At 49.0% G+C, this 144,179-nt stretch overlaps 1 protein-coding gene across 5 annotated transcripts; it reads right to left on the bottom strand.

Moving 5' to 3' along the window:
* Window positions 1-24,505: 24,505 nt before the first annotated feature.
* Window positions 24,506-93,116, bottom strand: LOC119973192 (aminoacylase-1-like). Of its 5 annotated transcripts, none has more exons than XM_038810845.1 (15): window positions 92,837-93,116; window positions 89,541-89,658; window positions 73,590-73,654; window positions 72,018-72,122; window positions 71,839-71,933; window positions 62,863-62,939; window positions 57,467-57,556; window positions 56,865-56,921; window positions 55,818-55,891; window positions 51,933-51,982; window positions 39,970-40,114; window positions 37,328-37,396; window positions 30,338-30,417; window positions 25,432-25,492; window positions 24,506-25,125 (listed from the first exon to the last, which is right to left on the bottom strand). In XM_038810845.1, exons 2-15 carry the CDS (start codon window positions 89,626-89,628, stop codon window positions 24,961-24,963), a joined length of 1,221 nt encoding a protein of 406 aa, XP_038666773.1. In that variant the 5' UTR covers window positions 89,629-89,658; window positions 92,837-93,116; the 3' UTR covers window positions 24,506-24,960. The 5 variants fall into 5 exon arrangements, with proteins under 5 accessions (XP_038666773.1, XP_038666775.1, XP_038666772.1 ...); XM_038810847.1 differs by having other exon boundaries at window positions 92,939-93,116; XM_038810844.1 differs by having other exon boundaries at window positions 92,518-92,916.
* Window positions 93,117-144,179: the final 51,063 nt, after the last annotated feature.

The raw sequence follows: 144,179 nt of genomic DNA, 5'->3' as shown, positions 1-144,179 counted from the left end.
GTTGTGCCCAACACTCAGTGGTTCTCCTGTGTATGTCAGTTTTGCCGAGGTCCTGGTTAGGAATAAGGGTTGAAGTCCAGTGTGAATTTTATTGAATACTGTTTCCCCTATCACTGATACAGCTGCTCCAGTGTCGACTTCCATCAGTGTGGGACATCCTTTCAACCTTATGGATAATTTAATGGGTTTTGATTTCATCACCATTACACAATTTAGTTGTTCCTCGTCGGAGGTAGGTGGGGCTTCTGGGGAATGCATTCTCCTGTACCCCGGCCTATGTGACCTTCTCCAAGATGATGGTTTTGGGCTTCTATTTCTCCTTTCTGGCTCCGATCTCTGGCAACAACTACAATATTTTGCCGGGCAAAAGGCTGTAGGGGCTGCCGTCTGTCTGGACCTAATTTTCCCTTGCTTGGGAGGGCTTCTGCGAGTGGGCCTGGTTAACTTAGTATCCAAGTCGTTCCTGAGGATGGCTATGCAGTTGCTTACCCCCCAGTGATAGTCCCTTAACTCAGTTTCACTGGTGTGGGCGTCTACCTCCATCGGAGTACCCTGTAACCCATGCGCTCTGCTTGCCGATTTTTCTAAGAATAAAGCCAGCTGCAATGCTTATTTGCAATCCAGCTCGACCTTTGCTTTTTTTTTAAATTTAGATTACCCAATTATTTTTTCCAATTAAGGGGCAATTTAGCGTGGCCAATCCACCTACTCTGCACATTTTTGGGTTGTGGGGGCGAAACCCACGCAGACACGGGGAGAATGTGCAAACTCCACACAGACAGTGACCCAGAGCCGGGATCGAACCTGGGACCTCAGCGCCGTGAGGCGGTTGTGCTAACCACTAGGCCACCGTGCTGCCCTTGCTCGACCTTTGCTAACAGACATTTCCGTATTGCTAAATTGTTTATTCCGCATACCAAACAGTCTTGGAGCATCTCATTTAGCGTCAGGCCAAATTCGCAAGCCTCTGCTAATCGCCTTAATCTTGTTAAAAAGTTTGTAACTGACTCCCCAGTTCTCGGAATGCTGAGTCAAACCAGTACCTTCACAGGATCAGAGGTGGCTTAGGGTCATAGTACTCTTTTACCAAGTCCGTCAATTCCTGGAAAGTTTTCGTGTCCGGTGCCGCTGGAAAAGTGAGACTGCGCATAATGGCAAAGGCTGCACGCGGTCAGCAGAATGACCTGTTGCTTTTCATCCAGAATTATATTGTTTGCTCTAAAGAAGTGCTTCATCTGCTCTACATATTGGGCCCAGTCTTCCACTGCAGAGTCAAAAGAGTCCAACTTTCCAGCATTTTCTGTTTTTATTTCAGTTTTCCAGAATCCCCAGTGTTTCAAGTTTAATCAGACAACAAAGATTGGTAAATCAATAATGTGAGTTGTTTATTTGAGCTCCACGACTGCTGCCTGCTAGCCCCCTGCAAGACAGTGAATCTGTGGCCTTTTGACGCCAGTTTTCCTGGTGGAAGAGACCACAGTTTTCACAATGGCATGGGGGCGTAGTCCTGAAAACGGAGAATCCAGCCCATGACCTATAGGACTGCTGCTCCGTTCTGTCTTCAGAGTACATGGGATTATACCTCACATGCCGACTCATGGCGGATAGTGGTGGACAGCAGTTTAAGATATGCTCCCTTAGGCACACATCACAACAATCTCCCCTTTTTCTAAATTGAAGTTTTATTCTTAAAGAATCAAAAACTATTTATGTTGCAGCAAAGCAAAAGTGTTTGAATACATAATTACACAATTTAAGGTAAAAGAAGCAAATTGCAAAGGAGATGAAATAATTGTTGATCAATTCCTTTTGAAAATGAGGAGGAAGGTGGATGAAGAACCAAATAGTGATTCTGCAACCACGTCTGTTCAAATAAAACAGAAAGTTCATGGAGCCAATAACATGCCATCCTGTGTCTGAAAGTAAATAAGTATAGTTGAAATCTGGAAAGCAAAAATTGTTTCAGTCTGTAATATTAAATGTGGCTGTGGCTCCGAAGACTCTAATGAGGAGGTAAAAGCTGTAACAAGAATGGTGCATATACAGCCAATCAAATCTGAGGATTGAACTCTCAGCTGCTCTTGTTGCTGAAGGTAACCATGTGAAGGAAAAGAGATAATGTAAAGCTGAATGGTTGCAGAGTATTTATTGACTAAAAACAAACCAAATATTTTCCTTAGCATTGACAAGTAGTTTGGCTGTAGAAGATTCTCGAAATTTGGACAAACATTCGTTGGAGAACTGGAAGAGACTGGCCGCATTGCACTAGAGACAGAAAGAGACAGAAATGCTGAAGAAACTCATTCCAGGGGTATCCTCTCTGATTTGGACAGTCAAAAACCTGACAAAAGGATGTTGTATTTGATTTTGGTAAAGAGTGAAAACAAGGCACGTTTGAAGATATCAGAGGGAGTTCCAAAACCAAAGGTGCAAACCTATCATCAGAAGAACAGAGAGAAGAAATAATAAAGATAATGAAAGAGTATAGACAGAGTTGTATGGAAACACCAGGGCATACTCCATTAACTAGTCATACTGTGGACATAAGAAACTCTGACAAATAAAGCCACATCTGTCTCATCCAAAACCATGGAAACTGGCTCAGTTACAGACTGAAATACAGTGCATGTTGGATATGTTGGGGAAACGAGCGAAAAAGCTGTGGTCCACTGAACACTAAGTAGAGCTTGAGAGACTGAAGGCTATGTTAGTTGCCAAACTGGTTGCCCTGGACTTTTCCAGGCCATTTAAAGTGGCCACAGATGCCTGGGGAAGGAGCAGTGCTCCGAAAGCTAGTGTTTGAAACAAGCATGTTGGACTTTAACCTGGTGTTGTAAGACTTCTTACTGTGCTCACCCCACTCCAACGCCGGCATCTCCCCATCATCTCTCCAGAAAGGCTGTGAATGCTGTATTTCTGAAAATACAGAGACCTGAATGAATCTACAGTAAAACCTTGAACTAAGATTACAACACGACATTGACAGGACGCAGAACTGGGCTGAGAAGTGTCAGATGGAGTTCAACTTGGATAAATGTGAAGTGATTCATTTTGGAAGGTCGAATTTGAATGCTGAATACAGGGTTAAAAGCAGGATTCTTGGAAGTGTGGAGGAACAGAGGGATCTTGGAGACCACGTACATAGATCCCTCAAAGTTGCCACCCAGGTTGATAGGGTTGTTAAGAAGTTGTATGGTGTGTTGGCTTTCATTAACAGGGGGATTGAGTTTAAGAGCCACGAGGGTTTGCTGAAACTTTATAAAATCCCGGTTAGACACACTTGGAATATTGTGTCCAGTTCTGGTCACCTCATTATAGGAAGGATGTGGATGCTTTGGAGAGGGTGCAGAGGAGATTTACTAGGATGCTGCCTGGCCTTATGAGGAAAGGTTGAGGGAGCTAGGACTTTTCTCACTGGAGCGAAGAAGGAAGAGAGGTGACGATAGAGGTGTACAAGGTGATGAGAGGCATAGGTAGAGTGGATAGACAGAGACTTTTCCCCAGGGCGGAAATGGCTGTCACGAGGGGACATAATTTTAGAGGTAGGTTCTTTACACAGAGAGTGGTGGGTGCGTGGAATGCACTGTCAGCAGAGGTGGTAGAGACAGAGTCATTAGGGACATTTAAGCGACTCTTGGGCAGGCACATGGACAGCAGTAAATTGAAGGGGTGTAGGTTAGATTGATCTTAGATAATGATAAATGGGCGGCACAAGATTGTGGGCCAAAGGGTCTGTACTGTGCTGTATTGTTCTATGTTCTACATTCTAAAAGTAAAGTTTGGAGAGGAGTAAAGTGCGAAAAACCACCACTTGAAACAAAGATTCTTTTTTTCCCTTTCATTTACATTTTTTTTTAAATTTACAAACCTGGGGCGAAATTCTCCGACCCCCGGCCTGGGGCCGCCTAAAATCCCGCCCCCGACGTGGCAGAGCTTCTCCGCCACCCGGGAAGTGGCGGCGGCGGAATCTTGCCACTCCGATCGGAGAGGCCCCTGCGGTGATTCTCCGGCCCGGATGGGCCGAAGTCCCGCCACTGGGAGGCCTCTCCCGCCGCCGAGGTTTAAACCACCTCTGGAACGGCGGGTTCAGTGGCGCGAGCGGGCCCCCGGGGTCCGGGGGGGGGCGGGGGCAATCGAACCCCGGGGGGGTGCCCCAACGGTGGCCTGGCACGCGATCGGGGCCCCCTGCTCAGACTCCGGGCCAGTGCCCTGGCGGCACTCTTTCTCCTTCCGCGTCCGCCATGGCGGAAGCGGAAGAGAACCCCACATCGCGCATGCGCCGGCAGTGACATCAGCGGCCAGCCTTTCGGCCAGCCCCGCTGCCTGGGGTGCCGGTTTTTTGCGCCAGTCTTCTGGTGCCAACCGCTCCGGCGCAGGGCTGGGCCCCAAAGGGGGGGAGAATTCCCCACCTTTGGGGAGGCCCGACCCCTGAGTGGTTGGCGCTACTCCCCTACGCCGGCACCCTCCGTTATGCCGGGTAGGGGAGAATGCCGCCCCTGGTGATTGTAATTATTGGGTAGCCAAGGGCCAAAGTCTTTGGGTATTTTTCTAAGGACTATTGGTTAATTCAATTGTGTTGTAACTCCAGGTCAAGGGAGGCTGGAATTGACCCAACACTAGCCCAGGGTGTGGTAACATAATTAGGGGCTTGGGTCAGGGATCTTTGGAACAGTAGACGCAAAGTTTGGGTCACAGTATAAATTAAATCAAAACAGAAACACCAGAGGCGCGATTCTCCGCCCTCCACGCTGGGTGGGAGAATAGTGGGAGGGCCTCCCGACATTTTTCACGGCCTCCCGCTATTCTCTCCCCGCCCCCCCCCCCCCCCCCACGCCCGACACACGCCACGAATCGCCGCTCGCCGTTTTTTACGGCGAGCGACGATTCTCCGGGGCCGAGCGGCCGGGCCTTCACGCCTGTTTCAACACGGCAGCAAACGCACCTGCTTGCTGCCGTCGTGAAACGGGCGGCAGATGCCCGTTTGGGGCATCTGGGGGCCCGATTGGCACGGTAGTACCACGGCCGTGCCAAGGGGGGCATATGCCCGCGATCGGTGGGCACCGATCGCGGGCCGTGCGTCCGTAACGGACGCACTCTTTTCCCTCCGCCGCCCCACAAGATCAAGCCACCATGTCTTGCGGGGCAGCTGAGGGAAAAGATGGCAACTGCGCATGCGCGGGTTGGCGTTGCCCAACCTGCGCATGCGCGGCTGACGCCATCGGCCATGTCAGCTGGCGTGACGCTTGGCGTGCGGCCTTGACGACCGTCGTCAAGGCCGTGACGCACGGGGCCGCGCTCCTAGCCCCGCCCGGGGGGGGAGAATCGGCCCTGGAAGTGGGCGTGAAGGCTGCTGTGGGTCACGGCCTGTCCCACGGCAGCCTTTACGATTCTCCGCATTTGCGGAGAATCTCGCCCCAGGTTTGTAGTGATAGAGCTGGATGGCTCTGGAAGTCGATAAGATTTTTCTTCAGTTGGATGACTTGTCTATGGTTTATTTAAAAGAGCTTTGAAAAGACGAGCTAGTTGAATTAGCAGGGGAATTAAAAATACAGGTGCAAGCCAGGGCTAGGAAGGTGGAGATAACTGAAGCGATTGTTCAACAGTTAAATTTAAAAACGATATTGGTAGTTTCAGAACTACAGCATGCACAGCCTTTCTGGAGAGAGAGAGCAGGCTCTTCTCTTTGTCTGCAGCCTGTAATGGTTCCCCTGTGGATTCATTCATTCAGGTTCTCTGCAGCTTCAGGAACACAGCACTCACAGCCTTTCTGAAGAGGGAAAGAAAGCAGGTCCTTGTCTTTGTGTCCAGGACTCAACTGCTCCCTCAGGTCTCTGAGAATCATCCGCTGGGATAGGATCCAATCATCACCTGTTACTGGGCAGAATACGGCCTTTTGCTCAATTCATTGGCCACCAGCCACTCAATCAAACTGAGTCCCATCCCATTTCTCTCTCTGGTGCTGAAAAGCCTGAAGCTCCTGTTGAAACTAGCAGAGACGAGAAGAGTGTTCCCTCCTGTAATTTATGAATTCCTCATTCTCTCTGCTGCTTACCTTAAAGACACATGTCCATTAATCACCCATGTGTCAAAAATTATAACGGCAAAATAGAAAAAGGGGGAAATAAGGGAATAAACAGGAAGGACACTAACACACTGCAAACTGTGCCATGCAGCTTCTTGGCTAATGATAAAGAACAAAGAAAAGTACAGCACTGGAACAGGCCCTTCGGCCCTCCAAGCCCGTGCCGATCATCCTCCCGACTAAACTACAATCTTCTACACTTCCTGGGTCCGTATCCCTCTATTCCCATCCTATTCATGTATTTGTCAAGATGCCCCTTAAATGTCACTATCGTCCCTGCTTCCACCACCTCCTCTGGCAGCGAGTTCCAGGCACCCACTACCCTCTGTGTAAAAAAACTTGCCTTGTACATCTACTCTATACCTTGCCCCTCGCACCTTAAACCTATGTCCCCTAGTAATTGACTCCTCTACCCTGGGGAAAAGCCTCTTACTATCCACTCTGTCTATGCCCCTCATAATTTTGTAGACCTCTATCAGGTCGCCCCTCAACCTCCGTCGTTCCAGTGAGAACAAATCGAGTTTATTCAACCGCTCCTCATAGCTAATGCCCTCCATACCAGGCAACATCCTGGTAAATCTCTTCTGCACCCTCTCTAAAGCCTCCACAACCTTCTGATAGTGTGGCGACCAGAATTGAACACTATACCCCCAAGTGTGGCCTACCTAAAGTTCTATACAGCTGCAACATGACTTGCCAATTCTTATACTCAATGCCCCGGCCAATGAAGGCAAGCATGCCTTATGCCTTCTTGACTACCTTCTCCACCTGTGTTGCCCCTTTCAGTGACCTGTGGACCTGTACACAAAGATCTCTCTGACTATCAATAGTCTTAAGGGTTCTACCATTCACTGTATATTCCCTACCTGCACTAGACCTTCCGAAATGCATTACCTCACATTTGTCTGGATTAAACTCCATCTGCCATCTCTCCGCCCAAGTCTCCAAACGATCTAAATCCTGCTGTATCCTCTGCAGTCCTCATCTCTATCCGCAATTCCACCAACCTTTGTGTTGTCTGCAAACTTACTAATCAGACCAGTTACATTTTCCTCCAAATCAGTTATATATACTATGAACAGCAAAGGTTCCAGCACTGATCCTTGCGGAACACCAATAGTCACAGCCCTCCAATTAGAAAAGCACACGACCTCCCATACACAAAACCATGCTGCCTCTCACTAATACGTCCATTTGCTTCCAAATGGGAGTAGATCCTGTCTCGAAGAATTCTCTCCAATAATTTCCCTACCACTGACGTAAAGCTCACCGGCCTGTAGTTCCCTGGATTATCCTTCTTAAACAAAGGAACAACATTGGCTATTCTCCAGTCCACCGGGACATCACCTGAAGACAGTGAGGATCCGAAGATTTTTGTCAAGGCCTCAGCAATTTCCTCTCTAGCCTCCTTTAGTATTCTGGGGTAGATCCCATCAGGCCCTGGGGACTTATCTACCGTAATATTTTTCAAGACGCCCAACACCTCGTCTTTTTGGATCTCAATGTGACCCAGGCTATCTACACATGCTTCTCCAGACTCAACATCCACCAATTCCTTCTCTTTGGTGAATACTGATGCAAAGTATTCATTTAGTACCTCGCCCATTTCCTCTGGCTCCACACATAGATTCCTTTGCCTATCCTTCAGTAGGCTAACCCTTTCCCTGGCTACCCTCTTGCTTTTTATGTACGTGTAAAAAGCCTTGGGATTTTCCTTAATACTGACCTGTGTTGTATGCAGAGATGCTTCAGTGGGATTTGGACAGGCTAAGTGAGTGGGTTTATACATGACAGATGCAATGTAATGTGAATAACTGAGATTATCCACTTCAAAAGAAAAAATAGGAAGGCAGATTATTATTTGAATGGGTGTAAATTGAGAGAGGTGGATACTCGGCGAGACCTTGGTGTCCTCGTGCACCAGTCGCTGAAAGTAAGTACACAGGTACTTACTTTCAGCGACTGGTGCACGAGGACACCAAGTACAGCAGATAGTAAGGAAGGCAACTGACATGTTGGCCTTCATAGCGAGAGGATTTGAGTGTAGGAATAGGGATGTTTTACTGCAATTTCATAGGAAAGGCCACACCTGGAATATTATGTGTCATTTAGAGGTCCTTATTCTTGCTATAGAGGGGGTGCAGCGAATCAGGCTGATTCCTGGGTGGCGGGGCTGTCATATGAGGAGAGACTAAGTCGGTTCGGTTTATATTATTGGAGTTTAGAAGAGTAAGACGGAATCTCATAGAAACGTATAAAATTCTAACAGGATTAGACAGGGTAGATTCAGAAAGAATGTTCCTGATGGTGGGGAGTCCAGGACTAGGGGTCATAGTTTGAGGATAAGAGGTAAACCTTTTAGGATTGAGGCGAGGAGAAATTACTTCACCCAGAGAGTTGTGAATCTGTGGAATTCACTACCACAGAAAGTAGTTGAGGCCAAAGATTGTGTGATTTGAAGAAGGAATTAGATATAGCTCTTGGGGGTAGAAGGATTTGGGGGGGAAGGGTGGTGAATCAGCCATGATCATAATGAATGGTGGAGCAGACACTGAGGACCAAATACCTTCCTCCTGCTTCTATTTTCTATGTATGCAGTTAGATGGTCTTCTCCTGGTGTAAGTAGTGTCTTAGTCATTATTTTAACAATACCATGACTGGTGACCAAGGATACGTCCCTGTACACTGGCAGACCTGCAATCACTAGACCGGTCCTGACCTGGAAATATATCACCATTCCTTCGTTGTCGCTGGGTCAAAATCCTGGATCTACCTCCCTAGCAGCACAGTGGATGTACCTGCACCACATGAACTGCAGCGGTTCAAGAAGGCAGCTTCTCAAGGGCAGTTAGGGATGGGCAATAAAATCTGGCCTAGTCAATGAATACCCACATCCTGTACAGTGAATTTTAAAATAGAGTGGGGGAGCCACACATTCTGAGCCAAGGTCCGCAGACAGACCCAAGGCCCAGTGGGCCACGTGATGAACAGCCCACCTGCCGCCATTCCAGGCGGTTCTGCTTCCCTCGTGAAGGTCGTATGAGGACTCTTATCAAAAACTCCACTGTGTTATGGCACCCCGAGTCACAGCAATTCGAGTGTCCCTTTTGGTAAGTGGGCACCCCACCGACATGGAGCTGGATACTGTAGTAGCTGTGTCTGTGATCTGCAGAATCACATTTGAGGGCATCTGTACCGGCCTCCGCACATTGACTCTCCATGATCGCCAAAAGTCGATTCTGAATTGGACCAGCTCAAACATTTAACCAGCACACATTTGGACCAGCTCAAACACCAGCTCAAACAGCTCAAACCAGGGGCTGGTTTAGCTCACCAGGCTAAATCGCTGGCTTTTCAAGCAGGCCAGCAGCACGATTCGATTCCCGTACCAGCCTCCCTGGACAGGCGCCGGAATGTGGCGACTAGGGGCTTTTCACAGTAACTTCATTGAAGCCTACTCGTGACAATAAGCGATTTTCATTTCATTTCATTTTTAGGGATCATCTGTTCCATACAACCGATTGGGCTGGCCTTGTCGTGCCAGTCCTCAAACCAGATGGTTCCGTGCATCTCTGTGGGGACTCTAAGATGATGGTGAACCACGTTTCCCATTTGGACCGGTCCCCGCATCAAGGACCTCTATGCAAAGCTGAGCGGAGAATGAACGTTCACGAAACTGGACATGGGTCACACATATCTACAGTTTTTAAAAATATATTTAGAGTACCCAGTTATTTTTTCCAATTAAGGGGCAATTTAACGTGGCCAATCCACCTAACCTGCACATCTTTGGGTTGTGGGGACAAAACCCACGCAGACACAGGGAGAATGTGCAAACTCCTCACGGACAGTGACCCAGGGCCGGGATTCGAACCCAGGTCCTCAGCGCCGTAGGCAGCAATGCTAACCACTGTGTCACCATGCTGCCCCACATATCTACAGTTAATACTGGGCCCCGGACTCCCGGCGGTTCATCACCGTGAGCACACACGGGTTTATACGAATATCCCCGATAGCCATTTGGGGTCTCGTCCTCATATGTTATTTTCCAGCGTATGGTGGGGAACATCCTGCGGGGGTTGCACAGGGTGGCCATCTACTTGGACGACGTCCTTATCACCAGCTCATCCGACCAGGAATATCTGATGAACCTGGCCGAAATCCTCCGACATTTAGAGCAGGCGGGTGCCTGCCTCCAGCTGGGAAAATATGTTTTCATGTCCCCGAGGTCACTTATTCGGGGCACCGAGTGGACCAGAATGGGTTACATCTTTAAAGGACAAGGTGCGGGTGATAAAACAGGCCCCTGTCTCTGGCAGCCAGACAGAACTTTGCTCTTTTCATGGATTAGTGAATTATTACAGGAAGTTCATCCTGACCCGGGCAAGCCTCCTCAGTGCCCTCCACCTCCTGCTAAAGAAGAGTCAACCATGGGTCTGGACAGGGTCTCAACAGCGGGCATTACACGTGGTAAAACGCGTCATCCTCAAAACTACTAATGCTCTTCGACCCCGCCAAGCCGCTGCTTTTGATATTTTTTCATAGATTTTACAGAAGGAGGCCATGTGGCCCATCGTGTCTACAACGGCTCTTGGAAAGAGCACCCTACCCAAGGTCAACACCTCCACCCCATCCCCGTAATCCAGTAACCCCACCCAACACTAAGGGCAATTTTGGACACTAAGGGCAATTTATCATGGCCAATCCACCTAACCTGCACATCTTTGGGCTGTGGAAGGAAACCGGAGCACCCGGAGGAAACCCACGCACACACGGGCAGGATGTGCAGACTCCGCACAGACAGTGACCCAAGCCGGAATCGTACCTGGGACCCTGGAGCTGTGAAGCGATTGGGCTATCCACAATGCTACCCACCCCCTACGTGTCCCCTAATGGGATAGGTGCAGTCCTCGCTCACTGCATTGCCAATGGAACAGAATGACCGATCACATTCACATCCTGCACACTCACTTACGCTGAGCGCACGCAGACATGAGGAGAACGTGCAGACACCGCACAGACAGTGACCCAAGCTGGGAATCAAACCCGGGTCCCTGGCACTGTGAAGCAACAGTACTAACCACTGTGATACCCTGCTGCCCATACACACCCACAGAGAGATACAGACAGAAACGGAATTACAGAGACTCCTCAGCACATGACAGGGACAATGTAAGATGCACACATGCATACACAGAAGAGGGAGCTAGAGAGTCAGAAAGATAAATGTTTCAGTTACCTGTCAGTGGATTTGCTGAATAAAAGTGCCATCTGGTGGGGATTATAATAACCTGCAGAGCTACTGTTATGGCAGTGCGTGCCTGACACTGCAGGCCCCCCACCCCAATACAGCATTGTTCTGTGCAATCAATTTCTTGTCAGGAATAGAACATACAGTGCAGAAGGAGGCTATTCAGCCCATCAAGTCTGCACCGACCCACTTAAGCCCTCACTTCCACCCTATCCCCATAAGCGAATAACCCTTCCTAACCTTTTTGGACACTAAAGGCAATTTAGCATGGCCAATCCACCTAACCAGCACATCTTTGGACTGTGGGAGGAAATCGGAGCATCCGGGGGAAACCCACGCAGCCACGGGGAGAACAGTGACCCAGCAGGGAATCGAACCTGGGACCCTGGTGCTGTGAAGCCACAGTGCCAGCCACGAGTGCTACCGTGCTGCTCTAAATACCTGGTTCATATCTGGATGTTTTGGAATACAGCTAGTCATTGAGGAATATAAGTTTAACAGTGGTGATAACAGAGACTTGGCTCAAGGAAGGGCAGGACTGGGTGATAAATATTCCAGGGTTCAGGATGTTCAGGAAAGATAGGGAAGGAAAGAAAGGTGGATGGGTGGAGATATTGGTGGTTCAAGGACAGAATCAATTTGGCCAGCACTAAGGAACAAAACGGGGGCAATCACATTGCTCGGTGCAATTTATAGATCACCAACTAGTGAGAAAGATGCAGAGGAGCAAATCTGCAGGGAAATTAGAGACTGATGGGAACATTAGAGAATAGTTATAATGGGAGACGTTACCTAAACATAGACTTGGACAGTGATAGTATAAAGGATGTAGAGAGGCAAACATTCCAAACTCCCCCGGTAATTAGGGCGGAGCTTCCCCCTTAACAGGTAAGGCTCCGCAGTATAAAAACCCTGGCCTGGGTGCAGGCTGGGGAGGGTAAGCCTTCAGGGCGTGGGAATATCTTAATAAATGTCTTTCTTTGTATCCTATCATGTGTCCTATGAGTGTTCCTCGCCCATTGGATTCTACACTGGCGATGAGACTAAAGTTGAGTTTTCGCCGGCACCGCGTATTCCACAACCGGACAACTTCATCTGGGCCCCAAGACGCCTTACCTAAACCGACCAAAATGCCTGATATCAGAAAGCTGGAGGCCAACAATGTGAGTAACGATGATTGGGCTAAATTATAGAGCGTATGCAAATTTATTTTTGGACCAGCACCATAATTGGACATGAGCGGCAGACCATAACCCAACTAACAGCGGTTGGTGGGCCAACGTATGCACTCATCAAAAGCTTGGCACACCCCGATGCGCCCGACTCCCGGTCTTTTGCAGCTTTGGTAGCCTTGGTAGAAACCATTTAAATCTAAAACCGCAGCTCATCATTTCCCGATTCCACTTCCACACGGCCGCCAAAGCCCAAGACGAATCATTTAAGGAAGCTGGCTGAGACTTGCGAGTTTGGGCCTTAGAGCAAATCACTTTGCGACCATTTTATCTGCGGGTTCCGGGATTCTGCCACACATACAAAGTTGTTGACCGAAACCCAGCTGAACTTTGCAGCGGGCAATTGAGATTGCTGCCTCCCGCCAGAGCACAGAGCTGGGAGTCCAAGAGCTGTAGGGAATGGCGGTATTGAATCTGGGACACTCCAGAAGAAGGCGCCAAGATCCATCCCAGCCGGAGGACTGGGAGACCCGGTAGTGGGATGCCCACCCAAAAGGCGGCAGCCGCCACTGCAGCAACGGTGGAGCGCAAGATCGAATCCACAGAACCAGGGTCCGCAGACAGACATCCAGCCAAGGTCCAGTGGGCCACATGATGAACAGCCCACCTGCCGCCCACCCCAGACGGTTCTGCTTCCCTCGTGACGGGCGTACGAGGACTCTTACCAACAACTCCACTGTGTTACGACACCTCGAGTCACCGCAATTCGAGTGTCCCTTTTGGTAAGTGAGCACCCCCCAATATGGAGCTGGATACTGGAACAGCTGCGTCTGTGAACAGCCGCCACATATTTGAGGGCAACCGCATCAGCCTGAACACATCGACTCTCCTTAACTGCCAGAAGTTGATTCGGAATTGGACCAGCTCAAACATTTAGGGATCACCCTGGGAATTACAGGCCAGTTAGTCTTACTTCGGTGGTAGGCAAAGTAATGGAAAGGGTACTGAGGGATAGGATTTCTGAGCATCTGGAAAGGCATTGCTTGATTAGGGATAGTCAGCACGGATTTGTGAGGGGTAGGTCTTGCCTTACAAGTCTTATTGAATTCTTTGAGGAGGTGACCAAGCATGTGGATGAAGGTAAAGCAGTGGATGTAGTGTACATGGATTTTAGTAAGGCATTTGGTAAGGTTCCCCATGGTAGGCTTATGCAGAAAGTAAGGAGGCATGGGATAGTGGGAAATTTGGCCAGTTGGATAACAAACTGGCTAACCGATAGAAGACAGAGAGTTGTGGTGGATGGCAAATATTCAGCCTGGAGCCCAGTTATCAGTGGCGTACCGCAGGGATCAGTTCTGGGTCCTCTGCTGTTTGTGATTTTCATTAACGACTTGGATGAGGGAGTTGAAGGGTGGGTCAGTAAATTTGCAGATGATACGAAGATTGGCGGAGTTGTGGATAGTGAGGAGGGCTGTTGTCGGCTTCAAAGAGACATAGATAGAATGCAGAGCTGGGCTGAGAAGTGGCAGATGGAGTTTAACCCTGACAAGTGTGAGGTTGTCCATTTTGGAAGGACAAATCTGAATGCGGAATACAGGGTTAATGGTAGGGTTCTTGGCAATGTGGAGGAGCAGAGAGATCTTGGGGTCTATGTTCATTGTTCTTTGAAAGTTGCCACTCAAGTGGATAGAGCTGTGAAGAAGGCCTATGGTGTGCTAGCGTTCATTAGCAGAGGGATTGAATTTAAGAGCCGTGAGGTGATGATGCAGCTGTACAAAACCTTGGTCAGGCCACATTTGGAGTACTGTGTGCAGTTCTGGTCACCTCATTTTAGGAAGGATGTGGAAGCTTTGGAAAAGGTGCAGAGGAGATTTACCAGGATGTTGCCTGGAATGGAGAGTAGGTCATACGAGGAAAGATTGAGGGTGCTGGGCCTTTTCTCATTGGAACGGAGAAGGATGAGGGGCGACTTGATAGAGGTTTATAAGATGATCAGGGGAATAGATAGAGTAGATAGTCAGAGACTTTTTCCCCGGGTGGAACACACCATTACAAGGGGACATAAATTTAAGATAAATGGTGGAAGATATAGAGGGGATGTCAGAGGTAGGTTCTTTACCCAGAGAGTAGTGGGGGCATGGAATGCACTGCCTGTGGTAGTAGTTGAGTTGGAAAATTTATGGACCTTCAAACGGCTATTGGATAGGTACTTGGATTAGGGTAGAATAAGGGAGTGTAGGTTAACTTCTTAAGGGTAGCACGGTAGCATTGTGGATAGCACAATTGCTTCACAGCTCCAGGGTCCCAAGTTCGATTTCGACTTGGGTCACTGTCTGTGTGGAGTCTGCACATCCTCCCCGTGACTGCGTGGGTTTCCTCCGGGTACTCCGGTTTCCTCCCACAGTCCAAAGATGTGCAGGTTGGGTGGATTGGCCATGACAAATTGTCCAAAATTCTATGATTAACCTAGGACAAAAGTTCGGCGCAACATCGTGGGCCGAAGGGCCTGTTCTGTGCTGTATTTCTCTATCTATCTATCTATCATCTGTCCCATATAATTTATCAATTGGGCCGCCCTTGCTATGCCAGTCCTCAAACCAGACGGTTCCCTAATTCTCTGTGGGGATTCTAAGATGACGTTGAACCGTGTTTCCCATTTGGACCAGTTCCCCGCATAAGATCATAAGACATAGGAGCAGAATTAGGCCACTCGGCCCACCGAGTCTGCTCCACCATTCAATCATGGGTGATATTTTTCTCATCCCCATTCTCCTGCCTTCTCCCCATCACCCCTGATCGCCTTATTGATCTAAAACCTATCTATCTCTGTCTTAAAGACATTCAGTGATTTGGCAAAGTTCCACAGATTCACCACTGAGGAGGAGGCTGAAGAAATGCCTCCTCATCTCTGTTTTAAAGAATCGTCCCTTTAGTCTGAGATTGTGTCCTCTGATTCTAGTCTTCCCTACAAGTGGAAACGTTCTCTCCACGTCCACTCTATCCAGGCCTCGCAGTATCCTGTAAGTTTCAATAAGATCCCCCTCATCCTTCTAAACTCCAACGAGTACAGCCCCAGAGTCTGCAACCGTTCCTCATACGACAAGCTCTTCATTCCAGGGATCATTCTTGTGAACCTCCTCTGGACCCTCTCCAAGGCCAGCACATCCTTCCTTAGATACGTGGCCCAAAACTGCTCACAATACTCCGAATGGGGTCTGACCAGTGCCCTATATAGCCTCAGAAGTACATCCCTCATCTTATATTCTAGCCCTCTTGACATGAATGCTAACATTGCATTTGCCTTCCTAACTGCCGACTGAACCTGCATGTTAACCTTAAGTGAATCATGAACAAGGACTGCCAAGTCCCTTTGTGCTTCTGATTTCCGAAGCATCTCCCCATTTAGAAAATAGTCTATGCCTCCATTTCCACTTCCAAAGTGCATAACCTCACACTTTTCCACATTTTATTCCATCTGCCACTTCTTTGCCCACTCTCCTAGCCTGTCCAAGTCCTTCTGCAGCCCACCTGCTTCTTCAATACTACCTGTCCCTCTACAGATCAATGTATCATCTGCAAACTTAGCAACAGTGCCTTCAGTTCCTTCTTCCAGACCATTAATATATATTGTGAAAAGTTGTGGTCCCAGCACAGTTTCTTGAGACGCACCACTAGTCACCAGCTGCCATCCTGAAAAAGACCCCTTTATCCCTACTCGCTGCCTTCTGCCAGTTAGCCAATCCTCTATCCATGAGAGGATCTTACCCTTAACACCAGGGGCTCTTAATTTAGTTAACAGTCTCCTATGCGGCACCTTGTCAAAGGCCTTCTGGAAATCTAAATAAATCACATCCACTGGTTCTCCTTTGTCTAATTTCCTTGTTACTTCCTCAAAGAACTCTTAACAGATTTGCCAGACCTGACCTCCCCTTGACGAAGCCGTGCTGACTCAGTCCTATTTGATCATGCACTGCCAAGTACTCCACAATCTCCATCTTTAATAATGGACCCTAAAATCTTTCCAATGACCGAAGTCAGGCTAACCGGCCTATAATTTCCGGTCTTCTGTCTCCCTCCCTTCTTAAACAGCGGTTTACATTAGCCACTTTCCAGTCCTCTAGGACCTTTCCTGCCTCCAGTGATTCCTGAAAGATCACTACCAATGCCTCCATAATCTCCTGAGCTATCTCTTCTAGAACCCTTGGGTGTACTCCATCTGGTCCAGGTGATTTAACTGCCTTCAGACCTTTCAGTTTCCCCAGAACCTTCTACTCAGTCATGGTCACTGCACTCACCTATGCCCCCTGGTTCTCCTGGAGCTCTGGCATCAGACTAATGGCTTCCACCGTGAAGACTGATATAAAGTAACAGCCTTCCCAAACAGGTGCCGGAATGTGGCGACTAGGGGCTTTTCACTAACTTCATTTGAAGCCTACTTGTGACAATAAGGGATTTTCATTTCATTTTCAAGTAACTATTCAGTTCCTCTGCCATTTCTTTGTTTTCTATTATTACTTCTCCAGCCACATTTTCCAGTGGTCCAATGTCTATTTTTGCCTCTCTCTTGCCTTTTATATATTGAAAAAACACTTCTGTCTTCCTTTATATCACGAGCTAGCTTGCACTAATTTCTCCCCCCTTATTGCTTTTTAGTTGTCCTCTGCTCGCCTTTAAAGGTTTCCCAATCCTCTGGCTGCCCACTAATCCTCGCCACTTTGTATGCTTTTTCTTTAGCTTTTATGCTGTCCTTGACTTCCCTCATCAGTCATGGATCCCTTAGCATGTTTCCTCTTCCTTGGGATGAATTTCTGTTGTGCCTCCTAAATAACTCCAAAAACTCCTCCCATTGGTGTTCCACTGTCTTCCCTGCTCGGCTCCTTTTCCAATCAACTCTGGTTAGCTCCTCCCTCATGTCTTTGTAGTTACCCTTATTTAATTGCAATACCTTACATCTGATTCCAGCTTCTCCCTCTCAAACTGCAGGGTAAATTCTGTCATATTGTGGTCACTGCTCCATAAGGGTTCCTTCACCTTAAGTTCCCTAATCAAGTCTGCCTCATTACACATCACCAAATCCAGAATTGCCTGTCCCCTAGTAGACTCTGTCACAAGCTGCTCCAAAAAAACATCTTAGACATTCCACAAATTCCTTTTCTTGGGATCCATTACCAACCTGATTTTCCAGTCCACCTGCATTTTGAAGTCTTCCATGATTATTGTAATATTGCTTTTTTTACATGCCTTTACTATCTCCTGATTTATTTTCTGCCCCATATCCTGACTACTGCTAGGGGGCCTGTACATAACTCCCATCAGGGTCTTTTGACCTTTGCGATTCCTCAACTCTACCCACAGAGATTCTAGGCCTTCTGATCCTCTATCACTTCTTGCTATCGATTTAACTTAATTCCTTACTAACAATGCAACCCCGCCCCCTTTTCCCATCTGCCTATCCTTTCGATAGGACACATATCCTTGGATATTTAGATCCCAGCACTGATCCCCTTGCATCTACGTCTCTGTGATGCCCACATCGTACCGGCTAATTTCAATGTGCGCAACAAGCTCATTTTACATATACTGCCGCGTTTAGGTACAACACCCTCAATTATGCATTGACCACCTCCCTTTTCACACTTGTCACCTTTTGTGCTCTGCCTGAGGGCGATGTTTTTCTTTTATTTTGGTTCTCTATTTCCCCTTCAATTATTACACCTTCTAAACTCTGGGCCCCCCGCCTAGTACTTTAAATCCTCCCGAGTGGCATTAGCAAACCCCCCAGCCACGATATTGGTGCCCCTTCAGTTTAGATGAAACCCTTCCTTCTTGTACAGGTCCCACCTGCCCCAGAAGAGATCCCAATGGTACAAAAATCTGAAGCCCTCCCTCCTACACCACCAGTTTAGCCATGTGTTTAGCTGCACTATCCTCCTATTTCTAGCCTCACTGGCACATGGCACAGGGTGTAATCCTGAGATTACAACCCTAGAGGTCCTGCTTTTTAGCTTACTGCTTAATTCTCTGTACTCCTTCTGCAGGACCGCATCACTCTTCCTGCCTTAGTAGCTAAGTGCACTACGACATCTGGCTGTTCACCCTGCCCCTTCAGGATATCCTGTGTTCGTTCAAAGATATCCTTGACCCTGGCACCAGGGAGGCAACATACCATCCTGGAGTCTCCTCACGCCCACAGAAGCCCCTATCTTTGCCCCTTACTATAGACTCCCTTATAACTATCGCTCTCCTGCATTTTGCCCTCCACTGCTGAGCAACAGAGCCAGTTCTGGTGCCGCTGTTCTGGCGGCTGTTGTTTTCCCCAATGGGCTATCCCCCCAACAGCATCCAAAACAATATACCTGTTAGAGAAGGGGGCAGCCACAGGGGATTCCTGCACTAACAGCCTGCCCTTTCGAGGAGCTCTATGCACAGCTGAGCAGAGGACGAATGTTCACGAAACTGGACATGAGTCGAGCATATCTACAGTTAATACTGGACCCGGACTCCCGCCAGTTTGTCACCATGAACACCCACAGGGGTTTATACAGATATCCCTGGGAGCCATTTGGGGTCTCATCCACATGCGTTATTTTCCAGCGTGTGATGGGGAACATCCTGGGGGGTTACACAGAGTGGCTGTCTACTCATCACCGGGACGTCCGACCAGGAACATCTGCCGAACCTGGCCGAGGTTCTCCGGCATTTCGAGATGGTGGGCATCTGCGTCCAGCTGGAAAATGTGTTTTTATGCCCCCCGAGGTCACTTATTCGGGGCACCGAGTGGACCAAAATGGGTTACATCCTTAGGAGGACAAGGATTAGTGAATTATTACGGGAAATGCATCCCGAACCTGGCAACCCTCCTCAGTCCCCTCCACCTCTTGCTAAAGTCAACTGTGGGACTGGACACAGTCTCAGCAGCGGGTATTAGACGCGGTAAAAGGGCAGCTGGCATCCTCGAAACTACTAACGCACTTCGACCCCGCCAAGCCGCTGCTGTTGATATGCGACGTGTCCCCTTATGGAGTGGGCGAGGTGCATGCCCTCCATGTTGCCGATAGATAAGAATGACCGATCACATTTGCATCCCGCAAACTCGCCGAAGCTGAGGGCAATTATGCGCAGATCGAAAAAGGAACGGTTCACAGACATCTTTGGAGTCCGTAAATTCCATCAAAACATTTATGGGTACACTTTTGCGAACAACATTGACCAATTGGGCCTATTCAAAGAGGACAAGCAATTCTTCCAGTCGCGTCTGCCAGGATACAGCGTTGGCACCATTGCTGGGGCATATGAGTATAGCTTGGAACATTGCCCCGGTGCAAAGATCTTGCATGCAGATGAGATAAGCCACCTCCCCCTGTCCCCAAGGCTGCTGACACCCCCCTTCATGGATGAGGTGGTGGCAGTGCTCCACTATATGGACTCATTGTCGTTGATGGTGGCCCGAATAAAGGATTGAACCCAGACAGACCCACAGTTGTCCAGGGTCTGCCACTCGGTGCTGTAACGGGGCCCAACACAGGGCGTTACCTGACAATTTGTGGAAGACGACGTCCTCCTTTGGTCGTCCCGGAATGCGAGCGAGCCACCTTACTACAGGACCTAACTAAAAACCGGGGGGTGTCCAAGGTGAAGATGCTCGCCCGCAATTACATCTGATGGCCGTGCATCGACATGGATACATTGAAGCTGGTCCAAAGTTACAGGCTATGCCAGGAGAACCAGAAAGCTCCACCAGTAGCACTGTTGCACCCTTGGGGATGGCTAGGCCGACCATGGTTGTGCTTTCACAGAGACTTCACTGGTTCTTTTCAGGATCAATGTTCCTGATCATTTTAGACACACACCCAAAGTGGCCCAGGGTCCACAGGATGCAGACAATGAACGCAAGGGCGACTGTGGACTTCCTGTGCTACACCTTCAGCGCAGGAATGGCATCCCGGGGATAATGGTCTCTGACAACAGAGCTACTTTCACTAGTGCGGAGTTCGAGGCATTTGTGGCCATGAACAGGACCGGCCCGTATTACCCAGCCTCAGTCGGACTGTGGTAAGTGGGTAAGTGGGCCAAATATGTAAGAGGGAGATGAAGAAGCTGACCAACAGAAGCTGGGAAGCCCGATTGGACTGTTTTCTGTTTAGTTACAGGACCACACGACGTGCGATTACAGAGGTGGCACCGGCTGGGTCAGCGTCTCATGTGGTTACGTTTGGTTATTCCGGACGCTGGGCTGAAGGTCCAGCAGGATCAAGAGCGGAACGTCAGAGACTGCTCTGTAGTTCAGTCCTAGAGACGCCATATACGTTCGGAATTCCGGTGATCATGTTATGGCACACGGGGCAGTACCTTACTCTGTCCGGGGATTGGGCCGGGAATCTAACCGCTACGTGGACCACATCCGCAGCCGCCTCCAAGAATTGCCAATGCCTGCCACCGTCACCCAGATTCCACGGATCCCCAGCCACAACGTCCGCTGCAGCCATCGTCCACTCCAACCTTCGGCCACGAGGTGGAGATGCCAACATGGAAGAAGAAGACAGCGCCATTAACGCTGTGATGCACGTCATAAAAAATGTGGTCTCAGTGCAGGAGGCCATCTTGAGCGCACTAATAGCATACAGCAAAAGAAACGTGGTCTCGATGCGGGCGGCTATTTCGGACAACAAGCCCTCCTCCATTTTGGGCCAGAAGTGTGGCACTCGACATGGCCCACAGAGATGTCCAGCCTTTAGCAGAGTCTGCATCGGGGCAGCCGTGCTGGACATTTGAGGAAACAGTGCTCTGTTCGTATATTGCGAGGATGGGGATGTGGTGATATACCTATGGGCTGCATCATAGTTGGATGGTGCACGGCCTCCAAACAGCAGGTAGCAATACAGACACCCCATGCAGTCGCCAGACCAAGGTCATGTGACCTGGCTCTAAAGAGAGGCATCTTCAGAAGAAGGAGAGGGTAATAAGACGTACATAGAATTGGACAGTGCTAGGTGTAAGTTCCAGAGGAGTAGCAAGACTCCATGATAACGTGCTCTGTATCAGATTGGCATCGTACCATGAGACACAGTATCAAAGTGATTTGGACATATCGAAGTGTTTGTTGAGTTACTTCATAAAGTCCAAGGGACCGAACACAACATCCGGGACCCTTGTAATCTTTCCCTTCTCAGGCCCAACGTGGGCCCTAGCCCTGCTGTTGCATTGCTTCTCTCAGCCTGGCAGCCCTCAGCACACAGACCAATGTCTCATGAGCTCTTAGGAGTCTATCAGAAGCAAACGCGGTAGAGAAATAGCCTGTGATTAGAGCTCCATGAAGAATCATTAATTGAAGCCGTACTTTGGACAAAGCTGATCTAAATCATTATTAAATACAGTGAATAGTTAAGGCTCCAATATAGATTCCTGAGAGACTCCACAATCAGATACTGCCAATTAGAGTATCGGCCCATTATTCCTACTCTCTGACTCTTCACTCAGCCAATTTTGTAACCAGGTCAATAACGTGCCTTCAGCTCCAATATGTTCTAACTCTAGCTAACAGTATCTAATGAGAGACTTTATAATATACCTTCTGGAAGTTCATAAAAGCATTTCCCTGTCCACTAATTAAGGGCAGCACTGTAGCACAAGGTATAGCACTGTGGCTTCACAGCACCAGGGTCCCAGGTTCAATTCCCTGCTAGGTCACTGTCTGTGCGGAGTCTGCACGTTCTCCCCGTGCAGGTTAGGTGGATTGGCCATGCTAAATTGCCCTCAGTGACCAAAAAGATTAGGAGGGGTTATTGGGTTACGGGGATAGGGTGGAAGCGAGGGCTTAAGTGGGTTGGTGCCGACTCGATGGGCCGAATGGCCTCCTTCTGCACTGTATGTTCTATGTTCATGTTTTCAAAATTGAGATTGGTGCTAATTCTTGAGAGGATGAGTTTATGATGGGTGGGAGCAGACTCGGGCTCAGCACAAGCGCTAAGCTGGATAGTCGGGCTGAATGGCGTTTGTGTACTTTGGAATATATATGCAGTGAAAGAGAGATAAACAAAGAAAGCAGACAGCCAGAAATTCAGGTTCTGATGCCCCTTGCTTTCAATCAAGCTTTATTTTGGAAGAACAAAATCATATTGAAATCATATTTAAATTCAAACTATCCCAGGAACACTGCACACCACCCCCCCCCCCCCCCCCCCCTCCTTGTCTACTCTCATGCATCATGCTGCTGCCTCAACACCATCTTTCCTCCACCTTTCTCAGCATCTGGACATTACAGGCAAGGCCAGAATGTATTATCCATCCGTATTTGACCTCGAGAAGGTGGTGGTGAACTGCCTCCTTGATGTACATGTAGTTGGTCAGTGCTAGGTATAAGTTCCAGAGGAGTAGCAGTCCATGTGGTGGACGTACACCCACTGTGCTGTTGGGGAAGGAGTTCCAGGATTTTGACCCCATGACATTGAAGGAACGCCGATATATTTCCAAGAAAGGATGGTGAGTGACTTTGAGGGGAACGTCCAGTTGGAGGTGTTACCATGTATCTGCTGCCCTTGTCTTTCGAGATGGAAGGTGCTGTCTGAGGAACCTTGGTGAGTTACTGCAGTGCATCTTGTAGATGGTACACAAGGCTGCTACTGTTCGTCGGTGGTGGAGGGTTTGAATGTTTGTGGAAGGAGGAGCAATCAAGTAGAGCTGCTTTGTCCTGGATGGTGTTGAGCTTCTTGAGTATCGTTGGAGCTGCACTCATCCAAGAAAGTGGAGAGTATTCCATCACACTCCTGACTTGGGGATGCAGGAAGTAAGTTAGTCGTCGCAGGATCCCTAGCTCTGACCTGCTCTGATAGCCACTGTATATATATGGCTAGTCCAGTTTCTGGGTTCCTGCTCCCCCTATTCTCTGGTCTCCTTACAAATCACCTCCGAGGTTCAAATTCAGAAATGAATTCGTAATTAAATGACAAAAATAATGGCTCTAGTATCTGATAATGTTTGGGGTAGGGAGGAACAGGTCGAAATATCATTACAGTGACCGTCTGCAGTGAGAATGTCACACCAGAATTTCAAAACTCACTGTCAGGGAATCTGGTTGGAACCCTGGAAAACCATTGTGCCGGTAACAAGGAGAGGGACATTGCCTCTGCACCACCATGGTTTCTGGCTATGCACAGCCACAGTGAACAGACAATGATGCGATGCCTCTACAGTCAAATAGTTCCCCACACAGGAAGACTTGGGGTGAGGCACCGAAGGATTTTGTCTGAGGACAGCAAAAACTTAAAAAGGGCAGTGGGAATAAGTGAGGCGAATGTGGAAGAACTGCTTATTTTACAAGTGGCTAGCACAGTGGTTAGCACTGTTTCCTCACAGCTCCAGGCACCCGGGTTCAATTCCAACCTCGGGTGACTGTCTGCGTGGAGTCTGCATGTTCTCCCCGTGTCGGCGTGGGTTTCCTCCGAGCTGCTCTGGTTTCCTCCCACAGTCCAAAGGTGTGCAGGTTAGGTGGACTGGCCATGATAAATTGCTCCTTAGTGTCCAAAAAAGGTTAGGTGGAGTTACGAGGACAGGCTTGAAAAGGGTTCTCTTTCAGTGGGTCAGTGCAGACTTGATGGGCCGAATCGCTTCCTGCACTGTACTGATTCTGAGTCTCCAGGATAGAGCAAAATATATTAAAAACCTAGATTGATTCTCTGAGTAAAGGCCAGTCAATTAAAAAACATAAAAGATTAAGACAATCAATAGAATATCCATTCACATTCATCTTGGAAAGTCCGATGAGACTTGAAAGCCTGAGTTAATTCGATATAGGAGGTAAATTTGGCAGAATCAAAACAGCAGAAAGGAGGGGGTGGAAGTGAGGGCAGGGCTGTGAGAGACAGGTGGAGGGAGGGGGAACGGTGTGTGAGGGAGGGGGAAAGGAGTGTGAGGGAGGGGGAAAGAAGTGTGAGGGAGGGGGAAAGGAGTGTGAGGGAGGGGGAAAGGAGTGTGAGGGAGGGGGAAAGGAGTGTGAGGGAGGGGGAAAGGGGTGCGGAGGGGAAAAAGTGTGAGGGAGTTGAAAAGGTGTGAGGCAGGTAAAAAGGAGAGGGGGAGGGGAAAGTGGTGTGAGGGGGGGGAAAGGAGTGAGAGAGGAGGGGAAGGGAGTTTGAGGGAAGGGGAAAGCGTGAGGGGAGAGGGAAAGAGTGAGGGGAGAGGGGGAAAGAGTGAGGGAGGGGAAAAGAGTGAGGGAGGGGAGACGGGGTTGTGAGGGGAGTGAGGGAGGGAGGCAGGGGGTGTGAAGGACAGCGTGTGCATTGTGAGTATGCGTAAGAAGGGGAAAGGATGGAGTTTTAGGAATATGTGGGAATTGTGGAGGAGGGGTGTCAGGGGAGGTGTGGATGGGAAGGGCCTGGGGGGAGGTGTCGGGGAGAGGGGTGGTGCAGGGGATCTTGAGGAGAGAGGAGGGGGTGAGGGATGAGTTTCCGAGCCCTGCAGTTTCAGGTCTCCCCTTCCAGGGGTGGAACAGTGGCGAGAGCGGGGATCAGGCTGGCGTAGATCTCGATGCCGTTCAAAAAGACTCTCTCGTTCAGGAACTCATTATGATCGTGGAGCAGAATAGGCGTCTGGTTCATGGGTGAGAATCCGATAGCAGGGTAACCCATCTGTGGAAGGAGAGAGGAGTGGGTCACAGACATAACAGCAAGATAAACCCAGCCAAAACAACCCCCAAACATTTTCCTCATCCCAACAATAATCCCAAATGTACCACACACTCACAAACACACTAAAACCACAAATACTTGACTAAACACCTTCCCTAACCCGACAAAGCTGCCCCATAAACTGCTCCACCTTGACAAACATCGGCAAGCATAATCCATAACAGATACATGCCCAAAAACATCACCCCTCTCTGGTCAGGTTGTGAGGCACTCGGACAGGCCCCGTGTTAGGATTCAGACACTCACAGCGCGAATGAAGCGGCTATCAGTGGCAGCCGGGAAGATCTCACATTTCAGTTTCATGTTCCTGAAAAACACAGCACAATGAGGCAGGTAAACATCCCTCCCGTAGCACCAGAAATTAACACAGTTCCATGGAATTCAGTATACAAACCCTGACTATAACACAGTCCCTCAGCAGTCAGTACACAGGTCCTCATGGTAATACAGTCCACAGCAGTCTGTCATTATAAAACAGTCCCACAGTAGTCCCTACACAGTCGGGCATCGTAACACAGCCCAGAGCAATCATAAGAACTAGGAGCAGGAGTAGGCCATCTGGCCCCTCGAGCCTGCTCCGCCATTCAATGAGATCATGGCTGATCTTTTGTGGACTCAGCTCCACTTTCCGGCCCGAACACCATAACCTTTAATCTCTTTATTCTTCAAAAAACTATCTACCTTTATCTTAAAAACATTGAATCAGTACATAGTCCCTCACTGTAACACAGTCCCACAGCAGTCAGTGCACAGTCCCTCATTGTAACACAATCCCATAGTAGTCAGTACACATTCATTCACTGTAACACAGTCCACAGCAGTCAGTACACGGGCCCTCATTGTAACACAGTCCCACAGTAGCGGGTGCACCATCCTTCACTGTATCACAGACCTACAATAGTCAGTAGAAAGTCCCTTGCTGTAACACAGTCCCACAGCAGTCAGTACACAGTCCCTCACTGTAACACAATCCCACAGCAGCCCGTACACAGTCCCTTATTGTAACACAATCCCACAGCAGTCAGTACACAGTCCTTCATTGTAACACAATCCCACAGCAGTCAGTACACAGTCCCTCACTGTAACACAATCCCACAGCAGCCCGTACACAGTCCCTTATTGTAACACAATCCCACAGCAGTCAGTACACAGTCCCTCATTGTAATACAGCCAATTGCAGTGAGTACACAGTCCTTCACCGCAACAGTCCAACAGCAGTCTGCACACTACCTCACAGTAACAGTCACATAGTAGTCACCACAGTCCCTCATTCTAACACACTCCCATCGCAGTAAGTACATAGTCCCTCACTGCAACACAGTCTCACAGCAGTCAGTATGCAGTCCTCACTGTAATACAGTCCCACAGTAGGCAGTACACAGTCTCTCACTGTAACACATTCCTACAGCAGTCAGAACACGGGCCCTCATTGTAACACAGTCCCACAGTAGCGGGTGCACCATCCTTCACTGTATCACAGACCTACAATAGTCAGTAGAAAGTCCCTTGCTGTAACACAGTCCCACAGCAGTCAGTACACAGTCCATCATTGGAACACAGTCCCACAGCAATCAGTGTAACACAGTCCCTTGGTAGTCTGTACTCCGTCTGTCATTGTTACACAGTCCCATAGTAGTCTGTAAACAGTCCCTCACTGCAACACAGTCCCAAAACAATAAGTACAGACTATCACCATAACAGAGCCCCACAGCAGTCAGTACACATTCACTTTCTATAACAAGTCACACAGCAGTCAATACAGAGTCCCTCACTGGAACACAGTCCCACAAGTCAGTAAATAGTCCCTCACTATAATACAGTTATAGAACATAGAACAGTACAGCACAGAACAGGCCCTTTGGCCCTCGATGTTGTGCCGAGCAATGATCACCCTACTCAAACCCACGTATCCACCCTATACCCGTAACCCAACAACCCCCCCCTTAACCGTACTTATTTAGGACACTACGGGCAATTTAGCGTGCCCAATCCACCTAACCTGCACATCTTTGGACTGTGGGAGGAAACCGGAGCACCCGGAGGAAACCCACGCACACACGGGGAGGACGTGCAGACTCCACACAGACAGTGACGCAGCCGGGAATCGAACCTGGGACCCTGGCGCTGTGAAGCATTTATGCTAACCACCATGCTACCGTGCTGCCCCTTTTTTTTTTAAATCCTTTCCTCTACATCTCTGGAACTATTCGGAGGTCTATAGACAACTCCCAACAGGGTGACCTCTCCTCTACTGTTCCTAACCTCGGCCCATACTGCCTCAGTAGACGAGTCCTCAAGCGTCCTTTCTACCGCCGTAATACTTTCCTTGATTAACAATGCCACACCCCCCCCTCTTTTACCATCTTCTCTGTTCTTACAGAAACATCTAAATCCTGGAACCTGCAACAACCATTCCTGTCCCTGCTCTACCCACGTCTCCGAAATCGCCACAACATCGAGATCCCAGGTACCAACCCATGCTGCAAGCTCACCCACCTTATTCCGGATGCTCCTGGCGTTGAAGTAGACACACTTCAAACCAGCGTCCTGCTTGCCGGTGCCCTCTTTCGAACTTTTAACCCTATCCCTGACCTCACTACTCTCAACATTCTGTACACTGGGACTACAATTTAGGGTCCCATCCCCCTGCTGAATTAGTTTAAACCCCCCCGAAGAGCACGAGCAAATCTTCCCCCCAGGATATTGGTACCCCTCTGGTTCAGGTGAAGACCATCCTGTTTGTAGAGGTCCCACCTACCCCAGAATGAGCCCCAATTTTCAGGAAACCAAAACCCTCCCTCCTGCACCATCCCTGTAGCCACGTGTTCAACTCCTCTCTCTCCTTATTTCTCACTTCGCTAGCACGTGGCACGGGTAACAACCCAGAGATAACAACTCTGTTTGTTCTAGCTCTCAGCTTCCACACTAGCTCCCTGAATTTCTGTCTCAAATCCCCATCTCTCTTCCTACCTATGTCGTTGGTACCTATGTGGACCACGACTTGGGGCTGCTCCCCCTCCCCCTTAAGGATCCCAAAAACACGATCAGAGACATCACGAACCCTGGCACCTGGGAGGCAACACACCAACCGTGAGTCTCTTTCGTTCCCACAGAACCTCCTGTCTGTTCCTCTAACTATGGAGTCCCCAATGACAAGTGCTCTGTTCCTCTTCTCCCTTCCCTTCTGAGCAACAGGGACAGACTCTGTGCCAGAGACATGTGTCCTATTGCTTACCCCTGGTAAGTCGTCCCCCGCAACAGTATCCAAAACGGTATACTTGTTATAGAGGGGAACGACCACAGGGGATCCCTGCACTGCCTGCCGGTTCCCTCTCCCTCCCCTGACGGTAACCCATCTACCTTCTTATTTTACCTGAGGTGTGACTACCTCCCTATAACTCCTCTCAATAACCTCCTCCGCCTCCCGAATGATCCGAAGTTCATCCAGCTCCAGGTCCCTAACGTTCCTAAGTAGTCAGTGCACAGTCCTTCAATGGAACAGTCCCACAACAGTCAGTATGCTATATCTCACTACAACACAGTCCCACAGCAATCAGTACACAGACCCTCGCTGTAACACTATCCCACAGCAGTCAGTACACAGTCCCTCACTGTAACACAGTCCACAGCAATCAGTACACGGTCCCTCACTGATACAGTGCCACAACAGTCAGTACATAGTCTTTCACGGTACCACAACCCACAACAGTCAGTACGCAGTTCCTTACTGTATAACAGTCCCACAGTAGACTGTACATAGTCTGTCACCGTAACACAGTCCCACAGCAGCCAGTACACAGGCCTTCAATGTAACACAGTCCCACAGCAGTCAGTACACAGTCACTCACTGCAACACAGTTCCACAGTAGTCAGTGCCACTCCCTCACACTAACACAGTCCCACAAACATTAGTATGCAGTCCCTCAGTGTAACACAGTCTTACGGCAATCAGTACACAATCAGTCATTGTAAAACAGTCCCATAATAGTCCGTACACAGTCTGGCATTTAAACACCATCCCAGAGCAATCAGTACACTATCCTTCACTGCAACACAGTCCACAGCAGTCAGTACACAGTTCGAAATTGTAATCAGTTCCACAGTAGTCCATACACAGTCTGTCACTATAACAGTCCCATAGTAATCAGTACACACTTGCTTCCTACAGCAAGTCACACAGCAGTCAAGTACACAGTCACTCACTGCAACACAATCCCACAACAGTCAATACATAGTCTCTCGCTGTAACAAAGTCCCATAGCAGTCAGTACACAGTCCATTCTTCTAACACAGTCCCACAGTAATAAGTACACACTCCCTCACTGTAAAAGTCCCATAGTAATAATTGCACAGTCCCTCACTGTAACACAGTCCCGCAGCTGTCAGTACACAGTCCCTCACTGTAACACACTCCCGCAGCTGTCAGTACACAGTCCCTCACTGTAACATAGTCCCTCACTGTCACACAGTCCCGCAGCTGTCAGTACACAGTCCCTCACTGTAACACAGTCCCACAGCTGTCAGTACACAGTCCCTCACTGTAACACAGTTCCTCAGCTGTCAGTATACAGTCCCTCACTGTAACACAGTCCCGCAGATGTCAGTACACAGTCCCTCACCTGTCAGTACATAGTCCCTCACTGTAACACAGTCCCGCAGCTGTCAGTACACAGTCCCCCACTGTAACACAGTCTCTGCATTGTCCCTCACTGTAACTCAGTCCAACAGCAATCAGTGTGCAGTCGTTCTCCTCAATCTTTAACATCCACCAATCTGGTAAACCCTGTTCAGTAACTGATTTCTAATAATCTTTAATATTGTCACAAGTAGACTTACATTACGGTAACTGTAATGAAGTTACTGTGAAAAGCCCCTAGTCACCACATTCCAGCGCCTGTTCGGGTACACAGAGGGAGAATTCAGAATGCCCAATTCACCTAACAAGCACGTCTTTCGGGACTTATGGGAAGAAACCGGAGCACCCGGAGAAAACCCACGCAGACATGGGGAGAACGTGCTGACTCCGCACAGACAGTGACCCAAGCGGGAATCGAACCTGGGACCCTGGAGCTGTGAAGCAACAGTGCTAACATGCCACCATATATAGTGAATAGTTCCCACAGGCCTCAACAACGGAAATGTCACTACTCACAATTTCTGGCAGGTGCTGCTGAATGACTTCCACCAGGGGTCAGACTTCTCAATTGATGTCACTGTCTGGTCCATGCCTTTCTGCAGTAAAATTGAGAACTATGAATATTCCTGTCAATAGGCAGTATACAAATCTCCTATCAATACCGCTTTATACACAACTCCCATCAATAACCCGATATACACAACTCCCATCAAAGGCACAGTATAGAGACCCCCATTAATTTAATTAAAATTTTTAATTAAAAATGCAATTTTAATACACAACTCCCATCAATAATCCAGTATATGCAACTCCGATGATTAACCCAGTATACGCAACTCCCATCATTAACCCAGTATACGTAACTCCCATCAATATCACAATATACACAACTCCCATCAATAAACCAGTATACACAACCCTCATCAATAACCCACTACACACAACTCCCAACAAAAAAACAGTACACACATCTCCCTTAAATAGCCCAGTAGCACTGCTCCCCATCAATACTGCAGTATTCACAACTCCCATCAATAACCCAGTATAAACAACTCCCATCAATAACCCAGTATAAACAACTCCCATCAATAACCCAGTACACACTACTCCCATCAATAACCCAGTACACACTACCCCCATCAATAACCTAGTATACATTATTCCCATCAATAACCCAGTACACACTACTCCCATCATTAACCCAGTACACACTAGTCCCATCAATAACCTAGTACACACTATTCCCATCAATAACCCAGTATACACAACTCCCATCAATAACCCAGTATAAATAACTCCCATCAATAACCCAGTACACACTAGTCCCATCAATAACCCACTACACACAACTCCCATCAATAACCCAGTACACACAACTCCCATCAATAACCCAGTACACACAACTCCCATCAATAACCCAGTACACACAACTCCCATCAATAACCCAGTACACACTAGTCCCATCAATAACCTAGTACACACTATTCCCATCAATAACCCAGTATAAACAACTCCCATCAATAACCCAGTATAAATAACTCCCATCAATAACCCAGTACACACTACTCCCATTAATAACCCAGTACACACTACTCCCATCAATAACCCAGTACACACTACTCCCATCAATAACCTAGTACACACTATTCCCATCAATAACCCAGTACACACAACTCCCATCATTAACCCAGTACACACTACTCCCATCAATAACCCAGTACACACTACTCCCATCAATAACCTAGTACACACTATTCCCATCAATAACCTAGTACACACTATTCCCATCATTAACCCAGTACACACTAGTCCCATCAATAACCCAGTACACACTACTCCCATCAATAACCTAGTACACACTATTCCCATCAATAACCCAGTACACACTATTCCCATCAATAACCTAGTACACACTATTCCCATCAATAACCTAGTACACACTATTCCCATCAATAACCCAGTACACACAGCTCCCATTAATAACCTAGTACACACTACTCCCATTACAGTAATAACCCAGTACACACTACTCCCATCATTAACCCAGTACACACTAGTCCCATCAATAACCTAGTACACATTATTCCCACCAATAACCCAGTTGAAACAGCTCCCATCATTAACCCAGTACACACAACTCCCATCAATAACCCAGTACACACAACTCCCATCAATAACCCAGTATAAACAACTCCCATCAATAACCCAGTACACACTAGTCCCATCAATAACCCAGTACAAACTACTCCCATCAATAACCCAGTTTAAACAGCTCCCATCATTAACCCAGTACACACAACTCCCATCAATAACCCAGTATAAACAACTCCCATCAATAACCCAGTATACACAATGCCCATCGATAGCCTAGTACAAACTGCTCCGAACAATAAGCCAGTATACCCAACTCCATCAATACTGCAGTATGCACAACTCCCTTCAATAACCCAGCATAAACAACTCCCTTCAATAACCCAGTATACACAACTCCTATCATAGAATCATAGGACTTACAGGACAGAAGGAGGCCATTCGGCCCATTGAGTCTGCACCAGCCCTTGGAAAGAGCACCCCACTTAAGCCCACACCTTCACCCTATCCCAGTAACCCCACCTAACCTTTTTGGATACCAAGGGCAATTTAGCATGGCCAATCCACCTAACCTGCACATCTTTGGACAGTGGGAAGAAACTGGAGCGCCTGGAGGAAACCCACACAGACACGGGGAGAACGTGCAGACTCTGCACAGACAGTGACCCAAGCCGGGAATCGAACCTGGGACCCTGGAGCTGTGAAGCAAATGTTCTTTTTTAAAATAAATTTAGAGTACCCAATTCATTTTTTCCAATTAAGGGGCAGATTAGCATGGCCAATCCATCTAACCTGCACATCTTTCGGTTGTGGGGGCGAAACCCACACAAACACGTGTGGAAAATGTGCAAACTCCACACGGACAGTGACCCAGGGCCGAGATCGAACCTGGGACCTCGGTGCTGTGAGGCAGCAGTGCCAATCATTGAGCCACCGTGCTGCCATGTGAAGCAACTGTTCTAACCACTGTGCTACCGTGCTGCCCCCACGACAGCAGGGTATCAATATTGCAGTGTACACAACTCCCATCAATAACTCAGTACACACTGCTCACATCAATAACCCAGTATAGGCAACTCCCATCAATAACCCAATACAGGGGCGGCACAGTGGTTAGCACTGCAGTCTCATGGCACCGAGGGCGCAGGTTCTATCCCGGCTCTGGGTCCCTGTCCTTGTGGACTTTGCACATTCACCCCACAACCAAAGATGTGCAGGGCAGGTGGATTGGCCACAACTAAATTGTCCCGTATTAGAAAAATGAATTGGGTACTCGAAAAAAAAAATTTTAATAACCCAGTGCACACTGCTCCCCTCAATAACCCAGTATACACTGCTCCCATCACTAACCCAGTGCACACAAATCACATCAACAACCCAGTACACCATGTGTCCATCATTAACCCAGTATAAATAACTCCCATCAATAACCACATTAAACTGCTCCCATCAATAGCCCAGTAGAAACAGCTCCCACCATTAACCCAGTATAAACAACTGCCATCAATAACCCAGTATACACAACGCCCATCACTACCACAGTATACACAAATTCCATCAATAACCCAGTACACACAACTCCCATCAATAACCCAGTATAAACAACTGCCATCAATAACCCAGTATACACAACGCCCATCACTACCACAGTATACACAAATTCCATCAATAACCCAGTATACACAAATCCCATCAATAACCCAGTATACACAACGCACATCAATAACACAACTCCAAAAAATACCGCAGGATATGCAGCTCCCATCAAGAACCCAGTGTACACAACTCCAATAAATACCGCAGGATACGCAACTGCCGTGAATAACCCAGTATACACAAATCCCATCACTACCACAGTATACACAGATTCCATCAATAACCCAGTAAACACTGCTCCCATCAATAACCCAGTATAAACTGCCCCCATCAATAATCCGGTATACACAACTCCCATCAAGAACCCAGTATACACACCTCCCAGTCCACACACAGTGTCCACACGGTGAGTGTCCAGTCCACACACACTGTGTCCACATGGCGAGTGTCCAGTCCACACAGAGTCCACACAGCAAGTGTCCAGTCCACAGTGTCCACACAGCGAGTGTTTAGTCCGCACAGTGTCCACACAGCGAATGTCCAGTTCATAAATACTGTGTCCACACAGCGAGTGTCCAGTCCACACACTGTGTCCACACAGCGAGTCTCCAGTCCGCACACACTGGGTCCACACAGCGAGTGTCCAATCCGCCCACACTGTGTCCAAACAGCGAGTGTCCAGTCTGCACACAGTGTCGACACAGCGAGTCTCCAGTCCGCACACTGTGTCCAAACAGCGAGTGTCCAGTCCGCCCACACTGTGTCCAAACAGCGAGTGTCCAGTCCGCACACAGTGTCCACACACCGAGTGTCCAGTCCGCACACTGTGTCCAAAAAGTGTGTCCAGTTCTCACACACTGTGTTCGCACAGCAAGTGTCCAGTTCACACACACTGTGTCCACACAGCAAGTGTCCAGTCCGCACATTGTGTCCACACAGCAAGTGTCCAGTCCACACAGCAAGTGTCCAGTTCACACACACTGTGTCCACACAGCGAGTCTCCAGTCCGCACACTGTGTCCAAACAGCGAGTGTCCAGTCCGCCCACACTGTGTCCAAACAGCGAGTGTCCAGTCCGCACACAGTGTCCACACACCGAGTGTCCAGTCCGCACACTGTGTCCAAACAGCGAGTGTCCAGTCCGCCCACACTGTGTCCAAACAGCGAGTGTCCAGTCCGCACACAGTGTCCACACACCGAGTGTCCAGTCCGCACACTGTGTCCAAAAAGTGTGTCCAGTTCACACACACTGTGTTCGCACAGCAAGTGTCCAGTTCACACACACTGTGTCCACACAGCGAGTGTCCAGTTCACACACTGTGTCCACACAGAGAGTGTCCAGTTCACACACACTGTGTCCACACAGCGAGTGTCCAGTTCACACACACTGTGTCCACACAGCGAGTGTCCAGTTCACACACACTGTGTCCACACAGCGAGTGTCCAGTTCACACACACTGTGTCCACACAGCGAGTGTCCAGTCCGCACACTGTCCAAAAAGTGTGTCCAGTTCACACACACTGTGTTCGCACAGCAAGTGTCCAGTCCGCACATTGTGTCCACACAGCAAGTGTCCAGTCCACACAGCAAGTGTCCAGTTCTCACACACTGTGTCCACACAGCGAGTGTCCAGTTCACACACACTGTGTTCGCACAGCAAGTGTCCAGTTCACACACAGTGTCCACACAGCGAGTGTCCAACTCACACACACTGTGTCCACACAGCGGGTGTCCAGCCCACACAGTGAGTGTCCAGTCCACACACACTGTGTCCACACAGCAAGTGTCCTGTCCACACAGCAAGTGTCCTGTCCACACAGCAAGTGTCCTGTCCACACACACTCTGTCCACACAACGGGTGTCCGGTCCGCACACATTGTGTCCACACAGCAAGTGTCCAGTCCACACAACGAGTGTCCGGTCCGCACACAGTGTGTCCACACAGCGAGTGTCCAGCCCACACACACTGTGTCCACACAGCGAGTGTCCAGTCCGCACACTATGTCCACACAACGAGTGTCCGGTCCGCACACAGTGTCCACACAGCAAGTGTCCTGTCCACACACACTATGTCCACACAACGAGTGTCCGGTCCGCACACAGTGTCCACACAGCGGGTGTCCAGTCCACACAGCAAGTGTCCAGTCCACACACATTGTGTCTACACAGCGAGTGTCCAGTTCACACACATTATATCCACACTGCGAGTGTCTAGTCCACACACACAGCGGGTGTCCAGTCCACACACAACTGTGTCCACACAGCGAGTGTCCAGTCCACACAGCGAGTGTCCAGTCCCCACATCCAGTGTCCACACAGTAAGTGTCCAGTCCACACTGTGTCCACACAGCGAGTGTCCAGTCCACACACACTGTCCACATAGCGAGTGTCCAGTCCCCACACCCAGTGTCCACATAGCGAGTGTCCAGTCCCCATACCCAGTGTCTACACAGCGAGTGTCCAGTTCACACACATTATATCCACACTGCGAGTGTCTAGTCCACACACACAGCGGGTGTCCAGTCCACACACAACTGTGTCCACACAGCGAGTGTCCTGTCCACACAGCGAGTGTCCAGTCCACACAGCGAGTGTCCAGTCCCCACATCCAGTGTCCACACAGTAAGTGTCCAGTCCACACTGTGTCCACACAGCGAGTGTCCAGTCCCCACACCCAGTGTCCACATAGCGAGTGTCCAGTCCCCACACCCAGTGTCCACATAGCGAGTGTCCAGTCCCCACACCCAGTGTCCACACTGCGAGTGTCTAGTCCACACACACAGCGGGTGTCCAGTCCACACACAACTGTGTCCACACAGCGAGTGTCCAGTCCACACAGCGAGTGTCCAGTCCCCACATCCAGTGTCCACACAGTAAGTGTCCAGTCCACACTGTGTCCACACAGCGAGTGTCCAGTCCCCACACCCAGTGTCCACATAGCGAGTGTCCAGTCCCCACACACTGTCCACATAGCGAGTGTCCAGTCCCCACACCCAGTGTCCACATAGCGAGTGTCCAGTCCCCACACCCAGTGTCCACATAGCGAGTGTCCAGTCCCCACACCCAGTGTCCACATAGCGAGTGTCCAGTCCACACAGCAAGTGTCCACATAGCGAGTGTCCAGTCCCCACACCCAGTGTCCACATAGCGAGTGTCCAGTCCCCATACCCAGTGTCCACATAGCGAGTGTCCAGTCCCCATACCCAGTGTCCACATAGCGAGTGTCCAGACCCCACACCCAGTGTCCACATAGCGAGTGTCCAGTCCCCACACCCAGTGTCCACACAGCGAGTGTCCAGTCCACACTGTGTCGACACAGCAAGAGTCCGGTCCACACAAACTGTGTCCACACAGCGAGTGTCCGGTCCACAGTGTCCACACAGCGAGTGTCCAGGTCACACACACTGTGTTCACACAGAGAGTGTCCAGTCCACCATGTGTCCAGACAGCAATTGTCCTGTCCACACACACGGTGTCCACACAGCAAGTGTCTGTCCACACAGCGAGTGTCCAGTCCACACACACTGTGTCCACACAGCGCGTGTCCAGTCCACACAGCAAGTGTCCAGTCCACACAGCAAGTGTCTGTCCACACTGTGTCCACACAGCGAGTGTCCAGTCCACACACACGGTGTCCACACAGCAAGTGTGTGTCCACACTCATAAAGGCTGCCGACGCTAGGAGAATCCAATCTGCACAAACACGATTATAATCCTGTTTTACTGGGAGCTGGGACATTTCATACTTTTGATTATTGCAAATAAGCTGAGAACGAACTGCAGAATAAACTATGGAGAAGATTTATTTCACTTTATCACCTGGTTAAACTCGTACTCAACTCCATCACCTGCGTCCTGACACCACACTTTAATTTGATCCTCGAATACCTGAAACAAGACAAAGTCACATGGGCTGTATTATCCGACATAACTCCCATTGCTGATATCGGAAACAACAACTCATATTCATAAAGCACCACTGAATGAATTAAACGTCCCAAGACTTTTTCAGTAACACTGTAAAACAAAGCATGCCGCCAAGTCACCGAGATGTCAAAATGGAGAACCAGGTGGAGAGGGATGTCTCGGCAGGGAATTCCACAGCTCGAGGCCAAGGAGCATAAAGACATGACCACCAATGGTGGAGCAATCACAATTGGGAATGGGCAAGTCCAGAATTAGAGGGGAGCAGATATCTCGGAGGGTTGTGGGGTTGGAGATTACAGAGATAGGGAGGAGCAAGGGGGTTTGACTAAGAGGAAAGCAGTGTCCCAACTCCGCCAGACACGGGGGAACTTCTACGAACATGGAGACAAGGCTGGCCGCCTATTGGCTCAGAGCTGAGAAAGCAGGCAGCAACGAGGGAAATAACACAGGTTAAGGATAGCAAAGGCCGACTGGTAACAGAGCCAAAGGAGGTCAATCGGGCATTCGAGACCTTTTCCCGGAGACTGTACACCTCCAAGCCCCCCCCCCCCCCGACGGGGATGCGGGAATGAAACAGTTCCTAGACAGACTGGAACTGCCAGTGGTGGAGGAAGACATTCAGGGGCAGCTGGAAGCAGCAATAGACCTGGGAGAAACCATGGAGAGCGTCAGCTCCATGCAGTCGGGGAAGGCACTGGGACCCGATGGGTTCCCAGCGGACTTCTACAAAAAATTCGCACCAGTCCTGGCCCCACATCTAAGGGGCATGTTCGCGTAGTCACTGGCAGGGGGCACCCTGCCCACAACGCTAGCGCAGACAACAATCTCACTAATACGCAAAAAAGATAAAGACCTGACTGAATGTGGAACATACAGACCCATTTCACTGCTGAACGTGGATGCGTAAATACTCGCAAAGGTCCTGGCCAAAAGGCTGGAGGACTGTGTACCAGAGGTGGTCGCAGAGGACCAAACTTGGCTTTGTCAAGGGTAGGCAGCTCACAGTGAACATCAAGGGGGGGGGAGGGGGTGGGGGGGGATCCAGAGGGCAGCAAAATGTACATACAGTTAGTCAAATGAAGGACAAATCAAACCGCTCTGTAAAATAAAGCAAATTAGCGCAAGAAAAATGTAATATATAAGTAACAACTGTTTATAAATATGAGAAAAGCCAATAAAAAGATTTTCCCAAAAAAATGTAGGGGTTTGACAAGGAGAAGTTTAGAATCAAAGTATTGCCTGACTGGAAGCTAATATAGGTCGGTGAGCACAAGGATGATGGGAAACAGGACATGGTGTGAGTTGAGATGCGGGACACAGCGTTTTGGATGAAGGATACAGAGGGTAAAATGTCAATGACCAGTCAGCTACACGTTGGATAGGGTGGCATGGTGACACAGCGGTTAGCACTGCTGGCTCACAGTGCCAGGGACCCAGGTTCAATTCCGGCCACGGATGACTGTCTGTGTGGAGTTTTCACTTTCTCCCCGTGTCTGCGTGGGTTTCCTCCAGGTGCTCCAGTTTCCTCCTACAGTCTAAAGATGTGCAGGTTAGGTGGATTGGTCATGATAAATTGCCCCTTAGTGTCCAATAGGTTGGGTGGGATTACGGGGATGGAATGGAGGTGTGGGCGTAAGTAGGGTGCTCTTTCCCAGGGACGGTGCAGACTCAATGGGCCAAATGGCCTCCTTCGGCACTAAATTTTACGAATGTTCGAGTCTAGAGGTAACAAAGGCACAAATGAGGGCTTCAGCAACTGATGAGCTGAGACAGGAGTGAAGTTGAGAGATATTACTGAGGTAAAAACAGGCAGTCTTAGTGACAGTATAAATAGGAGGTCGGTAGCCCATCACAGGATTAAATGTGACAGCAAAGTTACAAACCGACTAGCTTAATTTCTAGAGAGAGGAATGGAGCCAATGGAGGGATTGATACATGACTCCTTTTATCAATAGCTGACACACAAGCCCCTTTACTGATATTCGAGACGGAATGAAGGGCTTGTCATATGTGGAGTGGTTGAGGACTCTGTGTCTGTACGCGATGGAGTTTAGAAGGATGAAGGGGGAATCTCATTCAAATTTACAGAATATTGAGAGACCTGGATAGCGTGAACGTAGAGAGGATGATTCCACCAATATAAGAGACTAGAATCTGACAGCAGAGCCCCAGACTGAAGGGACAATCCTTTAAAACAGAGATGAGGAGGAATTTCTTCGGACTGAGGGTGGTAAATTTGTGGAACTCATTGCCACAGAAGGCTGCGAAGGCCAAATCAGAGTGTCTTTAAGACAGCGATAGATAAGCTCTTGATTAATAAGGGGATCAGTGTTATGGGGAGAATGCAGAAGACTGAAGATGATAAAAATATCGGCCATGATCAAATAGTGGAGCAGACTCCATGGACCGAATGGCTTAATTCTGCTCCCATGTCTGATGGTCTTATATCTCCCTTTACTGATATATGACACATATCTCCCTGCACTGATATAACCGAGAACGACAAAACCAAAAAAACACAGACCCAGTCATACCTTAAGGTCCACAGTCGGGGGGATCCGGATATCAAAGCTGGCCATTAGCTCCTTGGGGACCACATTATGGGCCACACCGCCTTCTAAGAAGGTCAGGTTGACAGTGGTGACATCTCCCAGAGTCAGGCACGCACTCAGATTCAATCTAAAACATAGACCAAGAGCATGGTTATAGCTGCGGCTGAGTTACTGCCCTGTACCTGTGCTCTCGAAACCCATGTTTGTTGGTCTCAGATGTCTCCACCCCATCCGTACCTTTCGTTATTTTACAGGTGATGCCATGATTCCACCCTTTTAGATTTTCCACCTCATCTCAGTCACCCAAGACTGAGAGCCACCATGGTCACTCTGCTCTGAGCTCGCCCCACCGTAACTCTGTCCTCTATGGGAATGGCTGGCCAAAAAGGACACACCTTTACTCCAGAGGTTAAAAACAGGAAGTACTGGAAACATTCTGACGAAAGCTCACTGAAACAGCCAATTCACTTTCTCTCCACACACACTGCCACGGCCGACTGGCTGAACATTTCCAGAGTTTCCTGTTTTTATCATGATTTCCAGCATTGATGGGATTTTGCTCTGCATCAGTCTCCAAGAGTGGTCTCAATGTTGATCAGTACATTATCAACCGTGCTTGTAATGGTTGGGAAATGGATGGTGGCGGAGCAGTCAGTTTGGGGGTGGATGGAGGCGGCCTTGTGCAAGGGGATAAGCCTTAAGGCACTGTTGTTGGCGCCCCTTCTATTCTCGCCGGTCAGTCACCCCATGAGCCTGGTGATGGCATTTGGAACCAGTGTTGACAGCACTTTGGGTTGAAAGGCATGACTGTGTGGCCGCCGATTTGCAATTGTCATAGGTTTGCGCCGGCGGGGTTGAATGCGAGGTTCCAGGGGTGGCGATAGGTGTGGGGATACATTATTTTAGGGATTTGATTGTGGGAGGGAAGTTTGCAGTCCTGGAGGAGATGGTGGGGGGGGGACATATCAGCTGCCGAAGGGGAATGGGTTCAGGTATCTGCAGGTTATGAGGAAGGATGTGCCGTTGATTCCGAAACTGCTTCTGCCGGTATTGCAGGATAACCATCTGTCCGAGGATGAAATAGGGGAGGGCAAGGTTGCAGACATGTATGAGGATTTGATGAAGAAGAAGAGGTTAGGTGTAAGTGGGAGGAGGGGTTGGGTGGGGTGTTGGGGCCAGGAGTATGGAGTGAAACTCTGAGGAGGGTGAATGTATCCTCATCTTGTGCAAGACTAGGCCTTATTCAATTTAAGGTGCCGCAAAGGGCCCACATGACAGTGTTCAGGATAAGTTGGTTCTTTCCCAAGTTGGAGGATGGGTGCGGGTGGTGTGCAGGGGAGGCCGGTGAACCACATGCATGTTTTCGGGTGTCCGAGGTTGAGAGGGTTTTGGAAGGGATTTTCGGACAAAATGTCAAAATTCTGGGAGTAGAGATAGGTCCGAGTCCGAAGGTGCTGATATTTGGAGTGTTGGAGGATCCGGGAGTACAGTGGGGAGGGAGGCTGACTTGTTGGCCTCTGCCTCCCTGATACAGCGAAGACAGCTTTTGGTGCGCTGGTGGGACTCCCTGGAACCTCGCATCCAACCCCCCCGGCGCAAACCCAAGACAATTGCAAATCAGCGGCCACACAGACATGCCTTTCAACCCAAAGTGCTGTCAACGCTGGTTCCAAACCCTCAGTGTGGCTGAGTGCAGGGACACGAGTGAGCGATTTGGCAGAGTTCCTGCATTCGAAAAAGATCAAGTTCTCCATTCGAGGTTCGGAGGAGGAGTTCACCTCGAGGTGGAAACTGTTCATCGACTTCTTTAAGGGGTATTGAGTCGTCAGCGGGAGTTTTGTTTATCGTTTGGGCGGGGGGCTGGGCTGAAACACTGGAAAAGGGGGGCAGATGTTGGTGTGCCAGTGAGATGAATGGGGGGGGGGTGTTTGTTGGGAGGGGGGTGGGGGGAGTGCAGGGAGGGAGGGATTTATTTCCTGTTGCCGCGGTTGGCTTGTGTATTACTTGGTTAAGTTTATATTGAAAATGTCTTCAATAAAACATTTTTTTAAAAGTTATTACAGTCAAATAGAGCTGCATATGGGAATACACTGGGAAGTACAAAAGTATTTATGCATGATGTAGATATAGGAAATGCTATTCCCATCAAACAACATCCATACAGGCTCAATCCACTGGGGTTAGCAGACCTGTACACCCCTCAGCACCGCAGCCATCACTGATAGATTAAATCTTACGGCTGGCGAGGGTTTGGCAGGGGGAAGATCTTGAATATCGAAGGGCGGACCATTTCTTCGGAACCTGCACCACTTGATCAGGTGAAGATGAAATGGGAGGAGAAGTTGGGACCCATCCCAGATGAGGATGTGTGAAATGAGGCCCTTTAGATGGTGTTGGAGACAGCTGTGATGGCAAATCTGTCTCATCCCCAAACTCGAGCTCCGGGGTGACTTGGGTCTCTCGTCGAGGGCTGCCGTCCATGTTTCTGTCGCCATCACTGCTCAGCACAGTTGTGGGGGGGGGGGGGGGGGTTGAGGGGTGTTAGGCTGTGACAATGGCTGGGGCGGGGCACACCAGAAGGACCCACCCCATCACCAGCAGGTCTTGCAAGACAAGACGCATGATTAAACCGCGGGCCGGGGGTGTGGTTGTAGTGAGGGTGGGGTGGGGGTGAGGGTGATGTGGGAGTGGCATTGGAGGGGGTTGACACACGTGGCATGGGGAACTACAACTCAGTGGGGTCTCACTTCCTTGCCCCATGGCCGATCTCCACCCTGGCGACTTCCCTTTCCTCTGGGCCGCCGACCACATCCAATCCTACTGCTAAGCTACGGTCAGGGGAGTATGTTCGGTGATCCCCCTCCAGTTTTCTCCCGCTCCCTGCGGTTATGGGCGGCCTAGGGAGACCGATGACTCGAACAATGGTTCGAACCTGGAGATGGATGGAAGATGTTCCTGATCAAGGATCTGTTGGCAAAGAGGGAGGCAATAAAGGTGGAGATCCAGGTGGCAGTCAAGGTGGCTGTGACGGAGGCATTGGTCGCCATGCAGTCAGCGATCAACGGTGTGGGGAAGAAGCTGGAAGCTCAAGGGAAGACAATCCTGGAGCTTGAAAAAGCATCGACGGACCAGAGCAACAGGATTGTTGCTCTCGAGGCCGAGATTGAACGGTTGGTGATAACCCAGAGGAGCCTAAAGGGGAAGGACAGCTTCGCCAAACCACCGGAGATTGACAGGACACACAGATCACTCCGACCAAAGCCCAAAACGGGGGAGCAGCCAAGGGCAATAATTGCCAAATTGCATAGGTATCGGGACCGGGAGAAGATCCTACGTCGGGCTCGGAAGACAAAGGCGAGCAACTGGGAAGGACACAGAATCCGACTCTACCAGGCCATTGGGGTAGACCAGACAAAGCGCAGCGCCAAATTCAACCAGGCGAAGTTGGCCCTGGACAGGACGGGAGTGAAGTTTGGAATGTTGTTTCCAACCAGGCTCTGGGTCACATTCCAAAAGAAAGAACATTATTTCAATACCCCTGCAGAGGCGAACGACTTCGGACAAGGGGCAGGCGAGACAGCGCTGAGGGCGAAACAGAGGAAGGAAAAAGGGGAGAAAGAAAAAGAACAATGAAAGACTTAAACCATGTTTGCATGGGACAGTTCTGCCTCACTCTGAACAAAAATGTTCAAACACAGGAAAGGGCAGGGACAGCGGAGCACAGGAGAGGGTGAAGAGGGAACAACAATCTAGCGGGCTGAGGAAAGAGATAAGATCAGTCCCAGGAGAGCGCCACCACACTAGCTTGGGAAAGCTAGCTCAGGAAGTATGAGAAGGGGGGGGGGGGCGGGGGGGGCCCGCGGCGCACCTCCCGGCACAGAGGTAGCAGGGGGGGGGGGGGACGGGGACTCAGGGGCAGGGATGGAGAGTGCAAAGGATGAAATAGGGAAGGAGGGACACAGAGAAGGGGGAGGTAGGCAGCAGAGGGGTGGAAGGGGAAAACACAAGGGAAATACAAGGATAAGAAAGGGTTGGTTTGTGATTGGCTTCAGCAGGTAAGGTGCAGGTTGAGGGAAAGAGATGACACCACAAGCAGCCACTTTAGTGGGCCCCTGGGCAAAGGGAAACCCCGGAGCGCAGGGGCCTGGACTCATGGTGAGAATGATGACTGCGGCCATTTTGAATGGCCTCCTAACAAAGGGAGACCCTTTGTACAGGGGCGTGTCCACCAAGTAAGTATGGTTGATCCCGCAGGAAGGAGGGGGGGGGGGCAGAAACCCCCCACCAGGATTATCACCTGGAATGTCAAGACACACTTGAGAGGTTTGAAAGCCGACATAGTCATCCTCCAAGAGACGCACCTGAGGGAGAAGGACCGACTGCGGGTAAGAAAGGGCTGGGTGGGACAGACCTACCACTCATGGTACGGGATGAGGGATAGGGGGCTAGCCATACTGATTGGCAAGAGGACAACGTTTATGGTGGCAAGGATGGTTATGGACAAAGAAGGACAGTACGTCAAGGTCAGCGGTGTCCTGTCTTGGTAAGCGCGTACGCGCCCAACTGGGTGGACACAGATTTCATAAAGAAGACCGTGGCAGAAATCCCGGACAGCGACACACCAACTGATCATGGGGAGGGACTTTTACTGTGTGCGGGACTCATTGATGGACTGTTCAAACCCCACAATGGGGAAAAAGACGGGCATGGCTCGAGAATTGGGAGCATTCATGGAACAGATGGGGGTTGTGGACCCATGGTGGTACCTGCACCCCAGTGAGAGAGAATTCTCGTTCTTCTCACTGGTCCACAAGGTATACACCTGCAGGCCGGTCCAGATGGTGTTGTTGGTGGCACTGACCGCCTCTGCCACCTGCCCCCGGCACGGCTGTGGCTGGCAGCCTACTTCCCGGGCAGGTGTACAGGGCGGCTTGCCTCTCCTCCACCACGTCCAGGAGGGTCACGAGCTCGGCATCAGTAAATCTTGGCGCTACTCTCCTCCGTGCCATCTTGTTGGCTGGGAGAGAAGTGTGTATATGCGGATGCAGCTTGTCAGCTTCCTGAGTGTCAATCGTGAAACCGCCGAATCCAGCACCGTTTCCCATTGGAATCGAATGTGTTCCACATGTTTGTTTTTTTTTTACACAGGGCCTAGAGCTTACTGCCAGAGGAGGTAATGGAAACAGGTACGATAGTGACATTTAAGGGGCGTCTTGGCAAATACATGAATAGGATGGGAATGGAGGGACATGGGCCCCAGAAATGTAGAGGGTTTAAGGTTAGACGGGCAGCATGGTCGGCGCACGCTTGGGAGGGCCGAAGGGCTTGATCCAGTGCTGCACTTTTCTTTGTTCTTTGTAGGTACAAACAGAGATGGCTGATTTACATACACACCAAACAGAACTCCTTGACAGAGTTAATGAAGAACTGAAGGCTCGGGAGCAACTGGCATTGGAGCCTCATCAAACAGATGATATCAGTGATGGTTACACAGAAGAGAAAGTTGGCTTGGAAAGGCAGTTTCGGGAGAAAACTGAGATCCAGTATCAAATTGCGCAGGATCTCCAGCAAACCAGCATTGTCTGCATGAGCAAGAAGAGGAGCGACAACAACTTCAGCAAGAGAGGGGATTAATCACAAGACAGCAGATTGCAATGAAAGTAAATGCAGGAGCTTCAGGAGTTGTCACATTCCTATCATGGCAATGACTCAGGTGATGATAATAGGATCTGATCAGGAGGGACAGATAAAGGACTGGAACTATCTCACCACTTTACAGAGAGCATCTTCAATGATGGAATACTGAATCCGGAGGCTGAAGAGCTGGTACAAACGTAGTCAGCATATTCAGCAAACTTTCAGCATACAATGACTGTTGTCTTGCTTTATCCGAATGTGCCAGCTGTTATAAATTATTTTTTGGATATCCTCAACAGACCTCAAATGAGGCAGAATACAAAACAGTTGCTATGTGAAGAACTGACGATGACTGCTGCAGCATCTATCATCAACCTGTCTTACTATCAAGTGAAGAATTCTGCTGGCAGGACCAGGCAACTGCATATAACTGAATTGTTGATTAAACTCAAGTTGTGTAACAATATGGATGCAATCTTGGAGGCCACCTGGATCTTTGGAAATCTCTCTCGCTCCAAGGGGTGGATGAATTCATAAACACGTCTGTGACATGTGAGAAGACTAAAATGGACAATATATTGTGCTCTGTTTGCCTGTTAAGAAATGTAAATTGATATATCGTGTAGAATATAAATTGCATATAATCTTTAGAAATGTTCAACGTTAAAGGGGCTTTAGAAAAATGCTGGTTCATTTTTTTTTAGGGGGGAGGTGACAATTGGAAGATGTTTGGAAACTTGGATAATAAATGTAGTGAGCAATTTAAGGCTTAAAAGCCTGGGATTAGAATGTCTGTTTTTTTCAGAATTCTGAACTGCAGGGCCTGGGTGGTTTTAGCAGCCAGCAGGTGAAATTGACAAAGGAATGCGTTTTTCAGTCCAGGATAATGCATAGTGATTTGCCTGGGGAAGTTCCCGGGGAGTTAATTTGCTTTGCAGCCTGCAGAGATGTTATTTTTCAGCTCGGGGAGATGAGGTCATTGCTGGGTAGAGCCAAGGAAGGCAGAGAGACATTTTGAAAAGCTTGAGAGAGGCAGCTGGTGGAGAAACTATGGAGAGAGGAGTTGAATTCTCATCTGCCTGTTGCAGAATCCACAATTCTTCCACTGTAAGATAGATTGAGATCTGTATGTTTCATGGTAAATTGTATAGTAGTGTTTAAGGTGTAAATTGTAAGCTTTTCTTTTTGGGTGTAAAGTTAATAAGTTTAATATTGTAGTTACAATAAAGTTTGTTTTAAAAATACCAAAGCCCTATTTTTCCATGCAATCACTAATGGAGTGAATCGTTCTTTCTGCACTATCTTTCAAATAAATTAAAATATTGGGGTTTCAGTCCAGTAGCCTAGCTACCCTTGGGGTCTGGTCTGGGATCGTAATACTATAAATAAGTGGCATTTGACCTGTATGTGTGAATTTTGCTTAACTGAAAGATACCTCTCTTTATTTTTTTAAAGAACTGTTTATTAATTGAGGGGTGGCAGAGTGGTTAGCACTGTTGCCTCACCGCACCAGAGACTCAGATTCAATTCTGGCTTTGGTGATTCTCTGTTTGGAAGTTGCACATTCTTCCCCTGTCTGCGTGGGTTTCCTCCGGATGCTCCAGTTTCCTCCCACCATCCTGGCCCTCTGTGCAGGTTAGGAAGATTGGCCATGCTAAATATCCCCTTAGTGAGGGATACCACTGGTGTCCCCGCTGACTATACCTGCGGGAAGTGCATCCAACTCCAGCTCCTCAGAGACCGTGTTAGGGAACTGGAGCTGGAGCTGGATGAACTTTGGATCATCCGGGAGGCAGAGGGGGTTATCGAGAAGAGTTACAGGGAGGTAGCCACACCCAAGGTACTGGACAAGAGTAGCTGGGTTACAGTCAGGGGAAATAAAACTAACAGGCAGACAGTGCAGGGATCCCTCGTGGCCGTTCCCCTTCAAAACAAGTATACCGTTTTGGATGCTGTTGGGGGGGATGACCTACCGGGGGAAGGCCCTAGCGGCCAGGTCTCTGGCACTGAGTCTGGCTCTGGGGCTCAGAAGGGAAGGGGGGAGCATAGAAAAGCAATAGTAATAGGAGATTCAATGGTTAGGGGAATAGATAGGAGATTCTGTGGTCGCGAGCGAGACCCCCGAAAGGTATGTTGCCTCCCGGGTGCCAGGGCCAGGGATGTCTCGGATCGTGTCTTCAGGATCCTGAAGGGGGAGGGTGAGCAGCCAGAAGTCGTGGTGCACATTGGTACCAACTACGTAGGTAGGACAAGGGGTGTGGAGGTAATAAACAAGTTTAGGGAGTTAGGCTGGAAGTTAAAGGCCAGGACAGACAGAGTTGTCCTCTCTGGTTTGTTGCCGGTGCCACGTGATAGCGAGGCTAGGAATAGGGAGAGAGTGCAGTTGAACACGTGGCTGCAGGAATGGTGTAAGAGGGAGGGCTTCAGGTATTTGGATAATTGGAGCACATTCTGGGGAAGGTGGGACCTGTACAAGCAGGACGGGTTGCATCTGAACCGGAGGGGCACCAACATCCTGGGAGGGAGGTTTTCCAGTACTCTTCGGGAGGGTTTAAACTAATTTGGCAGGGGAATGGGAACCGGATTTGTAGTCCAGCAACTAAGGAAGCCGATATTCAGGACGCCAAAGCACGTAGTGATACAGTGGGGAAGGTAACACTGACAAAGGAGAGTACTTGCAGGCAAGGAGATGGGTTAAAGTGTGTATACTTCAATGCAAGAAGCATCAGGAATAAGGTGGGTGAACTTAAGGCATTGATCGGTACTTGGGACTACGATGTGGTGGCCATCACGGAAACTTGGATAGAAGAGGGGCAGAAATGGTTGTTGGAGGTCCCTGGCTATAGATGTTTCAACAAGATTAGGGAGGATGGTAAAAGAGGTGGGGGGGGTGGCATTGTTAATTAGAGATAGTATAACAGCTGCAGAAAGGCAGGTCGAGGGGGATCTGCCTACTGAGGTTGAATATGGGTTGAAGTCAGAAATAGGAAAGGATCAGTCACCTTGTTGGGAGTTTTCTATAGGCCCCCCAATAGCAGCAGAGATGTGGAGGAACAGATTGGGAAACAGATTTTGGAAAGGTGCAGAAGTCACAGGGTAGTAGTCATGGGTGACTTCAACTTCCCAAACATTGAGTGGAAACTCTTTAGATCAAATAGTTTGGATGGGGTAGTGTTTGTGCAGTGTGTCCAGGAAGCTTTTCTAACACAGTACGTAGATTGTCCGACCAGAGGGGAGGCCATATTGGATTTGGTACTTGGTAATGAACCAGGGCAGGTGATAGATTTGTTAGTGGGGGAGCATTTTGGAGGTAGTGACCACAATTCTGTGACTTTCACTTTAGTAATGGAGAGGGATAGGTGCGTGCAACAGGGCAAGGTTTACAATTGGGGGAAGGGTAACTACAATGCTGTCAGACAAGAACTGAAGTGCATAAGTTGGGAACATAGGCTGTCAGGGAAGGACACAAGTGAAATGTGGAACTTGTTCAAGGAACAGGTGCTGCGTGTCTTTGATATGTATGTCCCTGTCAGGCAGGGAAGAGATGGTCGAGTGAGGGAACCATGGTTGACAAGAGAGGTTGAATGTCTTGTTAAGAGGAAGAAGGAGACTTATGTAAGGCTGAGGAAACAAGGTTCAGACAGGGCGCTGGAGGGATACAAGATAGCCAGGAGGGAACTGAAGAAAGGGATTAGGAGAGCTAAGAGAGGGCATGAAAAATCTTTGGCGGGTAGGATCAAGGAAAACCCTTTTACACATATGTGAGAAATATGAGAATGACTAGAGCGAGGGTAGGTCCGATCAAGGACAGTAGCGGGAGGTTGTGTATTGAGTCTGAAGAGATAGGAGAGGTCTTGAACAAGTATTTTTCTTCAGTATTTACAAACGAGAGGGGCCATATTGTTGGAGAGGACAGTGTGAAACAGACTGGTAAGCTCGAGGAGATACTTGTTAGGAAGGAAGATGTTTTGGGCATTTTGAAAAACTTGAGGATAGACAAGTCCCCCGGGCCTGATGGGATATATCCAAGGATTCTATGGGAGGCAAGAAATGAAATTGCAGAGCCGTTGGCAATGATCTTTTCATTCTCGCTGTCAACAGGGGTGGTAGCAGAGGATTGGAGAGTGGCGAATGTCGTGCCCCTGTTCAAAAAAGGGAATCGGGATAACCCTGGGAATTACAGGCCAGTTAGTCTCACTTCGGTGGTAGGCAAAGTAATGGAAAGGGTACCGAGGGATAGTATTTCTGAGCATCTGGAAAGACACTGCTTGATTAGGGATAGTCAGCAGGGATCTGTGAGGGGTAGGTCTTGCCTTACAAGGCTTATTGGCTTCTTTGAGGGGGTGACCAAGCATGTGGATGAAGGTAAAGCAGTGGATGTGGTGCACATGGATTTTAGTAAGGCATTTGATAAGGTTCCCCATGGTAGGCTTATGCAGAAAGTAAGGAGAAATGGGATAGTGGGAAATTTGGCCAGTTGGATAATGAACTGGCTAACCGAGAGAAGACAGAGAGTGGTGGTGGATGGCAAATATTCAGCCTGGAGCCCAGTTACCAGTGGCATACCACAGGGATCAGTTCTGGGTCCTCTGCTGTTTGTGATTTTCATTAACGACTTGGATGAGGGAGTTGAAGGGTGGGTCAGTAAATTTGCAGATGATACGAAGATTGGTGGAGTTGTGGATAGTGAGGAGGGCTGTTGTCGGCTTCAAAGAGACATAGATAGGATGCAGAGCAGGGCTGAGAAGCGGCAGATGGAGTTTAACCCTGACAAGTGTGAGGTTGTCCATTTTGGAAGGACAAATATGAATACGGAATACAGGGTTAACGGTAGGGTTCTTGGCAATGTAGAGGAGCAGAGAGATCTTGGGGTCTATGTTCATAGATCTTTGAAAGTTGCCACTCAAGTGGATAGAGCTGTGAAGAAGGCCTATGGTGTGCTAGCGTTCATTAGCAGAGGGATTGAATTTAAGAGTCGTGAGGTGATGATGTAGCTGTACAAAACCTTGGTCAGGCCACATTTGGAGTACTGTGTGCAGTTCTGGTCACCTCATTTTAGGAAGGATGTGGAAGCTTTGGAAAAGGTGCAAAGGAGATTTACCAGGATGTTGCCTGGAATGGAGAGTAGGTCTTACGAGGAAAGGTTGAGGGTGCTCGGCCTTTTCTCATTAGAACGGAGAAGGGTGAGGGGCGACTTGATAGAGGTTTATAAGATGATCAGGGGAATAGATAGAGTAGACAGTCAGAGACTTTTTCCCCGGGTGGAACACACCATTACAAGGGGTCATAAATTTAAGATAAATGGTGGAAGATATAGGGGAGATGTCAGAGGTAGGTTCTTTACCCAGAGAGTAGTGGGGGCATGGAATGCACTGCCTGTGGAAGTAGGTGAGTCGGAAACGTTAGGGACCTTCAAGCGGCTATTGGATAGGTACATGGATTAGGGTAGAATAATGGAGTGTAGATTAATTTCTTCTTAAGGGCAGCACGGTAGCATTGTGGATAGCACAATTGCTTCACAGCTCCAGGGTCCCAAGTTCGATTTTGACTTGGGTCACTGTCTGTGTGGAGTCTGCACATCCTCCCCGGGTGTGCGTGGGTTTCCTCCGGGTGCTCCGGTTTCCTTCCGCAGTCCAAAGATGTGCAGGTTGGGTGGATTGGCCATGATAAATTGCCCTTAGTGTCCAAAATTCTATGATTAACCTAGGATAAAAGTTTGGCACAACATCGTGGGCTGAAGGGCCTGTTCTGTGCTGTATTTCTCTCTCTCTCTCTCTTAGTGTCCAGGGATCTGTAGGTTAGGTGGAGTTACGGGGATAGGCCGGGGGAGTGGGCCTAGGTAAGATGTTCTTTCGGAGGGTCGGTGCAGACTCGAGGGCCCGAATGGCCTCCTTCTGCAGTGTAGGGATTCTATGGAAAAGCTGTTTTTGCCTTGGTTGTCAATAGGGTTAATCCTGGGTCAATAATGTTTGTTTCAGTGCAATCACTCCTGGGGGTGAAGTATCCTTGCCTCTCAGTTCTCAAATTGAAAAATTGTTTGGGTTTCTCATCCAACTTCCTGATATTAATTGGGGTCTGGTCCGGTACCGTAACAATGAATTAATGACACAGATAATGAAACAATCATGTCAGTCACCATCTACTATAATGGCTCAACACTCGCTCAGTACTGCAGTTTCAGGTCAGACCGGGGGGTGGGGGGGCGGGGGGAGGTCTGGAGTGAGTGCTCAGACGTAGCTCCAACAATCCAGTCACGAAAATGGCACCAACCCAAAGATGACAAAACCGGCGACACAACGGAACCTCACCTCGTCTTCTCCTTCTCTCTGAAGTCCAGGAATGAATTGAGAACTCTGCGCTGAAATTTTTTTTTAAAAAACGAAAGAATTAATGAGGCTGTAAGTTAAATTTCCTCAGCGTTACCGTCCCAATCATCACCGGGGGATGGCAATGCTGTTTGATGCCAGGGAACAATGATTAGATCAGGAGTGCGGGGCAGGAGGGGAGCGGGGGTACCAGGTGAGCAGGGAGTGGGGACCAGGGGTATCGGGGGGAAGGGGAGAGGTGGCCAGGAGGGTAGGGGAGTGGGCATGGGGCCAGGGTGCAGGACAGTGGGGGAGCAGGAGAGGTGAGGGCAGGGAGTGGGGAGGAGAGGGTGGGGGGGAGGGGAGGAGAGGAGAGGGTGGGGGGGAGGGGAGGAGAGGGTGGGGGGGAGGGGAGGAGAGGGTGGGGGGGGAGGAGAGGGTGGGGGGGAGGGGGGGAGGGGAGGAGAGGGGTGGGGGGGAGGGGAGGAGAGGGTGGGGGGGAGGGGAGGAGAGGGTGGGGGGGAGGGGAGGAGAGGGGGGGGGGGGAGGGGAGGAGAGGGGGGGAGGGGAGGAGAGGGTGGGGGGGGAGGGGAGGAGAGGGTGGGGGGGAGGGGAGGAGAGGGTGGGGGGGAGGGGAGGAGAGGGTGGGGGGGAGGGGAGGAGAGGGTGGGGGGGAGGGGAGGAGAGGGTGGGGGGGAGGGGAGGAGAGGGTGGGGGGGAGGGGAGGAGAGGGTGGGGGGGAGGGGAGGAGAGGGTGGGGGGGAGGGGAGGAGAGGGTGGGGGGGAGGGGAGAGAGAGTGTGGGGGGGAGGGGAGAGAGAGGGTGGGGGGGAGGGGAGAGAGAGGGTGGGGGGGAGGGGAGAGAGAGGGTGGGGGGAGGGGAGAGAGTGTGGGGGGGAGGGGAGAGAGAGGGTGGGGGGGAGGGGAGGAGAGGGTGGGGGGAGGGGAGAGAGAGGGTGGGGGGGAGGGGAGAGAGAGTGGGGGGAGGGGAGGAGAGGGTGGGGGGGAGGGGAGGAGAGGGTGGGGGGGGAGGGGAGGAGAGGGTGGGGGGGAGGAGAGGGTGGGGGGGGGGGAGGAGAGGGTGGGGGGAGGAGAGGGTGGGGGGAGGGGAGGAGAGGGTGGGGGGGAGGAGAGGGTGGGGGGGAGGAGAGGGTGGGGGGGAGGAGAGGGTGGGGGGGAGGAGAGGGTGGGGGGGGAGGGGAGGAGAGGGTGGGGGGAGGGGAGGAGAGGGTGGGGGGGAGGGGAGGAGAGGGTGGGGGGGAGGGGAGGAGAGGGTGGGGGGAGGGGAGGAGAGGGTGGGGGGGGTAGGAGAGGGTGGGGGGAGGGGAGGAGAGGGTGGGGGGAGGGGAGGAGAGGGTGGGGGGAGGGGAGGAGAGGGTGGGTGGGGGGAGGGGAGGAGAGGGTGGGGGGGAGGAGAGGGTGGGGGGGGAGGAGAGGGTGGGGGGGAGGAGAGGGTGGGGGGGGAGGAGAGGGGGGGGGAGGAGAGGGGGGGGGAGGAGAGGGGGGGGAGGAGAGGGGGGGGGAGGAGAGGGTGGGGGGGAGGAGAGGGTGGGGGGGGAGGAGAGGGTGGGGGGGGAGGAGAGGGTGGGGGGGAGGAGAGGGTGGGGGGAGGGGAGGAGAGGGTGGGGGGAGGGGAGGAGAGGGTGGGGGGAGGGGAGGAGAGGGTGGGGGGAGGGAGGAGAGGGTGGGGGGAGGGGAGGAAGAGGTTGGGGGGAGGGGAGGAGAGGGTGGGGGGGAGGGGAGGAGAGGGCGGGGGGGAGGGGAGGAGAGGGCGGGGGGGAGGGGAGGAGAGGGCGGGGGGGAGGGGAGGAGAGGGCGGGGGGGGGAGGAGAGGGCGGGGGGGGGAGGGGAGGAGAGGGTGGGGGGGAGGGGAGGAGAGGGCGGGGGGAGGGGAGGAGAGGGCGGGGGGGAGGGGAGGAGAGGGCGGGGGGAGGGGAGGAGAGGGCGGGGGGGAGGGGAGGAGAGGGTGGGGGGGGAGGGGAGGAGAGGGTGGGGGGGGAGGGGAGGAGAGGGTGGGGGGGGGAGGGGAGGAGAGGGTGGGGGGGAGGGGAGGAGAGGGTGGGGGGGAGGGGAGGAGAGGGCGGGGGGGAGGGGAGGAGAGGGCGGGGGGAGGGGAGGAGAGGGCGGGGGGGAGGGGCGGAGAGTGCGGGGGGGGGGAAGGAGGGAGGGGGCCAGGGGTGCGGAGGTGGGGGAGTGGGCCAGGGGTGCGGGAGAGGGAGGCCAGGGATGCAGTGGAGGGGTGCCGAGGGTGCGAGGGGGCACCAACAGTGAGGGGGTGAGGTTGGGCCATAGGTGGGAGTGAGTGGGGGGTGTGAGGGAGTGGGGGCCAGGCGTTTGCGGGAGGGGGAAAGGATTTGAGGGTACGCCAAGGGTGCAAGGGAGAGGGGGCCAGGCATACGGGGGAGGGGTGATACCAGAGACAGGGGAGGCCAGGAGTTCCGGAGAGGGGAGAGCCAGGCGTTCGAGGGAGGGGGAAGGGGGGCGGGAGGAGTGCCAGGGGTGCAGGTCATGGGGAGACAGGTGTGCAGGGGAGGGAGCACCATAGGTGCGGGGGAGGTGTAAGCCAGGGTTCGAGGGGCAGGGGTTCAGTGGGGTTTCCAGGGGTGCTAGGTGAGGGGGGCAACGTGCGGGGGAGGGAGTGCTGGGGTGAGGGTAGGGGTAGGCCACGGGTTAGGGGTTGGGGCTCCACGCGTTCGAGGGGGGAGGCCACGGGTTCGGGGGTGGGGTGGCCACTGGTTCGGGGGGGAGGTCATGGGCTGGGGGGCGGGGCGCCACGCATTTGAGGGGGGAGGCCACGGGGGAGGGGAGGCCACGGGGGAGGGGAGGCCACAGGGGAGGGGAGACCACGGGGGAGGGGAGACCACGGGGGAGGGGAGACCACGGGGAGGGGAGACCACGGGGGAGGGGAAGGGGAGGCCACGGGGATGGAAGGGGAGAGGGGGTGGGCCACGGGGGAGCGCCACGCGTTCGAGGGGGGAGGCCACGGGTTCAAGGGGGAGGCCACGGGTTCAAGGGGGAGGCCACGGGTTCAAGGGGGGAAGCCACGGGTTCAAGGGGGGAAGCCACGGGTTCAAGGGGGGAAGCCACGGGTTCAAGGGGGGAAGCCACGGGTTCAAGGGGGGAAGCCACGGGTTCAAGGGGGGAAGCCACGGGTTCAAGGGGGGAAGCCACGGGTTCAAGGGGGGAAGCCACGGGTTCAAGGGGGGAAGCCACAGGTTCAAGGGGGAAGCCACGGGTTCAAGGGGGGAGGCCATAGGTTCAAGGGGGGAGGCCACGGGTTTGGGAGAGGGGAAGCCACAGGGTGGAGGGGAAGCCACGGGTTGGAGGGGTGGAGGGGAGGCCACGGGTTGGAGGAGTGATGGGGAGGCCACGGGGTGGAGGGGAGGCCACGGGGTGGAGGGGAGGCCACGGGTTCGGTGGAGGGGAGGCCACGGGTTCGGTGGAGGGGAGGCCACGGGTTCGGTGGAGGGGAGGCCACGGGTTCGGTGGAGGGGAGGCCACGGGTTCGGGGGAGGGGAGGCCACGGGTTCGGGGGAGGGGAGGCCACGGGTTCGGGGGAGGGGAGGCCACGGGTTCGGGGGAGGGGAGGCCACGGGTTCGGGGGAGGGGAGGCCACGGGTTCGGGGGAGGGGAGGCCACGGGTTCGAGGGGGGGTGGGGGGGAGGCCACGGGTTCGAGGGGGGGTGGGGGGGGAAGGCCACGGGTTCGAGGGGGGGTGTGGGGGAGGCCACGGGTTCGAGGGGGGGTGGGGGGGAGGCCACGGGTTCGAGGGGGGGTGGGGGGGGAGGCCACAGGTTCCGGATTGGGTAGATTTGTAACTGGGACAGGAGTTGTGCGATTCAGTAACGCGGAGAGACTGGGGAGAGTGTCACTAAAATTCAACATTTACCAGCTTTTCAGCTGCAGTGTTCTCTATGAAACGGGATCCATGTCCTGGACTCCCCGGGCACCGGACTGTAACCCCTAGAGAGACACATGTGGTTTAGGTTAGGGTTATTTCAGCATTCTCACCCCTTCACTCATCCACCCCAATTCCCAGGATGTCAGTACTGGGAAGAGGAATCTTTTCCTTTCCAGACATCCGCTGGCAACTTCCCCATCAAACATTCCCAAGGCAGGTACAGCACAGAATTATATACAGAGTAAACTCCCTCTTCACTGCCCCATCAAACACTCCCAGGACAGGTACAGCACAGGGTTAGATACAGAAAATAGCTCCCTCTATAGTTTCCCCATCAAACACTTCCAGGACAGGTACAGCATGGGGTTAGACACTGGGCAGCACGGTAGCATAGTGGTTAGCACAATTGCTTCACAGCTCCAGAGTCCCAGGTTCGATTCCCCGCTGGGTCACTGTCTGTGCCGAGCTCCTTACAAAGTTTCACACCTGCATATAACTAAACAAACTCCCCGCCTTGGGTGGCTGTGTGGAGTTTGCACGTCCTCCCCGTTTCTGCGTGGGTTTCCTCCGGGTGCTCCGGTTTCCTCCGACAGTCCAAAGATGCGCAGGTTAGGTGGATTGATCGTGATAAATTGCCCTTAGTGTCAAAAATTGTCCTTAGTGTTGGGTGGGGTTACTGGGTTATGGGGATAGGGTGGATGTGTGGGCTTGGGTAGGGTGCTCTTGCCAAGAGCTGGTGCAGACCCGATGGACCGAATGGCCTCCTTCTGCACTGTAAATTCTATGAAATCTATGACATAGAGTAAAGCTCCTTCTACACTGCCCCCATCAAACACTCCCAGGACAGATATAGCACTGGGTTAGATACAGAGCAAAGCTCCCTCTACACTGTCCCCACCAAACACTCCCAGGACAGTTATAGCATGGGGCTAGCCACAGAATAAAGCTTCTTATGTATCCCCACTGCCACCTCACCCACAACCTCTGAAGAGGCACTGCACATCTGTTTGCACCCACGAAATTTGAAGTACTTACACCACACGTTCCTCTCACCGTAGTACACCGTGTAGCCATTGCTGGGGTTAGCCAGACCTGGGGACACAATGGGGAATGTTAGCAATCGTATTCATGGCCAGGAGGAGAGACCTTCACAGTTAATATCAGCCTTGATATCTCAGGTAAAAGCAGAAACAGGTGAGCCGGTTACCGCAAACTAAGTCAATCAAGCTACAGTCTGATCTGGGGACTCAGGAGATGAAAATCACAGGAGTCCACTCTCAATCACAGCCCAGCGTTAGCAAGTAGCCGACATCTGAAGGAGGTGGAAGAGGGGGAGATCGTGTTGGGGGTGGCGGGGAGGGGGCGCCAATCCATCACTCCAGGATAGAAATCACCTTGCAGTCGCTTCTTAAGTGGGCAAATCAATCACCACTCTGCCAAAGTCGCCACCTGGTGCTTCTCCACAAAGGACAACACACCGACATCAGGGCACCCCTCTCTCTCACACTGGCACAGGATTGGGCACAAGGAAATCTTGTCAAGAAGGTGCCAGGACCAGCATGTAAACACCCGGGAGAGAAAGCAAAAAAAGAAATAACGGAAGACAGGCAGAAAAATGGATAAGAAAAAGGTCCTACCTTCATCAAGACCAAAGCCAATGTTTAATGCCCTGAACTCCTCCTGTTTAACAAACGTTGCCATCCCATTCTGACCACCGATTTCTTCATCTGCATCACAGAAAATCGCCTCAGATACAGCAACAGAAGATTGGCCACTTCATATTTGGCAAGACTGCTGTGCCCACCTACTCCATGCCTGCCGCCTCCTCGCCCTGAACCCACCTTCCCCTCGCCCATGTTCCCCCTCACCCAACTCCCCGCTCCCACTTCCCCTGCACCCATCTCCCCTTGCCCTGCGTCCACTTCATAGAGCTAGTGCAACTAGGTCAGCAATAGAGTGGAAGGGAGGGTTGAGAAGGTAAAGGACTTGGTTTAACATCCTATCTGTGGGACTCTTATATTACCTTTTTTAAAATAAATTTAGAGTACCCAATTCCTTTTTTCCAATTAAGGGGCAATTTAGCATGGCCAATCCACATACCCTGCACATCTTTGGGTTGTGGAGGCAAAACCCACGCAAACACGGGGAGAATGTGCAAACTCCACACGGACAGTGACCTAATGCCGGGATCGAACCTGTGACCTCAGCGCCGTGAGGCAGCTGTGCTAACCACTGTGCCACAGTGCTGTCCTTTATTTTAACTTCTAATGGGAATTGGTAGTCTGGTTGGTGGCTTTACTATTGTTAATTACTCACTTGAATAGACTTCAATAAGAACTGAGTAAAAACTTAGAAACAAAATATCAAACAACACATTAAAAAGTCAAGCACATGGCAAAAAGCATAAAGCACAAAAGGAAATCACTTTAACACAAACAACCAGATAGATGATTCAACAGACATTCATTTGAACAAACCAGGAGGTCTCAGCTGAGAATTAGAAGCCAATGAAAGTAAATGAGGGGTTAAACCAAAGATAAGAATTCCTTTAAAAATAGAACCTTGTTGAACTGTGGCTTGGCAATTCCTAGAGCACATTTGCCTGCACACCCAAAACACCCAAGCCATATGTGATCTAGTTAAGCTGAGCACAGAGTTCTGGCAAACAGCTGGCTTTCAAAGTGAGCAATAAATAGATGATGTATTTCATTCTGGGAGGAAACTTGCTCTGCAACAGACTGGCTCCCATGTTTCCTACATTACAACAGTGCCTCCACTGCCATTTTAGGACATCCTGTGCTCATGAAAGGTGCTATGAATTCATGGCTATTTGGAGACATAGTCGTGGAGATTTACACCACAGAAAGAGGCCCTTCGGTCCATTGTTTCTGTGCCGGCCACCAAGCACCTATCTATGTAAACCAGGAATTCAGGGAGCTAGGGTGGAAGCTGAGAGCCAGGACAGACCGTGTTGCCATCTCTGGTTTGCTGCCAGTGCCACGTGTTAGCGAGGTGAGGAACAGGGAGAGAGCGCAGTTAAACATGCGGCTACAGGGATGGTGGAGGAGGGAGGGTTTTGGATAATTGGAGCCCATTCTGGGGAAGGTGGGACCAATACAAACAGGATGGGTTACACCTGAACCAGAGGGGCACCAATATCCTGGGAGGGAAATTTGCTAAAGCTCTTCGGGGGTGTTTAAAATAATTGGCAGGGGGATGGGAAACTGATTTGTAGTCCAGGAGCTAGCATTGCTGGAGTTCAGGAAGTTGAGGGTAGTGCAGTACTGAGGAAGGTACTAAGGTCACAAGAGTGGACCTGCAGGCATGAAGGTGGTTTGAAGTGTGTCTACTTCAATGTGAGGAGCATCAGGAATAAGGTTGGTGAGCTTGAAGCATGGATTGGTACCTGGGAGTACGACGTTGTGGCCATTACGGAGACGTGGCTAGAACAGGGGCAGGAATGGTTGTTGGATGTTCCGGGGTTTAGATGTTTCAGTCAAATTAGGGAAGGTGGTAAAAGAGGTGGAGGAGTAGCATTATTAATCAAGGATAGTATAATGGCTGTAGAAAGGCAGTTTGAGGAGGATCAGTCTACTTAGGTAGTGTCGGCTGAAGTTAGAAATAGGAAAGGAGCGGTCACGTTGTTAGGAGTTTTCTATAGGCCCCCAAACAGTAACAGAGATGTGGAGGAAAAGATTGCAGTGCAGATTTTGGATAGGTGCAGTAGTCACAGGGTAGTTGTCATGGGTGACTTCAACTTTCCAAATATTGATTGGAACCACTATAATTCAAATAGTTTGGATGGGGCTGTTTTAGTCCAGTGTGTTCAGGAGGGTTTCCTCACACAATATGTGGATAGACCGCCTAGAGGCGGGCCACATTGGATTTGGTACTGGGTAATGAACCAGGCCAAGTGTTAGATTTGGTTGTGGGAGAGCACTTTGGAGATAGTGACCACAATTCGGTGACTTTCACTATAGCAATGGAGAGGGATAGGAACATACGGCAGGACAAGGTTTATAACTGGGGGGAGGCGAATTACGATGCAATTAGGCAAGAATTAGGGAGCATAAGATGGAAACAGGAACTGTCAGAGATAGGCACAATTGAGATGTGGAGCTTGTTCAGGCAGCAAATACTAGATGTCCTTGATATGTATGTCCCTGTCAGGCAGGGATGAAATGGTCGAGTGAGGGAATCATGGTTTCCAAAGGAGGTTGAATGTCTTGTCAAGAGGAAGAAGGGGGCTTATGTAAGGATGAGAAAACAAGGTTCAGTTAGGACACTTGAAGGATACAAGATAGCTAGGAAGGAGCTCAAGAAAGGGCTTAGGAGGACTAGGAGGGGGCATGAGAAGTCCTTGGCGGTAGAATCAAGGAAAACCCCAAAGGCTTTTTACACTTATGTAAGGAATAAAAGAATGACCAAGGTGAAGTTAGGGCCGGTCAAGGACAGTAGTGATAATGTGTGCATGGAGTCTGAAGACATAGGAGAATACCTAAATGAATACTTTTCTTCAATGTTCACAAAGGAGAGGGGCCATGTTGTTGAGGAGGATAGGCTGATAGGCTGGTGGAGGTAGATATTTGGAAGGAAGATGTGTTAGACATTTTGAGAAGCCTGAGGATAGATAAGTCCCCTGGGCCTGATGGGATATATTCTAGGATTCTTCGGGAGGCGAGGGATGAGATTGCAGAACCTTTGGCTTTGATCTTTATGTCCTCACTGTCTACAGGAATAGTACCAGAAGACTGGAGAGAGGCGAATATTGTCCCCTTGTTCAAGAAAGGGAATAGGTATAACCCTGGGAATTATAGGCCGGTTAGTCTCACTTCGGTCATAGGTAAATTATTGGAAAGTGTCCTGAGGGATAGGATTTATGATCATTTGGAAAGATACAGCTTATTCCAGGATAGTCAGCACGGATTTGTGAGGGGTAAGTCTTGCCTCACAAGTTTGATTGTATTCTCTAAGGAGGTAACTAAGTACATAGATGAAGGTAGAGCAGTTGATGTCGTAGACATGGATTTTAGTAAGGCATTTGATAAGGTGCCCCATGGTCGGCTCATGCAGAAAGTAAGGAGGCATGGCATTGAGGGAAATTTGGCCGATTGGATCAGTAACTGACTATCACATAGAAGACAAATGGCGGTGGTAGATGGTAAATTTTCATCCTGGAGCCCAGTCACCAGCGGTGTACCACAGGGATCAGTGCTGGGTCCTCTGCTATTTGCGATTTTTATCAATGACTTGGATGATAGAGTTGAAGGTTGGGCTAGTAAAGTTAGTAAACTCCATGATTGGTGGAGTAGTGGATAATGTGGAGGGCTGTTGTAGGCTGCGAAGAGACATTGATAGGATGCAGAGCTGGGCTGAAAAGTGGCAGGTGGAGTTTAACCCTGATAAGTGCGAGGTGATTCATTTTGGTAGGACAAATTTGAATGCGGATTACAGGGTTAACGGCAGGGCTCTGAAGAATGTTGAGGAGCAGAGAGATCTCAGAGTTCATGTCCATAGATCTCTGAAAGTTGCCACCCAAGTGGTAGAGCCATGAAGAAAGCCTATAGTGTGTTAGCATTTATTAACAGAGGGATTGAGTTTAAGAGCAGTGAGGTTATGCTGCAACTGTACAAGACCTTGGTTCGACCACATTTGGAGTATTGTGTGCAGTTCTGGTCATTATGGGAAGGATGTGGAAGCATTGGAAAGGGTGCAAAGGAGATTTACCAGGATGCTGCCTGGATTGGAGGGTAGGTCTTGTGAGGAAAGGTTGAGGGAGCTAGGGCTTTTCTCATTGGAGCGAAGGAGGATGAGAGGTGACTTAATTGAGGTGTATAAGATGATGAGAGGGATAGATAGAGTGGACGTTCAGTGACTTTTTCCTCGGCTGGATGCAGCTGTTACAAGGGGGCATAACTAGAAGGTTCAGGGTGGAAGATATAGGGGGGACGGTCGGCCCGCGTGGGTCTCGAAAGTCGACCGGGTTGGGTCCCGAAGGTTGGCCGGTTGGTAAAAATGGGTCCTCGGAAAAAAAGTTTGAAAAACACTGATGTAGACTATATCAATGCACTGTCCCCACCTCCTTGAAAAATTCAATCAAATTTGTTAGACATGGTCTCCCATGACAATGCCATGCTAACTATCCTTGCCTCCCCAAGTAGAGATTAACTCTGTCCCTCAGAATTTTTTCCAATAATTTCCAGGCCACTGATGTCAGACCACTGTTCTGTCATTTCCTGGTTCTTCCCTTCTTGAATAATGGTGCCATATTAGCTGGCCTCCAGTCCTCTAACACCTCTTCTGTGGCCAGAGAAGATTTGAAAATTAATGTCAGAGCCCCTGCAATCTCCTATCTGCCTCACATAGCAGCCTGGGATACATCTCATCTGGGTCTGGAGATTTATCCACTTTTAAACTCGCTAGAGCTGCTAACACCCCTTTCCTCTCGATGTTAATCCGTTCAATTATATCACAGTCCAAATCCCTGCTTCCTATACCTACAGCGCCCTTCTCCATAGTGAACACAGATCAAAATACTCATTTAACACCACACCAATGTCTTCCGCCTCAACGCACAGGCTGCCACTTTAGTCTCGAATAGGCCCTACTCTTTCCCTGGTTACCCTCCTGCCCTTAATATTCTTTGAGACAACTTGGGATTTTCCTTTATTTTGCCCGCTAGTTTTTTTTGATGCTCCCTCTTCGCTCACCTCATTTATTTTTTAAGTATCCCCTGCACTTGCCGAGGGCATCCATTGTTTTGCCCTCCTGTATCTGCCATTAGCCTCTCTTTTATTCCTTATCCAATCCTGTATATCCTTTGACATCCACGATTCTCTAGACTTTTTGGTCACACTCTACCATTTTTCCGATTACTGCATTAAACAGACTGCTGCCATCAAAAAAGATTACATAGAAGGCACCATTTGTATCACAAGCACTGCAGATAAAGGAATTCGGGACAGTCACTGTGCCAACAGCCAATACAACTGCCTCCTTACTCAGTGGAAACACAAACCCTTTTCATATTTACCAGGGACAAATGACAAGTGAATTGTCCGAGGAAATCGTTTCCCTTCTGATTTCAACTTCCGAATGGCTTCAATATATCTGAAAGAGACCGAAAATAAATACTTCTGCAATCAAAAACATTTATAACCAGTTCCTGGCATCAATGCATACATGCCACAATAAACAGTACAGTTTCTCACCCTCACAACTATACATTTCCATTTTTAAAACTTTTTACATTTTTGATGCAAGTGCAGCACCGGGAACCCTCAGCATCCAATCAAACACTTGCTCAGGGTAGATAGAGAGTAAAGCTCACTCTAAATTGTCCCATCAAACACTCACAGGACAGGTACAGCACGGGCTTAGATACAGAGTGAAGCTCCCGTGTACAAGCACAGGCTTAGATACAGAATAAAGCTTCCTACATTCTTACCATCAAACATTCCCAGGATAGGTACAGCAAGAGGTTTGATACAATGTAAAGCTCCCTCTACCCTGTCTCCATCAAACATTCCCACGGCAGGTACAGCACCGGGTTAGATACAGAGTAAAGCTCCCTCTATACTGTCCTCATCAAACACTCCCAGGACAGTTACAGCATGGGTTAGTTACAGAGTAAAGCTCCCTCTACACTGTCCCCATTAAACACTCCCAGTTCCCCAATCGGAAACCCTGGCTCAACCAAAAGGTTCACTCCCTGCTAAAGTCCCGGACGGAGGCATTCAAGTCTGACGATGCTGACCTATATAAGAAATCCAGGTATGATGTACGGAAAGCCATCAGGGATGCCAAAAGACAATACCACATCAAACTAGAGTCCCAGGCCAACGACACAAATCCAAGATGTCTATGGCAGGGCTTACATGAGGTCACAGGCTACAAAGCAACGCCAGGCGGAATCTCTGGGGCTGGAGCATCCCTCCCCGATGAACTGAGCAGGTTCTATGCCTGCTTTGAACAGTCAGCCAATACATCGGTGCCACCCGCCCCAACAGCCTTGGACACACCCATACCCACTATTACAGCCTCGGAGGTAAGAGCTGCCTTCGTAAATGTAAACCCGTGGAAAGCTACAGACCCCGACGGAGTCCCTGGGCGAGCACTCATGAGCCTGAGCTGACCAGCTGGCGAGTGTATTCGCAGATATCTTCAACACCTCACTTCTCCGCTCCAAGGTTCCTACCTGCTTCAAGAAGACCACCATAGTACCAGTACCAAAGAAGAACAAGATAGCGTGCCTCAACGCCTACCGACCAGTAGCCCTGACGTCTATTATCATGAAATGCTTCCAGTGGCTAGTCGTGAGACGGATCAACGCCAGCCTCCCAGATGGTCTCGATCCACTGCAGTTCATCTACTGCAGCAACCGATCCACAGCAGATGTTATCTCTCTGGCCCTACAATCAACTCTCGAACATCTCGACAACAAGGACACCTACATCAGACTGCTCCGCCTTCAACACCATTATCTCAACAAGAGTAATAACCAAACTGCAACCTTGGACTTGACCCCTTCTTCAGCAGCTGGATCCTGGACTTTCTCACCAATAGACCGCAATTTGTCAGGATAGGTAACAGCACCTCCTCCACAATATTCCTCAACACCGAGGCCCCGCAAGGGTGTCCGTTTAGTACTCCCTATACACACACACACACACAAAACTGTGTGGCGAGATTCAACTCCAATTCAACCCATAAGTTTGCAGATGATATGACTGTAGTGGGTCGTATCTCAAACAACGATGAATACAGAAGGGAGAGAGAACATTTGATTGCATATTGTACCGAAAACAACCTCTCTCTAAGTGGTGGAAAGACCAAGGAACTAATCATCAACTTCAGGAAGCATAGCACGACACACACCCCTGTCTACATCAATGGCTCTGAAATAGAGATGGTCGATAGCTTTAAGTTCATGGTGGTCACCATCACCAACAGTCTGTCCTGGTCCACTCACGTTGATGCAACAGTCAAGAAAGCTCAACAAGGACTTCCGGTTGCGGCTATGCGGAGCTAAGCCGCACGTTCGGCAGCTCCCGCTACTTAAGGACTTTTGGTCCGATTTGAGGTCCCCAAACGGCGCTGTTTCGACGAATCCCGGGGGGGAAGGTGTCTAGAGGAGCATTCCCCATAATTTATGGTGCTCACCCGGAGTGGGGCAAAGGAAAAAGCTGCAGCAGCTCCCCAAGAAAAGCGGGGGAAGAAGGACGAAATGGCGGCCGGCGGAACACCCGAGGACTGGTGGAAGTGGGCGTAGGAGCAGCAGGCCTCTCTTCTGCGCTGTTTTGTGGAGCTGAAGGCTGAGCTGCTGGACTCCCTGAATGCGACTACCAACAAGCTGCTTGGGACCCAGGAGGCGTCCATTCGGGAGTTGCAGCAGCAGGCCGCTGAGCGGGAGGAGGAGGCCGTGGTCCTCGTGGGGAAAGTGGAGTTGCACGAGGCACTTCACAAAAAGTGGCAAGACCGCTTGGAGGAGCTGGACGTTCGCACGAGGCGAAAGAATTTGAGGATCCTGGGCCTGGCGGAGGGGTCGGATTTCCCGTCGTATGTGACCACGATGTTGAGCTCGTTGATGGGGGCGGGGTCCTTCCATTTGCCCCTGGAGCTTGAGGGAGCTCACAGAGTGCTGGCCAGGAGGCCTAAGGCAAATGAGCCCCTGAGGGCGGTGCTGGTGCGGTTCCATCGATTCAGCGACCGGGAGTGTGTGCTGCGCTGGGCCAAGAAAGAGAGGAGCAGCAAGTGGGAGAATTCGGTAGTGAGAATCTACCAGGACTGGAGTGCGGAGGTGGCTAAGAGGCGGGCCGGGTTCAACCGGACGAAGGCGGTGCTGCATGCCAAGCTGGTCAGATTTGGAATGCTGCAGCCTGCGCGCCTGTGGGTGACATATAAGGACCGGCACCACTACTTCGGGCCCCCGGAGGAGGCGTGGGCCTTTGTACAGGCCGAGAAGCTGGACTCTAACTAGGGTCTGGGGACACACTATGGCCGTTGCTGTTTTCGCTGTTGCTGTTCTTTTTTTGCTGGTTTTCTTTTTGCTCTGTTTCCGGGTGGGTCTGTCTGTTGGGTATGGGTGTGGGGTATGTGGGGAATGTTGGGGGTTTGTGTTTTATATGTTCTCTTCTGTACGGGGCTGGGGGTTGGGGTGAAACTGGATTTTGTGGAGCTGCGTCAGAAGGGTGGGGTGTGGCAGTGTGAAAGCGCGGGGTTTCCTCTGGTTTCCCGCGCTGCGGGGCAAGGGGGCGGAGCTGGCGGTGGGGGCGTGGCCTCTACTGGTTTTCTTTCCCGCGCTGAAGCGGTGCTAAGGAGGTGTGGTAAGAGGAGGATGACCCCATGCCGGGAGGGGATGGGTTCTGGCGGGAGCTGCCGGGGTCAGCAGACTCACGGAAGTACCATGGAGGGTGCGTCGCGGCTAGGAGGGGTCCTAGCCTTTGGGGGGGGGGGATTACTGCTGGAATGGTCAGGAAGGAGCTGGTGTGGGCCGGGGGGGTAGAGGAGAGGCATTATCGCCATGGGGAATGGGTCGGGCGGGGCGAGCTGGCCTGGGGAGAGCAGTCGATAAGCTATGGCTAGCCGGCGGGGGAGGGGGGCGGGGGAGGGGGGCGGGTTGCCCTCTGATCCGGCTGATTACCTGGAACGTGAGGCGGCTGAATGGGCCGGTTAAGCGGGCTAGGGTATTTTCTCATCTGAAGGGGTTGAAGGCGGACGTGGCTATGCTCCAGGAGTCCCACTTGAAGGTGGTGGACCAGGTTCGTCTGAGGAAGGGGTGGGTGGGGCAGGTTTTTCACTCAGGATTGGACGCGAAGAACCGGGGGGTGGCGATTCTGGTGGGGAAGAGGGTGGCGTTCGAGGCGGCTGAGGTGGTGTCGGACAAGGAGGGCAGATATATTATGGTGAAGGGAAGGCTGCAGGGAGAGAAGGTGGTGCTGGTTAATGTATATGCCCCGAATTGGGATGATGCTGGCTTCATGAGGCGCTTGTTGGGCCGCATTCCGGATCTGGAGGCGGGGGCCTGATCAAGGGGGGAGACTTTAACACAGTGCTGGATCCCCCACTGGACCGGTCCAGTTCAAGGACGGGTAGGAGACCGGCGGCGGCCAAAGTGCTGAGGGGATTCATGGACCAGATGGGAGGGGTGGATCCCTGGAGGTTTGGGAGACCGAGAGCGCGGGTGTATTCCTTTTTCTCTCATGTCCATAGGGTTTATTCCCGAATAGATTTTTTCGTCCTGAGCAGGGGATTGATCCAGAGGGTGCAGGATGCCGAGTATTCGGCCATAGCGATTTCAGACCATGCTCCGCACTGGGTTGATCTGGAGATGGGGGAGGCGCGGGACCAGCGCCCCCTCTGGCGCCTGGATGTGGGGATGCTGGCTGATGAGGAGGTGTGTAGGAGGGTCCGGGGAAGTATTGAGGGGTATCTTGATACCAATGACACGGGGGAGGTCCGGGTGGGGATGGTCTGGGAGGCTCTGAAAGCAGTGATCCGGGGGGAGCTGATCTCCATCCGGGCCCATAGGGAAAGGAGGGAGAGGAAGGAGAGGGAGAGACTGGTGGGGGAGCTCCTGGATGTGGACAGGAGATACGCGGAGGCACCGGAGGAGGGATTGCTGGGGGAACGGCGTAGTTTGCAGGCCAAATTTGACTTGTTGACCACCAGAAAGGCGGAGACACAGTGGAGGAGGGCGCAGGGCGCGGTATATGAGTATGGGGAGAAGGCGAGCAGGATGTTGGCGCATCAGCTCCGTAGGCGAGATGCGGCTAGGGAAATTGGTGGAGTGACGGATACGGGTGGGAATGTAGTGCAGAAGGGGACAGAAGTAAATGGGGTCTTTAGAGACTTCTACGAGGAACTGTACCGGTCGGAACCTCCGACGGGGAGAGGGGGGATGGAGAGCTTCATGAACAGGCTATGTTTCCCAAGGGTTCAAGAGGAGCTGGTAGAGGGGCTGGGGGCGCCGATAGAGTTGGAGGAGCTAGTCAGGGGGATTGGACAAATGCAGTCAGGTAAGGCGCCGGGGCCGGACGGGTTCCCGGTGGAATTTTATAAGAAGTATGCGGATCTGGTGGGCCCCCTGTTGGTGCGAGCTTTCAATGAGGCATGGGAGGGGGGGCTTTGCCCCCGATGATGTCGCGGGCACTGATCTCTCTGATCCTGAAGCGTGATAAGGACCCCTTGCAGTGTGGATCATACAGGCCTATCTCGCTCCTCAATGTTGACGCCAAATTGCTGGCGAAGATCCTGGCCACCAGGATAGAGGATTGTGTGTCAGGGGTGATACACGAAGATCAGACAGAATTTGTCAAGGGACGGCAGCTCAACACGAATGTGCGGAGACTGCTAAATGTTATCATGATGCCGGCAGTGGAGGGGGAGGCGGAGATAGTGGTGGCGCTGGATGCAGAGAAAGCGTTTGATAGAGTTGAGTGGGGGTATCTGTGGGAGGTGCTGGAACGGTTCGGATTTGGGGAGGGATTCATCAAATGGGTGAGGCTGCTCTACGCGGCTCCGATGGCGAGTGTAGTTACCAATGGAAGGAGATCAGAGTACTTTAGGCTCTACCGTGGGACCAGGCAGGGGTGCCCCCTGTCCCCCTTGCTCTTTGCACTGGCGACTGAACCTTTGGCTATGGCGTTGAGGGAGTCAGGGAGATGGAGGGGTCTGGTGCGGGGTGGGGAGGAACATTGGGTATCGCTGTATGCGGACGACCTGCTGTTGTATGTGGCGGACCCAGAAGGGGGAATGCTGGGGGTGATGGAGCTGTTAGCGGAATTTGGGGGCTTCTCGGGCTATAAGTTAAATTTAGGCAAGAGCGAGGTATTTGTAGTACACCCGGGTGATCAGGAGGAGGGAATTGGGAGGCTCCCGTTTAAGAGGGCAGTGAAGAGTTTCAGATACCTGGGGGTGCAGGTGGCCAGGAGTTGGGGGACTCTCCATAAGCTTAATTTTACCAGGCTGGTGGAGCAGATGGAGGAGGAATTTAAAAGGTGGGACATGGTGCCGCTATTGTTGGCGGGTAGAGTGCAGTCCGTCAAAATGACGGTTCTCCCGAGGTTCTTGTTCTTCTTCCAGTGTTTGCCCATCTTTATCCCTAGGGCCTTTTTTAGAAGGGTGACCAGCAGCATCATGAGCTTTGTTTGGGCGCATGGGACCCCGAGGGTGAAGAGGGTCTTCTTGGAGCGGGGTAGAGATGGGGGGGGGCTGGCGTTACCCAATCTCTCTGGGTACTACTGGGCGGCCAATGTGTCGATGGTGCGCAAGTGGGTGATGGAGGGGGAGGGGGCAGCGTGGAAACGGATGAAGAGGGCGTCCTGTGGAGATACAAGCCTGGGGGCCCTGGTAACGGCGCCGTGGCCCCTCCCTCCTACGAGGGATACCACGAGTCCGGTGGTGGCGGCTACCCTCAAGATTTGGGGGCAGTGGAGGCGATATAGCGGAGAAGTGGGGGGCTCGATGGAGGCTCCATTAAGGGGGAACCATAGGTTCGTCCCGGGGAACATTGATGGGGGATTTCAGGGTTGGCACAGAACGGGCATCAGACAGCTGAGGGACCTGTTTATTGATGGGAGGTTTGCGAGCCTGGGGGAGTTGGAGGTGAAATTTGGGCTCCCCCCGTGAAACATGTTCAGGTATCTGCAGGTAAAGGCATTTGCTAGACGGCAGGTGGAGGGATTCCCTTCGCTTCCCGCGAGGGGGGTGAGTGACAGGGTGCTTTTGGGGGTCTGGATCGGAGAGGGGAAGATATCTGATATCTACAAGGTTATGCAGGAGGTGGAGGGGGCGTCAGTAGAGGAGCTGAAAACGAAGTGGGAGGGGGAACTGGGGGAACAGATCGAAGACGGGACATGGGCTGATGCCCTGGAGAGGGTAAATTCTTCCTCCTCGTGTGCGCGGCTTAGCCTCATACAATTCAAGGTGCTGCACCGGGCCCACATGACTGGGACGAGGATGAGTAGGTTCTTTGGGGGTGAAGACAGGTGTGTCAGGTGCTCAGGGAGTCCAGCGAACCATGCCCATATGTTCTGGGCATGCCCGGCACTGGAGGAGTTCTGGAAGGTGGTGGCGAGGACGGTGTCGAGGGTGGCGGGATCCAGGGTCAAGCCAGGATGGGGACTCGCGACTTTTGGGGTTGGGGTGGAGCCGCGAGTGCAGGAGGCGAAAGAGGCCGGTGTGCTGGCCTTTGCGTCCCTAGCAGCCCGGCGAAGGATCTTGCTACAATGGAAAGATGCGAGGCCCCCAAGCGTGGAGACCTGGATCAATGACATGGCGGGTTTTATTAAGCTAGAGAAGGTCAAATTCGCCCTGAGAGAATCGGTACAAGTGGTGACAACCTTTTCTCGACTTTCTGACTCAACGATAGGGTACTGGGACAGTAGCAGCAGCAACCCGGGGGGGAAGGGGGAGGGAAAAGGGGGAGGGGGAGGGAAAAGGGGGAGGGGGAGGGAAAAGGGGGAGGGGGGAGGGGGAGGGAAAAGGGGGAGGGGGAGGGAAAAGGGGGAGGGGGAGGGAAAAGGGGGAGGGGGAGGGGGAAGGGAAGGGGGGGACGATGACTATGTTTGTTTATTTAATTTTAAGTTCTCTTGTTGTTCATTGGGGTTGGGGGGGATGTGATACATGCGTTGATACGGTCTGGGGGGTGTTACAGTTGTTATGGGTTATTTTGTTGCATTTCATTGTTTATCGTTATATTTTATATTTTCTGTTAAAAATTCCAATAAAAATTATTTTAAAAAAAAAGAAAGCTCAACAACATCTCTACTTCCTACGGAAGCTAAAGAAATTCGGCATGTCTGTATCGACTCTGACAAGCTCCTACAGATGTGTGATAGAGAGCATCCTATCTGGCTGTATCACAGCTTGGTATGGCAACTGCTCGGTCCAAGATCGCAAGAAACTGCAGCGTGTGCTGAACTCAGCCCAACACATCGCACAAGCTTCCCACCCTCACACTGATTCTGTATACACCTCCCGTTGCCTCAGAAAGGCAGATAGCATTGTCAGAGACTTCTCCCACCCAGGATTTGCCCTCTTCCAGACCCTTTCATCAGGCACAAGATACAGAAGTCTGAAGACCCGCACATCCAGACATAGGAACAGCTTCCCCACAGGTACTAGACTCTTAAATGACTCTCCCTCGGACTGATCTGTTCCCTGTAAGAACACTATTCACGACACCCTCTGCTGCTCTTGTTTGACCTTGTTCCACACTGTGACCAATCACTATTTGTTGATGCACCACTGTCAATGTCCTCTGTAGATTATTCTTGTGTCTACTATGTACATACTGTGCACGGTCCCTTGGCTGCAGAAAAATACTTTTCACTGTACTTCGGTACATGCGACGATAAATATCAATCAATCAATCAGCATGGGGTTACATACAGAGTAAAGCTCCTCTACACTGCCCCATCAAACACTCCCAGGGCAGGTACAGCGCAGCGTTAGATACAGAGTAAAGCTCCCTCTGCATTGTCTTGTCAAACATTTCCAGGGCAGGTACAGCACAGGGTTAGAAACAATGTAAAGCTTCCTCTCCACTGTCCTCTTCAAACACTCCCAGGGCAGGTACAGCACAGGGTTAGATACAGAGTAAATCTCCCTCTACACTGTCCCCATCAATCACTCCCAGTACAGGTACAGCATGGGGTTAGATACAGAGTGAAGCTCTCCCAGGAAAGATACAGCAGGGGGTTAGATACAGAGTGAAGCTCCCTCTACACTGTCCCCATTAAACACTCCCAGAGCAGGTACAGCACAGGGTTAGCTACAGAGTAAAGCTCCCTCTACACTGTCCCCATCAATCACTCCCAGTACAGGTACAGCATGGGGTTAGATACAGAGTAAAGCTCCCTCTACACTGCCCATCAAACTCCCAGGACACACTTTGACTGGAATCCTTGGAGTCAGAGCACCTCTATCTCTGACCTTGCTGAAATAGCTAATTCTGCACGGACAGGGAACTAATGCCAGATCCTAAGCAGCCAGTCGATGAACTCACTGAATGGTGACACACTTCATGTCCTGTGCCCCTCGGCCATAAATATTCCCCTGTTGGTCCTTCACCGCTGCAAATGGATCGTGTTTCCAGTGCTCCTGCACACAGAAAAATGGAGTGAGCCCAGTTCCACCAGCGGAATGCCAACCCACATCCCCAATGCTCTCCTCTGCAAATCTTACCTCGAAGACTGGTACCACATCTGTGTGGGAGTTGAGGAGAATAGATTTCAGCTTGGGGTCTGTCCCCTCCCAGGTAATGATGACAATTGTACGTCCTGGGCGAACCTAGTCAAAAAGATGAAGTTTCAGCTCTCCACCCAATCCATTCTGCATTCAAAACAAGTGACAATTCTACAGTGTCTGTGACACAGTCACAAAGCACCTGCCCCAAGCGCAAGCAGAAATTATGCCAAAAATTCATTCGACGAGGCAAACAAAGGTTGAGCTAAAGAAATGGGTTTCAATGTGGGTTTTTTTACTTTTAATGGGCCAGCATGAGGTGGCATAGTGGCACAGTGGTTCGCACTGCTGCCTTGCAGCACCAGGGACCCGAGTTCGATTCCAGCCTTGGGTGGCTGTGTGGAGTTTGCACGTTCTCCCAGTGTCTGTGGTTTTCCTCCAGGTGCCCCAGTTTCTTCCTGCAGTTCAAAGATGTGCAGGTTAGGTGGGTTGACCATGATAAATTTCTCTTTAGTGTCCAGGTTAGGTTATGGAGATAGGGCGGGGTGAAAGGGGTGTAGACATTGGCAGAATGCCCTTTAGAAGGGTCGGTGCAGAGTCAATGGGCCAAATGGCCTTATATGATTTATTACCCTTGAACTGAGTGGCTTTTTATGCCACTTCAGGGGGCATTTTAAGAGGCAACCCCTATGCTGTGGGCCTAGATGCACACTTAGGCCAGACCGGGGAAGGAAGGCAGATTTCCTTTCCCAAAGGGCATTAGTAAGCCAGATTTATACAACAATCAACAATGGCTTCATGATCATCATTTGACTTTAAAATCCAGATTTTTATTGAATTAAAATTTTGCCATCTGCTCTGGTGCGATTCGAACCCGGGTACCCAGAGCATTAACCTGAGATTCTGCATTACTAGTTCAATTACAATACCACTGTGTCACCGCCTCAGTGGAGGAGAGAAGGGCGAAGAAGTTTAGGGAGAAATTGTGACCGCGTCAGTGGAAGGCCCAGTCACTGATACCAGTACAATGCAAATCAGGAATGGGCCTAGGGTTTGTGCAGACTCGATGGGTCGAGTGGCCTCCTTCTGCACTGTAGATATTCAATTGAATTTGAACCCAGAGATGAGAATTCTTTATTGGGGAGCCAGGGGTCAATGTCGGACAGCAAGGCTCGTGATGCTGGGTGTGAAGGATTTTAGTGTAGATCGCATGGTGTAGGTACACCCACCGTGATGTTAGTGAGGGAATTCCAGGATATTGATATCGTGACAGTGAAGGAACAGCCGATATATTTCCAAGTCAGGATGGTGAGCGACTTAGAGGTGAAAGATGCCATGCACCCTTGGTGACACAGCAATGTCAGGTGGACATGCGCACCAAGACCACCTTGCCAAGTAGATCCCCCCAAATGAAGCAACCTGCTTCAGGGACCTCAATTATAAGTCTTTAAAATGGGAGAGTTGTGCCTCACACTATTCTTACATCTCCTATTTCCTTCCCCACACTTCATGGAATGAGCAAAGTCCAGGTTCTTTGTTCAAAGTCTGTTGCAATACGCGCAGATTTCTCACCTCAACCTTCTTACAGGGAAGTCCCAGCTCCACACTCAACCTCTCCAGGAACTTAATTGCACCATCTGAAAAAAAACACACAGGCACTGTGAGTCCTGCAACATCCACAGACAGACGGAGTATTTTTATAACATTGTTACCCTCCAAACTGGAGGAATGGCACAATGTTTGGCTCAAAGTTGAGAGGAAAGAATTAAAACCAGTGGTGAGAGAGCAAGATCTGGGTGTTCTTGTATATTAACCTTCACATGGCAATTACCTAGAAAACAAAACATACCATTTTGTCCTTGTACATGACCTTGGATCGGCGTCAGAATACTGTGCCCAGTTTTCATGTCTTCACACGGTAAGCAATAGTGAGGCTTTGGAAAGGTGCAGAGAAGAGTGATAAGACTAATTCCTGGCTGAAAACGTCTTAGTGACCCCAAAAAGGCTCAAAGAAATGAGGATATTGCACTCTATAAAAGTGTCATTCCAGGGGCGAATTGATCCAAGTTTATAAAATTACAAAGGAACTGTTTACCTGGACCAATTGTTTCAGCTAAATAATACAAAGACAAAGCAAGGTTCGATATTGGGAGGTGGATCCTTTCCCAGAGAATCTTGAACCTCTGGAACAGGTTGCTGTCTGTAGGAGTGGCCTCTGATTCACCATATTCTTTCCAGCAAGAGGCAAACTAGTTTCTGACTGGGTGGAAATCACATTGAACACGTTCAGTATCTTCCAATATGAATCAAGCCAGAGTGGTCCCTGAGATTGCTTGTGACAGCCTGAGGGGGTGGAAGAGGAATATTCGGGATATTCCCCCTAATTGGCCTGGGTTCTTAATTTGCTTCTCTACCTCCCCCGGAAGATCCCACGTTTCCGGGTGGACTGGGAAGTATCTCTATGTTGGCATGATTGACTGGGACAGGCTCAGTGGACCGAAAGGCCTGTTACAATCCCTCAATTTAATTTGATTGGATGTATACAGGTGGTAGCAAAGGGCGGAAAAAGACACAAAGTTCCTTGGTGACTAGTAGCAGCCACTAGACTTAATTTTAGATCAAATAGGAACATGACCCATGAAGTCCCTCCACAGCTTGATGGGAAAGAGGTCCCATTACAGTTGAGGCTGTACTTACAGAACAGGAGACAGAGATCTGGAGCAACAAACTATCCTGAGGAACTCCTGCAGTGATGTCCTGGGACTGGAATGACTGACCTCCAACAACCACAACCATCATCTTTCAGGCTAGGTACTACTCCAACCAGTGGAGATCTTTCCCCCTGATGCCCATTGATTTAAATTTTTGCTAGGGCTCCTTAATACCATACTCGGTCAAATGCTGCCTTGATGGCAGGAACCCCACCTAACCTTTGGACACTCTTGCATTCTCACCTCACCTCTTGAGTTCAGCACCTTTGTCCATATCTGAACCAAAGCTGTAATGTGGCCTGGTTGAGTTTTTCAGGCCCCATAGCCTTTGCAGTGTCCAGTGCCTTCAACCATTCCTTGATATCATGTGGAGTGAATTGAATGAGCCGAAGACGGCATCTGATGCTGCAGAACTATGGAGGAGGCCGAGATGGACCATCCATTTGGTACTTCTGGCCAAAGATGAAAAAGCTTCAGCTTCATCCTTTGCACTGCTGTGCTGGGCTGATTGTAATGGACTGGGGCTGGCGGAGGTGTCATGCTGCCCATTATCCCACATGGGATAAGAGGGAACTAAGCCCAAGTAAGTAAGGAGCACCTTGAGACATACTAAAGGCCTGGTATAAAGAAAACTTGTAGCAATTGAGATCATGGCACTTCACATTACAGTTGACATCAAACCCACATAAAGTGATATTAGGCCAGATCCATAGAATCCCTACAGTGTAGAAGAAGGATAGCCCCTTAACCCCCTAACCTGCACATCTTTAGACACCTAAAGGGCACTTTTAGCTCTGCCAATCCAGAAGGTTGGTCAAAGAAATAGATTTTAAAGAATGTCTTAAAGGGTGCAGAGGAGAGGTGGGAGGCCTAAGGATCTTGTACGTTCTCCCCCTGTCTGTGTGGGTTTCCTCCAGGTCCTCCGATTTCCTCCCACAGTCCAAAGGTGTGCAGGTTAGACGGATTGGCCATGCTAAATTGCCCTTAGTGTCCAAAGGTTAGGTGGGGTTACAGGGTTATGGGGATAGGGCAGGATTGGGCCGAGGTAGGGTACTCTTTCAGAGGGTCGGTGTAGACTCAATGTGCTGAATGGCCTCCTTCTGCACTGTAGCGATTCTATGATTCTAATACAGAAGCATTGGGGATAGGGGAAAAGAGGATTTACAACGTGTGGATATACACATCGGGAAAGCATTGACATGCTGACTCTCTTGAAAAAAAGGGTAGGAGCAACCAAATTTTTTTTTTTTAAAAAGCAAATAATCAAAGTTATGAAAGGCTTTGATGGACTGGATACTGAGACAATGTCCGGGTCTCTGAGTTACAGGTCCAGTAATATAGCCACAATGCTACTGGACCCAGAATCCTCGCTTTAATGAGTAACATTTTATCACTTTTTGAGAAAGATGAATTATGTTTGATAAAGTTGTGAATTCATTATCAGGCAAAACTGTAATGGAAAAATGAGCTGACTTTAAAGGGGAGACAGCTTGGGGAGTCCCCAAAAGGGAAAGGATGTGGCAAACAAGTCCAGACCCCTTGGATGACAAGCAAGATAGACAGTAAAATGGAACAGTAAAAGGATATATGACCGATGTCAGGTAGATAATCCAACTGAGAATGAAGCACAATACAGAAGGTCCAGAAAGGAATTGAAAAAGAAAACAAGTGAAGTAAAGAGATTATAGAAACTCAAGAATTGAAAACAAATTATTAACCTGGCTCAGAATATGAGTGAGCAGGAGTCAGAGAGGAGGGATAACGAGCAAAGACTCTAATTATCAGGGTGTAACTCATTCTGTCCCACTAGAATCTGTGTCAGGTCCTCAACTGTCTACTATATTCATTCATGACTTGGATGATGGATGGAAAACCACAAATCCAAATTTGCCAACGACAAAAACAGACAGTGTAGATGGAAGCATAAAATAGAGACTTTAATATACTATGTGACTGGGCAAAACTGTGGCAAATGTGAGGTCACCCTCTTTGGACCGAAACTGGAGAAGATAGGATTCTTTCAAATTGGTCAAATGCTAGGAACAGCGGACATTCAAAAAGACGAGCAGAAAATAATCAGAAAGGCAAATGGATTGCTGACCTTAATATCTAAAGGAATAGAATACTGGGGCACAGGGGGCAGAAGGCCTGTTTCAGTTACACAAAGTATTGGTTAAACCACGATTGTCACAGCAAATTACTCTAGGTGCTCGAGATCTAAATTAAAAACACAAAATACTGCAAAGATTCAGCAAGTCTGGCAGCAGCTGTGGAGCGAGAAATAGGATTAACGTTTCAAAGTCCAATATGATTCTTTTTCAGAACTGGTTAGACCAAACGTGGAGTTACTGGGGGCAGTTCTGAGCACCACACCTAAGGACGCTTATATTGACCTTGGAGGTAATGTAGTGATTACCAGAATCATAGCTGGACCCCAAGGCATCAGAATTTGCACTTTATGGGGCAGCACGGTGGCGCAGTGGTTAGTGCTGCTGCCTCATGGCACCAAGGTCCCAGGTTCGATCCCGGCTCTGGGTCACCGCCCATGTGGAGTTTGCACATTCTCCCAGTGTTTGCGTGGGTTTTGCCCCCACAATCCAAAGATGTGCAGGGTAGATGGATTGGCCACGCTAAATTGCCCCTTAATTAGAAAAAAGCATTGGGTACTCTAAATTTATTTTAAAATATATATTTTTAAAAATGAATTTGCACATTATTAAGGGGGTTGGTGGGGTTAGGATTGCTGCAGTCATATATTTAAATAATCCTGGTTTGTAAGACAGCTAGACTTTTTGGAGCCAGAGGTACAATTAAAGCATCATAAAAGCTTGGGCTAACCGATTTTTGTATTGATTAAGCGGGTTCCCTGTGGAGTTGTTCATTATGGATATAATGTTCAAGGGCAGCATGGTGGCCTAGTGGTTAGCACAGCTGCCTCACGGTGCTGAGGTCCCAGGTTCGATCCCGGCTCTGGGTCACTGTCCGTGTGGAGTTTGCACATTCTCCCCGTGTCTGCGTGGGTTTCGCCCCCACAACCCAAAAATGTGCAGGTTAGGTGGATTGGCCGCACTAAATTGCCCCTTCATTGGAAAAAATAATTGGGTAATCTAAATTTTTTTTTTTTAAATGGATATAATGTTCAGTTAGTAAGATGATGTAGTTAAAGGGAGGAGCCAAGGGCTGAAGCAGTCAGATGTTGATGTTTCTGTTTTGGACTGGGACGTCAACAAAAATCAAGCATCTGCTCTCGATTCAGTTTAAAGATCTATCTGTAGAAGGCCTGACAAATCTGTTAGAATTCTTTGAGGAGGCACCAGGGAGGTGAGACAAAGGGGAACTAGTGGACGTGATCTAGTTGGATTTCCAGAAGCCCTTTGACAAGGTGCCATACAAAAGGGTGTTAAGGGCAAGGTACTGGCATGGATAGAGGATTGGCTGACTGGCAGAAGGTTGACAGTGGGTATAAGATAATCCTTTTCAGGATGGCAGCCAGTGACTAGTGGTGTTCCGCAGGGGTCAGTCTTGAGACCACAGCTTTTCACAATATACATTAATAATCTGGAAGAAGGAATTGAGGGCATTGTTGCTAAGGTTACAGTTGAAACAAAGATGTGTGGAGGGAAAGGTAGTATTGAGGAAGCAGGAGGACTGCAGAAGGACTTGGAAAGTGGGCAATGAAGTGATAGATGGGATACAGTGTGGAGAAGTGTGAGGTTATGCAAGGAAGAATAGAGGCATAGACTATTTTCTAAATGGGAAAAGGATTAGGAAATCTGAAGCACAAATGGATTGAGGAGTCCTTATTCAGATACTCTAAAGGTTAATATACAGGTTCAGTTGGCAGTTAAAGGTAAATGCAATGTTAGCACTCATTTCAAGAGGGCTGGAATAAAAGAGCAGGGATGTACTGCTGAAGCTGTACAAGACTCTGGTCGGACCCCATTTGGAATATTGTGAACAGTTTTGGGCCCCGCATCTAAGGAAGGATGTGCTGACCTTTGAGGGGGTCCAGAGGAGGTTCACAAGAATCACCCCAGGAATGAAGGACTTGCCATATGAGAAGCGGTTGAGAATTCTAGGTCTGTACTCGATGGAGTTTAGAAGGATGAGGAGGGATCTCATTGAAACCTACAGAATACGGAGAGGCTAAGATGGAGACTTTTCCAATAGTAGGAGAGACGAGAACCCAAGGGCACAGCCTCAGACTGAATGGACGATCCTTTAAAACTGAGATGAGGAGGAATTTCGTCAGTCAGAGAGTGGTGAATCTATGGAACTCATTATTTTTAAATAAATTTAGAGTACCCAATTATTTTTTTCCAATTAAGGGGCAATATAGTGTGGCCAATCCACCTACCCTGCACATTTTTGTGTTGTGGGGGCGAAACCCACGCAAACACGGGGAGAATGTGCAAACTCCACACGGACAATCTATGGAACTCATTGCCGCAGAAGGCTGTGGAGGCCAAATCACTGAGTGTCTTTACGACAGAGCTGGATAGGTTCATGATTAATAAGGGGACTAGGGGTTACGGGACGAAGGCAGGAGAATGGGGATGAGAAACAGATCAGCCATAATGATGGAGCAAACTCAATAGGTCAAATAGACTGTTTCTGCAACTGTATCTTATGGTCTCAGGGACTAGCCATTTCTTTCCAAATAATTGTTAGGGGGAAGGTAGCTATGAAAGCAATTTCTGAAGACTTCACCTGGGGTTATGGGGTTACAGGGATAGGGCAGGGGAGTGAGCATACAGCAGGGGAGTGGACATAGGTCAGATGATCTTTCTGAGGGTTGGTTTAGACTCAATGAGCCGAATGGTTTCCTACTGCACTGTTGGGATTCTATGATTCTAGAGATCCTGCATTATTCTGACGTCGTCAGGTGTCGTTCTTTAAAACAGTCAAAAGATCTATTTTTCTAAAGCTGGAATGTCCAGACATCTCTTTACAGCAAGTGCTAACTGTATTTAAAAGTGGATTGGGATCTGAGCTGGTTCTGTTGTTTTAATGAAAGTAAAGACAGCAGTTAATAATAATAATAATCTTTATTGGTGTCACACAAGTAGGCTTACATTAACACTGCAATGAAGTTACTGTGAAAATTCCCTGATCGCCACATTCCGGCGCCTGTTCGGGAAAACTGAAGGAAAATTCAGAATGTTCAATTCACCTAACACGTACTTCTTTCGGGACTTGTGGGAGGAAACCTGTACACCCGGAGGAAACCCAGGCAGACACATGGAGAACGTGCAGATTCCGCACAGAGACCCAAGCCAGGAATCGAACCTGGGACCCTGGTGTCCAGACCCTCTCCCGATACTCCCTTTATCCCAGTGTCCTGATCCACTCTCCGATATTCCCTCTCTCCCAGTGTCCTGATCCTCTCCCGTTATTCTCTCACTCCCAGTATCCTGACCCTCTCCGTTATTCCCGCTCTTCCAGTGTCCTGATATTCTCTCCGTTATTCCCCATCTCCCAGTGACCTGATCCTCTCTCCATTATTCCCCCTCTCTGTTATTCCCTCTCCATTACGCCCCCTCTCAGTGTCCTGATGCTCTCCCTTGTTATTCCCTCTGTCCCAGTGTCCTGACCCTATCGATGTTATTCCTTCTTTTTCCATGTCCCGATCCTCGCCCTTGTTACTCCCCCTCTTCCCATGTCCTGACCCCTTCACATTATTCCTTCTCTTGCAGTGCCGAACCTCTCCCTTGTTATTTTCTCTGTCCCAGAGTCCTGACCCCCTCTCTGTTATTCCGTGTCTCTATTATTCCTTTTTTTAAAATAAATTTAGAGTACCCAATTCATTTTTTCTAATTAAGGGGCAATTTAGCATGGTCAATCCACCTATCCTGCACATCTTTGGGTTGTGGGGGCGAAACCCACGCAAACACGGGGAGAATGTGCAAACTCCACACGGACAGTGACCCAGAGCCGGGATCGAACCTGGGACCTCAACGCCATGAGGCAGCATGCAGCCCTGTTATTACTGCTCTCCCAGTGTCCTGATTCTCTCCCCGTTATTCTTTCTCTCACAGTGCCCTGACCCTCAATTTTGTTATTCCCTATCTTCCAGTGTCCTGACCCTCTCCCCTGTTATTCTATCTCTCCCAGTTATCTGATCCTCTCTCCGTTATCCCCTCTACCCCAGTGTTCTGATCCTATCCCTTGTTATTCTCTCTCTCTCCCAGAGTCCTGACCTTCTCTCCGTTATTCTCCCTCTCCCAGTGCCCTGATCTCTCTATTGTTATTCCCTCTCTCCCAGTGTCCTGACCCACTCCCTATCATATCCCCTCACCCAGGGTTCTGACCCTCTCCCTTGTTCCCTCTTTTCCAGTGTCCAGACCCTCTCCCCTTGTAATTCCCTCTCTCACCGTGTCCTGTCGCTTTCCACTGTTATTCCCTCTCTCCACTGGTTTACTACCCAAATGTCACACTCAGTCTCTTCAGCCTTCTGCAATCACAAACAATTTACTGTTTGCAGAGAAGTGTAAAATTCCTCCTGCAACATCTAGTGACTGCTTCAGTGTGAAATATACACAGCAGTCATTTAGGTCACCAGTTAGCAATTCAAATCAGTATAAGAGTCAAGAACAAGACAAGTCCGGTATTTATATAGCACCATTCTCAAGCAAAGGTTGACTGGCCTAAAGTATTAACCTGTCCTTCCTCTCTCTGCAGCCTGATCTACTGATTTTCAGAAATAGCCAGACAATCCATGTTACTAATGTTGGTTGACTAATAAATAGCAGAGAGGTCACCAATGTGAACCCTTTTCCTCGACCTCAAATAATAATCTTTATTGTCACAAGTAGGCTTACATTAACACTGCAATGAAGCTACTGTGAAAAGCCCCTAGTCGCCACATTCCAACGCCAGTTCAGGTACACGGAGAGAGATTTCAGAATGTCCAATTCACCTAACAAGCGCGTCTTTCGGGACTGGTGGGAGGAAACCGGAGCACCCGGAGGAAACCCACGCACACAGGGAGAACGTGCAGACTCCACACAGACAGTGACCCAAGCCAGGAATCGTACCTCATATCCAGGAGCTGTGAAGCAACAGTGCTAACCACTGTGCTACTGTGTCACCCTGTCATGGGATCAGTTACATCACCTGAGAGGAATGCTGGGCCTCACTTCAACTTCTCACTCAAGGCAGCATCGCCAACGGTGCAGCCTCGCTACACGCAAACTGAGATGGTGGGGGCCTGCTTTCGGTGCACTGAGTGGGTTGGAGATGCCCTATCGGTACACAGACAGCAGGATTGGGATCCCTATCCGAACACACGCAGTGGGATGGGATTCCCTATCGGTATACAGACAGCAGGATTGGGATCGCTATCGGAACACACGCAGTGGGATGGAGATTCCCTATCGGTACACAGACAGCAGGTGTGGGATCCCTATCCGAACACACGCAGTGGGATGGGATTCCCTATCAGTATACAGACAGCAGGATTGGGATCGCTATCGGAACACACGCAGTGGGATGGAGATTCCCTATCGGTACACAGACAGCAGGTGTGGGATCCCTATCGGAACACACGCAGTGGGATGGGGATTCCCTATCGGTACACAGACAGCAGGTGTGGGATCCCTATCGGAACACATGCAGTGGGATGGAGATTCCCTATCAGTACACAGACAGCAGGTGTGGGATCCCTATCGGAACACACGCAGTGGGATGGGGATTCCCTATCGGTACACAGACAGCAGGTGTGGGATCCCTATCGGAACACACGCAGTGGGATGGGGATTCCCTATCGGTACACAGACAGCAGGTGTGGGAACCCTATCGGAACACACGCAGTGGGGTGGGATTCCCTATCGGTACACAGACAGCAGGTGTGGGATCCCTATTGGAACACACGCAGTGGGATGGGGATTCCCTATCGGTACACAGACAGCAGGTGTGGGATCCCTATCGGAACACACGCAGTGGGATGGGGATTCCCTATCGGTACACAGACAGCAGGTGTGGGATCCCTATCGGAACACATGCAGTGGGATGGAGATTCCCTATCAGTACACAGACAGCAGGTGTGGGATCCCTATCGGAACACACGCAGTTGGATGGGGATCCCTATCGGTACACGGACAGTGGGATGGGGATCCCTATCGGTACACGGACACTGGGATGTGAATCCCTATCGGTACACAGACAGCAGGTGTGGGATCCCTATCGGTATACGGACAGTGTGATTGGGATCCCTATCGGTACACGGACAGTGTGATGGGGATTTCTATTGGTACACGGACAGTGGGATGGGGTTCCCTATCGGTACACGGACAGTGGGATGGGGATCCCTATCAGCACACACGCAGTGGGATGGGGATTCCCTATCGGCACACGGACAGTGGGAAGAGGATTTCCCATCAGCATACGGACAGTGGGATGTGAATCCCTATCGGTGTACGGACAGTGGGATGTGAATCCCTGTTGGTACACGGACCGTGGGATGGGCTGGTATCTGGGAAGTGGATGCCCTAACAGTGCACAGACAGCAATGGCCCACACCCCAATGTTCACCTGTCCTTCTCAGGTTACGAAACTCTTATCCTCCAATGCTTCCTTTCTTTTTGCTATTCTGCTGTCACCATTCATATCACTGCTGGACCCAATTGTTCTTTAGTTTCTTGTCCAATTATCACCGCCTCCTGTCGTTCACTGTTTTACAATTTAAACACTCCTATCTGAAAAATGAAATGAAAATTGCTTATTGTCACGAGTAGACTTCAATGAAGTTACTGTGAAAAGCCCCTAGTCGCCACATTCCGGCGCCTGTCCGGGGAATCGAACCGTGCTGCTGGCCTGCTTGGTCTGCTTCAAAAGCCAGCGATTTAGCCCAGTGAGCTAAACCAGCCCCTATTGCTCTTATTTTCCCCTGACCCCTCTGTATTGGCGATGAACTGTTAAATCTCCAACAGTTTTTGGATCATAGCCACCATATGATGATCCCAAAGCTCCCAGTTGATCGGGACCTGAAGTATTTAACTCGGTTTCTCTCCCCTTGGAATGCTGCACTGACCTGCTGAGTATTCCCAGCATTGTCAGCTGTTAATCGGAATAGTTCTTCTAATCGAGAGCAACAGATACGTGCCAACCATTGCGACCTGTTCACATCTTATCTGCTTACATGTAGAAATGTTTAATAATCTGAGAAGGAATCCACATCATCACCCTTTTAAGAAACATTTTCAGTTTCAGATGACATGGGTCAAGCGCGTTGGTGTTGGACTTGCGTCACATAAAGGCCAGACGTGTTCAGGACAGGAGGATATCTCCCCTGAAGGGGGTGAATGAATCCAGTTTGATTTTTATGAGCCAACAGCTTCATGGTCACTTTTACTGATCCCAGCTCCAGGTTTTTCCAACCTGAACTCAACATTCTCAAACTGGTGGGGTCCACGGTCCATTCTACAGTGCAGAAGGAAGCCATTCGGCCCATCAGGTCTACACGGACCCTTTGTAAGAGTATCCCACCTAGGCCCACTCCCCGCCCTATCCCCGTAACCTAACCTACACATCTTTGGACACTGAGGGACAATTAAGCACAGACAATCCACCTAACGTGCACATCTTTGGGCTGTGGGAGGAAACTGGAGCACCTGGAGGAGACCCACGCAGACACGGGGAGAATGTGCAAGCTTCACACAGTCATCCAAGGCCGGAATTGACCCCGGGTCCCTGGTGCTGTGAGGCAGCAGTATTAAGCACTGTGCCGCCCACATTCTCTGGATTGTTAGTCCACTGACATAACCACTACAAGTTCTCACAGGGCTCGACAGGTGAGATGTAGGACGGATGGCCAGGGAACCTTGAACCAGGGACACAGTCTCCAAATAGGCCAATTAGGAGTGAGGAATTTCTTCATTCAAACATGTGGTAAAGCTTTGGAATTCTCTACCCCATATAGAGTTGCGAAGGTTCAATAATAGAGTACGGTTCCTAGTAGGCGAATAGATTGGTCTGTGTCTTCCTACATCATCACACATCAGATTAAAGGAAAGGGGGAGGAAGAATTTGCATTTCTGTTGAGCTTTGCACACACCCAGCTGCACAATGGCACCTCACAGTCATAGAGGTCCACAGCACAGAAAAGGTCCTTCGGCTTATCGTGTCTACGCCGGTCAAAAACAACCACCTAACTATTCTAATCCCATCTTCCAGCACTTGGCTGGAAGCATTTGGATGGGGTTGGTCCATAGCCTTCTTTGCCCTGGGATCGCAAGTGCACATCGAATATTTCTAAAATGTTATGAGGGCCTCTGCCTTCCCCACCCTTTCAGGCAGTGAGTTTGAGAATCCCACCACCCGCTGGGTGAAAATGTTTTTCTTTACATCTCCTCTAAACCTCCTGCCCCTTGCCTTAAATCTATGCCGCCTGGCCATAGATCCCCTCACCAAAGAGGAAAAAAATTCTCTATCTACTCTCTCTATTCCCCCTCATAATTTGATACATCTCAATCTTGTCCACTTCAAGGAAAACCACCCAGTCTATCTATTCTCTCTTCATAGCTAAAACTCTCCAGCCCAGGCAACATCCTAGTAAATCTCCTCTGCACCCTTTCCAGTGCTATCACATCCCTCCTGTAATGTGGGTTCCAAAACTGCACACAATACTCTAGCTGTGGCCTAACCAACATTTTATACAGTTCCAGCATAACCTCCCTGCTCTTAAACTCTGTGCCTCAGCTAATAAAGGCAAGTCCACCATAGGCCTTCTGTGAAGGCCTTTCTTGTTGTTTCCCTTATTTCACATTGCTTTTACATTGTGATTATCATTTTTATCCATGGATATTTAATGGACATGTACCTTTAAGTTGAACAGTGGAAATGAGGAACTCAAAAGTTGCAAAATAGTACACTGCTATTGGCGAATTAGCTTGTGAACTCAGACTTTCTGGTATCCGAGAGATCGGAGGGATTTGGTTTGACTGGTAGGCTGGTGGCCAATGAATTGGCCGAAGACCGTTTTCCGCCTGGCGACAGGCAGTAACTAGATCTTACTCGAGAGGAATAGTTTTCAGAGGACCCAGAAAGGGAGAGTCGGGTCCTGGACGCTGATAGAATCATAGAATTTACAGTGCAGAAGGAGGCCATTTGGCCCATCGAGTCTGTACCGGCCCTTGGAAAGAGCACCCTACCTAAGCCCACGCCTCCACCCTATCCCAGTAACCCCACCCAATCTTTTGGACACTAAGGGCAATTTAGCATGGCCAATGCACCCAATCTGCACGTCTTTGGACTGTGGGAGGAAACCAGAAACCCAGAGGAAACCCACGCAGACACGGGGAGAACATGCAGACTCCACACAGACAGTGAACCAAGCTGGGACTCGAACCTGGGACCCTGGAGCTGTGAAGAAACTGTGCTACCGTGCTAGAAGAAGCTGCCTCTCTCTCTCTCTCTCTTTCTGTCTCCCTCCCTCTCTTTTTCTCCAGAAATTCTGCCCACCTGTTGTTTTATGAACCTGCACAGAAGTTTTGAGGCCTTGGGGCGGCATGTGGCACAGTGGTTAGCACTGGGATGACACAGCTTCGAATCCCGGCCCTGGGTCACTGTCGGCGTGGAGTTTGCATTCTCCACATGTCTGCGTGGGTTTCACCCCTGTCATAATATACACCAGTATATCATGGTGCAGACACACACTGATGGACACACACAGGGACCAATCAACATGTACAAACACCGCAGCCAATCACCAGTTAGAATACACACACTACAAAGGCAGAGGGCACCACGGTTCCCGCTCATTCTGGGTGTTGCCTCTCAGTGTAACAAGAACTCATCCAGCCCAGCACAGACTCACACCACGTGCTGAGAGAATCAACTGGTTCGGACAAGGCTTAGGTCTCTAGTTTAAGTTAGCATGATTTAGACCAGGGGTGGGCAAACTTTTCCGTGCAAGGGCCACATTCAGAAATTCACAATTTTAAAGGGCCGCATAGTATATTAAGTAAAATAATTACTTCACCCGGTTATGATTCTGGGCGCCTGATATAGAACATAGAACATAGAACAGTACAGCACAGAACAGGCCCTTCGGCCCTCAACGTTGTGCCGAGCAATGATCACCCTACTCAAGTCAACGTATCCACCCTATAGCAGTAAATAACCCAACAGCCCCCCATTAACCTTAAAAAAAAATTTAAAATTAAAAAAAAAAAATTTTTTTTTTTAAATTTTTTTTATTTTTTTTTTAAATGACTTGGTGGGCCGCATAAAGACCTTTGGCGGGCCGCATGCGGCCCGCGGGCCGTAGTTTGCCCACCCCTGATTTAGACACACAGTCATCGTGTGTTAGTTAGTTAGAAGTAGTTAATAAAATTGAGTTGAACCTTCATCAGTGTTGGAAGTGTCTGTTCATCTCTCAAGTCTACACTAGCCAACACTTCAACCCCCACAACCCAAAGATGTGCAGGTTAGGTGGATTGGCCACACTAAATTGCCCCTTAATTAGAGAAAATAAATTGGGTACTCTAAATTTATTTTTAAAAAGTTTTGAGACCTGAATGAATCTACAGTGAAAACCATTACAGACTGGAAGCAAAAACCTCCAACTGAAGGCCTAAGTTTGAAGAAATGTATACTGAAGACATCCATCTGAAGCAGAGTCTTTTCTCTTTTTTTCTTTTACTTCACACCCCTCTTTCCCTTCTATGTTTGTAGAGGGTGGGATGAGTTAAAGGGGGAGGGGGGGTTGGTTAGGAATTTGATAACAGTTAACCAGTTGTATTTGCTGCCTATTTAATTATAGTTAATGTTGTTCATAAAAATTAATTGTATTTAACTTTACAAATATGGGGCGGGATTCTCCCCTACCCGGCGGGGCGAGGGGTCCCGGCGTAGCGGAGTGGCGCCAACCACTCCGCCGTCGGTCCTCCCCAAAGGTGCAGAATTCTCCGCACCTTTGGGGGCCAAGCCCTCACATTGAGGGGCTAGGCCCGCGCCGGAGCGGCTGGCACCACGCCGACTGCCGCCAAAACCGGCACCAGCGGCCTTTGACGCCCGCCGCCCGGGCTGGCCGAAAGGCCTTCGCCGGTTCGCGCATGTGCCAGTGGTGACATCAGCGGCAGCTTTCGCTGACGTCACCACCGGCACATGCGCGCTGGGGGATTCTCTTCCGCGTCCGCCATGGTGGAGGCCGTGGCGGCGGCGGAAGGGAAACAGTGCTCCCACAGCACTGGCCCGCCCGCCGAACGGTGGGCCCCGATCGCGGGCATGGCCACTGTGGGGGCACCCCACGGGGTCCGATCGCTCCGCCCCCCCCCCCCCCCGGTCCCCGGGGGCCCGCTCGCGCCGGCGATCCCGCCGCTACCAGAGGTGGTTCAAACCTCGGCGGCGGGAGAGGCCTCCCTGCGGCGGGACTTCGGCCCATCGCGGGCCGGAGAATCGCCGCAGAGGGCTTGCCGCTCGGTGCTGGGGGTCAGAGAATTTCGCCCTGGTGACTGTAGTTATTGGGCAGCCAAGGCCCAAAGGCTTCAGGTTTTTTCTCAGAATTAATTGCTAATTTCAATTGTGCTGCAACTCCGGGTCAATTGGGGCTGGAATCGACCACGCACTAGTCCAGGGTGTGGTAACACTTTTTAAACACTGTATCTACCTGCCCTGCTACCTTAAGGTACCAGAATACATGCACACCAATGAATTACTTTTGAAATGCCATCACTGCTTAATTTAATGCAGGAAGACGGAACTGATCATTTCTTGAATCATCCAATGGTGACAGTACAGGAGGCCATTCAGCCCATCCTGTGTGCTGACTCTCGGCAAGAGCAACTCACCCAATCCCAATCACCCCACCTTTCCCTGGAGCCCTGCAAAATCTTTCTTGTCACATAATCATCCGATTTCCTTTGGAAAGCCATAACTGAACCTGCCTCCACCACAGTCTCAGGCAGGACATTCCAGATCTCAACCAGTCGCTGCATGAAGCCTCTGGTTCTTTTTCTAATTGCCTTTAATCAGCGTCCTCTGGGTCTCCACTCTTGCACCAACAGGAACAGTTTCTCCCGATCTACTCTGTCCAGACCCCTCATGGTTTTCGATTAAATCTCCTCGCTACCTTCTCTTCTCCAAGGAAAACAGCCCCGAGATAAACAAATCTACACTGCGTTAGATGAGGTTCTCTCTCACATGTGCTGCTTGGCCAGCAGAGGATTTCCCGCATTTTCTCTCATTATACTTGATCGTGTTGGGTCAGGGATAAATACTGACCAGGATTGAACTTCCCAACCCTAATTCAAAGAATACCCCGCAGGATGTTTCATGTTCAGTTATGAAGGCAGACAGGGTTTCCGCTTGACAGCTGAAGCTAAAGTAGACATTAAGCACTGTCAGTCTGGACAGGGAGTTACCACTGACATAGGGGCTGTTGGGGTGGAAGACTATGTCTGCTGTAAGGGTCCTAAGAGAAAGGAGCCCCTTATTGTGAATAGACACAATATAACCACAACTCCCCCCCCAAAATTCCCCACCAACTTACAAACTTACTCATGTGGTAGTTGGCTCATTTGGAAAAATGCCACATTGTGGTTCACTGTTTTATGAAAGTCCCTTCACTCTGACCTGCCTGTGCTCCACCAATCCTAGAAATGTGTGAGTTTGTAGTGGGCCACAACAATACAAACTATCTCCCCCCCCCCCCCCCCTGAGCAGTAGAAACAAAGTTGGCAAGAAGAGAAAAAAAGAAACATTTGGCCGAACAAACAGCATATGTAAGCTGGTGTGTGTGAGCATCTACAAGCTGAAGATATGTCCCGCAGGTTAGGTCTAAGTTCAGAGTCTCAATTTCCATCCAGCTTACCATAGTCTGGCTGAGGGTGTACAGTTCTGATTCTCAGGTACTCCCGGAACAACCGGACAGCCGGCTGATCTTCTTGCAGTCCACCCATACTGTAGAAATGCTGTGTAAGTACGTCACTCTGTGTGAGACACAGCAGATTTGGAGAATATCATTGCTATGCTCACAGGCACTGCTGATAACACGGGAAGCAACACACAGGAACAAGGTTAATGACACATGGGAACATAGCATAACGCATAACACAGGCAGTGGAACATAGGACTACATCGCAACACAGAACGCAGGCGGTGACACACAGGAATACATAGCAACCCAGAACACAGGCAGTGACACACAGGAAGATCATGCTATCCCACTCCCTGAGGGCCGAAGGGCCTGTTCTGTGCTGTTCTATGTTCAACACATAGCAACACAGAGTACACGCAGTGACACACAAGAACACATAGAAACACAGGAAAAAAGCAGTGACACACAGGAACCTTTAGCAACACAGAACACAGGCAGTGACAAACGAATACATAGCAGCATAGGATGGGGAATAATACAGGGGAACACATGGCGAAACAGGGATGGAGTGCCTGATGGAGGAGCCGTGAGAGCGGCCGATGGTGGCTGCGCATCAGGGAGTGGGGAGGGCCTGTGAGACAGCGGCCCAGGAAACCCCAGGTCACCCAGGATCCAGCTCCCCCACACCCCTCGGAGGTCCAGACCCCCCCTTCCGAGACTCATTCCCCCCCTTCCGAGACTCATCCCCCCCCCCACCCCGAGACCTATCCACCCACCCGCCCCCCCCCCCATCCATTCCCCTCCGCTGATACCCATCCTTCCCCCCACCTCAGAGAACCATCTGCCCCCGGGGAACCTATCTGCAGCGCCTATGCCCCAGACACCTCCGCCCACCCCCCAAGACCCAGTCCCATTCCCCTCCAAAACCCAGCCCCAAACGCCCCAGAGACCCAGACCCCCCCCCCCCCCCCTCCCCCCGAGACCCAGACCCACTCCTCCCACCTGGAGGAAACCCACGCACACACGGGGAGGACGTGCAGACTCCGCACAGACAGTGACCCAGCCGGGAATCGAACCTGGGACCCTGGAGCTGTGAAGCATTTATGCTAACCACCATACTACCGTGCTGCCCCAAACTTACTTACTTAAGTACTTACTTACTTACTTACTTACTTAATTACTTAAGATTGACTGGTGCCTATCAAAACTAGCTTAGTGTCTGCGTGTCCAGTATTAGGAAAATTACTGGATATGTTTTCTCACACGTCGCTATGTTTCACAGTTTTGCAGAAATCTTAAGAATTGATTAGACAGAGAACAATACATTCTTAGTCCTGAATATATTGGAATACAATGGTTAATTTATTGTATGAGACAATGACTGGATTCCCACAGTCAAAACACTTTCAATATTTTTGCCTCTTAGCTATATGCATTCAACTAGCAGCTATATGAATAAAACTTTGATTAAAACTAGACTCTATCAACATGTTAAACGGAATCATCCATAAAGTGATGGAAGGTATCGCCAGCAATGCTATGAGGCAGAACCTACTCAGCAATAACCCGCTCAGTGGCGGTCAGGCTGTGTTCCAGCAGAGGAATTCAGCTCCTGACTCATTACAGCCTGGACAAAAGAGCTGTGCAGTGAGGGTGACAGCCCTTGACATTAAGGTCCGAGTGCGGCAATAGGGAACCTATCAAAATTTGAGTCAATGAGATTCAGGGAGAAATCTCTCTGCAGATTGGGGTCCTGCCCGGCAGAGGGTGATTGTGGGTGTTGGAGATCGGGCACCTCGGTCCCGTGACATCACTGCAGGAGGGGCGGATTGGTGACACAGTGATTAACACTGCTGCCTCACAGCTCTAGGGATCAATTCCAGCCTCAGGTGACTGTCTGTGTGGAGTTTGCACTTTCTCCCTGTGTCTGCGTGGGTTTCCTCCGAGTGCTCCAGGTTCCTCCCACAATTCAAAGATGTACAGGTTAGGTGGATTGGCCATGCTAAATTGCCCTTTAGTGTCTAAAAGGTTCGGTGGGGTTATTGGTTTGCAGGGATAGGGTGGAGGCACGGCCTTAAGTAGGGCGCTCTTTCCAAGGGCTGGTGCAGACTCGATGGGCCAAATGGCCTCCTTCTGCACTGTATGTAAATTCTACGACACAGGCAGTGACACACAGGGACAGATAGCAACAAAGGCATATTTGGAATGACACATAGGAACACATGGCGACACAGGGACTCAGACGGTGACACATGAACATACGGCAACAGACAAGACATAGCGACAACAGGAACACAGGAGCACTCCACTCACACATAGAATCACAGTGGCATACAGGAACACAATGACAGAGGAATACAGGTAATGACATACACGAACATGGACAACTCTTGGTCTCTCCGTTTCTTTTCTCACTCCCTCTTTTTCTCTCGCTCTATTTAGGTCTCCCTTTCTATCTCTCCCTAATTTCCTCTCTCTATTTCGCTGCCTCATTCTCTTTATTTCCCACCCTTTTCTCTCTAGTTCTCTCCCAACCTCTCACTTTTCTCTCCCTCTATTTCCACTCCCCATCTATTTCACACTCTGTATTTACTATTTCTCTCTCTAAATCTCACACAATTTCCTATTTTATCTCTCTACTTCTCTCACTACTCTATATATTTCTGTCCCATACTCTATTTCTCAATCTTTATTTCTCTCTCACACTCTCCATGCCACACTATTTCTCAATCTTTATTTCTCTCCCACTTTCTCTATCTCTCACATTTTCACTCCCCTCCCACACTCACTATTTCTCTCTCATACCCTCTCTCTCCTTCTCGCTCTCACTCCCACACTCGATTTCTCTATCTCCATTTCTCTCACACACTCTCTCTCCATTAGGCCTCACTATTGCTCTGATCCCGAATCCGAGGCGGGGAGGAGCCGATGACCGGCCCGGAATTAACCCGCCCGCAACCTCCGCAGTCACCTTGGCCGGGATCTCGGGCCGCTCTCCCCGGGCCGGGCTCCGGGCCGCTGTCTCGGGCTCCCCGCACTCCCCGGGCTCCGGGCCGCTGTCTCGGGCTCTCCCCGGGCCGGGCTCTCCGCACTCCCCGGGCCGCTGTCTCGGGCTCTCCTCGGGCCGGGCTCTCTGCTCTCCGCGGGCCGGGCTCTGGGGCGGCTCTCTTGCTGACTGCTCTGAGGTGACTACCCGACAAGGATCAAAGTTTAACTCAAGAACCAAATATCAGAGCGGCTGTTTGGATCTGAGCCACCAAATTGAAGCAGCAAACTCAACAACAATCTACCTGCCATTGGCCAGAGTGCAGAGAAACTAAACCAGACGCGACTGAGTTCACCTTCGCTGACTGTTCAAAAATCTATTCATCTTTGCCTTAAAAACAACCAACCAGGTAGCCACAGCTGCTTTACTGGGCAGGAATTTCCATAGATTCACAACCCTTTGGGCAAAGAAGTTCCTCTTCAACTCAATCCTAAATCTGCTCCCTCTTTTTTTTGAGGCTGTGCCCCCTAGTTCTTGTTTCATCAGCCAGTGGGAACAACCTTCCTGCTTCTATCTTAACTATTCCCTTCATAAGTTTATATTCCTACTTATTCTTCTAAATTCCAATTCGTCCCAGTCTACTCAGTCTCTCCTTATAAACCAGTCTCTCAACTCTGGAGCTGACTTGAGTTCACACTCAAATGGCTGGCCGAGTTCACACTCACTGGCTGAGTTTTTTGGAAAATATTTTATTGAAGCATTTGTACTTTTCACAGTTTAACACATTAACATCCCTTAAACAACTGCACAGGCCGACACACGTAAAAAAACAACACCCCCTACTCCCCCCGCTCCATTCCCTAGCTGCCGTAAACTATATTCTCGGTCTCGTAACATTGCCATACCTTGTTTCCCCCCCCCTTACTGCTGACGTTCAATTTTCCTTGAAGTAGTCTATGAACGGCTGCCATCTCAGGGCGAGCCCTTGAATTGATCCTCTCAAAGCAAATTTACAGACTGCGAAGCCCTGCCATATCGCTGACCTACACACCTGACTTCGGGGACCGAGTCCCTCCATCCCAGCAAAATCCGTCTCCAGGACACCAGGGAGGAGAAGGCCAGAGCATCGGCCTCCCTCCCTTGCCCCCCCGAATCTTCCGATACCCCAAATATTGCGAATTCTGGACTCGGAGTTACCCTTCCTTCCAGGACCTCTGACATAACTTCTGCAAATCCCTGCCAGAATCCCCTCAACTTCGGACAAGCCCAAAACATATGTACGTGGTTTGCCAGGCTACCCCCACACCGCTCACATCGGTCCTCCGCTTCATCAAAGAACCTTCTCATCTGGGCTAACGTCATGTCGGCCCTGTGGATCACCTTGAACTGGATCAAGCTAATCTGGCACACGACGAGGATGAATTGACTCTCTTCACGGCTTTTTCCCACAGCTCAAATTCTATCTCCCCACCCAGCTCCTCTTCCTACTTCCTCTTCACCTCCCTGTAGGGATCCCCACTCCATCAACTCCTTGTATATCTCCGAGACCCTCCCCTCTCCAACCTCTGTTTTTGACATCACCTTATCTTATAACCCCCTCGGGGGGATGCGAGGGAAGCCAGGAACCTGCCTCCAGGCAAAATCCCGTAACTGGAGGTACCGAAACCCGTTCCCGCCCGGCAACTCAAACTCCTCCTCTAATGCCTCCAAGGTCGGGAAACTCTCCTGAATGAATAGGTCCCCAAATTTCTCAATCCCTGCCCGCCGCCATCCCTTATAGCCCCCACCCAGACCCCCGGGGCAAACCAGTGATTGTTACAAATCGATGACCACACTGACGCCCCTTCCAATCTCATGTGTTGCCTCCATTGCCCCCAAACTCTCAGGTCTGCCACCACCACAGGTCTCGTAGAGTACCGAGCCAGCGAAAATGGCAGGGGCGCCGTCAATAAGGCCTCCAAACTCGTACCCTGACAGGATGCCGCTTCCACTCAATTCTGCACCGACCTCTCCCCCACGACCCACTTCCTGACCATCGACATGTTGGCCGCCCAGTAATATTTAATAAAGCTCGGGAGGGCCAAGCTCTCCACGACCTCATTTGAGGAGTGCCTTCTTTACACTCGGAGTTTTACCCGTCCACACAAAACCCAATGTCGCCATGTTCATTTTCCTGAAAAAAGCCTTTGGGATAAAAATCGGAAGACATTGAAAGAGCAGTCTCGGAAGGACCGTCATCTTTATCATCTGGACCCTCCCCGCCGGCGTCAGCGGCAACATGCCTCATCTGCGAAAATCCCTTTTCATTTGATCCACCACTTTGCCCAGATTTAACTTATGAAGCTGCCCCCAATCCTTAGCCACTTGAATCCCCAGATATCTAAAACTCCTCTCAACCACTCGGAACGGCAACTCCCTCTGTCTCCGTCTTGCGCGGATCAGCTGGCGGGGGTATCCGCGGACATCTTCAACCTCTCTTTACAACAATCTGAGGTCCCGATCTGCTTCAAGAAGATGACCATCATCCCTGTACCAAAGAAAATTCAAGCAGCATGCCTTAATGACTATCGTCCAGTGGCTCTGACATCCATCATCATGACGTTCTTCGAAAGGTTAGTCATGGCACGAATCAACCCCAGCCTCCCGGATTGCCTTGATCCACTACAGTTCGCCTACCGCTGCTCCAGGTCCACAGCAGACACCATCTCCATGGCCCTGCACTCTACCCTGGAACACGTAGATAACAAAGACACCTATGTCAGACTCCTATTTATCGACTACAGCTCAGCATTCAACACCATCTTTCCTACGAAACTCATCTCAAACTCTGTGGCCCTGGCCTCGGCTCTTCCCTCTGTGACTGAATCCTGAACTTTCTAACCCACAGGCCACAATCAATATGGATAGGCAACAAAACCTTCTCCACGATCATCCTCAACACCGGTGCCCCACAAGGCTGTGTCCTCAGCACCCCACTATACTCCTTATACACCTATGACTGTGGCCAAATTCACCTCCAACTCGATTTACAAATTTGCTGATGACACCACCGTAGTGGGTCGGATTTCAAACAATGAAGAGACAGAGTTCAGGAGTGGGATAGAGAATCTGGTGAACTGGTGTGACGACAATAATCTCTCCCTCAGTGTCAACAAAACAAAGGAGATTGTCATCGACTTCAGGAAGCTTAGTGGAGAACATGCCCCTGCCTACATCAATGGGAACGAAGTAGAAAGTGTCGAGAGCATCAAGTTTTTCAGTGTCCAGATCATCAATAACCTGTCCTGGTTTCTCCCATGCCGACACTATAGTTAAGAAAGCCCACCAACAGGGCAGCACGGTGGCCTAGTGGTTAGCACAACCGCCTCACGGCGCTGAGGTCCCAGGTTCGATCCCGGCTCTGGTCACTGTCCGTGTGGAGTTTGCACGTTCTCCCCGTGTCTGCGTGGGTTTCGCCCCCACAACCCAAAAATGTGCAGAGTAGGTGGATTGGCCATGCTAAAATTGCCCCTTAATTGGAAAAAATAATTGGCTAATCTAAATTTAAAAAAAAAAAGAAAGCCCACCAACGACTGTACTTTCTCAGAAGACTCAGGAAATTTGGTATGTCACCTATGACACTCGCCAACTTCTACAGATGCGCCATAGAAAGCATTCTTTCTGGTTGTATCACAGCTTGGTATGGAGCCTGCTCTGCCCAAGACCGCAGGAAATTACAAAAGGTCATGAATGTAGCCCAGTCCATCACGGAAACCAGCCTCCCATCTATTGACTCTGTCTACAATTCCCGCTGCCTCAGAAAGGCAGCCAGCATAATTAAGGACTCCACGCACCCCGGACATACTCTCTTCCACCGTCTTCCGTCAGGAAAAAGATACCAAAGTTTGAGGTCGCATACCAACCGACTCAAGAACAGCTTCTTCCCTACTGCCATCAGACTTTTGAATGGACCTACCTCGTATTAAGTTGATCTTTTCTCTACACCTTGCTATAACTGTAACATTATATTCTGCAGTCTCTCCTTCCTTCCCTAGGTATGCTATGCATTGTTTGTACAACATGCAAGAAACAATACTTTCCACTGTATACTAATACATGTGACAATAATAAATCAAATCAAATCCCCTGTCGATTAGCTGTGACCTTTCCTAGGCCAGCCCTTAGCACATGCCCCACATCTCCTTTGGTCCACCCCTCGGCAGCTACCGCCCTCTGCCCTCCAACTCCAATCCCCTGAAAGTTCCTTACTCGTCAGCAGTCCCCTCCCTCCCCCTCCCACTTCCCCACCCCTTCCCCCTACTCCATCTCCCCTCAGCTCTCCCGCCACTTTGCTCCCATTTACTAGCTATCCAGCTAGCCTAGCAGCTTTCGCCCCCGGCGCCTAGCATTCTACAACCTGACAGATCTCCTTCTCCACCCCCTCCCCCCCCCAACCTTAACGTAAGTTCTCAACACAATAACATCAAACACAGAAAGCAAACAAGCAATCCCCCAAAGCCCAGGCGCAGAGGTCCACCCCCCCCCCCCCCTCCCTTAACAGAATCTTATCTATCCCATCACCTTCAAACAGAACCAAAACAATAGAAGAGACAACGGGTAGGAAAAATATTATGCATACAGAAACTCAACCATCTTTTTTTCAACAGAAGAGAAAAAACAACGCAACTCAAAACCCTTTTCACAGCAATTCGGCACATACAACAACAAATCAAAATCAAATCAAGCAGAAAAAGCCTTTCTCCAAAAAGCCTTTCTCATCCCAAAAGTCGCAACTTAAATGACAGAATTGAAAGCCTGAGATTTTTCCAGACAGAAAAAGAAAGAACCGCACAAAACCTTTTCCCCCCCTTTCTTGTAAAAAAAACTCAGTCCACCCCAGTTTAGGTTTTAAGTCCTATGCATCCACCAAGTTCTTTTCTTTCATAAAGACCTCCACCTTTTCTGGCGAGCCAAAGTATAGCTCCCAGGTTCTCATTGATCACCCAGAGACGGGCCGGGTACAGCAGTCCAAATTTTATGTGTTTCGCATACAGGGCCGCCTTGACATTATTTAAACTCGCCATCCTGTTTGCAAGCTCTGCTCCCCAATCCTGATACACCCGGATCTCTGACTCTTCCCAGGTGCACCGTTTTGTCTGCCGAGCCCACTTCATAATATGTTCCTTATCCAGGAATCGATGCAGCCGTACCACCATCGCCCTCGGGGGTTCACACCCCTGGGGCTTACGCACAAGAGCCTGATGGGCCCGGACCACCTCCAACGGCTTGGGGAATGAACCTTCCCCTATCAGCTTCTCCAGCATCTTCACACATACACACCGACATCTGATCCCTCCTTTCCCTCTGGCAGACTGACGATCCAGATATTCTGCCTGTGAAAACGATTCTCCAGGTCTTCCACCTTCTCCAACAGCTGCTTCTGCCGCTCCTGTAGAATGTCAGTGTCCATTGCCATCGCTGTGGACTCCTCCTCTCCTTCCGTCGCCTGCTCCTGCAGCTTTTGAATCTCCTGTCTTCACTTTCTCCTCCACCCGGCGACCACCCCCTTAAGCGAGGGCCCCGCCTGGATCAGGTCCTCAGCACACTCCTTGCGATGCTGGGCGAACTTCCCATCCAAGTATTCGACCGACTGGTCCATCGTCGATTGGGCAGACGCGGCCGAACTTGCCTCAATGTCATTGAACCCGCTGCATTCTGAGTTTTGTTTCCATCCATCTTTTGATTTCTTCTTTTCCGACTATTTTTTGGGCACGGTTCCATAAATTGGGGGTCGCCTCCTTCTCCTCTCACTTTTATCAACTTATGTTGAGAAATTCCCGCAAACATTCAGCTTAATAGCCGTTAAAAGAGCACTAGAGGCAAATGTGCAACCGCTCACAAATGGTCACTGTTGTATTTTATATTTTCCCCGCGTCTTGACTCTGATAGAGAAATTCAAACAGCATTCATTAGATAAGCAAAACTGAACTTTATTCACTAATTAGAACTGCTAGCAGAAAATGGCTGATACTTGGAGTCGGAAGGCAGTCAATTACAAACTGCGGAGTCCGTCCCAAGTCTGCGCTAGTACAGAAAAGAAGGCGATTCTTATACATTATAGGATCAGATAACATGAATACAGCTTGGTCAGGAATTTGATTGAAAGTAAAACATAAGTAATAATCGTTACAATGGCGTCACCTTCTGACCTTTAGGGGACTTGAGTTTCATATCATTTTCTTGTCTTTGTTTTAAGAAAGGGAAGAAGTTGTTTACATACAGAAAGAGACAGTTATCAGCTGTTATGTATAAAGACTACTTCTAGCTCCAAGCCTTATCTAGACTCTCAGAGTCACCCAGTTCCCAAGACATGCTGACCTCGGCTGTCTCTGTATCTGGGCCTTGGGTTATATGAAAATCAGTTTTAAATTCACTTGTACCAAGAAGACTTGACTAGTTTTCCCATCATGCCATTATTTGCTTCACACAATACCACACTCCCCCCTTTTGTCATATCATGACAACTAGCTAAATAGGTATATCCATGATTTGTTTGAAAATGCATTTACACAAGCAGGAAAGCAATCCTATCCCTAATAGCATTAGTAGAAGTAGAATAAAGGCCTTAAAGATCCAGTCAAATAATCCATGACCCAACCACCCTAGCCAACCCGGCGGGTTATAGTCGTGAAATTCACTGCCAATTTCTTGAATTTGAGCAGCCTGTTTCTTAATATGGTCGGCCAGGTTTGTGATATTTTCAGAGCCATCTGGAATCTAAGTACAGCACTCTTGGCCTATGATAGCGCACGTTCCTCCCTGCAAGGCTAACAGATAATCCAAAGCCAGTCGATTTTGTAATGCCACGGTCCGGACAGCCACTAGCTCAGCTGAGACCTCGGCCAGTGCCTGTCCAGTGTCCCTGGTTTCTGTTGCCGTTACGTTTGCCAGATGTTCCAATGCTGAGGCCATGTAGATCAGTTCGTTCATGCCTTGCCCGTTCCATTTTAGAAATTGTTCTTTTTGCTCGCGAGGGGAGTGCTTAAGGATGGGTCGGTGATGCATTTGGGGTATGACATATCCCAAAAAGCAGGACCCTGCCCACTTAATGGGGAGCCACGGATATGCTTTAGTGCCGCATATGAAATAGGTTCCATTGTAGGCTGTAAAATCATCAGCTGATGTCATCCAGGGGATTATATTGGTAGGTTGCATCTACTTTGCCCCATTAACTTTCCTTTCCCTGATTTATTAAAACATATGGAACCTTGAACATTATACGAGTGGACAGTGAGGGTGGGTGGAGTTAAGGCATGATTATAGGTAGGTTGATACGAAGCTGAATATTTAGTCATGTCATAGCCAACAGATCTCCATATTTTCATATTCCCCCTATCTCCCCTGATTCCTGTTTGGTTTTGTCGTAAAATCCATTCAACTGTCTCTGTGGTATGAAAGGGGAGAGATTGGAGAGGTATTCCTTCCCTTGACTGGACAGGGATGTGGGTGCAAACCCAACACTAGCTAATATTCAATTTTTCGGCGTAAAGATATGACATATGTAAATAGGCATTGGAAGGCAGGTCTCGTTTAGTTCGTTTTTCTTTACTACCGAGTGGCCATCAAGGCTAAGTAGTTCAGAAAGTCCAAAAATTATACTGAAGATCTTCATCCTGTGTTCTCGTCTGGGTTGGAGACTATCTTCTTGCAATCGGATAGATGTATCTAACTTGAACGTCCTTCAAGTTTGACCGAAGTTGGCGTCGTCAGTAGTACAAGGAATGGTCCGCTCCAGCGTTGTCCTAGTTTCTTTCTGTCCCAGTTTTTTTACCAACACAAGGTCTCCGGGTTTGACCACTGGATATCGAGGGGCGGCTGTCCCTGTCATTACTGGTAGATGTACCTGTTTTACCTGTGAGTGAAGAAACTTCAAAGAAAGTGTTAATTGATTCAAATAGTTCTGCATTTGTTCCCCCATCACATTGTCTACTCCCTCGAGGGGTTTTTCTCATGGGCATCCCAGGGAGTCCTCATTGGCCGACCATAGACTATCTCTGCAGCTGACAGTCCGGTCCGCGAATGGGGAGTTACTCGCATGTGAAACAGTGCCAAGGGTAATACTTTTAGCCAATTTAACCCAGTTTCTTCAGTTAATTTAGATCATTTTTCTTTTAAAGTCCCGTTGGCTCTTTCCAGAATTCCTGCTACCTGCGGGTGATACGCGCAGTGCAGTTGCTGTTGAATTACAAGTGCTTTGCACAATTCAGTATTGAACCGAGCTACAAAATGTGGTCCATTGTCTGAGCTCACCATTTTGGGTACCCCAAAACAAGAAATGACTTCCGTTAACAACAACTTCACCACCGTATGTGCCGTACAATTAGTGGTGGGGAAGGCTTCAATCCATTTATTAAACACATCAATTATTACTAAACAATATTTATAGCACTGTGCTTTGGAAATCGATAAAATCAAGCTGTATACAAGCAAAAGGATCATCTGGCAAGGGGGTGGTTCCCGGAGGGCATTTAATACCTTTACCCTTATTATGTTTCATGCAAATGACGCATCGATCCAGCCGCGTTTGCGCTGCTGTATTCAAATCTGGGTACCACCAAGTTTTTAGGAGTAGCTGTACCACTCCCTCCTGCCAAGATGGGTACAAGAATGCAAATAATCAACAAGTAACGGCAATAAAGAATTCGGAATACAAACTTGACCAACTGGAGTCAGCCAGAGGTCTCGTGTCAAGGAGTGTGAACACCTCATGACTTCCATAGTGTTCACTCAGAATCAGAGGCGTCCCTCTGTAAATTTTGAACTTCAGCTATCTCTGGCATGCCCTTCGTCCGTAATGCAGGTACCTGGTTTAGAGCCTGATTAGCCCCACTGGGAACAATTAAAGAGGTTGATGAAGCTGCAGTTTTAGCAGCTGAATCAGAACGGGCATTTCCTAATTGAGCAGGAGTGTCACCCTGCGGTCTGTGCGCAACGCATTTAATAACTGCCAATTGACGGGGAAGCTGAATAGCATCGAGGAGATTTTTAACCCAAAGTGCATTTGAATGGGAGTTCCCACAGAGGTGAGAAAACCTCGCTGTTGCCAGAGGCGGCCGAAATCATGGGTCACGCCAAAGGCATATCTAGAATCAGTGTAAACATTAGCAATTTTGTCAGTGGCTAAAATACATGCTTGAGTAAGGGCGAATAGCGCGGCTTGTTGTGCAGAGACGGGGTCTGGAAGGCTGCTTGCTTGTTGCACGTCAGGTCGGTTACCACAGCATATCCCAACTGTGGGGACACCAAATGGGGAAATGGAAGAACTGCCATCAACATAAAAATTAGATCTGGATTATCACTAGCCCTGTCTGTTAAATCCGGGCGAGGTGCGGAAGGAAGTGATCCGAAGGTAAACAATCGTGTGGTGGGTCCCCAAGGTTATCGGGGGGGCTGTTCAAGGAACACAGCAGGATTTAAGGTTGAACAATAATGAAAGAGATGTAGGGGTTTTGCAATAGTGAAACATCATAGCGGCTCAATCGCGCTTGAGTCAGATGCTGGGTTTGCTGAGACGTTAGGAGAGCCACGATAGTATGTGAAGTATGCACTTGTACTGGCTGGTGAAGGGTTAGATTAGAGGCTGCCCGTGCTAACAAATGGACAGCAGTAAGAATTTGGGTGAAAAGGTTTGTCATACATAGGTCGTGTGCTGGGGCGATAGCCAGGGCGTTTTTCAGGGTAATAAAAGATAGCTTTGCTGAATCAGGTAGTTCAAACTTAAGAGGAGCATTTTGAGAGGAGTACGGAGTTAATTCTTTAGTATATACAGTAACATTCGGAATCCATTGTCTGCAAAAGTTCACTAATCCTAAAAAGGCTCGCACCTGCTTGGGCGATGTAGGAAATGGGGTCTGCAATATAGGAGTAATGCGTTCTTGAGTAAGGGAGCGATCAGTAGCACTAATTAGGACATCAAAAATTTGACCTGTCGTTGGCCTTTATGAACTTTAGCGGGTGGGATCACATATCCCCATGAATGGAGACGGATGAGCAGGTAAAAAGTGTCACGTTGGTTAGCGATGAAATCAGGGCTGGCAAGGAGTAAGTCATCAACATATTGAATGATGGTGGAGCCACCAGGAGGTGCTAATGTCGCTAACTGGGAGCGCAATGCCTGTGAGAAAAGGGTTGGAGAATGAATGAAGCCGTGTGGAAGTCGAGTCCAAGTGTATTGCATCCCCTTAAATGTAAAGGCAAACAAATACTATGATTCAGGGGCGAGGGGTATAGCAAAAAAGGCATGTTGCAAATCAACAAGGGTAAAAATAGTCACTTCCGGTGGGACATTGCTAAGGATTGTCGCTGGATTTGGGACAATAGGATGTAAGGGTTCAACTATCTGATTAATAAGCCGGAGGTCTTGGACTAAACACTATTCGGATGGTCTTCCTATCTTAGGAAGTGGAAGAATCGGGGTGTTACAGGGCGATTGGCATGGTATCAAAATTCCCTGTTGAAGGAACGATTGAATCAGAACCGAGACTCCTTTTTCAGCCTCGGGACGCAAAGGGTACTGTGAAATAGAGGGTAAGGGCATATCAGGTTTGACTCTAATAACAACAGGAGGGACATTAGTGAGACCAACTTCGTGTTTGGAGGCTGCCCATAAATCTGCGGGTATTGGGTCGTAGATTGGGTTGAATGATGATGGTGCAGTGTGCCAATGTGGACAAATGGTGCGTTTAAAATATTCTAAAGTGCCTGCGGGTAGGGTTTGACTATCATTAAGGAAAGATCAGCTTGTCCTCGTAGTGCAGCTGCCAGAAATCCCAGGACTTGGCATTGTAGCCTTCGTTGACAGAAAGGGTCACGTGGGGTGACACAAGTCTCGACTGACGCCATAGGCTGTGGGGTAAATCGACAAGAAAGGCAGACCCTTCTTTTGTCTTGGTAAATGCTCTCCAAATCGGGCGAGGTTACTGTATGATCGTAGCAAAGAGTGACATGTGGATTGGGAATATCTAAGGGAGGTGGAAAAATGTGAGGGATCAAAATCAATCGACCAGCACTGTGGAGTAGTGAATAGGGGAAAGTTTCGAAGCTGGGCCTGCGGAATAGGTGATATGGTAATGCCGTTATCAAGGCTTGGGTCACTATATTCTCTCATCTGGACTCTATCGGGTGTTTTAAACAGTGGTACTCAGGGTTAACGTTAGCTGCCAGCATAGAACACAGAGCAATCAGGCGCAGGCTCAGAAGTTATTAAATTCTGCAGCTGGTGACCTCGTATTTGAGACAGTTCTATAAACATACCATTATCAATGCACTGTATTACCGCTCCGAATTTGCAGTGTCTAATCAGCAACTTTCTAATCAAGGTGGATAGTCTAACTTGGTTCTTTTCCATATGCGCATTCCGTTTTCAAGACCTGTCAATTCTATACTTAATTTTAATTCTTTATCCTGCCAGCTGGCTAACAAGGAAGCATCCTTCAATTTTGGACAATATTCCCTCCATAGAGCAACTAACTTTTTAGCAGTTGACCCCCTATTATTTTCCTAAATCACTTGTTGAGCTTCTATTACTGTTGATAAGCCTTTTTAGTTGTTCACACAGCGTTTGCAGTACGCTGCCATTTTAAAAAGTTGTATCTAAAGTTTTACCCATTGCACACTTTGTCTGATGCCAGATGGTCCTTCCGATTACAATTTTAACAATTGATTAAGGAAATTACGTGTGTGATGTTTTATGTCAGGGTCCGCACGCTTTTTGCCCTGTTCATGTGTTGTTAAGCAGAGTTATCCGCATCTGCAGGAGATTATAATTTAAATCACGGAGTAATCGCGGCTCCATGCAAACCAATTAACAGCTCGAAGGTGACACTGTAAAGATTCTATGCCACCAGCCTTACAAAGTTAAGGGGAACCTTTATCGCGAAGGTTTCAGGTAATAACAAAGACCATGTGGCATCGATATCTCTTACCTCTTTCAAATAATCACAGCTTGAAACATAACTTTTAAAGTCAAAGTCTGAAAATGAAATATGAATTCTTTCCCTCTCTCTCTTATCTATCTCTCTCCCTCTCTACATAACTCTGTCTGTCTTTGGAACTCTGTTGCTCTTTCTCTTTATCTGCCTACCTCTCCATCTCTGCCTCTCCCTGACTCGCTCTCTTTCGCTATCTCTAACAGTTCCTGTCTCTGTCGCTGGCTCTCTCTCTCTCCTTCAATCTCTTTCCTCTGTCTCTCTTTCTCTCTCTTTCTCTCTCTTGGATTCAGCCCTTGTCCTTGCGGACAAATTTTGAACAAAAATTTTTCATTCTCTTTCGAAAACTTTATCTGTGTTATTTCATTTAAGTCAATTTGCACTGATTAATTTTAGAGGCATTAGCTGTTCTCTGAGAAGTATTTCTTTGTTTGTCAATTCAGAAAAGTCCAACTGTCTGTTGAAATGGTTAATGTTTCCTGCAGAATCTAAGGGGCGGAGAACTTGGCGTGATGCCATTTACGTCTTTTCACGCAATCTAAAAACTTATTCATATTTCAGTTACTCTTATTTGTAAAGTTACTTTCTTTTAAACTGATATAGTGTGAACTGAACAACTTTGGAACATTTTGGGAAGCTTGGGAACATTTGCAAGAGGAAATATGAATGTTTTGCCATTAGTTAAAAACAATTTGAGTACGCATTTTGTTGTCCTTCAGAAGAACCACTTGTTATCATAATAAGGCCAGTACAACATTCCAAGCAGTAGTTAGTTAACATCATCTGATCCACTAAATTTCATTCAAAAGCAACGTTAACTTTAGTCATTATTGCCAGCATGCTTCTAAATTGGGTAACTTATTAACTTCACTTCTAAAATTTCCTTATTGCGGATCTTTTAATCAATACCTTTTAGTCAATTATCATGTTTCCGTAGAGAAGGGTTGTTCGATATTTACGGCTTGCGTCTGTGACCGAGTGCGTGTCGCTAAGGGGGATACGTTAGCAGGAGTTTCATTGGTAATGGGATCAGAAGTGAGAGTCAGGACTTAGGACAGTGGAATTGCAAGACCGGGGAGCGCAAAATGAGGGTGGGGTCCAGGGTTCAAATTCTCCTCGTCTTCCGTATCGCTTGAATATGGGAACATCGGCATGCCAGAGCAACTGGGAGGATCCTCCTTTCCTATAATCTTATTGGCCAGTCCTATTTATCTGCTAACAGGAGGTTTGTTATTGCCGAATTGCTTTTTATCATTTTGATTGTCTTTATCCCAAAGCTCACATTACAATTTAAAGTCTCCCAATTTTTCAATTTACCGTTCACACACTCATTAATATCTCTTTGCGGGCTTATCTCTCCAACTCATTGTGATTGTTCGTTGCGTAAGTGGACTGTTTCTTTCCACTGTAAAATTAACAATTTGAAACGGCATTATTTTTTCCAGATTGCTTTTTTTTTCCTGCATCAATGCTATTGTCAAAGTTCCAAGTTCCCTGTGTTACCTACTGGCCAGATATGTTACCTAATTTATGTTTTAAAGCAGCGCTGCAGCCAATCTTCGAATATTACGTTCTTGAGAAGAGGTTTCTAAAACATGAAAATAGAGGGAGTTGCCGCTAGTTTTGTCTAAAGTTTGTCGCATAATGTCAGTAAAATGTGCCCCAGGCAAAAAACGCTCAACAAAATTTCTGTACCAAATCAAATTGGAGGGTCCTGACCCCAAAAAATTACTGACAGGGTCCCTGACCCGAAAAAAATTACTGAGAGGGTCCCTGACCCCAAAAAACTTACGAGAGGGTCCCTGACCCCAAAACTTAATCAAAGTGTCCCTGACCCAATTTATTGACAGCCTGTATAAATCTGATGCGAATGAAAACGAGATCAACCAGGTCCCTGACCTGCGGCTAATTACACAAAAAAATGTACTCACAGTAAATTTAGATTCGAGAACCGTCACCTGTTTAGTTACTTCCGTCGGGATGAGGGGTCGCAGCACAGATCGAGAGAGAGAGAGACCAAGGTCAATCTTACCTTGTGCCGGCGTCCGTCTCTTTACTCCGGTCGTGGCTTTGATCACTTTTTCTCAGTCCCTCATGGAAGCTCACTTCAGGATATTGGATTTTTTCTCGCAGCGCCAATGTTGTATTTTATATTTTCCCGCGTCTTTGACTGTGATAGAGAAATCAAACAGCATTCATTAGATAAGCAAACTGAACTTATTCACTAATTAGAACTGCTAGCAGAAATGGCTGATACTGGAGTCGGAAGGCAGTCAATTACAAACTGCGGAGTCCGTCCCAAGTCTGCGCTAGTACAGAAAAGAAGGCGATTCTTATACATTATAGGATCAAGATAACATGAATACAGCTTGGTCAGGAATTTGATTGAAAGTAAAACATAAGTAATAATCGTTACAATGGCGTCACCTTCTGACCTTTAGGGGACTTGAGTTTCATATCATTTTCTTGTCTTTGTTTTAAGAAAGGGAAGAAGTTGTTTACATACAGAAAGAGACAGTTATTCAGCTTGTTATGTATAAAGACTACTTCTAGCTCCAAGCCTTATCTAGACTCTCAGAGTCACCCAGTTCCCAAGACATGCTGACCTCGGCTGTCTCTGTATTCTGGGCCTTGGGTTATATGAAAATCAGTTTAAATTCACTTGTACCAAGAAGACTTGACTAGTTTTCCCATCATGCCATTATTTGCTTCACACAATACCACAGTCACCACCGGAATTCCACTGGCTGAGTTCACACAATGTTCACACCTACTGAATTCAGAGACTCTCACTGAGTTCAGAGACACTCACTGAGTTCCTACTCACTGGCTGACGCAGTTCACACTCATTGACTGAGTTCCCACTCACTGACTGAGTTCAGAGTTCATACTCACAGAGTTGACACACACTGACTGAGTTCAGAGTTCACACTCACTGACTGAGGTCAGAGTTCACACTCACTGACTGAGTTCAGAGTTCACACTCATTGACCTGAGTTCCCACTCACTGACTGACTGAGGTCAGACTCATTGACAGAGTTCACATTCACTGACAGAATTCACACTCACTGAGTTCAGAATTCACACTCACTGACTGAGTTCACACAATGTTCAAACTCACTGACTGAGTTCACACTAATTGACTGACAGAGTTCACACTCACTGACTGAGTTCAGAATTCACACTCACTGAGTTCACACAATGTTCAAACTCACTGACTGAGTTCACACTAATTGACTGACAGAGTTCACACTCACTGACTGAGTCCACACACTGAGTTTACACTCACTGACAGAGTTTACACTCACTGACAGAGTTCACACTCACTGACTGAGTTCACACTCACTGACTGAGTTCACACAATGTTCGCACTCACTGGCTGAGTTCACACTCACTGACAGAGTTCACGCTCACTGACAGAGTTCATGCTCACTGATTGAGTTCAGAGTTCACACTCACTGACTGGAATCACACACTGAGTTCACACACACTGACTGCATTCCCACACAACTGACTGAGTTCACACTCACTGACTGACTTCACACACTGAGTTCACACTCACTGAGTTCAGAGTTCACACTGTTGCTCTTTTATAACCACAGTATGTGCTTTAACCCATATGGTGGACAAATGATCACACAAGTATTTCACTTTAATCAGAGTTAATTTATTAAATGCAATGTTATTTACTTAAGTAATCACAAATTCATGCACACTAAGATTATAACTATCGCACTTAAACGACCTTAACTTAACTTCCAGATGACCGGCAGGTATAGCCTTATCTGTTTCCTAACTTCTGGTGGCTGGAACTTGGGTAGATTGTGTTGGAACCAACAATTCTACGGACACGTGCTTGTAGGATTAGAATAGCGATTTTTAATATACTCACAACAGAGCCAGCCTATTAGCCATTGAACTTTCGGTGAACTGGCCGGCTGACCATGTGGCACTGATCTTTATACAGCAGCTTCCGGGGAAGGAGTCCTGGGCAGAGCCAAGGAGAAGCCCCGTACAACTCGAGCATTCCCAGAGCTACTCCCCCTGGAGGACAGGTAGTGCAACTGCACTTACAATATAGACACATGTATATACAGATTATATCCGGTGTGAATCACATTCACCACAAATTGTCTGTGCTTGATTGTCGTCCTTCGATGGATGTCGCAGGCCTTTGAACTTGGCTGGTGCGGTAGCTGTGCTGCAGTCGGATGTCAGAGGCAAAGAGCTGGTCCAAAGAGAAAGAAATTAACCTTTTAACTGGCTTTGAGTTTTCCCCGCCCCTTTTGTGGCTGGTTTCTGGGTCACTGTCAATCAATTGCTCAGAGCTCCACCCCTCTGATGGGTCACATCCAATCAGGGGCTGCTACATCACTTTTGGGGTGGGCACTCAGTGGCCAGTCCTGGGAGGGATCCAAGCAAGGGCTTGGTGCTGCTTCGTCTGGGAGATGATGTGATGGATCTGATTGTTCAGTTGTTGTTTTAAGTTGCCTTTTAATGGCCCATTTGCAGGTGTGAGTTTCTGCATAAAGTCTGGGCTGCAGCTTGTAAATATACAAACTGTAGCTTCTCTGTGTCTCAAGCTTGACCACATTTCCCATCACTCTTTGCGGAACACCATTTTAGATGGCCACATATCCATCCTGTTGATTCTGAACGTGAAGCGTGGTGGGTCACAGACCTGGACCAATATCTACCCTGCATGTCCAGTCACCTATCAGTCAATCAAGGCCCTACTCTACTCTCACCAAAATACATTACATAATATTACCTAATTCATGATCAAATACAGTTCATTAGAAAAGTGAATTCATTATAAATTAATTCATTTTCAATTAAATTAATCTTACACTGCTTGCTTACACATTCAAACTAATTTACAATACCGAAATTTAAAGCAGCAGCATCACATTACATAATATGTTATCCTAAATCTTAACACAAGGGGCCTAAATGGCCCATTCAGCAGCAGGTTCTTGTAAACTTGGTACTTGGCACAATGAGGTATAAATCTCAGGACATCTCCTAGTTTGCCCCAAGAAGGGAGCTCGGATTGTGAATATAGGTCACTTGGTGACTTTTGCTTTTCACCTACGGAACTGAAATGTGAGGATGCCAATATATATTAATACAATCAGGTTGAGGACTTAAGCCAGGTGGCAGATGAGGTATATTAGTGGGTGGTTTCAAAGGATAGGGCTCCAGTCCCAGACGTAGTCCCACCAAATGGAGATCTCGTTTCCTGCCATTTGTCGGGTGATATCCTGGGTCTGCTGTATCAGCTTAGTGAATGTGCTGTGGGCTGTGGCCAGTTTTTGTCTAATTTGGTACAGTTCCTCAGATAGGGGTCTATGTTCTGTGTCATGTTCCTCATAATACTCCTCCAGGGCTTGCTGGAGTCCTTTGGTGGCATTGATATCCACCCTTTCCTATTGTGAATGTCAATTAAGTGTATGAGGCCCACCCTGGTCGGAGTGTCAGGTTTTATTCAGAAGGTCTCATTGGTGATCTCGCAGTGTGCTGTGCTATACTGGTAATGTTTTAGAGAGGTGGTCAGGCAGCATTCTCCTGCTCCCTTGTCTGCTACTCGGGTGATGTCTGTATTCAGGCTGCGTGCTTCTACGGTGCAATTTAAAGTCATGTTTGATCGGAAGCCACACATAGCATGCTCGTTCAAATAGACTGGGTATGGGCATGCAATTATTGTGTCAGTTTGCTAACATCCATCTAGAATGGTGCCTATGAGCCTCCCTTCCTGCTCCACTGCATATGGTAACGTCTCATCATGTCCTAACCAGATGCCGTCGTTAATTATCCCGATGTTCTCCACCTCAAATACCCTAAGTCCAGTCAAGTCGTCTGTGATGATGGAAAGTTCTAAGATCATCCCTACAGCTTTCCCGGGAGTCCTCTGCAGTCATCATTGAACCACATCTTTGTCAATTGCCTCATCTGGTAGCCAGATAATTTTGGATGTTTATTCCCTACGTATAAGTGCTCCATCTGCTCATCTCTGATCCACGATGGAACCTGCCCCCTATGGACCTGACCTAAGTTCTCTTTTAATCGTTCAATCATCTGCCCATACACGCTGAAAAGGGTCGGTTATGCTGCCTGTCTTTGTCCTCTAATTCTGCCTTTATGATTTGGGTCATGATCTTGGTCTGTCCTCCTAACGCAGTTACCCTGTGGGGGTAAGCTGTGTTCCTTGTCAGTTTTCCCTGAGCATCCTGGTGATTCGGTTTGTGGATTGAGTCTAAGGTCTGTTTTACCTGTCGGGTCAGGAGTCTATGTTTACTATCCCAGTAAGCCGATTTTGGGGGTTAGTGATTGAGATCCATGTTTTGTCTACTGTCACTACGTCATCTACCAGTCCCCTCTTTACTCTGTCCTGTTCCTCACCTGTCCCTGCCTTTCGTCCTAGTAGCCTGCGAGCCAAGTGGAGATATAGCCGTTTTATTTGGTGGGAGCACCACTCTGGTAGTCGAGTCCCAGCTATGTCTATCACCACAGGTATCAATTTGTGGTGGATGTTATTGTACAGGATTTTCCCTGTGAGTTTTATCACCAATCCGTTTCAGGATCAGGGGGTGGCTTCAGGACAAATAGACGATGGGGTATTTGGGGCTGGCTTAGGTCCTGTCCTGATTTTGTACAGGGCCAAGTTACCCTCTGTGAGTGTCCTGGGGCATTTTTGCCCAATTCCCAATCCTTTTTCAGGGCTTTTTGCTGAGCATCCAATTGCAGGACACCTTTCACTTAAAAATTCCCCCCATCCCCTTTTTTGGTGGTGCTAATATAGCAATCTGATGAGGTCCCATTGGGCTTTTTGTATATTGCTCTTTGATTGTTACATCCAAATTGGATGCTTCTGTTGGGGTTCATCCAGAATGTACCATCCTCACATTCCCCTGCACTTGGTGTGGCAAACCATAGATATCCTGGGTACAGAAAGTTCATATTGTCCTGTGGTCTGATTCCGGTGATCCCGATGATGATGTTGTTGAAGAAGATGGTTCCTGGGTTCGTCCTGTGGCTGTGTCTGTCGTCCATTGTTGTTCTAGGGGATCAAGCATAGTGTCTTATCATTATCTTTAACATCTGGATTTATTAATCTTCTTCTCTTAATTCCAATTACCTTTTATAATTATGTTGATTGTCATTATGTGTGACTCTCCCATTTTGTTTTAAATAAATTTAGGAGACACAAGAAATTCAAGTTGAAGTGCAGGGAAAAAAAATAATTAAGTTTGCGTTTTCTCATAGCCTTTCTGGCCGAGGCTTAGAGTGGTCGGAAACTGTCTTTGACCCATCTCCACCTTTAGCACAACCATGTCTGGTTGAGGTTTGGCTTAACAAGTTGAATTTTAGGGCAGCCAGTTTTGTATATTTCTTAATCGCAATCACATTTGGCTTGGGGTGTAAATAGCATATGGAGTCGGTATAGCATGACCGAAGAAGAGAGGAAGAAAGAGAGAAATAAAAATGAAGTGGTATTGCTGAGGTGTCCCTCCCATGAGAAGTAGCGGGTAAGTGCTCACAGTGTGAAGGGGGCAGCTGCGACCTTCTAGCTGCTGTGGGTGGTGTTCTCTTTCATATTTGAGGGCTGGTCTAGCTTGTGGGGCCGGTGGTCCAGGTTGTCTCGGGGGCCGTTTATATGGTGGTTGGGGTCTCCTACAATTTCGGGTGAAGTGTCCTGACTGCCCACAGTTGTAATATGCCCCCCGGGGCGCGTGAGGTGGAGCAGGCTCTCTTGGGTATTGTTCCCTTGGATATTGCACCCTGGAGTATGGTTCTCTCAGATATGGTTCCCTTGGGTGTTGGACTTCCCCTCTAACTTCATTTCTCCATCCGGGTCCCTGACTAGCCCTTACTGGATTCATGGTACCTTCCTGGCCAGTCCAGTGTGTTGACCGTTCCTATGCTCTAGATAAGCATCTAAGCACCCATGCCTCATTGTGTGTCTGTTCTGCTGGTCAAAGTTTACACGAGCCTTTTTATCTGCTTCAGTGGCGTGTGAGACTAAAGTGCAGACCCATTTAGTGGTATGAGCAATATCTAAATCAGCACGTTCTAACTCCCCAAATACTGCTTTAAAATGTATCCAGAGGCGACCGGCAAAGGCAGTCGGATGTGCCCCTTTCCTCTGTCTACATTTACTTAAACGATCCACAGGATTCCCTTTATTATATCCTATGGCAGTTTTTATGGCTTCCTTCATCTCGTCTAGGGTCCCCCCTCCCACATTTGGGGCGATGGTAAAGCTGGTCATACAGATTGACTAAGGCTCATAACTATCAATTTAACCTCCTCTCTCTCATCTAACCCGCACATGATCTTCTGCTGCCGAACCTCTTCAAAAAAGCAGTGTGGATCAGCAGTGGGTTCAAAAGTAGTCATTTTATTACACGCGTCCCTCAGCTGGGTCACTGAGAGCGGGGTTGCGTAGGTGATAGCAGGACCCAAGGAATTCCCTATCCTTCTTTCGGTAGTGACCGTATTCAAAGGCACCGGGACGGTCTCACTACTCACTGGGGGTTGGTATGGTGCAGTCGGTGTGACCCGTGCAACCGGCGGTGCTGCGGGTGCAGCTGGTGCATTTATTATTGTGGGTGGCGGTGGCTGCTCTCGACTCTCAGTTTGTATAACATACATTTTAGCAGTTTCTTGGAACTCTGCCCAATCTGCCATCTCTTCTTCCTTTGTTTCTACTGCCCCGAAGGTACACATAAAACCCTCTTGAACTGAGAGTAATGATTTGAGTCTATTTGTTTCTCGCTGGAATTTAGTATGGTCAGCGCTAACCTGTCTCTGCTCCTTGGTGCACTGGTGGAGCGCTCTTAAAGCTGCCTGTAAATTGGCACATTTGTTTCTAGCTGAGTGACCATATATTTGGCATCCTCTCTTATCGAGACAGCACGTTGTGTGTCCTGATAGGCTTTGCCATACTGGGTCTGGAAACTGCTAAGGTGTATTATACTGGACTGTTGGGCACTTTTAATATCCGCAATTTCCCTGTTTTTGCTTTTAAACTAATTAATAAATTTTGTGGGATCCTTCGGAGCAACAAAGTTACTTCTAATCGAATCCCACCAGAGTCGCCAGAAAATGTTGCTCTTTTATAACCACAGTGTGTGTTTTAACCCGCATAGTGGACCAATAATCACAAGTAATTCAGTTCAGTCAGAGTTCATTTATTAAACACAAGGTATTTACTTAAGTAATCACGAATTCATGCACACTAAGACTATAACTATCACACTTAAATGGCCTCAACTTAACTTCCAGGTGACCGGCAGGTATAGCCTTATCTGTTTCCTAACTTCTGGTGGCTGGAATTCAGGTAGGTTGTTTGTGCTTGATTGTCGTCCTTCGATGGATGTCGCGGGCCCTTGAACTTGGCTGGTGTCGGTAGCTGTGCTGAAGTCAGATGTCAGGCACAAGAGTGGTCCAAAGAAAAAGAAATGATGTCCGCGTAGCCTTTTAATCGGCTTGAGTTTTCCCCTCCTCTTTTTTGGGCAGTTTCTGGGTCACTGTCAATCAATTGCTCAGGGCTCCACCCTCTGATCGGTCACATCCAATCAGGAGCTGCCACATCACATTTGGGGTGGGCACTCAGTGGCCAATCCTGGGAGGGCTCTGAGCAAGGGCTTGGTGCCGCTTTGTCGAGGAGATGATGTAATGGATCTGATCGTTCAGTTGTTGCTTCAATTGCCTTTTAATGGCCCATTTGCAGATGTGAGTTTCTGCATAAAGTCTGGGCTGCAGCTTGTAAATATACAAACTGTAGCTTGTCTGTGTCCCAAGCTTTTTTTAAAATATTTTTATTCTCCTTTTTCACAATTTTTCTCCCGAATTTACACCCAACAACAATCAATAACCAACAACAAATATCTCAAACCCCATAACAGTCACAAAGTGCCGTTCTGGAGAACCATGCCACCGATTGGCACGGCCGCACCACGGCCGTGCCAAGGGTGGCATGGGCCCGTGATCGGTGGGCACCGATCGCGGGCAGCGGGTCTGAACCCCGCGCACTCTTTGTTCCTCCGCCGCCCCGCTGGATCAGTCCGCGGGGCGGCTGAGGGGCATAACGGCCTGCGCATGCGCGGGTTTCACGCATATGCGTGATGACGTCATCCGCGCATGCGCGGATTGGAGCCGTCCAATCCGCGCATGCACGGCTGACGTCATCGTTTGCGTCAGCCGCCGTTAACCTTGGCGCGCGGGCTTAGCGAAGTTTGCTAAGCCTGCGATGCTGAGGTTCACGGGGCCCCACTGCTAGCCCCGACCGGGGAGCAGAATCGGTCCCGGGAGGGGGCGTGGAGGCTGCCGTGAAACACGGCCAGTTTCACGGCAGCCTTCACGACTCTCCGCATTTGCGGTGAATCGCGCCCGTTATCTGTGAGCGACTACTTTCAGTTGTGCCAAGTAATGATGGTACAGGACAGGGACTTTTTGATCTATTGATTGAAACATTACAGCATCTTAAAATTGACCCCCAAAAATGTTTATCTGATAGCACAGATGGCGCTGCAAGCTACCATGGCCAGTATAATGGTTTACAAAGTAAAATTGCTGATGTAGCTGATCAACATGTTCATATATGGTGCTATGCCCATGTCTTGAATTTGGTGATAACGGAAACAACAAAATGTTGTGTGCCTGCAGTTTCTTTTTTCAATTTGCTCCAGAATATAGCAACTTGTGTGAAAGCATCATACAAGAGAATGGCTGTATGGATAGAAGTTGTTGGAAAACATCTAGGACAAGAAAAAATGAAACGATTAAAGCTAATTGGTGAGACCAGATGGTCAGGAAAATCCAATGCAGAAACAACTATATTTGGACGTTTTGATGATGCCGCCAGTACTTTCGTAAATCTATTGACATGCTTATCAATGATACAAGATTCAGAAAAGTTTGATGCAAAAACAAAACATGAAGCAAATGTTTTACTTCAAAGTATTCTAAAGTTTGAAACTATATTGACAGCATTTACTTACTTGTATATATTTGAAACTACAACCCCGTTATCAAGTTATCTACAGACAAGTGGTTTAGATATGTTTACTGCATGGAGTTTGGTAGATTCAGCGACAACAAAGTTGAAGGAACAGACAAGAACATTTGATAACGTTCACAGCAAGGCTTTGGAATTTGTAAATAAATGTAATGACAGGATTTCACAGATGAATATGGATGAAAATCAAACATTGGAAATTGATGCGTTGGAAACAGCATTGCCAGTTAAGAGGCAGAGGAAGAAGAAAAGAATGGCAGATGAGCTTATTGATGATGAAAGAAATTCCTCAGATTCTCTAGCTGATTTTCGAGTAAATGTGTTTAACCTAATAATGGATTGCATTGTCCAGTCACTAGAATCACGCTTTGTACAACACAAACAGTTGTATAAAGATGTGTCCTGCTTGGACCCAGCAAAGTGTAAAACTATTGCAGAGAAGGGCCTTGAAGATGAAGCATTCGAAGGTATTATTAAGCTGTTTCCACAAATCAGCAAAGATCAAGTGACATTGGAATTGTTTTCTTTTGCTTCAAACTTTGATGTATTAAAGCTATTGCTTAATGGTGGTGAGAATATGGATTCCAGTTGCAACAATTGTAAAATTTGCAGCACTTGCCCATCATGTGTACTAAAAATTCTGGCATCCAACAGACTTCATGACAAGGCATATGATAACCTTTATAAACTTTATAAAGTCATCTGCACACTATCAGTTACTCAAGTCCAATGTGAGAGGACATTTTCAAAGCTAAAGATCATAAAGACAAGGTTAAGAAATTCGCTGTCTGAGGAGAATTTGGAATCATACATGTTGCTATCCATTGAAAAGGAATTGTTAGATGAATTGGATGCAGAAGCAATTATTGGCAGATTCGCACAATCATCTAGCGAACACAAACGATTGCTCTTAATATAGTGGACTGCATGCAATGCTCTATTGTGCTTTTGAACTATCTATTAATGTGTAAATTGTGCAGTAAACTATTTTAAAATATCAACCAATTACTTAAAAAAAAAATTTTAATTAAAAATTCAATTATAACATTCTGTATTTACATTTGGTATCTACTGCCAGTAATATGTACAGTACATGTACACTGTAATTACTAAGAAATACACATTATTTTCCACAAAAATTTTAATTGTACCCTTTTTTCCATATGCATTTTTTGAAAATTTTATTTATTCGTTATGAAAATTAAATGATAGCATTGTAGTTGTGGGTGGGCCCCCTTTGTCTCCTGGCAACCAATATTTTTAGACCCAGTCCGCCACTGGTCAGCTTCCACATTACCGGGTGGAGAGGAACGACGGTGGCTTCTAACTTTTATGATTCCGTATTTCCTACCTTTTGCTGTCTGGAGAATGTGTTTGAGTAATGGGGCTGAGGGTCGGGGTTTTCCGTCGGCGGATATAAATCCTCTAGATTCCCACATGGGGTAGGAATTCTGTCAAGCAGACATTCAATCTGTCTGAATATATATCTTCTGGGGTCGGGAACGATTCTGGGTGCTGCACAATGTAAGCAATGGCTGCTAACTCAGCCGCCTGCGAACCTAAATGTTCACGCAATTTTAATGAGATTTCCTCTAAAGGGCATTCCTGCACATCCTCTACATAAATTCCACATCCTGTGATCCTTTTTCCATCTAGAACTGTGGAGGAGCCATCTACATAAATGTTTAGAGCTTTGTCTGTGGGCTGGGTCGTCTGTGGTCGGATGCCTGTCTTTTTCGGCACCGATATGGGAACAAAGGGGCCTGTGCTGTGCTTGGGGGCTATGATCACCCACTCATGTGGGGTTCCTGCATAGTGCAAATTGTCAGCCAGAAACGTGTCTGTCTTTGTCCTCTTCACCGTAATGTTGCGTTCTTGCAGGAGTAGGGACCAGCGCGCTGCTCGAATTTGGCTTACTGTGCCATCTTTTAATCTACCATCTAATAAAAGCTGTGTCGGGGTGTGCTCGGTCAAAATGGTTACGGGGTTGAGTCCTGTTATGTATGAGAGCTATTGTACAACCCAATGAACTGTGAGCAGGTGCCTTTCGCAGGCTGAAAATCCCTGCTCTACGGGGTCTAAAACTCATGAGGAATAGGCTACAGGTCCTAAACGATCATGCCTTTCCTGTAGGAGTACGGCCGAAAGGGTTCGGTCGGTGGTCGCTACCTCTATCACGTATGGGGAGTGTGGATCTGGGGGCTGTGCTTAGGGTGTGTTTCAACGCATCCACAGCATCCGTGTGCTGTGGAAGCCATTTCCATTGGGCCTGTTTCTTAAGGAGCTTGCAAAGTGCGGCTGCCTTTGTGGCAAAACCGTCTATGTGGTTCCTGCAGTAACCAACCAGTCCTAAAAATGACCGGAGTGCTGTAATATTTTAGGGAAGGGCAATTTTGAAATTGAATTTATCCATTTCTGTTCGATATCACGCTTACCATGCGTGATGATGGTACCTAAATAAGTGACCTTTTCCTGGAGAATTTGGGCTTTTTGGGGATTAATTTTGCATCCAATTTCTTTGCGGAGTCCTAATAGTTCCGAAAGAAGCGAAATGTGCTCTTCCTTGGTGTCAGTCTGTAGGAGCAAGTCGTCCACATACTGAACGAGGCATTCAGGTCAGGAAAATGTTGCTAATCCGTTCACCAATTGTCTGAAAAATGGAGGGGGAGTTGTGGAAGCCTTGTGGAAGGCACGTCCACGTGTACTGCTGTCCCTGGAAAGTGAATGCAAATTTGTACTGGTACGTTTTGTCCAATGGAATGGACCAAAACCCATTGCTAATGTCCAAAACTGTGAAACATTTTGACTGAAGTCCCTGTTTTAACATGGTTTCGGGACTCGCGGCAACGATGAGGGCTGCTAACAGTCACTTTGTTTAATTACCTAGAATCGATGGTCAGTTGCATGAACCATCTGGTTTTCTTACGGACGAAATCGGGGCACTGTTCGTTGATGCTATGGGCCAAATTACTCCTTGGTTCAATAAACTCTGGATTGCTTTAGCAATCTCTCCCTCAGCTTGCTGTGGAAAACTGTATTGTTTCTGGGGCGTAGGATCGGGACATGTAATGTTGACCACTCCTGAGATTTGACCGCAATCGTGCTTGTGTTGGGCAAACGATGCTCTAACTGTTTGTCTGTGGTAATGGTTTGTGGATCAAACCAGTACTCCCCCACTGAGCTAAACCTGTGTGCGTAGTCTCCTACTGTGAGCGTGGCGGGGGCTCGTGCTGCTCTGGCCATTTACCACACACATTTATTTACAGGATCGAAAGAAAGGGTGTGTGAGCTCATAAAATCTATTCCCAAGGTGTGTTCTGCTGCCTGGGGTATATCTACCCAAACGACTGAGTGCTTGGTTTTAATGTTACCGATCTGGATATCCACAGGGGCTGTAATGTGTCCCTGCTGGAGGTGACCTGTAAAGTGTAGCCACTGAAGTTGGCCACTGCCCGACACAAAATGGAGAATTGAAATACATGCAGGGAAAACAGGACAATGTAGGGAAAACAGGCAGGCTGCAGAATCTCCCTGTGTATTCTGTCTGTAAAGAAACCAGACAGCACTGAAACTAACAGTTGCGCATATTAATTGAGCGATTCCCGGTGATTCCCGGGCACAATGGACACAATCGAGAATAACAAAGGTCAAGCCAGACTCTTCGGCGCCAACAGGAGTCCCGGACAATAAGTTACAAACAGCCCCAAGAACCACCCAGCGATCGGGAAACAGCACCAGTATTGGGGAATTCAAACCAATCGATTGGTATGAGGTCCAATCGATTGCAAGCAGGTATAGGTTCCACCCAGATGGGCGCGAAGCCCCTGTGACCTATAAAGGACAGATCCCAAGTTTAGCTCGCTCTCTTAGCCGGCCCACCCAGCAGAACACCTTTTCAGCAGCTCTCTAAGAACTTGAACGTGAGAAGGAGAGGCCTGGCCAACAGCTACATCGACAAGTAAGTGTCCAACCAACGCTCGCTATGAGAGTAGACACTCCTGACCCCTTAGCCCATACCAACTGGGAAGCCTGCAGTCTCAGGACAGAACAAGAGGCCATTGTTCCCTGACCCAGTGGGTTCCCTTATCGAAGATAAGTATTGGCTTATAGTGGTAGGAATAGTTTAGTCCGTTAGTATTAGTTGCATGAGTATCGATTTACTGTGTAAATAATAAATGTGTTTGATTGAACCTTACTAACTGGTGTATTGAGTCATTTATCTGAACTTGAACTTGAACCTCGTGGTAGTATCATAAAGATACCTGGTGACTCTAGAGCTAAGGAATAAAACAGAGCCAATTGAGTGTTAAGCACACTCACCCAGAACGAGCAACATTTAGTGGCGAACTCTGACGGGACTCGACTAGAAGTGACACCCCCACTCCGAGAGAACCCAGCAATTTGAATCAGAAATCCAATTGGGAAAAAGGAAAAACCACAAGTGTTCAAGTAGTTCACATCAATCCTCATAATTCGGAAGTGTGTTTTTGCATGCGTAACTAACAGGGTTATAAAGTAAAACCGAGAGATTTTGTTGCGAAAAACTGTCGGGAGTTTATACTTCGGAAATTAGCGAAAGCCGTACCCGTATTTTATAACACCACCTTAGCATCCCTTGTTCTAAATTTAAGAGAGAGCACAGATAGGAGAGATGGCCATGCAGGCAATGGAACGCCTCATGCACCCCCAGGAATTTGTGGTCGCAGCGACCAGCAGCAGAGTAGGAACATGTCTCGTTTGGGAACAAGAGATCAGAAAGTACCTCAAAGGGAAGGGATGGCCCCTTTGGAGCGAATTCTGTTCGAATGAGGAAACAGGCCCCGGGAGTATAGGACATACTTGGTGGGAGGACCTGAGCGCAATTCACAAAAGGAATCTAGGAAAAGCACGTAAGCCGATGGCAACTGTGTCCTGCTTGGCACAATTGCGAGGCACAGAGGAGGTCGTCAGGACGCTCCGCGCAGATTTAGAGGAAAGAAATAGGATGAGTAAGGTTGACGTCAGTGATGTCGAAAGAGAGAATTTGGAGTTGAGACGGAGGCTTGCAGCAAAAGATGTAGAGGTGGATGATGCCAAGAGAGCACACCAGTCTTGTCTGGCGCACTTAAGCAGCTCCAAAACACAGTATGAAAAGGCCTATCAGGATATGCAGCGCGTAGTCTTGATAAGAGAGGAAACCAAGAAGCAGGTAGAGGCATTGCAGAAGCAATGCAGCGACCTGAAGGCAGCTTTACGAGCACTCCATGCTGCCACCACAGAGCAGAGGCAAAGCTCCGTGGACCACACGAAATGCCGGAAGCAGATTGCGGAACTGCAATTCTCTGTTTTCTGTACAGAATGGGTTCCAAAGCACCTTTGGATCCCAGTTAGAGGAAGGAGATGGCCCTGATTGGCAGGAACTTAGTGAGACAGCACAGAGATATGTTCAGGGAACATGTGCGCTAGAAACGCAACAGAAAAGGAAAGCACCCCAATCCCCCACAGCACAGATAGCACCAGCACCAATGAACCCAGTCACCACCCAAAGGAAAGCAACCGTAGACGGCGCACCCGAGATCACTTACCCTTAACCGTGACCCAATTACGGGACGCGTGCGAGAAAGTCACACCGTTCCTCCCTACTTCAGACCCCCACCATTTCTTTGCGAAAGTAAAACAGCAGGCGACCATGTATGGCCTGGACGAAAGAGAGTATGTTAAGCTCACGGTTTTGTGTTTAGACACGTCCGTGATAGCAGCCCTTCCCGACCCACGGAACGTTGGAGGAGGAACCCTAGAGCAAATGCATACAGCGATACTGGATGCAATCGGGTATAATAGAGGAGACCCCGTTGAAGGCCTGAACCGATGTAGGCAGAAAAAGACCGAGCACCCCACAGCGTTCGCAGGACGGCTGTGGATTCACTTTACTGCAGTTTTCAGAGACTTAGAATGCGCTCGTTTGGCCCCAGATAACATGGCCAAATGGACCCGCACCCTTATCTCCCACGCCACAGAGGCAGGACGGAAAGCCTGCTCTAATTATGACCCCCACAGAAGAGGCCCATAATGAAAAGTGGGTACTTAAGAGATTGTCCCGCGCTTGGGAGCAATCTGTTCATGGCAAAGCAACATTTAAGAAGCCCGAGGAGGCTCAAGCTGATGTAGACATTCAAGCAGTAAGAGCACACCAAAACCCCGCATGGGTAAATGAGGGACAGAACAGCCCCCCACAGAGCGACACGGCAACCCCTTTGCGACCCTGTTCGCAGAAGATAATAATTGAGGTATTCAGATGATGTAAAAAGAGGAACCGCTTGAGAGATAAACGGTGTCCTTTCTGATGGAACCTGCAGTATGTTTGTTGCATGTTTGTTTGTTTGTGTTTGTTTGTTTTTTTTCATGAACAGCAGCTCTGCAGCCAGACACCAAGTTTGTCCGCAGAAACCTTGGAGAATTTGCCAGACGCCTTATCAGCTGAAATGTCTGAAGTCCAGCCAACAGGCATATCAGCCGAAACCTCTGAGAGCTTGCTAGCTCCAGTTTTGTAACTGGTCTTCTGTTTGAAGGATAGAAGAGGCAACCCCCATGATGACTACATTCTTGCCCGTTCATTTCAGGTCGCTCAGGCAGTGGAGTAACGGCATTGAGGACCCGCCCTGTCTGAAGACCCTCCTCTGGTCAGCTAAGCTTGGGTACAGCACAGCACGCCCTACCCGGGAATTCCACCAAACTCTTACCCGTCGCGGCCCATACGCAACTCATTTCGAAAGTCTTGTTTCTAAAAGTCTGGTTTTGTTTGTTTTATTTTAGGTAGCCCTTTGGTTGCCAATTCCACATGCTATTTACATCCAGGAACATTGGGATGGTAAATTGCACAGCCTGCGAGACGGCTCGCAGTGGCACAGTATTTAAGTGTATGTCTGGTCCTAAATTCGTTTTGAAAAAAAAATGAGGGAGTCACAGAGAGTGACCATTCATAAAGGGTATTTGGCAGTACAGGACAGACAGATGGTAACATCTGAGATGTTAAACAAGATAGTAACAGAAACTATCCTTGATCCCACAGAATCCCAGAAGATCCAGAGAAGACACCAGAAAAGAAGAGAAGAAAAAGATGAAGAAGATGTTTTTCATTTTTGTATCATGGATTATGGAATCCATGTGGTTGCGCGCGGACGCGAACCCCCTTTCCCCCACTCCACCAGCCATTAATGTTTCACTTCCTCAGACCACAGAAAGCCCAGTAACAAGCAGCAGTAACCCGACCTGGTGTACCAAATTTATGGCTTGGTACTCCTTGTCATACGTAGTTGAATCACTTTTAGCATTAGCAATAACCTGCATCATAGTGCAGACCTGTCGAATGAGGAAATGGTGAAGGAGAGCCTACCGCTCTCGTATCTCGGTAGTATATAGGATGAGATCCCCTATCTTCGGATTCCACCAGTCCCCCGAACCCCTCGAAATGCAATAAAGAATTTTCCGTTGTCACTTTGTCAATAAAGATATGTGTTTTGTGTAAAGATGTGTAACTCTGAGCTCGACTGCCGATGCAGAACACCTTTGCAGCAGCTCTCTAAGAACTTGAACGTGAGAAGGAGAGGCCTGGCCAACAGCTACATCGACAAGTAAGTGTCCAACCAACGCTCGCTATGAGAGTAGAGATGTGAGGTGAAATGTGAATGTTGCTATTATTTATACTGTTAGGTTAACATTGCTGTCTATGGCGCTGAGGACCCAGGTTCGAATCCCGGCCCTGGGTCACTGTCCGTGAGGAGTTTGCACATTCTCCCCGTGTCTGTGTGGGTTTCACCCCCACAACCCAAAGATGTGTAGGATAGGTGGATTGGCTATGCTAAATTGCCCCTTAATTGGAAAAAATAATTGGGTACTCTAAATTTATAAAAAAAACACAAAAAAAAATTTATACTGTTAGGAAGTTTATATGCAGTTTATGTCAGATAGTTAGAGGTTCCAGTTTGTTGTTTTGTAGTGCATGTCCCCTTATGACATAGCGCCAAATAGAGATTGTAAGGTAAAAACTTCTGCATAGTTGAGGAAAGTGCAGAAGCCATGGAACACGCTGAGGTCAGGGGATGGAAACGACATCGTTGAGTGATCCTTCATGCTTCGCGTTAGGATCACAAGGAGGGAGTGTAGCCACCGAAGTTGGCCACTGCCCGACACAAAATGGAGAATTGAAATACATGCAGGGAAAACAGGACAATGTAGGGAAAACAGGCAGGCTGCAGAATCTCCCTGTGTATTCTGTCTGTAAAGAAACCAGACAGCACTGAAACTAACAGTTGCGCATATTAATTGAGTGATTCCCGGTGATTCCCGGGCACAATGGACACAATCGAGAATAACAAAGGTCAAGCCAGACTCTTCGGCGCCAACAGGAGTCCCGGACAATAAGTTACAAACAGCCCCAAGAACCACCCAGCGATCGGGAAACAGCACCAGTATTGGGGAATTCAAACCAATCGATTGGTATGAGGTCCAATCGATTGCAAGCAGGTATAGGGTCCGCCCAGATGGGGGCGAAGCCCCTGTGACCTATAAAGGACAGATCCCAAGTTTAGCTCGCTCTCTTAGCCGGCCCTCCCAGCAGAACACCTTTGCAGCAGCTCTCTAAGAACTTGAACGTGAGAAGGAGAGGCCTGGCCAACAGCTACATCGACAAGTAAGTGTCCAACCAACGCTCGCTATGAGAGTAGACACTCCTGACCCCTTAGCCCGTACCAACTGGGAAGCCTGCAGTCTCAGGACAGAACAAGAGGCCATTGTTCCCTGACGCAGTGGGTTCTCTTATCGAAGATAAGTATTGGCTTATAGTGGTAGGAATAGTTTAGTCCGTTAGTATTAGTTGCATGAGTATCGATTTACTGTGTAATAATAAATGTGTTTGATTGAACCTTACTAACTGGTGTATTGAGTCATTGATCTGAACTTGAACTTGAACCTCGTGGCGGTATCATAAAGATACCTGGTGACTCTAGAGCTAAGGAATAAAACAGAGCCAATTGAGTGTTAAGCATACTCATCTGCGTTGACTTCCGGCATAGCCGCATATTCGGCAGCTCCCGCTAGAAATGGACTTTGGGGCTCTTTTCAGGGCCCCCAACGGAGCTTCATCGACGATTCCCGACGTGGGAAGGGGTCTGCAGTAGATCCCCAGGGTTCTATAGTCCGGACCAGGAGTGGGGTGAGCAGAAAAGCGGTGGCAGCGCCTCTGGAAAAGCAGGGGAAGGGAAACAAAATGGCGGCCGGCGGAGCCCTCGAGGAATGGAGGCAGTGGGCGCAGGAGCAGCAGGAGACTCTTCGGCGCTGCTTCCAGGAGCTTAAGGTGGAGTTGCTGGAGTCGCTGAAGGCTACCACCGGTAAGCTGCTGGAGACTCAGACAGCCCAGGGGGCCGCAATCCGGGAGCTGCAGCAGCAGGCCTCCGAAAGGGAGGATGAGGCCACGGCCTTCGCGGAGAAGGTGGAGATGCACGAGGCGCTCCATAAAAAGTGGCAGGAGCGGTTCGAGGAGCTGGACAACCGGTCGATGCGGAAAAATGTATGGATCCTGGGCCTCACAGAGGGGCTGGCGGGTTCGGACCTGGCGGCCTATGTGGTCGTTTTGCTGAACTCGCTGATGGGAGCTGGGTCCTTCCAGGGGCCCCTGGAGCTGGAGGGGGCCCACAGAACACTGGCCAGGAGGCCCAAGTCGAATGAGCCGCCGCAGGCAGTGCTGGTGCGATTCCACCGGTTTGTTGACCGGGAGTGCGTGCTTCGGTGGGCCAAGAAGGAGCGGAGCAGCAAGTGGGAGAACACGGTGGTGCGGATCTACCAGGACTGGAGTGTGGAGGTGGGTAAGCGGAGGGCCGGGTACAACCGGACGAAGGCGGTGCTCCACAGACAGAGTGTGAAGTTTGGCATGTTGCAGCCGGCGCGTCTGTGGGTCACCTACAAGGACCGTCACCATTATTTTGAGTCCCCGGAGGAGGCGTGGGCCTTTGTGCAGGCCGAGAAATTGGACGCAAACTGAGGGTCAGGGATGGGGGTTTTGTATGTAAATGTAACTGTGTCTATTTTTTCTTTGGAGGGAGGGTTCTCTGTTTCATGCAGGATGTGTGTTGGCTTTAGGGTGGGTGGGGCGATGTCTTTATGTCTTTTTGTATGGGTCTGATGGATGGGTTCGGGCAGGGAGGTGAACTGGGAGTGCGGGGAGCTGGTGGTGGGGACCAGCAATGGGAGTTACCCAAGGGGAGGCAAGGTTGGGCAGGGCGAAAGCGCAGGCTTTCCTCTGGTTTCCCACGCTGCGGGGTGATGGGGGCGGGGCCGGGGCTGAGAAGCGCGGGCCTTTGCTGTTTGTTATTTTCCCGCGCAAGAGCGGGGAGTGGAGGGGAGGAGGGTCTGCTGATGGGCACGGAGGAGGAGGAGTAGTCCCACGTGGGGAGGGGTAGGAGGTGTGGCGGGAGTCGCCGGGGTCAGCAGAAGTTAGCTGACTCACGGGAGTGGTATGGAGGGGGGGCGCGGCTAGGAGGGGTCCTAGCTTTGGGGGGCGGGGGGGGTTACGGGTTGCCGCTGAAATGGCCAGGAAGGAGCTGGAGGATGCAGGGGGTGCTGGGGAGAGGGGGGGGGGGGGAGGGGGAGAGTTGCCGCCATGGGGAACAGGCCGAGCGGGGGGCGCTGGCCAGTGGCGGGCAGGGGATGGGTTATGGCTAGTCGGCAGGGGAGGGGGTGTAAGGGAATTTGTACTGGATGTTGTATGAGTTAGGTACCAAGTTTAGAATCATAGGTTTTAGTGAAATGATAAAGTAGATTTAGGTGAGTATTGAGATGAGTGTGTAACCCAGGGTAACTTTGTGTGACCTAATGTAATCAAGTATAGTTAATATGATTAAAGCAGAAGACCCAGAAAAAGAGTATAGCTTTACTTAACATTTAAAATACAACAGTCACTTGGAAGAACAATGAACAGCTCAGGGCTTAACTAAAATGGTTGCCCATAAATAAGGGCTATAAAGGAGTCTGTTTTTGTATACATTCGGCCTTGGTCCGCAGAACTGTCTGTTTCACAAGAAGAAAGTTTAGACAAAGATGAGATAAGAACTGACTTATGGCTGCTAGGCTGAGAGGCTTAATGTAAACAATAGTGGCCAAAGTAAGGAAAGCAGATAAGACGGCTGTAAATTAAGATAAGAGCTTGCATCATGGGGTTAAAATGAACATAAAAGGCGGTAAGCCCTGAAGCTTTTTAGATTGCTCCGGACAATCTCAGCTTTGTTTCTCTCATGCTAAGGGAAATAAAGTTCACTGCTTGGAAGATCGCTCCTCAGACTCTCTGTGTTTTAATATTTGAATAGGTACAAACAAATTGTCGTCCTGGGGAACCACGACAAAATTGGCGCTGCGAAGCAGGGTTGGTGAGAGATCGCCCAGAAAAGCATCTGGAAGGAGTGGCGGAGGCGAAGGTTCGACCGGGGCTGGACATCCCAAGCCGGCATTCTGACAGCAAGGTAAGCAGATTTGTATTGCACGTAAATCCTTGTTGTCAGAAAAGGGATCTCGAGGCCCGGCGCACTCAGCTCTTTGCTGGTCTTGAATCTCCCCAACCACAAAGATATCCTGCGTGACTAAAACCAAATTGGGTAAAATAGTTTTGAGAGACTGAAACTGATCTGAAGAGTAGAGTTTTGCATGCAAAGCGCACTGTAATACTGTATTGTCTGTGAGTGGGTAAAAAGGGAGACGAGAAAAAGGCCGAACGCTAAGGTAATGCAATTAGGTTAAGTCAACCGGTTTGGAGCGGGTTTTTCCAGGATACGACTTGCCCAGAAGAGAGTAAGTGTGGGAAAAATCTGCCAGTCCAAACCTACCCAGGACCTCGGGTAAGAGACGTCAACCGAGAGGGAGAGAGATCAGTGAGAGATCACTCTCTGACCTAATACGGTAGTCAAAAGCATAGGAGGGGAACCTAACCCCGGAGGGGGGGATTAACAGCTAGGATAGAGAAAGTAAAAGACCAATTTGAACAAACTGGTCTGAGACAGCAGCGTGGAGGACAGAAATAAGAAGGAGAGTCGGAACACAGGTAGGGTAATAACTAACAACGTGGAAAGGTCACACTGACAAAACCGCCTAGCGGAAAGAGGGGTATAATCGATTGGGAAGGAAGATTAGTTAGGGGATTAAGACGGGATAATAATAAAAACGGAAGCAACACTGGATTGGGGAAAAATTACACATATAACTAACTTAAAAGAGGTAGAGAACGAGTGGCTGTATGTAAAGTGGGAAAGAATAGCTGATAGGAATTGGATAGACGAAATAAACTTGGAAACTCTAGGGAAATTAATAAAGGAATCTGATCGATATAGGGTTTCTATAGACATAGACAAGCACGTAAAAACCTACTACCCTCTAGCCCGGGAAAGGAAGATAGAGCCGGGACAGGGGACTACGGGGAAGTGGATATCGAGACCCCGGTTAGAATTACAGATATTGTCAAGGGACACCCAAGAGAAAGGTAAACAGGGGACTGAACACGGAAAAACGACACAGCAAGTAATAATCACTGTGACACCTAACTCTGACGGATTAAGTGATAAAAATTGTGACAGTAATCCGAAAAGACAAGTAATGGCACACCAAGTTAAAACACCAGTGGAAACATTAGGGGATAAATTCCCAGCCCTCAGGGGAGACATAAAACACGTTTCTAAAAAATGGGCCAAAAGAACAAGTAAAACTAATACACCGTGGCCGGAGGAAGGCACATGGTGCGTAGAGAGATGTGAGGACCAGAAGGGAATGATAAAGAACTACAAAATAAAAGATAAATCTAAGAAAAGAAAGGAGAAGCGAGAAAAGGAACTAGAGATACTGGCATTGTTTGAAAAGGAAGGGAAAGAAAGGAAAAGGAAGAGACGGAAGGAGAGACAGGAGAAAGTAGTGACAGCGAAGGGGGACAATCAGTGTTAGGAGAACAAAGAAAATCGACGCGGGTAAGACACCAAACTGTAAAGTTTCCAGAGGTGGAAAAAAGAAAGAAAAGGTGTTCCCGGTGATTCTGAAAGGTGGCAGAGCACAGTATATCCCTTGGTCAGGTCAGGATTTGCCTAATCTAATTAATGAATTACCCAATATTTTGGATGGGGCTGGAAGGTGGATTGGACAGTTGGAAGCAGGAATGGTGGGAAAAAGGATGGCACTGGGTGACATCAAAGCTCTCCTGACAAAAGTGCTAGGAATGGACCAAATGGCAGAAGTAATGAGACGTGCCGGAATCCAGACCGCAGCTCATGACCCAAACGTAGACGGGACACTAATGGACCCGTACCGACAAGACATATGGCAGGCACTAAGGAATATGTACCCCAATCGAATGGATGTAAAAACCCTAAGGGGAGAGCCACTGGGAGAGGAGGAGAATGCAGCTGTGTATGTGGAAAATCAATTAAAAAGGTGGAAAAGGGACACGGAGAGGGACATTCTAACAGACCCGCTGACCAACTCCATGTTCCGGGCTGCAATTCTAGAGGGCCTGCCAGTCTCAGCTAAAACAAAACTGGAGGATGTAGTGGGCTTGGACTCAAAAGTTACCGGGAGTTTGTGGATTATGTTGCCCATGCAGTAGAAAGACATCGCAAAGATGAAAAGAATGCAGACAAACAGCTGAAGGAGATACAACGTAAACTCCTTCAGGCACAATTGGAGGAGATCAAAAACAAAGATAAGCTAAAGGCAAAAGAAGATCTCACACCCAGCAAAATAGCACCGATGATGGTGGAACAGAAGCCAGGGGAAATACCTGCACTAACAATAGGGGGAAGCGGAGATGGAGGCCAGCCCATCGTAACCTATAACATTTCTGCCTTCCCACTGCCCATAAACCCAGAAGCCCACAGCCTAAATTATCAAAACCGATACGCCCTACAAAATCAGACTGACTGGAATAAAAATGGGAAAGGACAGGGAGGTGGTAGGCCACCCTTTCAGAATCAGAGAGGACAGGGACAGGTTAATTATCAAACTCCGAGACAGGGACCACTGCCTGGCCCTCCAGGTGTGTGCTGGGGGTGCGGGGAGACAGGTCACATAAAAAGGAATTGCCCGCGGAATTCCACCAGACAGGGAGAAAACCAGCAACAGGCAGGCCAACAGCTGATCCAAGGGTCGCCGAACAGCGTCCCGATGTTTCAAGGGCCGGGGAACCATCAGAGTTTTGCATAGAGAGGCCCAGAGAACCCCGAAATGGTAGGACAGTACGTACAAATAACAGAAACCGCAGAGCAGGAACCTATAGTTAATGCTAGAGTAGGCGGGATCGAGGTCCCCATGATGATAGACACCGGTGCCACCTGTACGTGCATACAAACGAAATATGCGGATCACCTACCATTGTCAAACCGGTTTGTAAAAACTGTGGGGTTCTCGGGGAAAATAACACTAGCTCAAATGACGATGCCGGTGCCTATTACCATTGGAAATAAAACTACCCATGTACCTATTTTAGTATATGATAAAACTCCTTTAAATCTATTGGGAAGGGACGCAATCCTAGGTCTGGGACTGAAATTAGAATGTACCGAACAAGGAATTGATTTGATGGGAATGTATTCACTTGAGGTACCAGGAAAGGAAGGGGTTAATGTATATTGGCTGGGAGATATAGAGGAACAAATTAAAAGACAGATCTGGACAGTCTGGGGAAAACTTATAGACACTTGGGTTCCACAAGCCAAGTGGCCGAGAACAGAATTACACAGTACAATGATATTTGATGAAGGACAGGCACCTGAAATACAAGAGAAATGGGAAAAGGAGGCAGGACGAGAACAGGAAATAAAGTCAGGAAGTATTTTAATTGGACTAGAGGGAGTGGCCCTCGCAATCGTTAGGAATGAATGGATTGACAAATGGTTCTCTGTACCTGGGGCGGAGCCACATGTCACATTGAAAGTTAATCCGGGATATAGATCAAAGGACCTAGGACCCATGGTGTTAAGAGCGCAAGACTTAGAATTTGTACAGACAGATAGTGCAGATATTTGGACGTCCAGCGATGGACAAGTGACGAAAATAATTTTGGATGTTAGGATGCTTGGGACACCAAAGCAGATAACAATAGGAGTGCAAAGTGAGAAACAGGAGCGGGAATGGAGAGAGAGCTTAGAGCAGGATTTGAACTCCCTCCCACAGGAGTTGTGGTCCAGACAGGACACGGATGTAGGGAGGGTTAAAAACGCTAATCCAGTTGAAGTCAGATTAAAGACAGGACGCCAGGGGCCCTATAGACCACAATACCCAATCAAGACAGAAGCAATTGAAGGAATTAGAGAAACGATTAAGGGATTGATAGAAGCAGGGGTATTAAAGGAAACCCGGAGTAGGTGTAATACCCCGCTCCTACCAGTAAAGAAGGCGGACGGAGAAAAATGGAGATTGGTGCATGACCTAAGGGCAATTAATGAGGTAGTGGAAGATATGCCCGTAGAAGTTCCAAACCCTTACACCTTGCTGACAAATATACCACCTGAAAGTAGATGGTTTACGGTAATCGACCTATGTTCAGCATTTTTTAGTGTGCCACTAGCTCCAGAAAGTCAGTATCTCTTTGCATTTACGTACGAGGGGAAACAATACACATACAATAGAATGCCCCAAGGATTTAAACATTCCCCACATGTATTCAATCAGGTGTTGAAAGCAGATTTAGAAGGAATACAGTTGGAAGGAACACTGCTACAGTATGTGGATGATTTACTATTATGCACAGAGACACAAGAACAATGCAGGAAGGATAGTTTAAAACTTTTGAAAAGACTAGCAGAGGGGGGTCATAAAGTATCCTGGAAGAAGCTGCAGCTGTGCCAGAGACAGGTAGAATACTTGGGGAGAGAAATATCAGCAGGACAGAAGGGGATAGCTTCACAGCAAATTGAAGCAGTACTGAAAATTCCGAAACCACAGACGGTGGGACAAATGATGACATTTTTGGGAATGACAGGCTTCAGTTCAGAATGGGTGGAAAACTATGCAGAAAAAACGCAGGCACTACGAAAGATAATGAAGGAAGCAGGGTGTGACGAATTAAAAGCCAAACTAAAATGGGACAAAGATGCGCTAGAAGCATTTGAGAATATAAAGAGTGAAATGGCACAGGCACCAGCATTGGCTTTACCGACCTATGACAAGCCCTTTGATTTATTTGTGAGTAACAGAGAAGCCGGATTTGCTACAGCAGTGTTAACACAGGAAAGTTGCAAGGGAAGGCGAAGGCAGGCTGTAGCATATTATAGTACCAAGCTAGATGACGTAGCAATGGGATACCCGCCGTGTTATCAAGGCCTGGCAGCAGCTTGGTGGGCGTACGAAAAGGCAGCTACGGTCACAATGGGATATCCGATAAACATACATGTATACCATAAAGTAGCTGAATTGATTGAAAAAGGGAAGTTTGTTCTGACGCCGGCTAGAATTCACCATTTTCAAATGCTGACCACATTCCCGGACATTACGATAGTAAAGTGCAATAGGGCCAACCCAGCTGACTATATGCCATTGCCACATGAGGGAGAGGAGCATGAGTGTGTGAGAGAGACAAGAGCGTTTATGAAACTGAGGAAAGATCTGAAGGCAGATAGGTTAAACACAGAAGAAAAGAGAACGTTGTATGTTGACGGCTCGTGCCATAGGGATCATAGGGGAAATCATGCTGGCTATGCAGTAGTTGAACAGAAAGGGAAAACATTTGAGGTAGTGGAGGCAAAAGAATGTGAGCAGCCATGCTCAGCCCAGTTAGCGGAGCTTGAAGCACTGACCAGAGCATGTGAATTAGCAAACGGGGAAGCAGTGGAAATTTATACTGATTCAGCCTATGCCCACGGGGTTTGTCACCTGTTTGGGGCAATATGGAAGCAAAGGGGATTTATGAAAAGCGGAGGAGGACCAATTCAACACGAAGTTCAAATCAGGGCTTTAATAAGGGCTATGATGGGCCCAAGGGAATTAGCCATAATTAAGTGTCAGGCGCATAAAAAGGGAACAGATAACATCACACAGGGAAATACCAAAGCTGACAAGGCAGCTAAAGAAGCATCAGGATACATTGAGGCTACGATAGCCCCAGTAGAAATAGCAAGGCCGCACCCAGGGCCAGGTGTGGGGAATATCGAACCTCAAATCACATTAGAAGATGTGGCACAATTACAGGAAGAAGCCCCTGTAGCAGAAAAAACAATGTGGAGAGAGAGAGGAGCATTACAGGGACAACATGACAAAATATGGAGAAATGGGGAAGGATTGATCATAGCACCCACATCATTACTAACCGTACTAATTAGTGAAGCACACGGGGTGGATCACTGTGCGAGAGGAGAAGTGGCTAGGAAGATTAAGAAAGAAGGATTCTGGTCACCATACCTGCAAAACTCAATTGACTACATACTAGGTCTGTGTGAGGTGTGTGCTCAGAATAATATCAGGAAGGGCATTACTGCCCCAATAGGGCACATACCCATTCCAGAAGGGCCGTTTAAACATCTATGCATGGACTATGTGGATATGGGAAAGGTGGTAAGAGGAAAAAGATACATGCTAGTGATTATTGATAGATTCAGCAGATGGATAGAAGCAACGCCATCCAAAGATCAAGGATCTGGAACGGTAATTAACTTCCTGTCAAAAGAAATTATCCCAAGATTTGGCATACCCATGCAATTAAGTTCAGACAATGGATCTGCTTTTATAGGGAGGGCACTGAGAGAGACACTCTCAGCACTCCGTATAAAGCAGAGGTTTGGATGTGTGTATCATCCTCAATCCCAAGGAATGGTGGAGAGAGCAAACGGAACCCTCAAGGCTAAAATAAGCAAAATTTGTAGTGAGACAGGAAAAAACTGGATAGATGCTCTGCCATTGGCTTTAATGCAGTACAGGAGTCAGGAAAACAGAATCACACATTTAAGCCCGCATGAGATGATGACAGGAAGAGTAATGCCGGTGCCAAAGATCGGGGGAACAGGGGGCCCCACATTGGAGTGTTTAGATCAGGATGCAAGAGAGTATGTACGACAATTAACTTTTATACATAGAACTATTTTTGAACAGGAAAAGGCCAAGGAGGAGGAGAGCCCTGCCACGGAACACCAGATCACACCGGGAGATCAAGTATACATCAGAAAGTTCCGGAGACGTTGGCATGAACCCAGACGAGAAGGGCCGTTTGAAGTCACCAGAGTATCTCCCACGGCGTTGCAAGTAGAAGGCAGTACACTGTGGTATCACTTGAACCATTGTACCAGAACGGTACCTGGGGTAGGGGAGAGAAGGGAGACTGAAGTTAGAGGTAGGGTGGATAGAAGTAGCAGCGAGGAAGAGATAGCACTACACGAGGATAATCGTGAGGGGGAGGAGCAGAGCCAAAGTACAGCAGAAATAATAAATGATGATGAGAGTGGTTCTGTGCATGAGCTGGCTGATGATACAAATGCCCAGCTTCAGCCTGTTAGTCACGGTGCCGAGGGAGGTGAGGACGGTGAGAGGGCCTCATTCCCCACAGGGGACTTGGAACCTATTTCCCTGGGGGACTTCCTTGACCCGTAACAAGGGAAAGTGGGATGCAGATGACATAGGGGTGCGGAATCAGGAAGGTAGAGTATTAAGACAAACAAGACGTAGGCGATCAGTGAGTACGGATACTATTTGGGAGAAAGGAGGGGTCTGTGTTATGTTTGGAGATCAGTGTTGCACATTTATCCCTAACAACACTGATCCAGAGGGGTCATTTACACGGGCCATGAATAAGTTGAAGAATCTTAGGGCAGAAGTGAAAGAAAATGCTGGGTTTGGGCATGAAGCCTGGAATTGGTTGGATAGGATGTTTGGAAGATGGGGGGCATGGTTCGCCAAAGCTGGAGCTGTAGCAATCATAATCATAACCGTTCTAGGACTCATATTTTGTTGTTTTTTACCCGCCCTGAGATCCTTCCTTACCAGAGTTGCAACACGGCAGATGATGGTGACAAGCAGCTCACGTTCGCGAGGAAAAACGGAGGAAAGGGAAAACCTTGAGCTGCCTCCGATGAGCGGATTCACCATGACCCTGGTCGAGATGGAAACTCGTCACTCTGTGAAAGGACTATAATAATGGACGATTGCTTTGTACCAACAACAGCACCTGACTGAAATTCGCAAGAGACTTGGAGAACTTAGTCTGTACACAGGAATCAGTCTTTTTTCCTTCCCTTGACAAGGGTGGGAAGGTTTTTGGCTGATGGCTGTTAGGAGCAAGCAATCTGGGGGAGCGACCCGAGAATTCGAATCTGGATAGATGAATTATGATAAAGAAGAATTAGGGGCGTTGTTCCCTGACCAAAGTATTCGGCTCCTCCACATTGCCTGCAAAAAGTGTTTAAAATAAATTGTAAATGGGATCCAGTAAGGGGATTATTTGAGCTTGGTAATTTGTGTGAGGCTAGGGAATAGCCTCAAAGGGGGGACATGTAAGGGAATTTGTACTGGATGTTGTATGAGTTAGGTACCAAGTTTAGAATCATAGGTTTTAGTGAAATGATAAAGTAGATTTAGGTGAGTATTGAGATGAGTGTGTAACCCAGGGTAACTTTGTGTGACCTAATGTAATCAAGTATAGTTAATATGATTAAAGCAGAAGACCCAGAAAAAGAGTATAGCTTTACTTAACATTTAAAATACAACAGTCACTTGGAAGAACAATGAACAGCTCAGGGCTTAACTAAAATGGTTGCCCATAAATAAGGGCTATAAAGGAGTCTGTTTTTGTATACATTCGGCCTTGGTCCGCAGAACTGTCTGTTTCACAAGAAGAAAGTTTAGACAAAGATGAGATAAGAACTGACTTATGGCTGCTAGGCTGAGAGGCTTAATGTAAACAATAGTGGCCAAAGTAAGGAAAGCAGATAAGACGGCTGTAAATTAAGATAAGAGCTTGCATCATGGGGTTAAAATGAACATAAAAGGCGGTAAGCCCTGAAGCTTTTTAGATTGCTCCGGACAATCTCAGCTTTGTTTCTCTCATGCTAAGGGAAATAAAGTTCACTGCTTGGAAGATCGCTCCTCAGACTCTCTGTGTTTTAATATTTGAATAGGTACAAACAAATTGTCGTCCTGGGGAACCACGACAGGGGCAGGGAGTCCTCTGATCCGGCTGATAACCTGGAATGTAAGGGGGCTGAATGGGCCGGTCAAGCGGGCCCGGGTGTTTACACACTTGAAGGGGCTGAAGGCGGATGTGGCCATGCTCCAAGAGACACACCCGAAGGTGGCGGACCAGGTTCGACTGAGGAAGGGGTGGGTGGGCCAAGTATTCCATTCAGGGCTGGATGAGAAGAATCGGGGGTGGCGATCCTGGTGGGAAAGAGGGTGTCGTTTGAGGCGTTAAATGTGGTGGCTGACAGTGGCGGGAGATATGTGATGGTGAGTGGTAAGCTGCAGGGGGAGCGGGTGGTGCTGATGAATGTTTACGCCCCAAACTGGGACGATGCGGGGTTTATGCGGCGCATGTTGGGCCGCATTCTGGATCTGGAGGCGGGGGGCCTGATCATGGGGGGGGGGACTTCAACACGGTGCTGGATCCCCCATTGGATCGATCCAGGTCCCGGACGGGTAGGAGGCCGGCGGCAGCTAAGGTGTTGAGGGGGTTTATGGATCAGATGGGAGGGGTGGATCCCTGGAGGTTTGCGAGGCCAAGGGCCAGGGAGTACTCGTTTTTCTCCCACGTGCATAAGGCCTATTCTAGGATTGATTTTTTTGTCCTAAGCAGGGGGCTGGTTTCGAGGGTGGAGGATGCTGAATACTCTGCCATAGCCATTTTGGATCATGCCCCGCACTGGGTGGATGTTGGGCTGGGGGTGGAGAGGGACCAGCGTCCACTCTGGCGCTTGGAGGTGGGGCTGCTGGCGGACAAGGATGTGGCCGGGAGGGTTCGGGGGTGTATTAAGAGGTACCTTGAGGCCAACGATAACGGGGAGGTCCGAGTGGGGACAGTGTTGGAGGCATTGAAGGCGGTGATTAGAGGGGAGTTAATTTCCATCCGAACCCATAGGGAGAGGGGAGAGCAGAGGGAGAGGGAGAGATTGATAGGGGAGATGGTGAGGGTGGATAGGAGATATACGGAGGCTCCGGAGGAACGATTTCTGGGGGAGAGGCGTAGCCTTCAGGCCAGGTTCGATCTACTGACCACCAGAAAGGCGGAAGCTCAGTGGAGGAAAGCACAGGGAGCGGTGTATGAATACGGGGAGAAGGCGAGTAGGATGCTGGCACACCAGCTCCGAAAGCGAGATGCGGCCAGGGAGATTGGGGGAGTGACGGATAGAACTGGGAAGGTGGTGCGGAGGGGGGTTGATGTTAATGGGGTCTTTAGGGACTTTTATGGGGAATTGTACCGGTCTGAACCCCCGGTGGAGGGGGGGGAGGAATGGGGCGCTTCTTGGACAAGCTGCGATTTCCGAAGGTGGAGGAGGGGCAGGTGGAGGGACTGGGGGCGCCGATTGATCTGGAGGAGCTGGTTAAAGGGATAGGGAACATGAAGTCAGGGAAGGCGCCGGGGCCGGGTGGGTTTCCGGCCGAATTTTACAAAATATATGCGGACCTGTTGGGCCCCCTGTTGGTTTGGACCTTTAATGAGGCAAGAGTGGGGGGGGCTTTGCCCCCAACTATGTCATGGGCGCTGATTTCCTTGATCCTTAAGCGGGACAAGGACCCTCTGCAGTGTGGGTCATGTAGGCCGATCTCGCTGCTAAATATAGACGCCAAGCTGTTGGCAAAGATCTTAGCTACAAGAATAGAGGATTGTGTGCCGGGGGTTATTCACGAGGACCAGACGGAGTTTGTAAATGGAAGGCAGTTGAATACCAACATACGAAGGCTTCTCAATGTCATTATGATGCCGGCTGTGGAAGGGGAGGCGGAGATAGTGGTGGCATTAGATGCGGAGGAGGCCTTTGATAGGGTTGAGTGGGGGTATCTGTGGGAGGTATTGGAAAGGTTTGGGTTTGGGGAAGGGTTTGTCCGTTGGGTGAGGCTGCTTTATGAAGCCCCGATGGTGAGTGTAGCCACGAATAGGAGGAGGTCAGAATACTTTCGGCTGCACCGGGGGACGAGACAAGGGTGTCCCCTGTCCCCCTTGCTCTTTGCGTTGGCAATTGCGCCCCTGGCCATGGCGTTGAGGGAGTCGGGGAACTGGAGGGGCCTGGTGCGGGGTGGGGAGGAGCATCAAGTGTCGCTTTATGCGGACGACCTGTTGCTGTATGTGGCGGACCCGGTGGGGGGAATGCCGGAGGTGATGAGGATTCTCAGCGAATTTGGGGGCTTTTCTGGGTATAAGCTCAACCTGGGTAAGAGCGAGCTGTTCATGGTGCACCCGGGGGATCAGGAGGAGGGTATTGGTAGGCTCCCACTAAAGCAGGCAGGGAGGAGCTTTTGGTACCTGGGAGTCCAGGTGGCTAGGAGCTGGGGGGCCCTGCATAAGCTCAACCTCACAAGGTTGGTGGAACAAATGGAGGAGGAGTTTAAAAGGTGGGATATGTTACCGCTGTCGCTGGCTTGTAGGGTGCAGTCCGTCAAGATGACGGTGCTCCCGAGGTTTTTGTTCCTGTTCCAGTGCCTTCCCATCCTTATCCCAAAGGCCTTTTTTAGGAGAGTTAACAGGAGTATTACGGGATTTGTTTGGGCGCATGGGACTCCGAGGGTGAGAAGGGTGTTTTTGGAGCGGGGCAGGGACAGGTGGGGGCTGGCGCTGCCCAACCTCTGTGGGTACTATTGGGCTGCCAACGCAGCGATGGTGCGTAAGTGGGTAATGGACGGGGAAGGGGCAGCATGGAAGAGGATGGAGATGGCGTCCTGTGTGGTCACGAGCCTGGAGGCACTGGTAACGGCGCCGTTGCCGCTCCCTCCAATGAGGTATACCACGAGCCCGGTGGTGGCAGCTACCCTCAAAATTTGGGGGCAATGGAGACGGCATAGGGGGGAGGTGGGGGGCTCGATGGAGTCCCCGATACGGGGGAACCACCGGTTTGTTCCAGGGAGCATCGATGGCGGATTTCTGGGCTGGCACAGGGTAGGTATTAGGAGGTTGAGGGACCTGTTTGTGGATGGGAGGTTTGCGAGCCTGGGTGAGTTGGAGGGGAAGTTTGGGCTCCCCCCGGGGAACATGTTTAGGTACATGCAGGTTAGGGCATTTGCCAGGCGGCAGGTGGAGGGGTTCCCTCTGTTGCCCCCACGTGGGGTACGGGACAGGGTGCTCTCGGAGGTGTGGGTTGGAGGAGGGAGGATTTTGGACGTATACCGCGTAATGCAGGAGGTAGACGAGGCCTCGGTGGAGGAGCTGAAGGGTAAATGGGAAGAGGAGCTGGGTGAGGAGATTGAGGAGGGGACGTGAGCGGATGCCCTGGAAAGGGTGAATTCCTCCTCTTCCTGTGCGAGGCTTAGCCTCATACAGTTCAAGGTGCTGCACAGGGCCCACATGACTGGGACGAGGATGAGTAGGTTTTTCGGGGGCGAAGACAGGTGTTTGCTAGGTGCTCGGGGAACCCAGCGAACCACACCCATATGTTTTGGGCATGCCCAGCACTGGGGGAGTTTTGGAAGGGGGTAGCAAGGACGGTGTCGAGGGTGGTAGGATCCAGGGTCAAGCCAGGCTGGGGACCCGCAATTTTTGAGGTTGCAGTGGAGCCGGGAGTGCAGGAGGCGAAAGAGGCCGGTGTTCTGGCCTTTGCGCCCTAGTCGCCCGGCGGAGGATCTTGCTTCAATGGAAGGATGCGAAGTCCCCAATCGTGGAGGCCTGGATCAATGATATGGCGGGGTTTATCAAATTGGAGAAGGTGAAATTTGCCCTGAGGGGATCAGTACAGGGGTTCTTTAGGCGGTGGCAGCCTTTCCTCGACTTCCTGGCAGAACGGTAGGGAAATAGGCCGACAGCAGCAGGAACCCGGGCGGGGGGGGGGGGGGGGGGGGGGGGGGGGGGGGGGGGGGGGGGGGGGGGGGGGGGGGGGGGGGGGGGGGAGAGGGGGGGGGGGGGGGGGCTGGTTCGTGGGGGGAGAATTGTGTACATGGGTTGTTGGATGTGGCGGGTGTTATCTCTTTCCTTTTTGTTGTTTGCTTTTTTAGTTGCTTTTGTAGTTGGGTGGTTGTTATTCTTTGGTTTTTACCATGGTTGTTTTGTTAATATTGTTTTGTTTATATTTTGTGAAAATTTTAATAAAAATTATTTTTTTTTAAAAAGAGTGTGAAGCACACTCACCCAGAACGAGCAATAAAGCCACTAAGAGTAATGGTGTCTGTAGTGGGCCATATATCTCGCTGGTACATCGTGGAGGGGTTCAACGTGGTTCGGGATCCTCCTGTGTCCCAAAGGAACTCAACTGGGTGTCCCCGGACTGTGCCTGCAACTACCGGTCTTCCGGACTTATCCCAAAGTGTGTCGCAAGCCCAAGTTTGGGAGTCTGAACACCGCCAATCGGGGCCATTTATGGCCAAATTATCTGCTGTATTTCTCTATGTTCTATGTTCTATGATTGGGCGCTAACACTGTGGATGGGTCTGGCATTGTTCCTGGGGGGGCATTTGTGGGCTGATTCCGTTGCTGTTTCCAGGGGCTTGGCATTCTCGTGCGTAATATCCGCAATTGTAGCATTCCTGTGCTTTAGGATGCTGTGTGTTACTTCTGCCTTCATTTACCCATGCGGGGTCTTGGTGTGCCCTTACTGGATTCATGTTGCCGTCTATTCTTTTCTGGTCTGTCTTTTTCTGCAGGGACTGTTCCCAAGCTCTAGATAATCGCTTCAGTACCCACAATTGATTGTGTGCCGGGTCTGAAGGGTCGTAATTTGCACATGCCTTTTGTCCTGCCTCCGTGGCGTGGGACACTAAAATACAGGTCCATTTGGCCGTATTGTCTGCAGATAAATGGGCGTGGGCTAAATCACCAAATACTGCGGTGAAGTGAATCCAGAGGCGTCCTGCAAATGCTGTTGGATGCTCTCCCTTTTTCTGTCTGCACTGGTTGAGTCCTTCTTTGGATCTCCTCTATTGTAGCCAATGGCAGCTAAAATGGCTGTTTTCATGTCTTGGAGGCTACCTCCTCCCACATTTTGTGGGTCGGGAAGGGCTGAACCAATTGATGGGTCAAGGATCATTACTATCAGTTTTACTTCTTCCTGCTCGTCTAAACCGTCCATGACGGTCTGTTGCCTAACTCATTCAAAAAAGTGGTGTGGGTCTGACGTGGGGTGGAAAGCCTCAATTTTATCGCGGGCATCTCTTAACTGGGTGATGGTCAATGGGGTGATGTACACAAAATCGGGTTGGTCTTCTGTTGTTACTCTACGCTGCGTAGTGATGGGATTCATTGGGTTGGGTGCTGCCTGTGCAGTCGGTGGTGCGGGTGCTTTCCTTTTCGGGGCCTAGGGGACTCTATTCTGACTTTCTGTCTCGTGCACATATCGATGGGCCTTTTCATTACGTTCCTGCCAATCGGGGCCATTTTCCTGATCTAACTGTGGGCCAAAGGTATCTCTGAACCCGTTCTGAATGGATAGCAGGGATTGCAATCTTGCAATTTGCTGCCTGCACTTGGCATGGTCCACCGAACTCTGCCTCTGTTCCGTGGTGGAACTGTGGAATGCTCGTAGGGCTGCCTTTAAATCCTCACATTGTTTTCTCAACTGTTCTGCTTCAACGTTTCCTCTCTTACCAAAACTGCACGTTGCGTGTCCTGGTGGGCCTTATCATATTGAATCTGAAAGCTACTTAAGTGGGCGAGACAAGATTGGTGTGCCCGTTTGACATTCGCCATCTCCTTGTCCTTCGTTGCTAGCTGCTCTCGGAGTTGCTCATTTACTCTCTCACACTCGCTAACATTTCCTTCTTGTAGCCACCGAAGTTGGCCATTCCCTCAATACAAAATGGAGGAACGCAAAGCTTGCAGGTTAAAATGGACAATGTTTGCAGCACAAGCAGGCTGCACCAAGCCAATGTGTATTCTGTCTGCTAAGAGAGCAGACAGCACCGAAACAAACATTCCGCATACTAATGATGCAATCTCCGGGATAGTTAACATAGTAATGGAACGATCCCAGGGACAATGGACACAAATAGGGAAGTGATTGCAACAGTGTATGGGAAACCAGACACCCCGGCACCAGCGGGGTTCGAAAACAAAGCACCTAAAGTCCCTCCCAGTAGCCAAGGAACAGCCTCAGTATTGGGGGGATTCAAACAAATTGATTGGGAAGAGACCCAATCGATTCCCAGCAGGTCGAGGGACCACCCAAAAGGGCGCGAAGCCCTAGGACCTATAAAAGACAGGTCCCAAACTTAGTTCGTTCTTCTTGACCAGCCCTCCTCTCTGGACCAGTCCTCTCGACCAGCCTTTTACCAAAGAAGACCTTGACCGAGAGAGAGGAGAGGTTTGGGACTGCATCCGCCAGCAAGTAAGTGTCTCACAACGATCGCTACCAGAGATAGACACTCCTGGCCCCTTTTTAACCTGTACCAACCTGAAGTCTGCGAACCAGTGCAGAGCAAGAGGCCTTGTCCCCTGATCCGGCAGTTTCCTTTAAGATAAGTATTGGTTTATTTAGTGGTAGGAATAGTTTAATCATCTTAGCGTGTGCCTGGGTAGTATTATAATTGTATTATAATAAACTCATTTGTTTGAACTTACTAATTGGTGTATGGTTTATTGCTTTGAACTTGACCTTGAAACTTGTGGCGGTATCTTAACGATACCTGACGACTCCAGAGCTAAGTAACGAAACAGAGCCAAATTGAGTGTTAAGCACACTCACCCAGAACGAGCAACATTTAGTGGCGACATCCAGACGGGACTCGATTAGAAGTGGCCCCCCCCCCCCACTCCGAGAGAACCCAGAAATTTGAATCTGAAATCCAATTGGGAAAAGGGAAAACCACAAGAGTTCAAATAAATAATCATAATTCGGAAGTGTGTTTTTGCATGCGTAACTAACAGGGTTGTAAGGTTAAACCGAGAGATTTTGTTGCGACAAACTGTCGGGAGTTTTATAAGTCAGAACATAGCGAAAGCCGTACCCGTATTTTATAGCATTGCCTTATTATCCCTCGTTCCAAATTAAAAGAGAGCATAGAGAAAAGGAAATGGCCATGCAGGCAATGGAACGCCTCATGAACCCAGGGCAGTTCGTGGTCGCAGCGACCAACAGTAGCAGAGTAGGTCAGTGTCCCGTGTGGGAGCTGGAACTCAGGAAGTACCTCAAAGGGAAAGGATGGCCCCTTTGGAGTGAATTTTGTGTGAATGAGGAGACAGGTCCCGGGAGTATAGGACATACTTGGTGGGAGAACCTATCTCAAATTCATAAAATGAATTTAGGAAAAGCACGCAAGCCGATGGCAATTGTGTCCTGCATGGCACAATTGCGAAGCACAGAGGAGGTCGTTCGGACGCTCTGCAAAGAATTAGAAGAGAGGAATAGAATGAGCAAAGTGGATGTCAGGGACATCGAAAAGGAGAATCTAGGTTTAAGGCAACGACTGGCAGAGAAGGATAGAGAGGTGGATGATGCCAAGAGGGCACATCAGTCAAGTCTAGCCCATCTGAGCAGTTCCCAAGCCCAGTATGAGAAAGCCTATCAGGATGTGCAGCGTGCAGTTCTGATAAGAGAAGATTCAGAGAAGCAGGTAGAGGCACTGCAAAGGCAATGCTCTGACCTAAAGGCAGCTTTAAGAGCACTCCATGCTGCAACCACTGAGCAAAGGCAAAGCACAGTGGATCATGCTAAATGTAGGAAGCAGATTGCGCAGCTGCAATCTCTGCATTCTGTGCAGAATGGGTTCCAAGAGACATTTGGAACCCAGTTAGATGAAGAAAATGCCCCAGATTGGCAGGAATTAAGCAAAACCGCGCAGCGCTATGTTCAGGGAACATGTGCGCCAGCAGCGCAACAGAAAAGGAAAGCGCCCCAACCCCCCACAGATCAGATAGCACCCGCACCAATGAACCCAGTCACCACCCAAAGAAAAGCAACCACAGAAGGCGCACCCGAGATCACGTACACCACCCCCTTAACTGTAACACAACTAAGGGACACATGTGAGAAAATCACCCTGCTCCTCCCCACTGCAGACCCCCACCAATTTTTCGCAAGAATGAAACAGCAGGCGACCATGTACGGCCTGGATGAGCGAAGGCAGGTTAACCTCACAGTTTTGAGTTTAGACTCATCAGTTGTAGCAGCCCTCCCCGACCCACAGAACATTGGAGGAGGCACCCTCGAAGAGATGCATACATCTATTTTAGACGCGATAGGGTACAACAGAGGAGACCCAGTCGAAGGCCTAAATAAGTGTAGGCAGAAGAGGACAGAGCACCCCACAGCATTCGCAGGAAGGCTGTGGATTCATTTCACTGCCATTTTTGGCTATTTAGACCACGCACATTTAACCCGAGACAATATAGTTAAATGGACCCGCACTATAATCTCCCACGCCACAGATGCAGGACAGAATGTCTGCAGCAGTTATGACCCCTCAGAAGAGGCCCATAATGAAAAATGGGTATTGAAAAGATTGTCCCGCGCTTGGGAGCAATCTGTCCAAGGCAAGGTAAAAGTAAAGACCCCAGAAGAAGCTCAGGCTGCAGCAGATATTCAGGCAGTAAGAGCGCACCA

This window comes from Scyliorhinus canicula, chromosome 11, assembly GCF_902713615.1.
Source record: "Scyliorhinus canicula chromosome 11, sScyCan1.1, whole genome shotgun sequence".
NCBI classification, from domain to species: domain Eukaryota; kingdom Metazoa; phylum Chordata; class Chondrichthyes; order Carcharhiniformes; family Scyliorhinidae; genus Scyliorhinus; species Scyliorhinus canicula.
The sequence above is the reverse complement of the archived record's forward strand: the minus strand, read 5'-3'. Positions and strand labels throughout refer to the sequence as shown.

Coding starts and splice junctions, on each gene's coding strand:
- LOC119973192 (XM_038810842.1), bottom strand. CDS start 92,039: ATGAGGCAGCGAAATAGAGAGAGGAAATTAGGGAGAGATAGAAAGGGA. Junction 89,659..91,919: donor CAAGAGTTGTCCATGTTCGT/GTATGTCATTAC, acceptor TGTCTCACACAG/AGTGACGTACTTACACAGCA. Junction 72,123..73,589: donor TTCCCTGTAAGAAGGTTGAG/GTGAGAAATCTG, acceptor CTTTTTGACTAG/GTTCGCCCAGGACGTACAAT.